The 144179-nt window shown below is 38.2% G+C and overlaps 1 protein-coding gene across 2 annotated transcripts; it reads left to right on the top strand.

The window, feature by feature from the left end:
- Positions 1 to 31744: 31744 nt before the first annotated feature.
- Positions 31745 to 135867, top strand: Kcnk2 (potassium two pore domain channel subfamily K member 2). 2 transcript variants are annotated; one of them, XM_042682045.1, is made up of 7 exons: positions 31745 to 31790; positions 34629 to 34939; positions 73894 to 74011; positions 103939 to 104099; positions 106138 to 106324; positions 114855 to 114994; positions 135223 to 135867. In XM_042682045.1, the coding sequence occupies exons 1-7, from the start codon at positions 31745 to 31747 to the stop codon at positions 135538 to 135540; spliced, it is 1281 nt and encodes a 426-aa protein (XP_042537979.1). In that variant the 3' UTR covers positions 135541 to 135867. The 2 variants fall into 2 exon arrangements, with proteins under 2 accessions (XP_042537979.1, XP_042537980.1); XM_042682046.1 differs by lacking the exons at positions 31745 to 31790; positions 73894 to 74011 and having other exon boundaries at positions 34672 to 34939.
- The last annotated feature ends 8312 nt before the right edge of the window (positions 135868 to 144179 follow it).

The following is a 144179-nucleotide window of genomic DNA, read 5'->3' as shown; positions in this document are numbered from 1 at the left end:
CCCTGTTCCCAGAATATGTTTCCAGAAAGTTTACTTCTACTTTCCTTTACCAAAGTCTAAATATTATGAGGAAGTAAAATGCCTTTTAATCACTATTGTGAATGTGAGCACACAATTCAAATTAGGTCACTGATTTGAACAATGAACATAGAATGCTCTTGTATTTGCCTCCTTTAAGCATATTATGTAGGTATCATGATATATTATTGATTTTAGAATACATGACGATTCTGGAAATTTTGACCTTGAATAATTAGTTTATTTTAAATAAGAGTTATCTATGGCACTTTATCTCTTGAAGAGCTGTGCACTTATTCCAAACTGCACAGAGAGTCAGACCTAAGGTGTGTGGGTATACAACATCCCCATATACATAGTAGAGCAACACCTCAGCTGTATGGATATATGCTATTCTCGAATACACAGAGAGAAAGCTCCAGGATGTATACAATTATATGTACACCACCTGCACATGAATGTCTCACATCTCCCAGTCATTCAGAATGGGTTTTGATTTTGGAGGTGGTGACACATATACTTCAGTTCTTCAGGTATATAAAGCAAGCTATGGAAACAAACAATGAGCACAGGAGTACTGTACTACATATTGATTTTAGAGAGGATTCCATAAGACATATTCAAAGTACTGCTTGCATAGCGTCAGATGCATTCTTAGAGGCTCATGTGGGGTCCACAGGCAAGAGACATATTCTCCTCTCCTGTGATATATGAGCTTTTCTTTCAGTAGGAGGAAGTAAGACAGGTCCCTAGAACAACCTTTGCAGTGTGAATAAAGAGAAAATGTACCCTGCTCTTGCAACATTTTCTTCCCAGTCTCCATCCATTCATTCATTGCGCTTAAACCATTCAATCCCTGATTGGAGTTATGTACCTGGCAGGAATGTTTGTTGGGCTTATAAGAGGAAGTGATGGCATTTGCTATTCATCTGATCTTGAGAAATGGCAACAACCAAACATCACAGAAACTGGAGACTTCCTGCTTGCTATCCCTGCAAATAACTAGGGATTTCTCTTGTACACACAGTTACTTGTGCATTACAAATCCTAAAGCATACATTTAAAGCTTAAGACTACCTCAAAGATAAATTATCCTGTTTACTTTCTCTCAGCTTCCTGAATGAAAACTTTCTTTTTGTAGTAACTATATGTATCACTGTTGCTATCTGAAATGAAGTTCTACCTTAATGGCTTTAAGGCAGTAATACCATAGTTATTTAAATATTAGAACATATAAGAACATTTGTAAGAAGGAAATGTCGTACTACTCTGTGTGTGTGTGTGTGTGTGCTGATCGTGGGGTTTGAACTCAGGGCCTAGGCACTGCCCCTAAGCTTTTTTGCTCAAGGCTACTGCTCTACCACTGGTGTCACAGTTCCACTCCTTTTTGGTTATTAATTGGAAATAAGAGTCTCATGGACTTTCCTGCCTGGGCTAGCTTCTAACAGCAATCCTTGGATCCTGAGTAGCTAGGATTACAGCCATGAGCTACCAGTGCCCAGCAACATATCCTATATTTTAAGGCAGGATCTTCAGGAGTGAAAGTTCATTGAGACCATGAAGATAACAGAATCATGTCTAATTCCTGATTATTTGTTGCTCTCTTGACATTTAACTGCCCAATCAATAGAGCAGAAACAATTCTAGTAATAATATATAATATTTGTTATATAGACTTCTTATAAATTCCTTAACATTGCCTAGTTCAGAGTGAGCAGCAAGCAACTAAATTCATTACCTATATGACTTTTTTTTAACTCTACAAACTGCTGCTCATTTTCTAAACCTGCCCCTAGCCATTTTCCAGCTATATTCATTACATTGTTTGATTAACCAATCCTCTGCTTAAGTCTGTGCTTGGGGCAATAGCAAACTAGAGGTAGGAGTATGAAGTGAAATCAAGGTGTGTGTGTGTGTGTGTGTGTGTGTGTGTGTGTGTGTGTGTGTGTGTGTGATGCTTAATCTTGCTTGTCACCTTGATTGGATTGAGACATGCCTAGGAGATTAGTAAAGGTTAGTAACAATTCAGGTTACCTCTGAATAGCATATCTGTGAGGTTGTTTCCAGAGAAGATTAACTAAGACCCACTCCTAATGTGAATGACCTTATGCTATAGGCTAAAATAAAAAGGAGCAAAGAAGAAAGCCAGCTAGTATAAGTGTACTCCCTCTGTGAGTGTTGGCTTCACCACGCCCTTGCTGACTTTGTAGACTGAAACTTTGAGAGCAGGCACCAAAATAACTTCTTCCTCCCTCAATAATTCGCTTAGGTTTTGTCCTAACCACAAAATCTGACTAATAGAATAGTACTGAGAAGGTGGGCGGGAGGCGGCAGCGGGAAGGGGGGGGGGGGCATTATTTCTGTGACTAAACCTGACCATACTGTTTAGAAGCTCTTGGAACTAGTTTGTGGAAGGAATTTGGAAGTGTTTGGAGAAACCAGTTAGAAAAGGCTTAGAATTCTGTAAGTGAAATTTAATGGGCATTTCTGGTAAGAGCTCAGATGACCAAAATGCTTATAGGAATGCCAACCATTGAAGACTAGTTGAAGTTTCAGGTAACAATGAGGGCTCAACTGGTAATTGGGCTAAATAGGCCATTTATGATAGATTGTGTCTACACTTCATCCATTCCCTGAGACTTTGAGGTTAAAGTTAAGGTGATGGACTAAATAATTTGGCAGAGAAAGTATTAACAGTTCAGCCTTGCGGCTATGGGTTTTGATGTGTATTTTTAGCCAGATTTACAGTTAGAAATTGAGCAAAACTCATAGCAAAAGGATTTGAAAACTTTGCAGCTGGGTCATAAAAGTCTATGCAAAGTTAGGTTTGTGGAAATCATGGTTTTTGAAGAGATGAGAGCTATTAAGAGTAAGCCAAGTACTTTGCATTGGGACAATAGGAAAGATGCCTAGAAAGAAACTCAGGAATTGGCCAGACACATTCTAGACTCATGAATATAAGTTGTTGTTGTTGTTGTTGTTTTGTCAGTTGTGGGGCTTGAACTTTGGGCCTGGGTGCTGTGGCTCAGATCTTCAGCTCAAGGAGAGAGCTCTTCCACTTGAGCCACGGCACCACTTCTGGCTTTTTCTGCTTATGTGGTGCTGAGGAATTGAACCCAGGGCCTCAAGCATACAAGGCAAGCGCTCTTCCACTGAGCCACCTTCCCAGCCCCCAATAAGTTTTTTTTTTTAGAGGTTAAATTGGGAGTCTTTATTAGAAAACCAGTGACTGAGAGCAGAAACATGTTCCCAGAAATTTGCAGCCTTGAACACTCTTATTAATGTGAGTAAACTGAACCATAAGGGTAGGAGAGTAAAGACAGAGCAGAAAAATAATCTCAACCAACCAGATCAACTTTAATGGAGAGTTGAAGAAGGGTGTCATGGTAACCTGAGGAGAGTCAGGAGACATGAGTCATGGCTCAAAATGGCGGCTGAGCTGGTGACTATAAATATTTTAGCACATTAAAATTTACTTTGAGAATCTGGTTTTGTGAATCCCTAGGTGTTTAGGACTTCCAAGGGAAGAGTTCTTCTAGGTACAGACATCTAAGGAGGCCTGACTACTCATTTTGATGACACAAACCTTAGTGTTGTCCTCATGATGCTGCTCTTGCAAGCATGCAGAATGTAAGAGTTATAAGATCCTGGAGGATTCCTGCCTGATTTCAAAGAAAATCCTGGGAGTGCAGACAATGGGTAGCAGGGCAGAATCCCTATAGGTATCCCTCAAAAGAGAGCTACCGAAAGCCATGACAGTGAGGCTGAAGATGTCATGGAGTCTCTAAGATGTGCGAGATGTCAGGAGTTTGGAGCATCTGTCAAGGAAAGCCATAGACAGTAAGGAGAACCAGCTCAAGGCAGAGACTGTGTGGGCTACACATGACAAGGCCATTGGAGTGGTGCTTCCTAAGATCTTGTGACATCTTGACAGCAATGGATGCTAGACATGGAGTTTCAGGAGTCAATGTTTGTCCTGCTGAGTTTTAGTCTTTCTTTGGTTCCACCCTTCCTTTCGGTGTCTCCTGTTATAAATATAATATATCCCCTACAAATGCATAGATTAAGTGTAGGTCCTCAGCTGGGTCCTCAGGTGGGTGCTGTTTTGGAGTGATGGAGGCCTTAGGATTTAAGTCCTTACTGGAAGAAGTAAGTCACTAAGTACAAGTCCTTTTGTTGTGGAGGTGTATTGGCCTTTGTCCCTTTCTGGGTTTCTTTCTGATTCCCTTCTGCCTGAAAGTAGACAGTCTTCTCCTCCACAAGATCTCGCCATCATTCTGCCTACCATGGGCCAGGAACTATGGAAGCCAAGTGACTATGGAAGAAAACATCTGAAACCACTAACCGAAGTAAATTCATGTTGAGCTGTTCTTGTTCTGTATTTTTGTCAGAGTGACAAAGAAAGATAACACTGCCTCATTCTTCCCTTTTGGAATAGAAATGTTTATTCTATGCCATTCTATTTTGGATTAAGTTACTTAATTTTTACAGGAGGCCAGAGATGAGAATTTGCCATGAGTCTCAGATTACTTTGAGCTGGGACTTTTTGATTTTTATATTTTTGGTGGTATTGAGGTTTGAACTCAGGCTCTTGTCATTGTTAGCAGGAAATTTGCCACTTGAGCCACATCCTAAGCTCTCTTTTTTCAGAATTTTGCCTCATGATAGTCTGGGCTGTGGCCTTCCTATGTGTACTTTCCATCTATCTGGGATGTGAGATCTTCCTAGATAAGAATCCCTTCTAGTGCTTGCCACTAAACTTGGAATTTTATTGCTTGAGATAAGGTCTTCAAAGTTTTTTTTTTGGGGGGGGGGGCTGGGCAGGCCTCCAACCATAATCCTCCCAAGTCTAACCTCCTGAGTAGCTAGGATTACAGACTAGGTGTGCACTTAGATTAGAAAGATTCTTGGAAATGGATTGAATGTATTTTGCATTGTAAGATGGCTGTGAGCCTTTTAGGGGATAGGAGAATGCTATACATAAGGAGAGCTCTGTTGAAGAGTCAAGTTGACAAGGGATGCATTACTTGTGATGGTTAAACTTGATTACAAACTTGACTGGATTGAGACTTGCCTAGGAGATTAGTAAAGCTCATTTCTGTTGAGTCTGTGATGGCTTATCCATAAATGGTTAACTAAGGGGGCAAGACCCACCTGGAAGGAATAACATCATCTCATAGATTGGGGGTCCAGAGGGAGCCCCCTAGTCCAGGCACATTATCTCTATTCTTCTTGGCTGCCATGATGTGAGCTTCTCTGCTCTACTCTGTCATGATAGACTAGAATCTCTGAAACCATGAGTCAAAGCAAATCCTTCCTCCCTTACGTTATTTTCTCAGGTAATTTTTCACATTGTTGGAATACTGACAGAAGCCCATGTAGTCTGTCTTACTAGTTTCAAGACTGTTCAAAGAAAGTATAGAAATACTAAATTTGCTGGGTGCTAGTGACTCACATCTGTAATCCTAGCTATTCAAGAGGCTGAGATCTGTGGGTCATGGTTTGAAGCCAGCCTGGACAAGAAAGTCTGTGAGACTCTTATCTCCAATAAACTACCAAAGAAATCCAGAAGTGGAGCTATGGCTCACTCAAGTGCTAACTTTGAGCAAAAAAAAGCTCAGGAGCAGCACCTAGGCCCTGAGTTTAAGTCCCAGGACTGGTGTGTGTGTGTGTGTGTGTGTGTGTGTGTGTGTGTGTGTGTGTGTGTGTGTGAGTGTGTGTGTGCATGTGCACACACATACACACTCACAAATACTAATTTCTGTACCAATTTCTAAGCATAGAAACATTTTAAGAGAATCATACTCTAAAATCTTTTCCTTTCCTCTTTGGCTCAGTGTTATTTTTATTGGAATTATAACAGGTGGGTGATGTGGAAAGATGCAAGCTAGTATTTTAAATTTATATAACCCTGGCTGTACATGTATAAAGGTCCCATAAATGCTGAGGGACTGGATCGGAGGGCAGAGCAGAAAGCGCGATCTGTATGCTGCTAAACCCTTGGAGGCACCAGTGAAAACTGTGGCTTTTGCCATGGTCTGTGTCTTTTCATTAGGAACTGTGATTTTGTGCAGTAGAAGTTACATTGATCTGCTTTTATGTCTTGGCTCTACTGAAGATCTTTTAACCACAAAAGTCTATTGTTTTTATTCTCTGTTGGCAATAATACTCAATTTCAGATTAGCCCTGTCAAAATGGAGGAAGGAGGACCAGGGAAGAAAGATCTGGCTAACACAAAGAAGGAGAAGATGAAGAGACGTAGAAAGGCAAGTGGTAAGAAGGAAAGCTAGGGGATGGTGAGGTGAAGAGAAGAAAGAGAAAACGGTCGGTGGGTATGAAGGAATGAGAGAGGGTCAGTAGGACAGAGGTAGACAGAGTGATAACATGGGCTGCAGAAATCAGACAGATTTATTTTCACATTTGGCTCCAGCAACCTTGGGGAGGTTGCTTCATCTCTCCAAACCCAAAGGTACCTCTCAAGGGGATTAATCCTAGATTTCTCACAGAGAGGGTGCAGGAAATCATTTACACTATAATTGTGTGCTACTAAAGTATCCAGTAAATATTAACAAGGGAGGAGGAGAAGGAGGACAAGGAGGAGGAGAAGGAGGAGGAGGAAGAAAAGAGGAGGAGGAGGAGGAGGAGCAGGAGCAGGAGCAGGAGGAGGGCAAAATTGAAGAACTATGGAAAAAAACAAATGGTTTAAATAGGGATACAGATTGACCCACTGCAACAATGAGATAAGATGCTATGTCGAAAAAAGAACTTTACAGTTTAGGCGGGTGGGGGGTGAGGGGTCTAGCTGAGGAGGTGGGAGGGAAGGGATGGTAAGAGAAAAACAAAGGAGGAGGCAACAATGCTGAATAAGAAATGTACTCATTACCTTGCTCATGTAACTGTAACCCCTCTGTACAGTATTTTCACAATAAAAAAACTTGATTAAAACATTGAAGAACTAAAGAAATAAGACAAAGAAATAAAAGGACAGAGGAGAAAGAGAAATGGGAAAACAGAATGTAAACAATAAAGAACGAAAAGGTAAAGAGGAAAGAAAATTTGTTTTTGAAATCCATAGACACCTGTATGTGGCAGTGCCCTCAGCCATCTTCACCGATTTATTGGTTTTCAGAGGCAATTGTTGCTCAAGTTCCTGACAGTTGCTCCCACCTGTTTCCCTTCTGAAAGAGATAGAATTGCTTCTGACATTTGTGCCTTTCGTCAGCAGGAGCTGAAACTTCAGGGAAGAGAGAATCCAGAAGTGTTAGCTATGCAGGTTAGAAATGGATATATGCTTATCCTGTTAATAATCTTCTCAAAGAATGCCAAAAGCCATTTTTCCTCATTCCTCTTTTCCTCACCCATCAATAAAATCTGTTGATCTTTACCCCAAAACGTGCTAAATTCTGGGTTCTCTTCTTATGATCTCACCTTTGCCCATGCTTCTTTTTTTTTGGGGGGGGGGTCCAGTCGTGGGGCCTGAACTCTGGACCTGGGCACTGTCCCTCAACTCTTCAGCTCAAGGCTAGCGCTCTACCACTTGAGTCACATCGCCACTTCCAGCTTTTTTCTTTTTGCTTATGTGGTGCTGAGGAATCGAACCCAGGACCTCATGCATGCAAGGCAAGCACTCTACCACTGAGCCACCTTCCCAGCCCCTGCCCATGCTTCTGTACTGATCTTGGCCTCCATTTCTTTTTTGCTACCACCAGTCTTTCTCTAAGTATAAAATTATTCCCCTCTCCATCCTCAGCTTTGCCAATGGCTTCCCTGTGTGCTGTGCATAACATCCACATACTTCTTGTTCACTCACTCCCTTTAGTCTTCTTTTTTTTAATTTTTATTTTATTGTAAAGATGCTGCACAGAGGGGTTGCAGTTACATGAGTGAAGCAGTGAGTACATTACTTGTGGAGCATTGTTACCCCTTCCCTTGTTGTTCCCACCATCCTTTCCCTCCCCCTGCTCCCACACTCCTCCCTATTACTCCCTTTAGTCTTTGCGATTACCTTCTGCTTTTATCCCCTCAACTACCCTCCAGCCACACCCAACATTGTTTACTCCATGTTTCCTGAATTTCTGTGTTATTTTTTTCTTTCCCTTCCCTTTAGGACCTTTTAAGTGGCATTTTTTCCTTCTTATTTTTATATGCCAAGTTCCTTCTTGTCTCTTATCTTGCTTTGAAGGCTTGTAGCTTGAAATTGACTCTCTGAGGATCTTCAAGACATTACTGCTCATAAAAATTACCCTGTTGGGCTGGGAAGGTGGCTCAGTGGTAGAGTGCTTGCCTTGCATGCATGAGGCCCTGGGTCCGATTCCTCAGCACCATATAAGCAAAAAGAAAAAAAGCCGGAAGTGGCGCTGTGGCTCAAGTGGTAGAGCGCTAGCTTTGAGCTGAAGAGCTGAGGGACAGCGCCCAGGCCCAGAGTTCAGGTCCCACGACCGGACGACAACACCCCCCCCCCCTTACTTTTGTCTTCCTGACATGTGTGTGGGGGAATATGAGGTATGGATTTTAGCTTCAGGAAAGCAGAAACTTTGCCTGTCTTGTTATCTAACTCCTTCCCTACTGCCAAACAATGTGCCCAGCATATTATATGAACTCAAGAACTATTTCCATAATTACTGCTAAAATGCTTCAATCTCTGAATATGGAATCCTTGCTCATATTTGAATTGGTTTATAAACAATCCAGCCAATAATTCTGAGTTTTCCCAATATTTCACTGATTTGGTAACTAATAATGAGCAAAATTTGCTAACTCAATAGCCATAAGTTTAGAGATTCCAAGAAAACTGACATACCTTAAATATTTTAAAAGACAAAAGCAGTCTTTTTTAGGTCGATTAAAGGTATTAATCTACCTCGATGTGACGTGATTACAACTGTTAGAGAAAGAAAAATGTATCACGTAAAGCATGGCTTTCAAAGTAGGAACATGCAACAAATCAATGGCTCTAAAAGGCAGAAAGACTGCTGAAAAAAATATTCTTTCAATCTGTATAGCTCCCATTAAAGAGTTCAAAATGTCAGGCCAGGCCAAACCAGATCATAGAATTTTATTTATGAGCAATCTATGACAAACAAGAAGGAGAAGGAAACGAATAGTTCACAAATTGTATTCCTAGGCAGTGTGGGGGAAAGGTAGAAAGGAAGAGAGAAGGCCAAGAGAATCAGAAATATATCTTCTTTTCCCCTTGGGCCTGAATTCTAGCACCTAGCTACCCCGGCCTGGGAGTGTGATGGCAAAATGTCTGGCACCTGTTTCCCGTCATGAGAACTCCTTTTGTAGAGTGTTTTTGAGGTATCATAGAGGATTGGGATGACGTAGACAGAGCAATCAAGCACGGCCACGTGTACAGGCTGCCCAAGTTTGCTTCAGTCTCCCTGTGGCATGGGTTCTGAGTGAGTGCCAGCAGGCCTACAGACTGGGCAGAGATCCCAAGAATTTGCCGTTCTAGCCAGCAGAGCTGAGGAGACAGCATGAAGGGGCAGGGCAGAGGCTCTAACTCAGTCAGCAAAGAGAAAAATCTCCAGGTCTCTTGGCCCAAAGGGTCAAGAGCAAGCACAAGCAGGATTCTTCAGGAGAGTCCAGGCTGGTGGTATTTTAGAACATTAATACATACCAAAAGAGTAGCATGACCTCTTCACATACCTTCTTCCTCCCAAGGCCAACAGGTGATGTGAATGTTTTTGCATATGCTAGGCACCATTTTATTTTATTTTACTTTATTTTTTTTTAAAATAGGATCAAGAGAAGGAGAAGCATGTGAAAGTCAGGGTAAATGTTTGCCAAGGACTAGGTAACACCTATGTGCCTGGTACAAATTTCTGGCTCAAATGGACTTTGAAGCTTATGTGGATCCAATTTTCTTTTTAAAAATTTTCCCATGCTCAGGTAGCAAGGAGGAAGAGTAGTTTAAGACAAAATTATGAATCTATGCTTACCTATATATTTGCATCTAGGGTAATTCACTTTTGTTACCTATTCTACAGTGTTGAATTTTTTATTCTGATGCCTTGGGTATTTATTGAATACAAATTGCCTTTTCTTGAAAGCATGCAATTAATAATAGCACAGAACCTGATTTTTTTAAAGTTCATCACAATATGTATAGATATAAAGCACAAAAGAATAAATTTAGGAACACTTTTGGCTATGTATGCTAAATATTAAATTGAAGAATATATGATTATACAATCAGAAGAATAAATGTTTATTAAAAATTATAAATGGATTTTCTAGTTATAGAGGACTTGACTACTAAGGAAAAGTTGAACCATTCACTGCATATTAATAGCAAGAAATTGTTCAAGCTGGGCACTGGTGGCTCATGCCTGTCATCCTTGCTACTTAAGAAGCTAAGATCTGAGAATTGAAGCTCAAAGCCAGCTCAGAAGACAAATCTAAGGGACTCATATTTTCAACTAAACAGTGAAAAGCTGGAAGTGGAGGGGTGGCTCTGGTGGTAGAGCACTATCTGTAAAGGGTGAGAAGCTCCAAGTTCAAGTACTAGTACCAGTACACAAAAAAATAAAAATTCAAGCCAGATGCTGGTAGCTCACGCCTGTAATCCTAGATATTCAAGAGGCTGAGATCTGAGGATGGAGGTTGAAAACCAGACCAGGCAGGAAAGTCTGTGAGACTCTTATCACCAATTAACTACTCAGAAAAAGCTAGAAGTGGTGTTGTGGCTCAAGTGGTAGAGTGCTAGCCTTGAGCACAAAGAGGCGTAGGGACAGCGCCCAGGCCCTGAGTTCAAGCCCCAGGACTGGCCAATAAATAAATAAATACATAAGTAAATAAAAATTTAAAAACATTTCAATGCATAAATAACATAGAAAACTTTATGCATTATGATCTTTTGGCCATATTTCTAATAATGGACACAAATTAAGAACAGTTTTTTTTCTGTTAGATAAACAACATAAAATGTTGTGTCTAGAAATAATAACAGGTTAACTAGATAATTTGTGAGTGACAGTTTACTATTAATACATTTATCATTACTGCATCTTATCATCTTCAAACAATATGTCTTTGCTTATTTTCTCAAAGTATCCTAAGCCTTTGCTTTCCGCCTTCATGTGAAAAGAACCAGATGTGTGTCACACTTTAACATTTGAATTTAATTATAAATGTCAGGCTTTCTAGTATTTATGTAGCTCATTTTCTTTCTCCAAATTGAGTTTCACTGTACCTTTGCAAAAAATTTTGTTTTATGGCTTTTGTTTTCTTAGTCAAAAAAAGCTCATCATATATTACTACCTATAAAAGTTACAAATTACAACCATCTCCAAACCAAGAACAAGTATTTTAATTGCCTAATTGGTATAGGATTTTTATAATTCAAAAATAAAAACCCCACAAATGTATCCTATCCAATATTCAATACTCATGGATTAAAAGTTAATCAACTTCCTAGCTCTTGGAGCTTTCACATAAAATATTTTAAGAATTAATGTGAGTAACTGAGTGGATTTAAAAAGGAAGTGGATTTCTTTAAAAATATTCGAGAGGTGTTATTTTTCTCTAATAAAATAAAAGGTTGGTTTGGAATTGTTTTTAATGACTATGAGTAAGCCAGAAATACTGTGGTACAGGCTGGTTTGTTGGGAGCATGTTATTTAGGAAATAGTCCAGGGATAGGTGAGACAAGAAGGAATAATGTGTGATTTTATTTGTTTTATTTTTAGAAGAAAATCATCTTAAAGACATTTTAACAAAACAGTGACTTTGAGCTCCAAAATTTATTGATAAATTATAACACAGTTTGAAGTAAATTTTACAATATAGTAATAGCTGCTAACAATCTTCAGCATAATAATTATGATTATAATGGTAACACGCTCCCTTTCTGCTCTAGCCAATACATGGCTTTCATTAAATACTACACAGGTCTCTGGCAAAGTTAATTGTCTCAGCCTGTTCAAAAAGCCAGAAATTACTCTTAGGGAATAAAAACATTATGCTGGAAGCCACAGACACAGATAAGAGCCTGGGCTTTAATTTAAAGAGAAGAGATGAATGCTGGAAGCAAACAAAGGCACTTGGCATGTGCAGTGGGTTGAAAAGATTTTTTTTTTAATTTTTAAGTTCACCACTTTGGCCCAATGGGATATGAACCAGGCATGTGTTAAGCTCACGAACCAAACACAACGAATGTCCGACTCGTCTCTTAGTTATCGATTACATCGGCTATTGACATGTAGGGCTACTGACACACTGAGGGAAATGAACATGTTGTAGTCTCCAAGACTACGGAGATGGAATGGCATACCATACAAGGAACACAAATTCTAAGTCCTGTCTACAATAAACAATTTTAAACCAGCATCTATGATAATTACATGTATGAGGGGCTAAACCTTATCACTATTACAAGAAAGTTGGTTAAGCCATTGTACAAATAAGATCACAGATCAAAAGCCTACTCTTTAGGTTTTCACGCTTTTAAAACAGCTTTTGATCCATAATTCATGGGGGCCTCATGCTTGCTGGGCTTGCTCACTTTGCTTGTGCTTTACCACTTGATCCATGCCTCCAATCCTGTTTCTTTGCTGATTATTTTCGAGATGAAGTATAGCAGATAGTCCTATCTAGGCTAGTCTTGAACCATCACCCTCCAGATCTCAGCCTCTTGAGCAGCTATGATTAGGGCCTGAACCACCAGTGCCTAGCTGGATCTTGCTTTTAATAAAAGATATATCATAAAAACCACTGAAGTCATACAATATAAATAGGATAAGAATGAAAAAGAATGAACCTGAGGCTGGAAGAAGAAGTCTAGAAAAATTCTTGCTAAAGAGGAAAAGAAGAAGATAGTGTGTAGAAGTTAGATGGAGGCAGTGCTCAATCCTAAGTTTTGAAGGAGAAGTTAACTAGGTTTGGGTCGCTATGAGACAAGAGGCTGATTAGGGGAACAGCGAGTAATGTAATGGCAAGGTGGAGAACAAGGGACTACTTGCAGCAAGGTAGAATACAAAGCTGAGGAAACTTGCGGTGGAAGACTCTTCTGTTACCTGTTAGTGGATTACATTTTATCCTGAAGGTTGTGGGAAACAACTTGGAGGTTGCTAGTGCCAGATCTGTGGTCCAACGACAGTGAAGCAACAAGGTCCCAGACAGATAGGACGGAGGCAGGGCTAGCAACTCAGCCACAGCTGCAGTAATCCAGGTGAAAAAGTGATCATGTAGCTGGTCATCTTGCTACATCGGTCTCCATCCACATTAATGTGTATTTACTATGAGATGCACCTGCGTCTTCTTCAGTAAAACACATTAAATTCAGCATCCAATGCACCTGTGTTGTCAGAAGGACTCACCCACCAACAAGTAACATGCCATGTAGGCTAGTCTTGTGAAGACGTGTTTCTCAGAGCAGGGAACTCTTGATTAGGAGAGTAGAGGAGCCTGATACTCCACGTCATGCGCTCCTTTTTCTGTATAGAATGTCTTTCCTGGGTCCTGGGATGCATTAGAACCTGAGAGGCTAAAGGCTAGATGGACATGGAGAAAGAATGCCAAGAAGCAGAGCCAGTAAAAAAAAAAAAATTCTCCCCCAGCATATTTTCAAGGGAAACAAAATTAACAGCTGCAAAGGTCAGCGGGGAAAGGTGTCCAGAGAGACAAGGCATGGAGTATTTCTGCCAAGATCTGATGGGTGAATTCTGAAGTATGGAAAGTACCACAATGCGTGTGGGGCAGTGTGAGTGAGTGTCTGATGGGGAAAAATTCATGGTTATCTTTCAGGTAAAATATTTTGCATTTTTAAGATATAATCAACCTCAGTTCTGTAAAGTCACGTGCAGCTGCTGTTGCAGAGAGAGAAATAGAGAAATGAGATTCAGGAGGAATCATTCAAGCGCAAATACCACGGTTACCTGAAACATCTGAAATATTTTGATGATTGAGATTGTGATAACGGTGTCAACTGAGGATTAAAAGCGTTGGTGCTATGGATAACTACCACTGTTCTTTGCGGATGTGCATGTGTGAGCACATGTATGTGTATTTAATGATGGATGTAACCAAAGAAAATAAGCAAATACATAACTGGGTCTTACAGAGTGCAGAAAATACAGAAATTGTGTGTATCACCTTGGTGATGAACCTGCAGAGTGCAGTATCTAGAGCTCTGTTCACTTCCCTGGGTGATGTTTACAGGCCTGGGCTTGCTCAGGATTTCCTAGGTAGCTTGCCACTCAAGCACAGAACTGCTCCAGAAAAGAGGCAGAAAGCACAGAAATTACAGCTAGAATGTGGTCTAGGAAGCGAAGGATAATATTACGTAAGAATACAGTCTTCAGGGGATTCTTATTAGGGCCTCTGGTTTGCTTAACTGCTCCAAACCATACTTCATTGATGACAGATAGTCAAAGCTAAAGTCTATTTGTACTTAAGTTCCTTTGTAAATTCAACCAGTCTAAATTCCCTCCCTTGCCAATTCCTTCCCTCCATATATTCTTTTTATATTTTATTTTTCGGGTGGAATACTACAGTGTGGTGTTTTAGCTGTTGTTTGTCAAACACATGAGATTATTACTTGATGTGAGAAAGTTTTGGAAATGAAAGATGATATTAGATTAAAAATGTCTAGGTATTTCATGATACCATTGGCTTAAAGTAGTTTTAAAATAAGAAATTAGATATTATATAATCAAGGTGTCATTTTCTTACCCAAACAGGTTTATATAAATACAGCAAATATTTTTGACTTCCCTGTAAAACATCTTATGAAAATGTAATCAGATTTTTTTTTTGGGGGGGGGGGTCCGGTCGTAGGGCCTGAACTTTGGGCCTGGGCACTGTCCCTAGCTCTTCAGCTCAAGGCTAGCGCTCTACCACTTGAGCCACAGCGCCACTCCGGCTTTTTTCTTTTTGCTTATGTGGTGCTGAGGAATCAAACCCAGGGCCTCATGCTTGCAAGGCAAGGGCTCTACCACTGAGCCACCTTCCCAGCCGCTGTAATCAGATTTTTAAGAGCAATCCCAATTTATAGAAGCCATGTGATAAACCCTCTTACAAAACCTGTTGCTGCCATCTGTTTGATTTGTTTTCGAAGTCTGAATTTTGGATATAGGTATTTCTAGGTATTCACACCTGCAAACCAGAAATTGAAGACAAACTCTCATATTCTGAAATTTCTCCAAATAAATATTGATCTCTAGTCTTAATCAAAATATTTTCCTAAAAGAAGAGAGATAGAGAAAAAGACAGAGAGATAGGATAAAGGAGAGGAAAGAGGTAAGTAGGAAGGAGAGAGGGAGATAGAGGTAGGAGAAAGGAAAGAGAAAAAAACAAGAGAAGGAAGGGAGGGAGGGAAGAAGGAAGATGAGGCAAGATGAGAGGAAATTCATGAATTGAGTAATACAAAATATACTTGTAGGAACATTTAGAGCCTTAGAACCAAAGCTTATTCTTTAATAGTGACCATCTAATTACTAACTAGAGGTAAATTGCAGCTTCTTAATGTTTCCGGTTCATACTTAATGAGTTAATTGCCCAAGAGTGAAGCAGTTAAAGGGAAATTGTGTAGTCAGATGACTTAAGAAACTTACTCAGATATTCAGTTAGCAGGTGGCTCTGGCTGGTTTGTTATAAATACTATATTTGCTGGCCAAATTTGAACTTCTTGCCTCAACTGTGAGTACACTGATTTTTGTCTGACTATGACTGGTTTAATTTCTTTGGAAGAAAATTGTGGGAAAGGAAGGATATCTCTTCTGAGATTTGAAAAAAAAAAATACCTACCTTACTTTTTGTCAATGTTCCAAAGCAAGTGTGAATTTGATAGCTGTTATTGGACTCTGTGTGTATGTGTGTGTGTGTGTGTGTGTGTGTGTGTGGGTGTGTGGGTGTGTGGGTGTGTGGGTGTGGGTGTGTGTTGTATTGACGATTGAACTGAGGGCCTTGTGCTTGCTTGCTAGGCAAGCATTTACTACTTGAGCCACAATGCCAGTCCTTTTCATTTTCTTTTTGTTTTATCAGATAGTCTGGTCTGGTGCTTAGGCTGGCCTAGAGCCATGACATTATTTCCTCCACTTCTTGAGTATCTGGGATTAATGGTGTGAGCCAATGTGTCTGACCCTGCTAGATGATTTCTGATGAGTCTCTGTGGGCCAGTGTACACAGCTGAAGTCTTGATTGCCATTTCTGTGCTCAGATCATAGTTTAGAGACAAAGATGGATTGATTGTCTTGATACAATGTTTTATTGGTAGAACTGATGCAGGCCATCTGATAGACGCAAAGGATGTGGAAGATTCTCTTTCTCCTTCTCTTTGCCTTGCATTTGTGGGATCTACTTTAATTTTTTTTGAATTTCAGGCCAAAGTGTAGATTTAAGAAAATAAAACCTTTTACTCAAATTTTATCAGGGAATATGTGTCAGTCTGAGTAATTTCTGCATGTTTCAAAGTGGACAAATCTTGATAACATAAAATACAATTTATATAAACTATTGTTTTCCAGTCATGGGGATTGAACTCTGGGTCTGGATGCTCTCTCTGAGCTTTTCAGCTCAAGGCAAGCACTCTACCACTTGAACCACAGGGCCACTTGTGGTTTTCTGGTGGTTAATTGGAGATAAGAATCTCATGGACTTTCCTGCCTGGGCTGGCTTTGAACCTGGATCCTCAGGTCTCAGCCTCCTGAGTAGCTAGGATTATAGGCATGAGCCACCAGTGCCAGGCTACCAATTTATATAAACTTTAAAATACTTTATACAATTTAGCTGCATATGTCAGAAAAATACATTTACACTGATGAGGAGGATGCATCCAACTTTGGGGGAGTGTTTATTTGAAGGGTGGGGGGAGAAATAGAGGTAGGTTGGGCTGAATTGGGACTGTGGTTGTACTCCTTTACAAAAGAAGAAAATCTAGCTGGAACATATTTCATACAGGGTAGTAGCTTTAATCCAGATTTACATCTATTTCATTTATTTTTCTACACTCCTAAAGAATCTTAACAATTTTAAAAATGGCAAAAGTAACCTGATGTTCTCTGGTTTCATCCATTTGGCTTCAAATGACAGCATTTCATTATTTTCCTGGTCGACTAATACTTTACTATGTCCATACACCATGTTTTCTTCATTAATTCATTACTGATTTACATGTAAGTCTCTGGGTCTGTTGAAATAGCTGAGCTCATTTCAACAAGCTTTTGCTGAGGATGTATCATAGTTAGACTTTGAGGGTAACAAGGTCCCTATCCCAAGCACTTTAACTATCAAGAAGAAAAGAGGAATGTTAACAGATGCCTTCAGTACTGTTATAATCAAAACCATGTTTTCTAAATAGAATGATCAGCTATGATCAACTATGATAATAAAATGATCAACTATGATAATTCTTTCCTAGAAACATTTGGGGAAATCTAGGGCAGATTTAATAATAAAATGTTAAATTTGTTAAAAACTAATTTATTTTGGTTGTTAATATTTCAAAAGTTGCAAAGGAGTCTCTAAGGGCTCTTATAACACAACTGGTTAATTCTCCCATACAACTAATTTAATTGTTTATATGTAGTGCTGGGGATGGAATGGAGGGCCTTGGACATACTAGACAAGTACATGCCCAGCCCTTATAAAATTGATTTGAATAAATATTCTATTTCTTCATGGATGTTTCCTATATCACATTATGTTCTTTTTAATTAAAACTGAGATGTCCTAGGTAAACAACAACAATGATTTTATTTTTATTAAGTAGCTACCAGGTGTTTCGGCATAGCATTGGGCTCCTTAACCCCACAGTCAATCTTAGTGATCAGGAACAGCACAGAAGAAATGTGGAGTTTAACGTCTACATTGTCAGAACAAAGCATATGCAGCATACACAGGCTTGAACACAGAATATGAAAATGATGCTAATGACAACCACCATTGCAGTCAAATAAATAGATGAATAACAAACAAACCACTACTGTTAATTACTGTGAACATTGGCAAAGCAGTTTGGAATCTGAACAATGCACTCTTGGCTTTCCTTCTTGAGAAAAATATTAATGGAAAACATTGAACAAATCCCCCCAACCCCACCCCTGGTCCAACTTTCATCCAAAGAAAAACCACCAGAAAATTTAGTATTCCACTGTTGGAGTAGATGAAAAACAGAAAAAGAAGAAACAAAAAGATTGTCCATTCTATTAATAGCTACCCTTGGTAGCAGATTTTCACCAATTGTTAAAAATAGAACAGTAAATACTTGACATCTTGGTTTTAATTAAAATGAGCACAATGTGGTATAGGGTGATAAGCATAAAAGATATCCCTGATAAATCTGCAAACAGAAGCAAGTATAATGTATGAGTCACAATAGAAGATACCTATAATACCTGTTGGTTTAACAGCACTAACCCTCTGTAGGGCCCTTCCGTTTAGATGTAATTTGCATACATTGGTCCTCTTAGTAACCGGTAACTTTGGCTTTTAATAGTTTTACAAAAATCCTGTTTGTGGGGAAAATAAAGGATTTAATCTGGTCCCCAAAGCAATCTTGGCAATGGTAACAGGAAGAGAAAAATCAAGCAAATCCAGAAACATTATAAACAACCATAATCATTAAGGATAGTCAATAATGTTTAAAGGAATATTTGAAGCTAGGAAGTAAAAAATCTTGGAGCCACAGCCAAAGGGAAATCTGAACAGATGCATAGTAGAGATCCATGGGATCACTATGTGGTAAGGAAAGCATTAAGGTCTGTTTCTAGGTTCCCAAGTGCAGACTCAGGAATCTCCTGTTAATTGCTTCATGAACTGAATTGGCTTTGACCATCTGGAGGTATGGGTCAAGTGCATGAACACTTGCCAACTGCTTTACCTACCCACTCATGGCTGGCTGCATTCTGGTGAGTACTTATCCTATATTAGGAAGCATGGGAAAGTCCCCTTGCCCTAGAAAGAGCTGTCTATGTTAGAACTCCTCTGCTTCCTAGAACAGAGGGAGTGGAATTTTGCTCCATCTTTGCCACCTGGAAGATCTAATTATGTGATGAATTATAATTTATTTGGTTCCTATAGTCCATCTTCCAAGTGTTTGCCGGAGCAAGATCCTGAACACAATTGGCCTTGTCTTTTTTGTTCTCATTTCTTATTTTCAGCCCCTACTCACAGATGAAGAAATCAAGGCACAGCTGGCAATTGGTTGTTCTGGATTTAAATCTAGACTGTGCACAGTTTTCACTAGCAGGCTGTGCTGACTTTGGTGTGAAACTATGCTCTTAAGACTTTTTTGGGGATAATGAAGGGGATGGAAAAAAAATGCATCTTGAGATTTGAGGTACCAGAAGTAGATACCAGATTTGGGACACGAGTTCTGGGGCCCAGAAGGTTCTTGGGCTCATCAGAAAAATAATTTAAAATTCAAGGTTAGCCACAGAGGAGACTGAGCAAGAGCAGGTTTATTAGTGCAAAGCAAAGCAGAGTTAAAGTACACTGTGCAGTTGGGAGTATGAGCAGGCTCGAGAAGAAGCAGCTGTGCTGAGTGTTCCAAGACTCAAGCATTTATTGAGGTCTGTCAACAAGGCCATGGTCAATTGTCGAAACAGTGATGTGTTATGAACTCCCGAGGCTAGCTTTATGCATTTGCTCTTCCCACATGTTGAATGGGAACATTTTTGGCATTGGGATGGTCAGACCAGGTCTGTCATTTTCCTCAGGTGATAGAGAGAGTGGGGGTGGGGGAGGTCAGCAAGACCCTGCCATATGTGACTGTTTTTGTTTTTGACTCAGCATCCATGCCATCATTCTCAGACATCAAGTTTCCTTAATTTCCTTCCTAATTCCTATGTCAGTGCCTTACATGACTGATGTGTGTGTGTGTGTGTGTGTGTGTGTGTGTGTGTGTGTGTTAAATCTCATGGAATCCTGATTTTGTGTTGAGGTAGTGGTGGTCTTTTTTCACATGTATTCAATGCATTTGACTATTGACCATGTATACTTAGAAATCATGGAATTCAGGTGAGATTATTGCCCTCAGCCACCCCTTTGGCTTTTAGTCTTATTAGAGAAAATAATTACAACTGTAATGTATACAGTTAGCATATCCTGGCAAAGCATAGTGATTGGATTTATCACAAGTAAATAATAGGGATGATTTCATAGGGAGTATACTCAGAATATGTGACTGATCAAGTATTTTGAATGAATGAATGAATTAATCTAATTTAATGATCTGTCTTATCTCTAATGTATAACAGAGATTTCACAGGGACTTGGGGGATCAAGCTAAACTTTGCTCATCAAATTTTATTCTTATCCCAATCACCGCTTCCAAGATTTTGTAGTATTGGAGTTTTTGTGCTGGCTTTTAACCATTTTCCTGATGGGCATTTTGACACTACTTAAGTATATTTACATAATTAGCCATGATAGTTGTAGTGTAATGTTGCTGTGTCTCGTGGTTCCCAAGGTCTGAGAGACACTTGTGACAACTCTGAATCGACATTTTGCCCTCGCTTATTACCAAATCATGGCCATTATCTCAGAGGCAGGTGTGCTAATGATGGAAGAAACAGTCTATATTTTGAGTGACAGCTTAGGGAAGGTCAGAGTGCCCTGCGTATTATCAAGTCTTAAAACACTTCAGATGTGATTTCCAAGCTGATTGCTGAATCAACATGAGAGCGTTCCATGCAGACTCACTCTCCTCTGATGGATCCAGGAACAGGCTCCTGCCATTCTAGCCACGGTTCCCCCCGAAGCCTCTAGTAGTATGTCAGAACTAAGCAGGGATTAAGCAGAAACTCGGAAGGAAATGTTTAATGTAAGCCACTTCATCAGAAGTGAGTAGCCACGTTTCACAGGAGAGAAAGAGCCCACACCATTCTTTCAGAGAAGGGAGATGAGCAAGAGAATCTGCAGAAAGTGTAAGTTCACTTGTGAAAATGGCAGCGAAGTGCATGGTTGGGCACAGAATTTGGGATTGGCAGGTTGTTTCTGTCATGTCTCGGGGGAAGGGGAAACTGATGTCATATAAGATGGATCCCATAGACAGTGATTGGTATCGTTTGGATCTTGAACATCCTCTAGAAATGCTTATACTAAAAACTGTGTCCCCACCTTGGTGCTATTTGAGAGGTGGTAGAACTTGTAAGGTACTACATATTAGATCACTAGAGGCATAGCTTCCAAGGAGATAGTGGTATTCAAACCCCTTACTATTTCTCTTTTGCTTCTGGGCCATGAGGTGAATCAATTTGCTCTGCCATGTGTTCTGGCCAATGGACTTTGGCCTCTTGACTAAAACCTCACAAACTGTAAGCCAAAAGGTCCCTTCTCCTCTTCTTTCTGATAAGTCGATTGATCTCAAGTCTTTCCTACAATAATGGAAAGCTCATAAACACAGTAGTCTAGCAGGGAGAGAAAGAATGAGTGAAGCTGGTGGGCAGGGCCAGATCTAGTGAAGGAGTGGGGACTCACGTAAGTTCACCCTGATCAGACCCTCTCTTGATCATGAATTTTTTCACATTGAATTTTCAAAGTATTGTGGCAATGCATTATTCTTTATTTTGGTGAATCATTTGTGGGTTGTTCTGCTGCTCTTTGGACACTCTGTTAGTTTTGTGCCAGAAGGAAGAGCCTCCTTGGCATAAACCTTGCATGCCTGTAATTGAAATGAGATATTCCAGTACATATTGTGGCTCAGTGAACAGAATCCTCACATTTTACTGTGGATGAGACCTCGCAGGGCATCTTACCAGAGAGGCTGTTATCACCGACTTCAGGACCAGATTCTGCCTGCAGAAACGTTTTTGTTTTGCTATTAACCGTGTTTATTTAAAAAAAAATTATTTACTTGTCCCTATTTTGAATATCTAGCTTCTCTTGAAAAATTGGTAGTTCTCATACCCCAGATAATGGCAATAAGCAACTAGAGCTGACTGGAATATTTTACACAATTCTCTGTACCCAGTCCGTTCATATGTTACCTGCTAAGTGCTGTAGACAGTGAGATTTGGAGCACTGATTCTTTCAATAACACTACTTCTGAGTGTTTACTCATTTAAAGAGTATTGTACTTGCTATGTATAAGATATTGACAAAGTCTCTTCTCTTTTAGAAATTATTTGGTCCTTATGGGCAATGTTGCTGGCTGAATTGTATTCCCTCACTATATGTGTGTGTGTGTGTGTGTGTGTGTGTGTGTGTGTGTGTGTGTGTGTGTGTGTGTGTGTGTGTTGAACTCTTAAACTCAGTACCCCAGAATGTAACATGTACCTTTATTGGGAAACTTCATCTTGACAGAGGTAATTAAGTTCAAATGAGTCCTAATCTAATATGATAGGTATCCTTTAAAAAGGGAGAGATTTGAACACAGACTTGGACCACTTGGAGGGAAAGTGGTGTGAAGACCTGCAGGATGAAGGCAGCCACAGTGCTGGAGTAATGTATCTCCAAGCTCAGGGATGCCAAGGATTGATTGTCAGCCAACTCCCCAAGCAGGAAGAAGCCAGGAGGGAAATTCACCCCTAACTCCGGTGAGGGAGAATGCCCTGCTAAGGCCCTGATTTCTAACCTGTGGTCTCCAGAAGGAGCCCACATATTTCTCCTGTTTCTAGACACTCAAGTAGTAGGAAATAAATGCTCTCAAGCATGTTGACAGAGTTTGCACAAGGACTTAATATTCACGTAGTGTGGAAGGGAAGGGAAAATGGGAAGTGCTATGTGAGGAGACACTGGCCTGTGAGTGCTGATCTCCCTTGAAGGTCACGGGGGCTTTACTGAAGAAGGCGTGTTTTAGCTGAGATCTGATGGTTATGCTGCATTCTAGTTGTGAAGGAAACAGGCAGAGTCCAGGATGGTTTGTGTGAAAGCTTTTGGGAATCAGGGCATATTAAAGACACCAAAATTCAGCCAGAGGGGCTAAACCACAGAGAGAAAACTGGAAAACCTCATGAGGTGAGCCCTTCAGAGCAGGATATATTGACTTTGCTCTGTTACCTTTTGGGAAGTGACTTAACTTCGATGAACATAAAAATGGTGTTTTCCTCACATAGTTCTTACAAGGATTCAACGAGATAGTATGTGAAAAAAGGAATTTAAATGAATACCTAGCTGGCAGTATGCCTTTGATAGGTGTTACCTAATACCTTAATGGATGGTCCACTTCTTATTGTTCTTAGTAGGATACTTGTGTCTTTAGGATGCCATTGGCACTGCGGTGTGAATGCTTAGGGTAGTGGAAAACAAGTGCATGGTTTTAGTTATGGTTTCAATACAACAGGATTTTATTCTGACATGATCCACATGACTTCTGTATGGAAAACATACTGTCAATCAGTGGGGAAGAGGCCTTGGGTGGGTAAAAGACCCTAGAAAGAGGTTACCACAGAGGTGATGGTGTCTGAGTTGACTTGTGGATTTGGGGAAGTTCCATGTCCATATTAATACATTTTAAAATTCAATGGAGAGCCATTTTCTTCTGTATTTTTAAAGTTTTCTTCTAGAACAAATATGGCCTGGGGTGATACATGGATTTTTAATCTTGATTTTTTTTTTAACTTAGCAAGTAGCCTTCGGCTAGCCTTGCATGTACTCATTCAATCACAAACTCAAAAAGGCCTAAGAAGACACTGAATCTTTTAGCTATCTCGGAGTCAGCATCTTTGATTTCTGAGCACATTAAAGGTGTTTTTAGGAGATTTCAAATGTTTGCATTCTCTGTTTGATTTTTTTTTATTGCCTTTTCTGCCTAGTGATCTCATTTCAGAAGGGAAATTAGATTGACTTACTCCTCTGCAAAGCCATGGTCAGTGCTATGAGAACTTAGTCCTTGGTTGAAAGAAAAATGCTGGGTTGGCAAACATTCACAATAAAAAAAAGTCTTAAATAAAGTAATGGCTGTGCCAGAAAGATATTTGGTAATGAGGATAATGAAATCTTCAAGAAACATTGAAAATGCCCTAGCCCCCTTTGGATTGATGGCTTTTTTTGTTTTTTGTTTTTTTTTGGTCAGTCATGGGTCTTGAACTCTGGGCCTGGGCTCTGTCCCTCAACTCTTCAGCTCAAGGGGAGCACTCTACCACTTGAGCCACAGCCCACTTCTGGTTTTCTGGTGGTTAACTGGAGATAAGAGTCTCACGGATGGGCTGGGAAGGTGGCTCAGTGGTAGAGTGCTTGCCTTGCATGCATGAGGCCCTGGGTTCGATTCCTCAGCACCACATAAGCAAAAAGAAAAAAGCCGGAAGTGGTGCTGTGGCTCAAGTGGTAGAGCACTAGCCTTGAGGTGAACAGCTGAGGGACAGCACCCAGGCCCAGAGTTCAGGCCCCACAACCGGACCAAAAAAAAAAAAAAAAAGAGTCTCACGGACATTCTTGCCCAGGCTGGTTTTGAACCTCAATCCGAAGATCTTAGCCTCCTAAATAGTTAGGATTACAGGCGTGAGCCACTGGAGCCCAGCCTATGTTTAATTTTTTTAAGTGTATCACATTTGATATGATCAGCTTGCTTAATATTGGCAGACTTAATTATCTAATAAATTCACTGTCACTGGGAGATTGATCCATAATACTAGATGTAGAAAATGTTGAAGTCTAGATATGTATCTGCTAGATATTTCCTTTCTTATGATGGTTTATTATGATATTCAGCTCTGAAAGGAGAAAGGAAATCTGAGTGCAATTTCCTGCATGTAAACCATTCAAATTCTAATGTTTTCTCAAACCGATTTTTAACAGAATTCACTTTATAAATGTTTTTTTTTCCTTGACAATACCCCTTCTAATCATCTTATTTCCTGTTGGGAGAAATTACATATAGAGACAGTAGGTTATTTAGTAATTAATATGTGTTGTGTGTACATTAACTAAAAACATTGTATTCTGTACAATAAGGAGATGTTTAGACTTACGTAAGTTTTCAAAAAGAGATGATACTGAACTAAGAACTACCATTATAAAGAAGAGACCTATTTGCATTGAAAACTTACTTTCATATTTTTGAGTGTATGTGTTTGTCTTAAAGTAGGCAAATATACAAAGCCATTGAAAAAGATATTTCCTGTGAAAGAGATTTCAATGTGGCACTATATAGAACAACTTTATTTCTATAGTGTATAATGGCTAGTTTTAACAAATGCTTTATGGCAAAAGGTCATTTTTTGTTTTGTTTGGGAGTTGAGGCACTTTAATTTTAAGTGCTCTTAGTAACTGAATGATGATGCTTTACCAAATACAGATATAGCTTCACTAGTGCCATTCCTTCTTTAGTATGTTAGTTTTATGATGACTAACATTATTTGATGATTTTTCTTCCCAAGTATATATTCCCAAATTCTGGAAAAAATGTCTTTCTGGTTCCTACTATGTACTTAATTAGTGTCAGGTAGATAAATGTATGTGTTGTACCATGATGGTATTAAACCTGGTAGGTGGTGTTGCAAGTGGGAAACACATTTGAATTCCATACATTGGAGGTTGAGAGTCAACTTTTATCTATACCCATATGTAGTGTGATTTGCCAACTGTGCTGTTTTCTAGCCTTTTAAGTAATAATAATAATAATTATTATTATTTACTACTGCTGAAACTGACTCTTATAGCTGTGAGCTCTCAGAGCAGACAGCCTGAATCCCAGCTCTTGGTCCAATAGTTCTCTGGACTACCAGAATTAGCATCACCTGGGTGCTTGTCACTCATGCTAACCAGCAAATCCCACCCATGACACAAGGCATCAGAAACTCAGACTATGGTCTCAGCGGTTAGAAGTATAAAAACCCTTCTAGGTGACCCTGTAGTTCCTTCAAGTATAAAGGCAATGCGTGTGATACTTGTGTCAGCCCTGCCCACATACCTCGTGGTTCCTCTGTCCATTTTCCCAGTGATTTCCAATTTTCCTGCGGATTCTAGTTTTGGAGATCTGAAATCTTCATTTTGGACTTTGAGGAATTGTCTTCTTAAAGTAACTGGCATAGCTCAGGTCTAGATGGGGATTTTGTGCACTTGGAATCTGATGCTTAGTAGCTGTGTTTGTTATGTTTCACTGAGCAGCAAAATTACCCCCAACAGTCTTCATTCTCTGAGCTTCCAGAAGCCTCCAGCTGCTTCCTACCACAAGCTCTTTCTGATGGAGAGGCTCTTTCCTTGCATCATGCTTAGTGCTATGCTTGGGATTAATGCTCCTTCTTTACCAAATATTGTTAGTGCCCATTTTGAATGACATCAGTATTTTAACACTTCTCCAGTCTAGGCCATAAGGCTTGTGAAGGCAATGTTCTTGTACAAACATAGAATGCCTGTTTAGTGCGTAATAGACACTCAGTAAAATCAGAATTCCTGTTTGGTAGGTAATAGGCACTCCATAAATATTGGGTGAATGTGATTTACTCTTCCTTCCCTTGTTGTGATGATGTTACCTAAAAGATTAGGTAAAAATGACAAAGTTCATGAGCTGGAATTTGCTGCTCGTCTTGCTGTCTCCTAGTTCTTAGGGTTATTCTAAACAGAGAGGGAATACAATTCTTCGGGGACTCTGTAATATTAAACACATATATGCTGCTATTGTTTGGATGTTGAATGTCTCCCAAGTTGTATGTAAAAGGCTCAGCCTCCAGAGTGTCTGTATTTGGAGGTGGTGGGGACCTTTAAGAGGTGGAGCCTCCGTGGGAAGACTTGAGAATATGAATGCAGAAGGCCTGGCCCTCTCTTTCCATCTACTTATTCTCTTTGCCTCTTTGCTTATGACATAAATGGTTTTGCTTTGCTATATTTTCACGATGTGCTACCCTAGCCAGAGTCCAAAGAATGGGACCATGTGATTTTGGACTTGGGACTTCCAGAACTGTGATCCAGAGTGAAGCTTTCTTTTTTTTTAATAGGTTCGTTGTTCCAAGTATTTCATTATAGTAATGCAAAGCAGACTATTATTATATATGATGTCTCACTTTGATTCTTAACCATAATCTCTTGTGAACTCAATGAATTATTCCGGCATTATAGATCAGGAAACAGATGGGCAGAAAGATAATGTGACTCCCTCACACTAACAAAATTCAGAAGTAGTAGATCGCTGCAGGATGCCCACAGGGTCTTCAGACATGATTGGAGCAATGAAAAAAAAGACAAGCATGTTCATTTAAAATATAAATACATATTATCTATAGTATATATAATATATATAACATAATATATATACTATAGATACATATATACCATATATATACTATACAGTATATATATATAGAGAGAGAGCATATGTATGTATTTGTATATACTCCCCTAAGGGCATCCTCCTTTACTCTATTTGTGTGTGAATGCCTGAAGTCTTGTATAGGTTATCATGTCCAGTTATATTTTAGATCTAGCTTCCACATATGATAGAAAACATGCACCATTTGTCTCTTTGAGCTTGGCTTACCTCACTTAACACGATTTGTTTTAGGTCCGACTGTTTCCCTGCAAAATGACATAATATTATTCTTTCTAATGGATGAGTAAAATTCCATTGTGTACATGTACCACATTTTTTGATCCACTTATCTATTGTGGGACATGAGGTGTTTGAACTGATAAACCTGATCATTTTTTAAGTTTAATGTTTTTTTGACAGTGGCATTTTGTGTAGGTCAAAAAGCAAGATAAACATGAAAGTGAAGTTCTGTTGAGTTCATACTAAGAGGTAGAGCAGAGAAATAGATGTGAAAGCACTAGAATGAGGGTAGGATAGATTTAGGGGTGCTAATTCTTATTATCATATACTTCAGACATTTGTGCCCATTTAATGCAAAGTTAAGAGACCCTGGTAGTCCCAATAGTCCTGCAAAATGGGAGAAAAAGGATTCATCTAGCCTCTCTACTATACTTTTGATAAGGTTTGTGTGTATCTAGTAATTTGGACATAAATTAAACAGGATAAACCAGCCCATTTCCTTGTTTCGCCACTTTCAATGATATACAAACTAACCTACTTCCTTTTCCCTTCTTATTTCAAACATTTACTATGTGTTTGGCTAAGTAAGGCTTTCTTTTGGGAGGAGGTGCAAAGGATGGGAGTATGGGAGGGTGGGGCTGCGGGGGGGGGGGGGGGGGGGGAGGGGAGGCCTGCATGGACCGTGGAACTCTAGTCAGTATAGGGGTTGGTTTCTTGGTTCTTTCAGAGTATTTGTGAGGGTTAGCCTGTAGCTCGTTGGAGTGATCCATTCTATTACAGTTTCGAATTTCTTTACTGATTTTACTCTCTCTGCAAACCATATCCACTCCCCACCCCTACCCCAAGCTCAGCTAGCAAAGAAGGATGACTTTATTGCATTGATAGGGAAAAAGGCAACTCAACATTTGAGACTAGTAAGCGAAGGTCATTGAAAACACACAGAGGCATGTGTTACAGTGATCCAGGGCAAGGCCAGGCAAGGTGTGGCTATATATTTACAGGAAGCCCAGATGGAAGAAAAAATACCAACAAATGGTTGGACAACATGGTAAAAGTAAAAATAGGATTAAAAAACCTGTGTTGGGTAGAAAGTGATTTTAAAGATGGCAAATGTATGTAATTTCCCATATATCTATGCTACCCTGGTTCCAAATACTTGGAAGGATACCACATGAACCATAATGCCCGTTATTTGTGGACAAGCAGGCTTTCTTTTAGATGTTTGCCTTACACTTATTTAGCACTGGTCATTACTGTGGCTATTAAGGTGCACAGAGAGATATAGTTTTACTTTCACTGAGCTTACCTTCCAGACTTAAGCACAATATGATGTGACACACAAGTACAAAGACAAGTCACACTGACCAGGAAAACAAATTGTAAGACACTTGACAAGCCAGGAGTCCACGGCATATCTACTAGCCTGAAAGTTTCTGTGTCACCTAGCCCGAGTTCTAGTTCCCAGTTCTTTAAAGCATCACTGATCTATAACCTAAGGGCTGCCCTTAAGATATTCTAGCAATGCAATTAGCAACTATAACCTATTGATGTTAAGGAAGGGAAATGACTCTAGAGTACAGCCAGTATGTAATCTAGAGTATGCGCAAATCCTGAACAAAATGCAAGACTTTCTGAAAACAAAGTCATTGGCCTCAACTATGAGGCATCCAGTCTTGTCTGAGTTTCCAGCTTGCCAGAACTGCTCTCCAAATTTCAGGCAGATCTGCCAGTCCTCATAATGGTATAAACCCAGCTCCTTAAAATAGTTTCTCATTTTCATGTGTATGTACATGTACATGAACCTGTGTGTTTTATTTGTCTAAAGAACTAATGGAAGACCTTAGCAATTCAAGGTGTAAGGAGTGTGTGTGTGTGCGTGTGTGTGTGTGTGTGCGTGTGTGTGTGCGTGTGTGTGCGTGTGTGCGTGTGTGTGCGTGTGTGTGTGCGTGTGTGTGTGTGTGCGTGTGCGCGTGTGTGTGTGTGCGTGTGTGTGTGTGTGTGTGTGTGTATGCGTGTGTGTGTGTTGGGGGAAATTCTGAGGCAAGACTGGCCTGGAATGAAAAAGAAATTGGACTATGAAGGAAGCACATTGTATGCCACCGAGAAATTCTGGAAGGATTAGAGTCATCTTTTAGAATGGACTTGGGTAACTGCTGACAGCAGAAGTAAAGGAAAACTTTCAAGTCAAGCAGGATGAATTTTAGAATGCATCAGTGCTGAATCTCCTCTGGAATCTGAAAAATGAAAATCTTAAACAAATCATTATTGGAACTGGGAAAATTGAGGGGAGGTGCTGAGCTGGGAGGGATGGAGGATGATCAATCGATCAACATGCATTGGACTCATAAAATGATTTGTTGTTATATATGTATATACATATATATATACATATATATACATATACACACACATACATATATATATACATATATATATATATAATGGGCAGTGGGGACATTTAGCCAAAAGTTTCCCAGGTTCTTTTAACAACCTCATCTACAGCTTTCCTAGGACGTCTCAGTAGTGGGGAAGATACTGGAGGAGCTCACACGGTCGTGAGGCGGAAGGTGGAGGTCAGGAGAGGGGATCCCAGCTGCGAAAGTGGGAAGGAAGAGAAAGTTTACAAATCCATTGAAAATCTGCCTCACCGCATGCATCCAGAGGGCTCGCCTCTCGCAAGGGTAGCCTCTAAAGTCTCTTTCTTTCCATCCTGACTGACAGGATGACACATCCCTCAAGCCAAGAGTTGAGCTGCCCTCTTTAACTTGGGGTGGGGTGGGGGAGTCTCTAGCCTGTCAAAATGACATCTTGAAAACGGAGGGCTAAGGGGCAGGAAGCACCAAGTTTAAGTTGAGAACCCCCTCCCCCTTCTTCTCCCCTAATCTCGACTCCACAGCTCACAGCCAAGCGCCAGAGTTGAGCAACCTTGGGCTCCACAAAGGCAGTCAGGCAGTCTGGCCTGGAAAACAACCTCCTGGGGTTTCTTCATTCCCGCAGCAGCATCTCTTACGATGTTCTTATCCCCACCCCGGGGACAGTCCTACTGATCCAGGGCTACTGGCCCAAGTCATGCACCCCTGGGAGGTTTTGGTGTGGGCTGCTGGCCGGCTGGTGACTCTCTCATCCTTCCCCAGGTGCAGACACTGTCCTCAGGTCCTCACTCCAGGGGTGTCGTGGTGCTGGGTGCGGGGGTGGAATGGGGCGGGGGTGGTGGGCTTCCTTTGGTGTGGGGCCGGGGCGCAGGCGGACCTGCTGGGGTCTGAGGGACTTTAGACATCAGGGCTGGGGCAGACAAACATCCGGCCACCCCCTGCTTGGAAGGAGGTGAGGTGGATGGAGTCCGCACACTGGGAGGTTTGCTGGGAGGGGCTGACCGGAGGAGGTGGCGGCAGGTGACCTAAGGAGCTCACAGAGACTTGGCCAGCGGGCGAGGGCTGGGCTTGGAGAGGGTGCGGGGAGGCGAGCGGGTGCAGGCGGGGAGACGTTTGGGGGTGGGGGGAGAGGCGAGGGGAGGGGAGGAGGCGAGGAGGAGGAGGAGGAGGAGGAGGAGAGAGTTCCGAAAGGAGGGAAGGGAGCCGGCGGGGAGGCTGCGGCGGTGAGCCGGGCTGGGCTGGGCAGGCAGCAGACGCAGTCGGAGCTGCGGAGAGCCCGCGTCGTGCCACACCCCCGCCGCGGGGCACCCAGGCTTGTGCCAGGGGGCGGGGGCAGGGGGGGTGAGAAACACAAAGACATGCGAAGAGGGGTTGCGCGAGGCTCCCGCACAAAGACGCCGGGGCGCACGGCCGCCCGGGCTGCACCGATCGCCCCCCACGCCGCCGCCGCCGCCCTGCACCGCAACCCGGCCAGCGCGGAGCCCCGGGCGGAGCGCACAGCCGCGGCAGCACCGTCGGCGGCCGGTGCGGGACCCGGGTCGCACCGGGTCCGCGGCTCTCCGGGTGACCCGGGCCCCGCTGGCAGGGCCGTGCGCGCGCGCGCGCGCCCGCGCTGGGCTCGTGCGGGGGTGGGGGTGGGTGGGTGGGGGTGGGGGGGCGGTGGCTCCCGGAGCCCCAACTTGGCCTCGGCCTCGCCCTCTGCCCAGCCCGCCGGGTGTCCCCTCCTTCCCAGGATTTCGTTTCTTCTCACGCTCCCCCCCCACCACCCCGACACCCCCCTCCTGCGTCCAGCCCTGCTCTCCCCACCTTGTAAAACAAAGCCGGGGGAAAATGCCTGCCCGAGCAGCTGGGAGCGCGCAGCCCGTCTCTGAATAAGTGAGTACAATGGCGTGTTTGTAAAAAATTAAAGAAAAGAAAAGAAAAAAAAAAACAACCCCTTCAAGTCCGTCTTTATTCCAAAAACACTGTGAATGCTGCATGCCTCATGCTTCCCAGCGCCTCGCAGGAGAGACCCGGCTATAGAGCAGGAGGTGAGACCCCCCCCCCCCGCCCGTACCCCCTCTCCGCCAGCCGCGCGCGCTCGGCTGCAGAGCTTCTCTAGCAACCAGCCCAGAGCTTTCCAATCGTCCCTTTCCTTCCGTCCAAAGCACTGGGTCATAATCTGGATTCGAAGAGAAATCTATCCCCAATCCTCTCCGGGTTGTTCCCTTCCCTCCCACCCCTCTGGCGCCTTCCCCCCCCCCCTTCTTCTTCTGCCTGGGTGATAGGTTTGGGACACCCCGGGGTGGGGTGGGGGGGAAGGGGGTCAGCCCTGGAGAGGAGTCCACGGGCAGGTTGCATGGTGACCCTGGTCACACTTGTTGCCTTACTGCATGGTGGTGTTGAAGAAAGCTTGGTGCTGCTGTTGTTCCGTGGTCAGTGGTGGGCAGAGTGCAGACAGGTGAGGACAGGAGACCTGGATTAAGAGGAGAGGGCTGTGTGTGGGGGTCGGGGAGGGGTCAGCAATGGATCACCTGGATCACAGGTCCCACTGGGCATGGAGAGCCAGAGGTTTCTTTATTAGATCAAGAGAAACGGTTTATTTTGTGGTGGTGGTGTTGTGTGTGTATGCATGTGTGTGTGTGTGTTGTGTGAACGAACAGTTTCTGCCTATTCTGTCTGCCAAATGTGCATTCTGTGTATTTGTGCTAATTAAAAAATAAGGCAACAGCTTTTAAGAATCCAACTCCTTCTGGATCTATACAAGCTTAATACACACATACTTCTGATCTGAAAAAAAATTATATCTGTCGTTTTCTCCCTAAAGCGTAGAATGACAATATCTTAATGGGATTTCAGTTGAGGTTTGGTACCCTCAAGGTAAACAGTTGAAGTGTTTTTCAGTTCCACAGACTACAAACCACTGATGTGAAAAATCAGAAACAGCAGAGCACAGCGATATGGACAGGAGAGGCTTGCAGAGACAATGTGGAGGTTTTCTGTGTTTCCCTCTTATTCTTATGCCAAAATGGCTAAATTTTATTTTATTTTTCCACCAAGCATGTGGAGGAGGGACTGTTGGCAAGCTGGAAAGATGACAGCTAGAACTTCTATTAGGAAAGTGTTTTTTTTTTTTTTTTAATTACGACTTTAAACACATGCTCAGTGCTAATTTTGAATGAAGTTACAGTTCTAAAATATTTTAAAGGTGTCTCCTCATTTGTGGTTTTGTGGAGGGAACAGTTGTATGCACCAGGAGGGAAACATGTACATACCTGTACATGTAGGTAGGGGGAAACTTAGGAGCCGGCTGGGATGCGCTACAGGTATGTGGAGTCTCCATGGAGGAGCTACTGTCCTTGTGTGATTTCATCTCTTCTAAGTCAGAGCTATTCTGAGATTGCTGGTGGAAGAGGCTCTGTCATCTGTCATCATTTTACAGCACTACTTTTGTCTAATGCTCCAAATAGCTTTGTTTGGAAAGCATTTGTTGATAGGCAACCGAAGTTGTGCCTTATGAACTCAAATTAGGGTAGCCTGCAATTAACTTGCTGTTAGGCAAGAGGGTAGCGTGGGTAGCTGTAGGAAAATTGATGCATTTTTATCAGCATCTTATCCTCCCATAATTAGGGTATCTAAGTACAATTTCATGAAGATTTCTTATCTATCTAAAGTGCTCCATTTTCTGAAACCTATGTTATAAACATGACAATAAAGTTATTTAAAATTAGAAACTTTAAATTGATTTGTTCTGCACAAATTAGTACTTTTTGGAGTCTTATTTAAAAAAATTTTCCTAGCCATTCTATGAACCCATTTTTTTGTTGTTGTTGTTCAATTTTGCCTTTCCAATCAAATGTTCTGTGGTAGATGACTTCTTTTCCCCTTAGCAAGTAGAAGTCTAGTAGACTTGTTTTCTATAAAGAAATCCATTAAAGATATTTTTGAAGAACTGAGATAAATAATAAATGGATTTCACCTCAGAGAATCTGGAAATTTGTAAGAGAACACATAAATATACTGTAATGGAGCGATTAGCTTTGTACAGAGCAAGCCAGGGTCTAAGGTGTGAACCAAGATGTTGATTTTCATTTTTCTTGAGGTTCCTTTTTGAAATGAAAGAAGTTTGCCCTTTGTTAGCTGCAGCTATGATTGCACCATCAGAATTAGTGATTACTTTTATTTTTTAAACATGATGCTTTATGATGAGCTTTCTTTAGAAGATAGGCAAAAAAAGGCAAAAAATTATGATTGGACCCAAGTTGATTTACACAATTTGTTTTTGGAAAACTATGAATGATTTCTTTCAAGCAGTACTGGTTTGATCACAAAATCTCTTGTGGTTCAATTAGACTAAATCCTTTAACATCTATTAAAATTAAAATAAAGAATATCTATGTATATGCATATGATGCTTGTGATGTAAAAGTAGGACAAACCATGAGCAATCTTCATGATCATTCATGTATCTTGCTCAATACCCTCAAGTCTTAGAAGTTCATGACATCTTTCTTGACTTAAGAAGTAGATAAATATAACTTTAAAAATTAATGAGGGGCCCCCTCCAGTGTTTTTTGCTTTCTGGGTTTTTTTTTCAAGTTTTTCCAAATTTCTTGATTGGACTCCTGTTGTTTTTCTTTTTTCGTCTTCTACCTGGATCTCCAATAGCAGCAGAGAATAAAGGCTCTGCCCCTTTTTCTTGAATCTATATATATGGTCTTGTGTGTGTGTGATCCAGACAGAGCACTCCTGGTGTTAGGTTCCAGACCTTTTACCAGAAGGGCAAAAGGTATTCAGCCAATCCCTGACACCACAACTCCTGAAGAAGCAGCCCAACCCATTCGTCCCCCATCTTCCCCTACCTAACCCTCATTCTCTGTTGTTGTCAGTGGCGGCACCTGACTTGCTGGATCCTAAATCTGCCGCTCAGAACTCCAAACCGAGGCTCTCATTTTCTACGAAACCCACAGTGCTTGCTTCCCGGGTGGAGAGTGACACAGCCATTAATGTTATGAAATGGAAGACGGTCTCCACGATTTTCCTGGTGGTTGTCCTCTACCTGATCATCGGAGCCACCGTGTTCAAAGCACTGGAGCAGCCTCAGGAGATTACACAGAGGACCACCATTGTGATCCAGAAGCAAACATTCATATCCCAGCACTCCTGTGTCAATTCCACGGAGCTGGACGAACTCATCCAGGTAATGGCTCCAGAGCAGTGGTTACGCCTTTTCCCCTTAAGGGGAAAGATGGGGAAGGGAAAGAGGAGAGAGCCTGTGTAGTGCATTCCTGATAGGCTCTAGGGAGACCTGTGCTGCCCTCTTATGCTGTGTAACACACATCTCTGTCTCCCTTCTGCGTGGTCTCTTTTATCCCTTCTGCTATCTTATGGCTTCCTTCTTCAGTCCTCCCAATGTTCCTTCTCATCCTGTCTACTCCCGCTCTCCTGCATGTCTGCCCTCTGATTTTTCCTGTCGTAGAGCTGCCATTGGACACTGGTGGACAGGAGGTTATCCTACTGGGTGCTCTCATGGTTAGGATGACCATTGTCCATTGAGAAGTTATGTGTGATATGGAGATGGAAAGGAAAAGTGACCATCAAGCATAATGTAGAAAAGATGGACTTGTGGCATGCATATTTAACCTCACCAAGGTATAACTGTGTTTTGGAGAAGTGTTTGTTATTTTTCTAAACTTCAACTCAAAGCAGATTAGGACCATCCAGGAAAATAAGGTTGTTGAATAAAAGGGAATTTAGTTTTAATTTATATTAGCCAAACAATGTCCTTATGTTTTGTTTTGAAGGGTTAACCCCAAATTATATATAAGGCAGTCTTCTCAGAGAGATAGTGGTGGTTTTGTTGTAGAGTTCATCTACATAAAACAATTAATTGATTCAACTAAGAATCAAAGTTGAGGTAAAAGTCTTAGATTTACCTCACAAGGAGAGACCTAACTGGTTGCTGAATACATTAATTGGACACACATTCATTTTCCTATACAGTCTACTTCTCTTGTCTAGCTTAATTCAAATTAGACTGAAAACTACCTATGGTGAAAATGATCAGCTGAGCTATTTTTCTTCCATATGTTCTGTTTGGTTTTATAACATCTGAATGAATTGGAATAGTAGATTTAGGAAAAATTCTTATGGACTTTAATCCTAGAGTTTGCTCTTGGAAGTTTAATTTCATTTTGCCATTAAGAATCCCCCAAGCCTTCTTTTAGTTTTTTAAATTTTCTGGTCAGATTCCTCTAATTTTCTCCCCCTTCTACTTGGACCTTGAATAGGAGTAGAGCAAAAACCCAGCCTCTCTTTCTTTAGATGCTCATATCTCTTGTTTGTAGCCCTCTCACTTTCTACTATACTTTATCTAAGTTTTTGTACAAGTTTTACTGAAAACCACTAGAACTGGCATTATCTGAGTTGTTTACCTTCTACCACATTCAGACGTTTCTGCATCCTACCTATTTGACTTATTAAACGTTTGCTAGTTTTTATGATACGTTGACAAAACATTGGGAAATGCAGTTCATATGCTTATATACTAAATTCTCCACTATTTTTAGATAATGGTGGCATTCTCAGTATTGACAGTGAAATGAATTATTGTCACAGCTACCTCTTCCCATGATCTTATGAAAGATTATTTTCACTTCACTTTTCTTTCATGCCATTTAATTCTGAGATACTAGAAATCTTGTTAAGAATTCTTATGGCCTTTGGTTTTCTTTCTGGAGGAAGCAAGGAGCAGTTATGAAAAATCTAAACTCTAGGATTTGATAAGTTATACTGGAGGATATATGTAATTGAACAGGTCATGTTAAACCCTAAATGATCTCTCTGGAACAAGGAAAGAATACCTATCAAGTAATGTTGTTGAAACATAAAGAGATAATCCATATAAAGCAGGGAATTGTCCAAAAGCTTAGGCTTGTTTTCACTACCCATATCCCTTTATTGGGCATTTGATTCAAGTAGTTGCATCACAAGCACCTGGAGTGAAATGATTAGTCTTGGACAGAGGGAAAATAGAACTTCAGGACCATGGTGGAGAAACTCTTTGAGTTTGACAGTGATTTCACTGGCCAGTTATACCCTAATTTATTCAGAACTCTGAAAACAACTTAAAGGTCATTATAGGTTAAGAACCTATCTTCTGGGGAGACCCCTGATCTTCTTTTAATTTTCTTTAATTTTTATCTTTTATGCTACGTTATGTTTGAAATGGGCACAGATAAAGTTCAAAGTCTGTCCAATGTATCCATTTTAGCTTTGTGGATATTTGCTGCTTTTTGACTATATTTTATCATCCTATCATTTTCCTCTGTAATCAGATAGTTTTAGTAAAACATATATTTTTTTTCTCCTTGAATATAATTTCTTTTGATCAAAGCAACTAATGACATCGCTTCATGGATCAAGAGCAGCATATAAATAGGGAGGAAGGCAAATGATCCAATAATTATTTGTTAGAATTATTCATATAACTCTCATGAATTTCCTCATGTTTTCCAGTAATTATTTGTTAAAATTATTAATATGATTCTCATGGATTTTCTAGCGTTTTCCCACACACTTATTTCCTCATTTTATCATTGAGTAAAACCTTATGAATAGGTATATTAGGCAGTAGTGTCACAGCAATAAAAGATCAGGAAGTAGCGGGGCACCAGAGGCTCACACCTGTAATCCTAGCTACTCAAGAGGCTGAGATCTAAGGATCACGGTTTGAAGCCAGCCTGGGCAGAAAAGTCCAGTGAGACTCTTATCTCTAATTAATCACTCAAAAACTGGAAATGGTGCTTCGGCTCAAAGTGGTAGAGCACTAGTCTTGAGCAAAAGAGCTTCGGGACAGAGCCCAGGCTCGGGTTCAAGCCCCCACACCAGAAAAAAAAATCAGGAAGCTGGGGTTGCAGGTGAGGCTCAGTTGTTAGAGAGCCAGATCTCTGTGTTAGTAGAGAAGGAATCGTGTCTTCCTGTTGTATAGAGTAGGGAAGAGGAGGAGTGATAATAAAGATCATAGGCCAATGTCTCCTACAGAGACTCTTATCTGGTCTCAGATCCCACATTATTAATATTCACCGTCTGAGTGGATTATCGTCACCTGATTTCATGCTGTGGTGGGGTTGCTTGGGAGGGAGGAGGAAGAGATTAACGCAGATGAAGGCCACAGCTGTGTATATGACAGAAGCCTATGTGGTGTCTTTGACCTCAGTTAAGACTGAGGAGGGGGTGGTAAAAATCAACATAGAACTTTGCTGGGCTTAAGTACTTAGAGTAGTGTGGCTTTCAATTTCCATTTACATTTAAGTTAATGTGGTATCTCTACAGAAACACAGAGGAAGACATTTTTAAGTTTTAAGGCTCTAATACTTATATGCCACTGTTATAGATAAATTTAACGAGCACTCAGTACATACAAGGCATTGTTCTAACCCTCTTTGTGTGTTACCTTATTTAATTCTTGCAAAAAAAAAAAAACCCTTTATGAGACAGGTGCCTTATAACCTGCATTCAACTTAGGTGGAAACTGAGTCAGAGGAGTCTTCATTTTATAAGAGTGTACAGTGGTAGAAATGTTACTCAAACCTTAGTGGACAGACTCTAGAGCTTATTCCCCCAGCCCCTGCATTCATTGCTTCTAACATAATTAATAAACATTTTGCTGGGAGCTGGGAGCTCACGCCTATAATCCTAGGCTGAGATGTTAGGATCATGGTTCAAAGGTAGCCTGGACAGGAAAGTCTGCGAGACTCTTTATATCTAAATAACCAGCCAAAACTGGAAGTGAATCTGTGGCTCAAGTGGTAGAGTGCTAGCCTTGAGTGAAAAATCCATGTGAGAACACAGGTCCTGAATTGACACTACACAAACACATGCACACACACACGCACACACACACACACACACACACACACACACACAATTAATAACCATTTTTATAAAGTTCTCTATTACGCACGTTAGGGTCTAATGAATATTATAGTTTTCTTTCCACAGGGATGTACATTGTTTATCTCTGTTTCTAACACAGAGAATATATCGCTTGTGTTTTAAGATTCTTCTTGGCCAGCAGGCTTATGCTAGTGTTTTGTCTGAATGTAGTAGACCAGTAGAGCTATATTAGACATAACTGGTCTTCCGTCCAATTTATTCTGCTTACTGAATCAATTTTGGGACTTAAAACTCTATGATACATACATTGAAAATGAAACTACTTTGTGAGCTGTTTGTCTTTCTATTTTTAATTAGAACCCCATTCCTAGAAGCTAGGAAGAGAAAATATTCTCTACTTGTTTTGGGGTAAAAAAATTGTCATGTTTATACAAGAGCCACTGGGTAGCTTTAGGTCTTAGGTCTATGGCATTTTCCTGCGGAGAGGATTATGTTCTCTTTGCTCTATCCCTTTTCATTTGGATCCACTCAGTAGAATTTATTGAGGATCTCCAATGTGTTGACTAACTTTTCTGGGTACGGAGTCTAATAAAATGATGGGAAAAAAAGCATAGCTCCTCCTAAGGTGCCCTTCCTACATGGTTAAGCAGAGACCACTAGAGATAGGTATAACTCAATATGCTTGCAGAATAGACATGGAGGGACTATTGGAATACTGAGGAAGAGATTGCTGCTGAAGGACAGTTGGGATGATACAGAAGAAGCAGTGAAAGGGAAATTAGAGAAGAAAAGGAGATCAGAGGACATTCTAGGCAGAGCAGGCCTGGCTTTTTGCCCCAGTAGTTGAATTTATGTGGGCATGATGGCAGGGACATGGACAGCCCTCACCGAGTAGACTGTACTTTATTGTTCCATGCCAAAGAAGAAGGAATGAGTATCCCAGGCCTGCCTTACTCCACATGGAGTGGATGTATACCAGTGACACTTGGTGATGTGTCAGAGGATATCTGGAGCTACAGGATGGATATGTATACATGCCATCCTAGAGGACAATGACATTAGACTTTTTAAAGCTGACATTCTGCTAGGAAACAAAATGTTAGTCTGTTAGATGGTGCCAAGATTCAGGAGAGCAAATGAAGCAGTGAAGGGGATAGGAAATGTTGAATGGGGATCAATTTCAGATTAGCCGCCTGGAGAAGCTTCACTGATAAACAGAGAGCCAGGGAACACAACATGGGGCCGTCTGGGGAATAATACCTCTGCAGAGGCTGAGCACAAAGGGCTCCTGGTGTGTAGAGGAACCGAGGGGATCTTGGAAGGAAGTAACAGATGATGTAGAGCAGGTCATGTTGATATGACTTGCACATCCGTGTAAGTTAAAATAAGGAGTTTGGCTTTTGGGTGCAGATCAACATCATGGTCTGACATGTTTCAACAGGATCATTTGCTTGCTGGGTTCTGAGTAGAATGCTTGAGCCACAGAGGTAGCTTAGTGGTAGAGTGCTTGCCTTGCATTCATAAGGCCCTGGGTTCAATTTCTCAGCACCATTTAAGCAGAAAAATCCAGAAGTGGTGCTATGGCTCAAGTGGTAGAGCGCTAGCCTTGAGCTGAAGAGCTGAGGGACAGTGCCCAGGCCTAGAGTTCAGGCCCCATGATCACCACCACCACCACCACCAACAACAACAACAACAACAAAGGAGGCTATTGTAATTTTCCTAGTGAGAGATTGAGTCCTTGGGCTAAAGTGGATGCTTTGGGAGTTTGAGACACAATCAAATTCTAGATGTGTTTTGGAAGGAGAGCCAATGGAGCCTATTGATGGATGGGATGCAAGGGAGAAGAGTCAACTATCACCCTGCAACTCTTTTTCTTTGCAGATCATGTTATATCTTTTAGTTATCCTCCTAAAACCTACAATTCTCCTATTTTCTTGTATTATCTTTAAGTAGTTGCATAGAGGGGTTCTAATCAACATGTCAGTTCATGAGCACAATGCATCTTGATCAATATCATCCCTTCCATCATTTTTCCTCATCTTTCCCAACCCTACCCATCCCCTCAAGATGCAACGCTTCTCAAATTTGCATGCCATTCTTGTCCGTGCTATTCTCTGTACTATTCCAATTTTTAGTAAATGTGCTGCCGGAGCAAGCACCGATCTTCCAATTTTTACCGCAAGGAACTAAACTTGAGAGCTTCTGAGGTGGAGAAGAGTGAAGGAATTTTCTTGGCTGAGGGATAATGTCAGGAGCATAGTTTTCCATATTGCACTGATAGGAGCTTTCAGTGATTGAAGATTTATGGCATACCAAATAACAGTGCATACAGAGCTGCAGATTGTTGCAAGAAAATGATGCATCCAAATAAAGAGATTGCATTTGGACAAAAAGCAGGAGGGCAATAAGGGATTTGGAGGTGGCAGGTATTAGCCCCATTTGTCCTCCCTCTGCAAGACTGTATCAAGACAAACTTCTTCATATGGGTCAAGAGCCACCAGTGTGTGCACGAACACTTTTGTCAGCCAGGGTTCTTATGTGCTGTTGTTCACTTAGGTCTGTCCTCTTGTGTCACCAGCCTCAGTGGCAGAGCAATCTGAAGCCTTACTGAGACCACGTGCACAATTATAAAGCCAGGATTATAATAAAGCAACACTCCCAGGGAATGCAATCTTTATGCTTTCACTGGAGGACAGTGCGGTGATAGTACTTCCCCCAGCAGCCATCTACCTTACACTTGAGATCCTTATTAGGCCATCCAACTAAAGGTATTGAATATGCGAGTTTGGAGTGGGGAGGAAGGATTAATCTGAAGGTACATATTTGAGTCATTGTTGCCCGAAGAGGATTTAAAGTTCAAATCCAACATAACAATCTCCTGGAAAATGAGTGTCGGTTGAGATGAACAGAGAGTTCTTCAATATGTAGAGGTCACTAAAAAATACAATCCAATATTCAAGTGAGTGATAGTTTTACACCCTGAGTTCAAGGCCTTTTTTTTTTTTAACTCTTTAGGGAATTTCATTGCCTTATGTCTCTAGATCGTGGAAAATTTCCTTTGAAAAGCAAAGGAAACTTTGCTTTTCAAAGAAACATTTAAGGAGTCCATCCCTAAGCACCATTGAAGGTGTGTGAGTAGGGGTACCCATTTATGAGTTGGCATTCCTACTTGTGAAACAGAGGGCCTGGTTTATGATGGTGAGTGAAATCACATGATTACATGCACATGGTTTTGTGATGGTCATTCTAGTTAAATAAGCACCCATGTACATGAAACATTCAAAGAACATAATCATCTTTGACCATTTTATCTGTGGACATGGTATCTAGAAAGCATCTAAACATGCTTTTTTTTTTTTTCTTTTTTGGTTGGTCCTAGATCTTGAACTCAGGGCCTAGGCACACTATTCTTCTACCACTGGAGCCACAGCTCCACTTTGGCTTTTTTCTGAGTAGTTGATTTAAAAGAGATAAGAATCTCTTGGATTTTTCTGCCTTGATTGGCTTCAAACTGTGATCCTCAGTTCTCAGTCTCCCAGCCACTGATGCCCGGTTCACTTTTCTTCTTCTATTTAGCTTTTTGGAACAAAGTATAGATTTTCAGGGCAGCATGCATGCCTATAAACATCCTATAAATAATTTATGTGCTTTGGGTTAATTCATAAAAAAAGACCAGCACTTGTAAGTAGTATTGTATATAACTTTCTTAGATATATACTAATCTAATAATTTGTATTAGTAGATTAGTTACTATATGTGCTTCAAAGGGAGGGAATCTTGGGTCTTGAACTCTGGGCCCGGGCACTGTCCCTGAGCTCTTCAGCTCAAGGCTAGCACTCTACCACTTGGGCTTTAGCACCACTTTTGGTTTTTCTGGTGGTTAATTGGAAATAAGGATTTCATAGATGCTCCTGCCTGGGCTGGCTTTGAACTGTGTTCCCCCTCATATCTCAGCCTTCTGAGTAGCTAGGATTATAGGTGTGAGCCGCTGGCACCCAGCTACATTATATTTTGAAATATTTTCCTATTTATTGAGTGGAAGCTAAAATTAAAACTTAAATAACATAAATCTCCATTTAACAGGAGACATTAGAATGAGGTTTGTGGAAAACTGCTAATCTTTTAGATCTAATATCATTAATGACTCTAAAATTCCAGAGTTGTATATTCTATGTCAGTTTGAAATATATGTAAGTTTAATATTAACTTAGCAAGCATTAAAATCATAGGCCTGCCAATCATGTGACACGAATGCTTATTTCTACTGTGGAAATAACCCCTAAGTTATTGTACATCATTTTATTATATGTTTTCACCCTGGGCTTCTCCTTTACCTAACTATTCAAAGCAAGTCAAATTTATGGGCTGTGCATGTAGGACTGCTTAATTTGAAGTGACTGGAGGTTACAATGCAGCCCTGAAACAGGTATCTGTGTGCTCCCTGCTATTCCTGAGAACATCAGCAGCAGAAGACACAGCAAGTCTGTATCTCTCCTACTCTACAATATATAGAATATATACTCATGGAATACTGGAGCAGCCATACATGGTGACAACGTATTATGCTAAAGCTTGGGTAGCTGGGCACTAGGCATGCTGGGGCATGACCAAATGAGGTAAATCAAGAGTTGGCAGGCTAATTTCCTCTTAACTCAGGAACAAGACAAGGATGTCCACTCTCTCCACTTTTCTTCAATCTAGTATTAGAATGCCTAGCTACAGCCATAAGACAAGATGCAAACATAAAGGGGATCCAAATAGGGAAAGAAGAAGTAAAACTCTCCCTCTTTACAGATGACATGATCTTGTATTTAAAGAATCCCACAGACTCCACTCCTAAATTACTCAAGCTGATTCAAAACTTTGGCAAAGTAGCAAGGTATAAAATTAACCCTCAAAAATCAATGGCTTGGGCTGGGAAGATGGCTCAGTGGTAGAGCACTTGCCTTGCATGCCTGAGGCCCTGGGTTCGATTCCCCAGCACCACATAAGCAAAAAGAAAAAAAGTGGGAAGTGACGCTGTGGCTCAAATGGTAGAGCACTAGCCTTGAGTTGAAGAGCTGAGGGACAGCGCCCAGGCCCAGAGTTCAGGCCCCACAACTGGACCCCCCCGCAAAAAAAAAAAATCAGTGGCTTTTCTGTATGCTAACAATGAAAAAAGTGTGGCTGAAATTAGGAAAGCAACTCCATTCGTAATAGCCCCACAAAAAAAATAAAATACCTAGGAATTATCTTAACCAAAGAAGTGAAGGACCTCTATGATGAAAACTTTAAAAGCCTGTAAAGGAAATCAAAACAGAACTTAGAAAGGGGCAAAACCTCCCATGCTCCTGGATTGGAAGGATCAACATTGTGAAAATGGCAATACTTCCCAAGGCTATCTACAAATTCAATGCGACACCTATCAATATTCCAACCTCATTCTTCAAGGAAATAGAAGAGGCAATCCAAAAATTCATATGGAAAAATAAAAGACCCGAAATAGCAAAAATGATCCTCAACAGAAAGAACAGTGCTGGAGGAATATTAATGCCAAATTTCAAACTGTACTACAAAGCCATAGTAATCAAAACAGCTTGGTACTGGCACAAGAACAGACCTCAGGACCAATGGAATAGAATTAAAAACCCAGAAATGGACCTAAAGACGTATAGCCATCTAGTCTTCGATAAGGGAGCTAAAAAAATAGAATGGAAGAAAGACAACCTCTTCAGTAAATGGTGCTGACAAAATTGGTTAACTACTTGTAGAAAACTAAAGCTAGATCCTTATATATCACCCTGCACCAGGATCAACTCCAAATGGATCAAAGACCTCGGAGTCAAAGGAGACACTTGAAAACATTACAGGATGGAATAGGAGAAACCCTAGGTCTCCTTGGCACAGGCCGAAATTTTCTTAATAGAGACCCAGAAACACAACAAATCAAAGAAAAGTTGGACAAATGGGATTGCATGAAATTTCAGAGCTTCTGCATGGCAAAGGACATAGTTAGCAAGATCAATAGAAAGCCCACAGATTGGGAGAAAATCTTCACTAGCCATACAATGGACAAGGGTCTCATATCTAAAATATACCTGGAACTCAAAAAATTAAATCCCCCAACAACAAATCCTCAAAGAAACAATTGCCCAATAAATCAGTGGGCTAAAGACTTAAAGAGAAACTTCTCTGAAGAGGAAAGAAGGATGGCCAATAGGCACATGAAGAAATGCTCAGCCTCCCTAGCCAGAAAAGAAATACAAATCAAAACAACATTGAGATACCACCTCACCTCAGTTCTAGAGTGGCTATAATCAAGAACTCTAATAACAGATGCTGGAGGGGATGTGGACAGAAGGGAACCTTACTGCATTGTTGGTGGGAGTGTAAACTTGTTCAGCCACTTTGGAAAGCAGTATGAAGGTTCCTCAAAAGACTCCACATAGAGCTCCCCTATGACCCAGCAATCCCACTTTTGGGCATTTACCCAAATGTTCACAAACAAGACCACACTAAAGCTACCAGCACAACTATGTTTATTGCAGCATTATTTACCATAGCTAAGATATGGAACCAACCCAGATGCCCCTCAGTAGATGAATGGATCAAGAAAATGTGGTATATATACACAATGGAATTCTATGCCTCCATCAGAAAGAATGGCATTGCCCCATTTGTTAGGAAATGGAAAGACTTGGGGGAAAATTATATTAAGTGAAGTAAGCCAGGCCCAAAGAAACATAGGTCCCATGGTTTCCCTTATTTGCAATAACTAGTATATGTCTGAGACAAGCAGAAAAGGTCAGATAAGTTGATGTTAGGGAAAAGAACCCTAAGATATGTATTCAAATGTTTTTTTCTTTTCATGCGATTGTTTCTAACACATTTATGAGATGATTTCTTTGTTGCTTTGTATGTCCCTCCCCCATGGTATGAACCCTGCTTTCACTGTATTTGATGGCGGTATAATTTGTGGAGAGAAGGGAAAAAACAAATTGTTTAAATAGGGATACAGGTGGACCCATTGCAACAATGAGATACAAGTCGTTATGTCGAAAAGGAACTTTATTTACAACTTTGGTGTGGGGGGGAGGGTTGGATGGGGGGCGGGGAGAGGATGGGAAGGGATGGGAAGGGGAAACAAAGGAGGAGGCTACAATGCTTGATAAGAAATGTACTCAGTATCTTGCCCATGTAATTGTAACCCCTCTGTACAGTATTTTCATAATTAAAAAAAAAAGAGTTGGCAGGCTAAAGCTGGGAAGTTATCAGCTCCAAGGAACAGAAGATGGAGGGAGGAGAGAAGGAGGGAATTAGTTGCAAGGACACATTGGGTTAACACTTCGCCTGTAGCATAATTGAATTTTTACCCCTCTTTTGCTATCAGCCATTCACACAGTAAGAAGAGCTCCTTGTGCAAAACTCAAATAACACAAGAAAGTGTAAAGAAGAAAGTAAACACTGGAAATGTCTCCAGAGTTAGTCGTGATCTCTCTTTAGGCATATAGACTCATATAGATACAAAGAGAGGTATGCATCCACATTTCATAGTTCCACACATGATTTTGCATGTATAGGATCATATAAACATGCAATGTCTATATTTATTCACATGCCTTCATATAGGGAACAACTCAGGAGCGTTTGTCTTGGTTTTATCTATCATCTGTGCAGCTATGTATCTGTCTATCATCTATCTATCTATGTGTTGGGGAATTGAACCTTCATTCATGATAAGCTCACACTCTCTAACAGCTCATCCCCATCTTGGTCTTGGACTTTGACATAGCAGAGTGGGCTGCCTACTTCTAAGTCCCCTCATGCTGGGGTGAGGTAAGGTGTGGGGGAAATCTCATACAGCTCTGCTTTTGCTAGAGTGACCTTAAGAACCCATACAACAGCGGCTGTGTAGGCTATTGGATTTGATAGGCAACACAGTCATAAACTGGTGTACACATATAATATGTTTTGTAATAAAGTGGAATTAAAGGATGGAGCCTAGAGTGCTTTATATAGAAATCTTCCCCATAAGAGTTATAAGCTACCTTTGATTTTTGCATTGTTCAATATTACACAAGGTTGTACTCTTTCCTTGTCTCACCCCTTTTAATTTTTGTGTTTACCTGAAGGTAGAGGCTGGATTCTGGGATTCATTAATGCTAGGATAGAAAGCTTGTCTGAAAGAAATGTCTTTGAGTTCTACCTCTATATGAACAGTTGGCAGAATAATGAATGAAATCAACCAGGAAGTAAAAGACTTTCACCTAAAACTTCACTTGTAAAAGTCTATATCTATAGTTAATCAAAACAGATATATTACCCTGTGGATAAAGATAAAATTTGACTAATTACATGTTCATGTACAGAATGAAAATTTGATGGTTCTAAGAGAATTGAGTTGGAAAGCATGATTTGGTTAGAATTTACTGACGTGTTCTTTTACATCCCTTCTTTCCCTTTCCTTTCCTTTGATTTTTCCATTCAGTTCTCTTCTCTCTTCTCTCCTCTTCTTTAATTTTTTTAACAGCTATCCTTTTATTGCTGTCTCTTTTGGGGTGGATATTAACCAAGAAGAACAAAACATGCTTATATTTCTTGAAGCATCCCGAAACACATAATTTCCTTGTTTACTGCTGCTTTGTTAAATTCGTTCCTACAGTTGCATTCCTGTGTGGATTTTATACCAAGTCTTTCCTTGTTACAATTTTTGCCAATGCTATCTGTAGATGGTGGAACCTGAATCTCAGTAAATGTTCTAGAGAAGGTACCAGTTCCTATGGGTATTTGATTGAAATTGTGCAGGTTATTGTGTGCTTCTTTTAAACTGATGTTTGGAATTGAGGATAGGTAATAGAAGTTTAAATTTCCTTATGATCCTTTGGGTTCAAATGGCTCATTCTCATATTTAGCAATATAGAAAGGAATAGAACTATGGAGTGGGAAAGAGAACTTCTAAAGAATGGATGGTGCCTTTGACTTGTAAAACACAGGTCTTCTGCTCCAAACTCATAGACATGGCCTATGGTGTAGCTATAGTTTGGTTAGTAAATGCCCTTAGATAGCATATATGTTAATGGCTTGGTACTAGGCCAGTGCTATTGGGAGGTGATGGAACCTTTCAGAGGGGGACCTACTGGGAGCTCTTCCAATAACTGGAGGTATGCTTGAAGGGAATTATGGGAGTCTTTTCTCTCTTTCCTTCTGTCTCTCTGTGTCTCTGTCTCTGTTTCTCTCTTGATCCTCTCCTGTTGTGTCTGTCTCTCAGACATAGGAGTTTGAACTCATGGTTCTACACTTGCTAGGAAGGTGCTCTACTGCTTGAGCCACATTGTAAGCCCTCCCTTTTCTTTTTTTGCTTCCTAACTATGTGGTGAGCAGTTCCATTCTTCTATTTCCTCAAATAATGATGTTCTACCTCACAATAGGCCCAAAGTAACAGGATCCATCAGTTATGGGGTAGAACCTCCAAAACTGTGACCCAAACAAATCTTTTCTCTTTATAAGTTGATTATCTCTTGTATTTGTTATAGTGACAGAGAGCTAATAGAGGTTCATATATTATCATTATCATTGATTAAATATCCATGTAGGTTAGATAATGACTTAATCAGTAAGGAAATGAAGTGATGGTTTCCATCTCTTTTGTTTCTCTCCTTTTCTTTTTTGTGAACTCTTTTTTATTTTTGTTGGTACTGGGACTTGAACTCAGGGTGCAAGCACTGTCCCTAAGCTTTTTCGTTCAAGGCTTAGTGCTCTGCCACTTCTGGTGAGTTTCTGTAGTTAACTGGAGAGTCCATGGACATTGCTGGCAGGGAGGCCCTGGCTTTGAACTAATATTCTCAGATCTCAGACTCCTGAGTAGCTAGGATTACAGGTGTGAGCCACTGGTGCCCAGCTGAACATTTGGATAATATTCTTTATACTCAGCTGAATCAAGAACTGTAGCTTATCTAACTTTGTATCTCTATTCTTTGCAATGACCCTAGAGACATTTACAAACAGTATTATAACTTTCAAATGAAGAAGAGCATTCTACATTTTATGATATGAAAATTCCAAAATGGGTCTAATGTTCATAGATCTAATTAATCTCAACCTTTCGAATTTAAGTGCAATTTAGCCCATACTGTCTCTTGAGATAATTGCTTCGTGTTCCATTCATTAAAGTTTTTTATTTTATTTTACTTGATCTTTTATAAAATTAGATCCTGTAAGTTTTAAGCTGTTTGTCTAGTGAGTTTTGGAAGCAAAGTCATATAATTCCCTTCTAAAGATAGGCATATTGTCTTTTAAAATCTTTGTCTCCTACTATGTGTAGAATTTATTCTCATTCAACTCTTGTGTTTTTAAAATCTTAGATCATGTGTGCCTTGGGCCTTTGCCTTTCTAGTAGTTTTGCTTTTTAATCACTTCCTTGGCAGTTATAGTGTCCCTTGGTTATTTTAGTTGTCCTTTTCAGGACTACATTCTGTTCAGTTAAAACATTGGTAAGTGCCAATTAGAATTGTGGGCAGAATTCCAAAAGAGGGGAAATCAGAAGTTAGCACGAGTGGCTTTCTGTTTTCCCTCCCTCTTTCTCCTTTGTCCTTCCCTCTCTCTTTCCTTTCTCCCTGCTTGCTTTCCTCCTCTCTCCTCTTCCCGTTTCCCTTCCTCCTTTGTTACCACCCTCCCTTCTTTTTCTAAGTCACAGCCTCTCCCTCCCTTCTTTTCTCCTCCTCCCTCCATTCTTTTCTCTATCCCATCTTCCTTCTTCCCTTCCATCTCCAATCTTCATTGCCTCCTTACTTCTGTCCTCCCTCCCCTCTACTTCCTTCATTTTTCCTCCCTTCCTTTCCTCTCCCCTCTGCTCCCCTCTTCTCTCTTCTTTTCGGCTCACTTCCTTTCCTCCCTCCCTTCCTCCCTTCTCGCCTTCCTTCCTGCCCTCCTTCCTGCCTGCCTTCCCATTTGTCTTCCTGCCTGTCTTTCTGTCTTTCTTCTTTCTGTCTCTATTTCTTACAACCTCGGTTACCTCTCTAGTGTTGCCTAGTGTTTTATATGTTGACATTGTTAAATGGTGTCATTAGGCAGACTCATGATGAGTCTAGAGGCTTCTTTTGGGTTACTGAAACCATTATTTAAAAAGGGTAGCTTGGCTCATTTTCTCCCCAAATCACATTTTCTCTTGACCAGAGTAAAACCACAAGGCATATATGTTGTAGGGGAGTTTAAAATCAAATTGAATATTTCACAATATCAAGGATCCAAGTGTAGCTGGTTGTGGTGACACAGGCTTGTAATTCCCGCTACTGAGGAGGCAGAGGCTAGAGGATAATGAGTTTAAGGTCAGCCTAATCAAGGTTGATCAGACCCTCTCTCCATTAAAAAAAATCAGCCAACAACTGGTATTTCCAGACTTTGAAGTTCCTCTTTTAAATTTTCAGTGGAAAAAAAAATACTAGCTATCTTGATGCATATTTATCCCTTCAACTATATAATTAGTACATTTATCATTTTAACTATTATAACCCTTTATTAAATATTTGTGACCAAACATAAATATTTGTGCAAGGAATCAATTTTATGAGCCTTACCAGGTAATTTTCCTTTTATGACCACTTACACTTTTTGAGAATTGATTTTTCTCACAGTAGCTATTTGCTTAGTGGAGTGTGATTTTTTTTTTTTGTGTGCAGAACTGTTTTATTTCTTTGACTAATTAGACTTGAGTGTGTGTTCGAAAATATTATTCTTGATGTGACTTTATTGTGTTTTCCTCAGGAAACTCAGATTCCTTGAGAATTTATTGTCCTGTGTACAAAAAGTTCTAGTAAGGGACCATGCCATTATTTATGAACTGCTATGTGAAAAAGTGTCTTTTTCCAAGGATTCCTTAAGGAACCAGAATGTACTAGAAGTTTGTAAAGTATAATATGAACTTGACTATACTGCACAGTGAAGGGAAGTTTGAGGAAGTAAGGAAACACAGGTTAGTTTGGAGGAGAATGAGATCTTCGTACGTAACATCACCAGATGAATTTCATAAAAGCACATGTTAGGGGAAATTGTGTTGAATTTTTTTTTGGTGGGGGGCAGTTGTGGGGCTTGAATCCTGGGCCTGGGCAGTCTCTCAGCTCTTCAGCTCAAGGCTAGCATTCTACCCCTTGAGCCACAGTGCCACTTCCGGCTTTTTCTTTTTATGTGGTGCTGAGGAATGGAACCCAGGGCCTCAGGCATGCAAGGCAAGCGCTCTACCACTGAGCCACCTTCCCAGCCCCGTGTTGAAATTTTAAACTCCTCATTTTTAAGGTCCAAGATAGTTTCTTGGCAGTTGTGAAGTTTCTGTTCTATAGTTTGGTAGCTGATCGTATGATTTTGCTAGTTAGATGAAGAAAAGGGATCCACCAAGGACTGTTTTAATGGTTAAATCAGCCTATGTTCCTTTGGGGCAAATTCAAAATTCTTCTTTCCTATACCTCTTGTTTGAACACTGTAAGTAAGGATGATATGGAAACATTTGAATTCACTGGGAGATAGACAAGTGACCTTGTCTTTCCTTGAATGTCCTGTGGTTTCCGGATCCTAGTTGTATCTGGGGAGTAAATTCTGAGGTTTACAAGGAAAGAAGCACTGGCTTTGTGCTATTCACATATTTTGATGATGTCCCAGACTATCGTTATTAGGAAGATCTAGAATTTCTGTCTTTTATTTTTCATTGGCCATAAAGGGAAGGTCTTGTTTCCTTGAAATATCCATAGAGAAGCCAATTTTGTTGGTTTGTTACTCGAGTAACATTTCTTTAAAAAAACAGTAGCATCTCAGATGTCCAGGATAGAGATGCTTCTTGGTTAAAGAAATCCAGGAACTTGTCAGAAATCTTGTTACCCTGGGCTTTAAAGCTAGTTATGGTGATTTGCTTCTTTCCAATAGCATAACATTTATACTGTTAATATAAGAGTTCATAAAGAATTGTTAAAGATTGTTGATATGATGCCAATGTCCTGTGGTACTGAAGGTTGGTGATGGTTTTGTAGAACACCAGTTGATTCTTCATCTTGAAAGGTGAGAGAGGCAGGTGCTCTTTCTATTTGACTCTATCCAGCCCCTCCCCCCCCCCCATAGAACAGAAGCAGACACCCTCACACCTGTTTTCGATGAGTGAAATTTCAAACGAGAAAGTTACAGCAAATCATTGCTCAAAGTAACGCATCCTTCCCATGAGAAAGAAAGAAACAAAGGACATAGATTCCCAGCATAGTTCTGTGAATCTGAAATGTATGGGCACTTGGAGACACATTGAACATCCTGAATTCTCTCAGAACCCTTACTCCAAAGTGTTTTGCATTTATCTATCACGTTTGAATGGCAGTTGGGACTATTGGAAAGACCTGAGATAAGATATTCCATGTGAAGATCCACTCATTGAAAGCAGGAAGTAAATTCAATATTCATTCAGCTTTTCTCTCTCTCTGTCTCTGTCTGTCTGTCTGTCTGTCTGTCTCTCTCTCTCTCTGTATGTGTATGTTTTGAGGCTGAAAGTTTCTTGAGAAGGTGACATTTAAAAAAATTGGCTTTAGAGAAGTCAGTCATATAAAGATCATTGTGGGGGGAATGTTTTAGGAAGAACATTCTTGCTGTGTTCTGTGCGATGATGTGATTGGCCCACAACCAGTGGCCAGGACGGCTTACTTGCTGAGTTGAGGGAGGCCGGCCACGGCTGTGGAACTCCTTGGTTTTAGGTGCAATGGAAAATAAATGTATAGAATTTTTCAGAAACAAACGAAAAGCAAAACCAGATAACGATGATGTGATTGTCCTAGGCAAATAATGTGGTGGCTTCTAAGTGGACCAGATGGAATAAAAGTAGAAAGATTAGTTGGGGAAAATTTTAATGAAAGTTGATTTTTGTAAAGGATTTTAAAGCAGAGTCCTGGGAGACATTGGACAGGGATTGGGTTTCTAGGAGAGAAAAGAACTTTCTAGAAGAGAAGTGAGGTAATGTGTGTATCAATGGGGAAGATGTAGGGAGAGAGGAGATGACTGGTTAAGGATTTAGCTTGGTGCTGAATTCAATGCATCTAAGATTCCATAAATAAGATACATGTGACAAACATAGAAAATTACTAGATAATACTTTTGTAAAAAATTACTAGATAATACTTTTGTAAGAGCTCAGTATGGCCCAGTCTTCTTTTTTTCAAAATAAATTCTAATGAGTTTTAGGCCAAAAGATGAGTACTCCACTTAAAAATTACTTTTCATTTAAAACCTTCTACAAGATTGATCCTTGTGGACATGTTACAGCTTCTATGTCACAATAAAAACCACTATATAATTATTTTAGCGTTAATAGGCAAAGTGTCTTCTCTTTCTGCGTAGCATGTTCCAAGGCTTCATACCAGTTTTCATTTCATTTTATCAGATGATGACATTTGCCTCTTGATTTGACCGGTCTTAAAAAAATGAATTTCATGAGGATAACTTAAAATCATTTGGTTTAATTAAAATAGCAAATGATATTATTTTATAATAATTTTATTCTCAAGGCACATTTCTCTTGGACAGCTGTACAGTGCTATTATGCAAATCAGTAGTTTTGACAAGGTCTTCTGCTTCTTTCTCCATTACTCAGGAACCGACTATTGAATTAGTTCTTGATCTACCCATATACTGGTGTGTGTTTATGTGTGCGTGGGTCTGGCTGTCTTATTCACTGGAGTTCTTTCATGATGTAGGATTAATTTGCTTCAGAGAAGCTTATATGAGATTCATTTCCTCTTGAAGAAGGAAAAAGGAAGTAAGTTAATCTTATAGATAAACTGAACTGAATGTGTGTGCCATTGAGTCTGGAAGACAGTATAAAAGCAAGCAACAACAGCAACTATATCTGAACATAGAAGGTGTTAAGAAACTTTTATCATACTATATTTTGGATTAATTGGATATGATATTCTAAGGAATAAGTTCGGGAATTAGGATTGGATTTGGAACTTGGTATCTATGGTAGATTTTGCTTAGTCAAACCCTATCATTTTAGAACAAAAAAAATCCCAGAGTTGGATCATATTTCTAAAACCATACTATTGGATCATATTTCTAAAACCATACTACTAGTTAGTGACAAAAACCTGACGAAAATTGCTATGACTTCTTGCTTTCATAACTGTCTTTTCCCCAGTTTCTCCTTTTCTGTTCCCACTTTTTCTTTTTCCTTCTTTATTTTATGAATAGCATCATCTTTCTAGGATCAGAGACTAGCGATTCTAGCATTTTTTTTCTTTGAAGCTGAGTCATCCATATATTTATCCTTTGGTCTCTAGAGGTAAAATCTGCCCTAGACTCCATGCTGCTGACTTATTGTTTGCATTTATTCTTAGTTTCCTGGTTGCTTGCTATCTTCTATGTATTGATGAATAAGTGAGTGAAAAAAAAAAATCTCAGACTTATAAGATTTGGGGGTAAAATAAAAGTGCGTGACATGTTTCACATTGCCCCCGTAACGAAATGAAGCAGATGTAAAAAAAAATTTTGGACTTTTTTATTAATTTTTGTTAATTTATTGTATTTGCTGTATAGATTAAAATTGATAGGTATTTAGACATCAGGGTAGGGTTTGGTATTTATTGAGGTTTCATGGATTAACAGGAGTATTGGACTGTATCCCCATGGATAAAGGGGGGCTGCTTTATTGTTTTAGATCTAAAAGATAAACAATATAAACATATTTGAGGACACATACAAAGCCATATATATATACAAGCTCATATATATATACAAGCTCATATATATATATATATATATATATATATATGTATGATCACATTGACTAAAGTAGATATATTCAGGGGTGGATTTCCATGGTGTAACCCCTTTGAGCAATAACAGACTGTTTAACAAAACAAATGTCAAAGGGAGGGAATTGGGCAAATGAACAGAGGAAGAAGGACCATATGGGCATACTAGCTCAAATCCATACATGAAAATGGAACTAAGAAACTTGGAGTTTGGCTAGATAGGAGAGGGGAGTGACACTGATTAAGATGCAGTGCACATAAATTGACATGCTGCATAGAAAACTTTCGTACAACAGTTTAAAGATAGTTAAAAAGATGATTTACAAGAAGATTTCACAAATTAAAGGATGATAAGTCAGCTTGTCCTAGTGCAGAGAATGACACAGCATAGGATTTTTAAAAGAGTGAATGAAAAAAATCCAAGGAATTAAATTTATTTATTAAATACCACCCTATGCCTTTTACTATATGGGACTATGAGAGTCCCCCAACCCCAGTTGGATTTGATTATGCATAGTATTTCCTGGCATAGTTGACTCAATTTGCAAGATATTAAGAATATACATCCTTATTTTCAACTACAGATTGATAGAATCATTTTGGATGGCTTTGTGGCATTCCATTTTATGAAGTATTGTAATTTTTGGAAACTCTTTTCCTGTGTTAGGCACAACGTTTTTAAAGAATTGGTGTATAAAAATAATAAGCCATCTATCCTGTTAATGACTTTTTAATTATACAGTATGTATTGTTGATTATAGATGCACATTGTCTAGCCAGTTTCTTGACATTTTTCATCTTCTGTAACTGAAAGTATGTACTGAGAAGCAATCTCTGCATGTTTTCCCTCTCTTCAGCCCTTGAAAACAACCATTCTACATTCTAGATATATCTACATATGAAGTATCTAGTAGATATATCATGTACATGGAAGCATGCAGTTTTGTGGATATGTAACTTGGATTACAGTGTATGCCATGCCCAGCTGATATGGAATATCGTTTTATATTCCTGTTGTCCATTTGAATGTTTTTCTTGATAAATACATCTGCTTAACTCTTATGTCTATTTAAAAAATTAAGTTTTTTAAATTTTTGGTGAGCATCTTATACATGTTGGATATTAGCCATCTTCAAGTATATATTTTGCAAATATTTTTGACCTATTTCATAGGTTGCCTGTATATTCTGCTAATGTTTCCTTTGCCAGGGAGAAGATCTTTAGTTTGATTTAGTTTCACTTACCTGTTTTTTTTTCTCTTCTGTTTTCTGGGCCTTTGCAGTCATATCCAAAAAACTTTGTCAGGACCAATGTTTGAAGGTTTTCACCCTATTTTTCTTCTAAGAGTTTATAGTCAGGCCTCAATGTTTTCATCTCTAGTCTAGGTGGAGTTGACTTTGGGGTCTAGTTGAGGGTTTTGCTTGAGAATATTACTTTTCCCAACACACTGTTTTGATGTGATCTTTTCCACACTGTGTATTCTTGTCACATCAAGGAGCAATTGGTTATATGTGTGTGGCATTTGACTTGGTTCCATTGGCTCATATGTCTGTCTTTATGGCAATACAGTATGGCATGTTTTATTTTGTTTTAGAAAAATATTTTTCCTTTTTTTAAATTCCCTAAATTCTTTCCTTTTTGAACTTGTTGGTAGTTGTGGGGCTTGAAATCAGGGCCTGAGCCTCTTTGTGCTCAAGGCTAGCACTCTACCACTTGAGCTACACTTGAGCTACCACTTCTAGTTTTCTGGTTGTTAATTGAAGATAAGAGTCTCATGGATTTTCCTGCCCCAGGCTGGCTTTGGTTTGCAATTCTTAGATCTCAGCCTCTTGGTAGCTAGGATTACAGGTGTAATCCAAGCACTGGCACCAGCCTTTTTAAACTTTTTAATGGACGTTATCTGTAGAGCAAATAATCGGAGAAAAATTGAAGAGAAGATACAAAGGTTTTCTTTGTATTCTTTATCCCTTGCCAATACAACTTCCTCCTTACATCCTGTACTAGAGTGGCACATTTGTTATCATTGATGAACCTACATGGATGGATCATTTTCACGAGCAGTTCATTGTTTACATTAGGTTTCACTTCTGATGTTGTACATTCTGTGTATTTGAACAAACATGCACCCATCATTACATTTTTTGTTGTTGTTGTTGGTCATGGGGCTTGAACTCAGGGACTTAACTCTGTCCCTCAGCTCTTCAGCTCAAGGCTAGTGCTCTACCACTTGAGCCATTGTGCCACTTCTGGTTTTCTGAGTGGTTTATTGGAGATAAGAGTCTCAAGGACTTTCCTGCCTTGGCTGGCTTTAAACTATGATCCTCAGATCTCAGCCTGCTGAGTACTGGATTACAGGTGTGAGCCACTGGCACCCGACCATTATATACTTTTTAAGGCATTGTATTATTGTCTTAAAAGTCCTCTGTAATCTACCTGTACCTTGCTCAATCTTGGCAGGTCTTTTTATATTCTCTAGAATTTTCCCTTTTCTAGAAAGTTACATAGTTTTAGAGTCAGACAGTATGCAGCCTTTAGGTTTTCTTTTCTTATCAAACTGCATTAAAGTTTTCTCCGTGCTTTTATGTGGCTTTGTAGCTCATTTATTTGTAGAACTAACTAATAATATTCTCTGGTCTGTATATCTACTGAGCTATTGAAGGATATTTGATTATTTTCAAGTCTTGGACATTTTAATTAATGTTCTTATAAACAGGAGACATAAATTTACACTTTGAGTCAGTCAAGGAGAATGATCACTGGTAAAAGTGTGTATAATCTGTGGTACCATTTTGCATTTTCATTAGCACTGAGTTAGAGTTTCTCTTCCTTCACATCCTCAGAGCACTTGGTGCTGTCATTATTTTAGATTCTGGTCTTTATAATAGGTGAGCAGTGAAATCTCAATATTTTAATTTTAATTTCTCTGATGACATATGCTATGGAACTTTTTATGCTTACATGCACTGCTTTGATTATTGTAGCTTTGTAATTTTTAAATTGGTTTCTGTACTTCTCACAAAGGGTATTGTTCTGTATATTGTGGAATTCCTATCTCTGTGAGAAGTAAGGTCTTATACAATTAGAGAAAAATAATAAGTTTATAAATAATAAATACATAAGATGATTTCAAATAATTTTGTGACTTAAAAAGTAGCTTGGGTTGTGTAACTATTAGTTCCTTAGTTAATTTAATTGGCTGATTGGGGAGTTTAAATACTTTGGCATAGCAGTGAAAGATAATAAAGAGTTGGCTATTTATTATTCTCAGGCATGTAAATAATTTGAGGAAGCAGTCCAGGTAAAGATGAATGGGTACAAAGGCCCCGAGACAGGCATGTTCTTGGCAGAAGCTGTGTGGTTAGAGGGATAATTGGAGGAACATTTGTATGAATAAAGGCCAGGAAGGAAAATGGAACCCACTTGCTGTAGGGCCTTGGAGAACACTTTAAGAGATCTTGGATTGAGTTTGGAGTGAGTTGAGGGTATGAAAGGACCTTGATCAGAGTCAAGGAGATGATCTGGCTTATTAATTAAAGGAATCACTATGGCTATCCTGTGAAGAATAGAATGGACTGGAATAGAATAGGGGTCTGTTGGAAGAGCCTGGGATTACAAGGTAGTGGATGATGGTAACCTCAACAAATATGAAAACAAAAGGCATGGTTGACTGTGGTCAAAATTGGATATTTTGAAGATAAAGACCATAGGATTTGTCATGAGCTATAGGAGAAAGAAATCTAAGGTCTTTCATAGACTTCTGATTTAAAAATTGGAAAAAAAATAAGGTTTCAGTTAATGAGATGAGGGAAAACCTCAGAAGGAGATTCAAGGAGGAGCTTGAGGGTTTGATTGGCACATGATCAGTCTGCAGTGCCTTTGGGAATGGTGTGGAATGAATACATTTGTGCGTTAACGAACTGTGGCTGACATTGAGAGTTGATTTTGAATGGGGTCACCTATGAGTAAGTATGGAGGGAGAAAAGTAGAAGTATAGGCTCACATGTAGGTGGGAAGAGGGTGGGAGAATGACAAATGACATGTTCTGTGAGCAGAGGGAAGATATGAAGAGGTGGGAGACATTAGCTCTGTCCAAACCACCACACCAAGACTTGTTTTGCTAAGTTATGTTGTTGTCATTTTTATCTATTGAAAATCTAATGATTCATCTAGCTTCTGTGAAAGAAAAAGAGGGTAAAACCCCTGCTGGTAAACCAGTTAACATGAGGAGAGGAGCTCACTAAGGACATTCAACAGATGCCCGGCACAAAATTAAAACACATAACCAAAATAAACAAAACCAAGTAAGGCTCAAGTATGGCTGGTCATATCTTAATGGTAGACCTCTTCGCCTTCCGTGTCTGTTACCAGAATCAGTTCCACGCTGCTTGCTATTTTGTAAGGTCATTATTTGAGAGATGAGAGTTGGTAGAAAGAATCACACTTATTCAAGGGCCTGCTGTGAAGATGATGAGGGATTTGGGGTCACAAAGTCTGTCTTGGGTGGACTCGGCATGCTCAAAGTGATTTTCTAAGAGAAAGAGGAATGAGAATTCTTTATACTATCTCACTGAAACCTCAGCTTTTGGGGCTAGCTTCTGTAGTCATAAGCATTTGGTTAATGTATACAATTAAAGACTACCAAGGGGTATTGTTAAGGTTATTGATTTTGCGGGGGGGGGGGGGTGAGGAGGGCTGGGAGGGGAAGAGGTTTCTGTAAATCTAAAGAAAGATTTGGCAGTTAGCATCTTAACCATTCATGTGGAACTGCTCATTATAATTTCGAATGCAGGGTGAAAGGGGAGGTTATAAAGGGATTATGATAGGGCAGAAACACAAAAAGGAGGAGGAGGTGAAATATAATCATTCTGTCCAGGACTATTCTAAAACATCTACACTGATATCCTTTTCTCCTTTTCTGTATCCTCAAGAACTACACATCCTGGGGGGGGAGGGGGGAGGCTGGGAAGGGAGGTGAAGGGTAAACAAAGGAGGAGGCTGCAATGCTTGGTAAGAAATGTATGCATTATCCTGCCCATGTAATTGTAACCCCTCTGTACAGTATGTTCTCAAATAAAATAAAATTAAATTAAAAAAAAAAGAAAAATAAAAAAAAGAACTACACATCCTCCTTCCCTACATTCCTCCTTCCTTGGCCCTTTTCCCTCCCCCTCCTCTCTCCTATCCTCCTCCTCTCCCTCCTTTCTCCTTCCCTCCTCTCCTCCTCTTCCCTTCCTTCTTCTCACTTCCTCTTCTCCCTCCTCCCCTCCTCTCCTATTCCCCCTTCCTCTTCCTTCTCTCTCCTCTTCCTTCCCTTCATGCTTTGCATGAGAAACTGGCATCTTTTCTTTCATTGGTTGCTGTGTTCTTGAGATCTGTGTGACTGAAGATGGATAGTTCTGCATGCATCAGGTGCCAGGCTTACTTTCAGTACTCATGGCTATGGTGTGACAATCTTTTGTCAGTCTGAGAGGTGCCTGAGGGAAAGGTTTAATTGCAGTTTTGGGTCATAACTCCTGGACAGGTGTCAAGGGAGTAATTCTACTGTTCAATTGGTTTGAAAAGCATAAAAAATTCTCTCAGCTTCCTCATGCTCAACAAAATCGATTGCACCCAATTCATATTTGCTATTTTTAGTTTATGAGTGGAGATGATAGAAAAAGGTGTGTGTGTGGGGGGGGGGGGTGGATTTAGAGAAAAGCTAAGAAGCTAAGACCGAATGAGTATGTATTACGGTGTTTGGGGAAGTTACTCATATTATTTTTACTGCCTTGATTTTGTGACATTGAGCTAAGAAATATAAACATATTAAAGAGTCTTGTAAGACTTCATTTTTCTCTGCATAATATTAGTAAGTCATTAGTAAACGTCCTCTTTAGTGAATGAAGAAATTTTACCTGGAATTTTTAAAAAGCTCAGAAATTTCTTGTAGGCTTGTTAATGCCATGAGTCAACTCAATTAAAGTGGAAAAATAAAACATAAATATATGGCTAAAGCAGGATTCATCTATCAGAGTATAATTGGAATGTTTTAGGATGCTGAAGTTTGGCATCTATTAATGACTAATTTGGAATTACGGAGTTTGTCCATTCAAAGAAGAAGTTGGTTAACTGTCACTGTGTTGTTGCGTATGTACATATGTTAGTGGGACCTGGGAGTTTTCATCTTTGCTGTGATTTTTTTTTAGATAAGGTGTTCAAGAAAGATATGACCAAAAAGTACAGTTTAAAAAATGCTTATAGTTAGTTAGAAAGGATTTTCTTCCTTCTTTTTCAAGAACTTTGTGATGTGTCTTCTGCCTGCTTTTTCTTTGTATTGCAAGATGATGTACAGAGGGGTTACAGTTACATAAGTAAGGTAATAAGTACATTTCTTGTCAAACTTATTACCCCTTCTCTCATTGTTCTCTTACTTTCCCTGCCCCCCTTCCCCCACCAGTTGTACAGATCATGTCCAACACATTGTCGTGTGTATGTCACTGTTGCATTGGTTCCCGCTTGTCCTTTGTCTCACCATTCTGTTGTTCCCTTTCCCTTCCCTGATTCAAAAAATCATCTATGCAATACCAGAGTGCCAAAATCAAATACAGTGACAACAGGGGATATACCACAGGAGGAAGGACATACAAAAGAAACAAAAAAAATCACAGTGCATAAGAAAACCACCAGCAAAGAAAACAAACAAAATACTTCATGCCTTGGAGTTCGTGTCATTTAATGTCCTCTTATCTGGTCCTATGTACATAGCTGTTGAGCTATTCTGCTCATCTGCTAAGATTATCCTAGACATATACTAATTATTGCAAATAAAGGAAGCTATGGGACCTATGTTTCTTTGGGTCTAAGCCTTTTCTAAGCCTTTCCATCTTTTAAAATTTGAAGAATTTCCTTAATTATTTCCCCCTGTAATTACCTTCATATAGATGGAAAGCATTTTTTTGTCATTTAAACTTATATGTATTATGGAAATAAAGGCTTAAGTATAGTATAAAATTAAGTAAGTAGGTGTAAATGACTTTCTCTTGGAAAAGCCAACAACATTTTCCAAAATTATGAACTCTATGGATGTAGGTACTTGGCAGAGTAAAACTCCTTTTGTTACATTTGAGCTTATTTCGTTTTATGAGTTTAAACATTCAGGCTTTCAAAACAGAATGTGTGAATACATCTTGGTTATTTTAGCATGCTTTAAGCAAAATAGTATAAAAATACTGTTTTAGGTACTATCTCCCTGATTTCAGTTTCATGCTTACTCAGATCCTATTTTGAAGATATCCCCTTTTAAAGAAAATTCTTGGATAAAGTATGTGACTATAACTTGTTCCTGTTTTATTCTTCTAGGACTTTATTTGCTTTCCTTCTATCTACCATTTGTTTTTCCTGACCTATTCTTTTACCTCCTTCTCTCTCCATATTTTCCTTGCATCAGTCCCCATCGCATACTAACATTGGGTAAAAGATAGCCTCAAAGGAAGATATTTATTGATATTATTCACTGCAATAATATAGAATCTGAGCAGACTCAGGGGAAAATGTGCAGCTGGGGCAATATAGGTTTCAGTTTAGTTGTCTTACATGTATTTTTCTTGCTTCTTTAGATTTATGAAGATTTGAGTCTTGTCCATTTTTTATCCTTTCTATCTTTGTTGTACACATTTTATTCAGACTCCAACACTAAGACTTTCAGTGCTTTAAGTTCAGTCGGGGTCTGATGTACAAAATCTTAACCTATTACCAACTCTACAAAGTTTTGCTTTCACGTTCTATAGCATTAGATGAATTTATCCTGTGGCAGAAGAAATATAAGATATACTGCATTACTTCTAGCTACAGTGAAGTATTACAGTGATTAAAAATGACAGCTCTGAAGACTTCAAAACACCTCATGCCTGTGACCTTAACTTTTCAAAAGGCTGAGATTTGAGGATTGGGGTTCAAAGCTAGATCAGGCAAGAAAATCCATGAGACATCACCAATTTGACAGCAGAAAAAGTTGGAAGTGGAGCAGTTCCTGAAGTATAGAATGCTAGCCTTGAAAGAAAAAACTCAGGGACAGTGCCTAGGCCCTGAGTTCAAGTAACAGGACCAACACACACAAATAAACAAAACACAAAACCCTCAAAGCATGCTTATGTTCTATGAAAATAGTTACCACCAGATCATCATTATTAAAAAAACTTGTTTTGGAGACATTTATATGTTCCTTATTTTTATGATTATTAATATCTTCCTAAGTGATATAACCTAGAGAGATACCCAGCAATGTACCTTTTGACTTCTGGACCTTCAATTGCATTTACCCCTAACTCTGTTGATCCCTGCTTTGGATTTTAAGGGTTTGTTTCTACTAATAGGAAATAAATTTGCACTTTCAAAAGAGCAAGAAGAGAAAAACTGCACTTCATTCGCCTGTATAAAAATAGCTTTTGACATGCAACTGCATCATCCCTAAATAGAAGGGAAGATGTGAAAAGGTAAGAAAGCAGACTTTAGAAGACTGGTGTGTACACACTTGTTCTGTCATTTTTCTAGTCATAAGGATTAGATTCCATTTTTACAAAAGGATGCTTCTGTATAAGAAATTTATAATTAATGTCGTTAGGTCACATCACATTTGGAAACACCTAATAACTTTGAAAGCCCTTTTAAGAAAACATAAAATACATTTGGATTCAAGTTGTTTCCAGCAAAAACAAGAGATTGAAAACATTATTCCATATTACCTTTCCTCGTTAGAAACAGACTCAGGGAACCCTTGAAAATGGACTGCTTTACCAACTTTTCAGTATGGCCTGACTTAGTCACCTGTGCTTTGTATAAAAACAAAGCAGGAATGCTATTCCATCTATTTTCTCATCTGGAAATCTGAACTCTCAGATGAACGGTATCAATCAGAACTGAATAAGTAATAGCTATATTTTTTATAAAAGAAAAAGATTATTGATGTTAGATCTTAAAAGAATAATATTTTGACAATACTCAGATTTATAGAATGTAGTTTTGGCCTTTCTTTTTTGGATTTATGTACATGCCTTTATTTTTCCTAGGCATTGAAACCAAAACCAAAAAAAAAAACAAAAACCAAACACGTAAAGAGAAAAACAAGTGTTATGTCCACATGGCTATAGAATTTCTGAAAAATGGGCTGGGAAGGTGGCACAGTGGTAGAGCGCTTGCCTTGCGTGCCTGAGGCCCAGGGTTCGATTCCTCAGCACCACATAAGAAAAAAGAAGCCGGAAGTGGTGCTGTGGCTCCAGTGGTAGAGCGCTAGCCTTGAGCTGAAGAGCTGAGGGACAGCGCCCAGGCCCAGAGTTCAGGCCCCACAACCGGACCCCCCCCCAAAAAAAAAGAATTTCTGTAAAATGAATTTTCATGCAATGAGTCACAAGTTCATTTATACAGTTAGAGGCTAGAATGCACACTAATTAGAATAGAATATTTTATTAGCACATATTAATTATACAAAACAATGGGTTTCAATTATGACATTTGCATTGATATATGTAATATATTTTGATCATATGTATCCCCATTTTCCTCTCTGGAATGTCTGCTCTGAAGTCATAAAAATATGTAATTTAACATATATAAAATGTAATCATTGTAGGGGCTGGGAAGGTGGCTCAGTGATAGAGCGCTTGCCTTGGCCCTGGGTTCGATTCCTTAGCACCATATAAGCAAAAAGAAAAAAAGCCAGAAGTGGCGCTGTGGCTCAAGTGGTAGAGCGCTAGCCTTGAGCTGAAGAGCTGAGGGACAGCGCCCAGGCCCAGAGTTCAAGCCCCACGACTGGACCCAAAAAAAAAAAATGTAATCATTGTAAATATCTCATGTATTCGGATTCTCAGATACATACAAAAACTGAGCAAAATTTGACATTCCAATAAGAATGCAAGTCAGTCCATGTTTTCAGAAAATAGCATACTTACAAGACCTAACTTAGACTAATAAGTACATAGTCTTCATTGTAGAATTGTATGCGTGATCATAACACATTCATTTGTTAATAATAATTCCCTAATTATGGGAATTACCTTTAATTCTGTAATAAGGCATGTATCACTGCAATGGAATTTAATGTTTTGACCCACTGTTCATTGAAGCACAAGTACCATTCTTCTGCTTGCTGCTATTATGTTAAGCCCCAAACGCTCAGATATTAGCAATTTTATATCCATATAAAAATAACTATTAGCTGAGAGCTGTTTTTGAAATACTCTTCAAGAGATTTGGTATTGATGTAATATGGTTTTAAAGAGCTTGTTTGCTTCTTTGATGAATCACCAAAGAAGTACCACTTATGGCACTCTGCCCCTCAGACTATATGTGTGTGTGTGTGTGTGTGTGTGTGTGTGTGTGTGTGTGTAGATATATATATATATATATATATATATATATACATCTACATATATATACATGTGTGTATGCATATATATACATATATACTGTATATGTATGTGTAATAGTTCTGGATCTTGGACTCAGAGCTTAGGCACTGTCCCTGAGTTTTCTTGTAGAAGGTTAGCACTCTACCACTTGAGGCATAGCTCTATTTCTGGCTTTTTGGTGTTTACTTCGACATAAGAGTCTCACAGACTTTCCTATTTGGACTTGCTTGAAACTGTGAGTCTTAGATGTCAGTCTCTTGAATAGCTAGTTCATAGATGTGAGCCATTGGAACCCAGCAAAAATATTTATAATATTAAAAAAAGAATGCATATCACTTTCTGGGCTCTGGAAGCCCAATACATTGCTTCTGTTTGCAGAATACCATGAGAGGATTAAAGAGATGGTGAGCCTGATTTCTGGGGCTCATTCTTAGTGGTAGGAAGAAGGTACCATGGATGGGTTTGTAGGTAATCTCACAATAAAACCATATGCTGTGATACATTATTATGTATCATATCTCCAAAATATTCCCAGTGAATAAGACTTATATAACAATGATGGAAGAGAGATGGTTCTCTTGTATAAGTGATGTCCACGAGCAACATTTCAGACAGAGATGTCCTCCAAATTCTAAAACTGGTTTGGAACTGGCTAATACATTGTAGCTCCTCTTTAATTGAAATATACCCATGGAGGCTCTGAGGCTCTCTGAAGGCTGTATGTGAATTCTGAGCATGCAAGAGTAAGGCCTGCTTTGAGATTCTCTTCTTTTATCAGCGAGAGCTTTCAAAGTGGCTTCCATCATCTGGAATTAGGTAATCAGAGTGTTGACACCTACCCACAGGTTAAAACAGAGAGACACAAGGATCCAGGAGCCTGTGGCAGTAATACTCAGATATGATTGTGTATTATTGATGAGCGATGATTATTTTTGTGCTATAACTGTAAGAATCCTAATGATTCTTACCATGATCTTTTCACTAAGTCCCTTGGTAATGAGATTGTCACTTATTATTATGCTTTCCTCATTATGCATTATTCTTGTTTTTTGAAATATCAGGTTTACATGGCTGAAATATTCTGGCCCAGTGTGGTAAATGTGTGATTTGATTTCTTTTCTGAAGATTAGCCTCCTTCAAAGAGAAACTGATTATCCACAAGGAAATATTTGTGAGTTATATCTCACGGAAAATTGACAAGAAAGAGAATACGAGAATATATTATTCCTTGGGGAAATTATAATTATCCAAATATCAGTATGGTTGTAACTGTAATTTGGCCATTATATCAGTTACTTGAAAATAATGCTCTTTTATAAAAGGAAAAAAAAAACCAGGAATATACCAAAACATCCAGTTAAAGTTACCATAAAACCAGTTGTAGACACATCATTGGTGTCAACTAAGCAGTCAGTGCCTTATACTTGGGATTCAGAAGTTTCAAATCACTTAGAAATACAGGTTATTAATGTGACCTGCTTTCAAGATTTTAGGTATTGCGGTATCTTTTAATGGAATATTGATCATGATATTAACACAAGAGGATTGTAGAAAGCACGCAGAACATTCTGTACTTCTTTGAGGAGTATCAGCATCTGAATATAGGGAAAATAGTGAAATCAGAACTTTCTGGTGTCAGTTGTATTTTTAGATACATATGAAATTTTTCTGAAGACAGTAGATCCTTTAGGCTTTCTGGAAGTAGCTCAATTTTCGATATTTTTATTTTTAGTTAAAAGAAAAAGTCTAGTGCTTTATAACACATGAAAAGTTGTCCCTTGACTTAGACTCATCAAAACATTCTCATGACTTTCAGTTTTCTCCCATTGAATTCTAAGTCTGTGATGGTCTTAATTCCAAGGAAGCATAGCTCTTCAGTGTTTGGTGTTAAAGTTCAATATAGTTCCATTATGCCAGGCAGCATTACATATCAATGGATTGTAATTCCAAAAGGCACACATTCAAGTAGAACTCTGTCCACTTTGATTTTAAAAGCCCAGTGTCATGGAAATAAAAACTTCTGTCATGATCTTTGTGAGGAATTATCTTTATTATCAGTGTGCACATAAGCCTAGCAGAGTTCTGGTTCTTATGTTTAAGTGTTTATTCTTTTTTTTTTGGTCATGGGGCTTGAACTTTGGGCCTGGGCGCTGTCCCTCAGCTCTTCAGCTCAAGGCTAGCACTCTACCACTTGAGCTACAGCACCACTTCCAATTTTCTGATGGTTTATTGGAGATAAGAGTTTCACGGAGTTTCCTGCCCGGGCTGGCTTTGAACCATGATTTTCAGCTCTCAGCCTCTGAAGTAGCTAGGATTACAGGTGTGAGCCATCAGTACCCGGCTGTTTAAGTATTTATTCTTAACATTGGTATGCATCTTACATCTTTATCCTTAGTGCATATTCTTATAAACTGCAGAGCAAAATGAAACATGAGTTGAATGATGATTATCTTTTACTATTTGTGGGTTTTTGGAAGCCCTTTCTTAAGTTAGCATCCCAAGTAATCATGTGCTAGGATTAAATCTCAGGTTTCAGTGTTCTCCTCCCCCCTCCATTATCTTTTTGTTTTTTGTCAGTCATGGGACTTGAACTCTGGGCCTGGGTGCTGTCCTTGACCTTTAAGGCAAGCATTCTACCACTTGAGCCACAGCACCGCTTCCAGTTTTCTGGTGGTTTTTTGGTGATAAGAGCATCACAGACTTTCCTCCCCAAGCTGGCTTTGAACTGTAATCCTCAGATCTCAGCTTCCTGATTACCTAAATTTATAGGTATGAGCCACCAGTGCCCAGCAAATATACTTTTTTTTTTTGTTAGTCATGGGGCTTGAACTCTGGGTGTAGGCGCTGACCCTGAGCTCTTCAGCTCAAGGCAAGCACCCTACCACTTGAGCCACAACGCTATTTTTTGTGTTCTTTTTATATTAATCTAAACAACGTAACCTGCTGATAAATTTTCAAAGATGACTTGATTGTCTGCAAAAAATAATTTTGGTTTCAATGTAAAAGTGAATTTTCTTATTGCCTATTATGTGATCATGTTACTTCAGCCACTTACTATGTTACATCCAGAAAGAGTTCTCATGACATCATTTGTTAAAAGCTCTAGAGACCTGAACTGATGAATGACAGGGCAGAGATCATAGATCTACGTAAAGTGTATAGGAAAGGACATCCAGGTCCTGTGGATGATGACCAGGATGTTTTCTACTAGCGAAATGACTTCATGTCGACTCATTCTCAGTGTGATTTGGGATCTTTTTAGTTGGATCTGAAGCTTGTTTCAATAATCACAGCTCCCTGATCGCTACGTACAACCCACGAGTTGCCAGAGACTACCCTCTCTGATTATCACATTGAATTTGCTTCTTTTGAACAGAATAATTTGTAGACTTTATCCAAGTGTCCGGCCGAGGGACAATGCACCTTGTTATTGGTGAGGAAAACAATAAAGTAAATGACCACAACTGTCCAAGAAGGATGTGTTAAGTTGTTGGAAGGATTAGCTTGCTCTGATCAATAAAACAATGAATTCTTCTTAATTGAATCAAGTCAAGACTTTCTCTACCTAATTTTAGATATATCATCAATATTTTCACTTGGTGGTGGGTTTCCCATTGCCTAGTTTTGAGTAAATGAATATGTAGAGGAAGTGTTTATAAAATATGACAGTATACTTTGGATGCAAATTTATAATCTTTCTAAGCTTTCCTCTTTCCTGATTTTTATTGGGGGTTTGTTTTTGCTGAGAGTTACTAGGTTAGGGAACTTAGGATTCAGTATGTCACCCACGTTAATGAACTGTGTAACTATTTCCTTTAGCATAGATAATAGTAAGATAATCACACGTATCTCTTTCAGATTTATGATACTTCGATTGTTTTTTCTACTAGCTGCAGAGCCTGTTTATCACTACACAGTTAAGATGTATGAACCAATTGCTTTTTATTTTATTTCATGCTAAAATAAGAATTGTATTTCTCTAATTATTATCTACCTTATATAACTGTTGCTTTCCTAAAGACATGCTTAGTTTTTAAAAAGATTATCTATATTTTTCTTTACTTACTCTTACAATGTATTTAATTCAATGCTACTTTCTTGTTATGACAAAGGATGCAACTATTGACGATTTTATATGATTAAAACAAAGAGTTGGCCTGGGAAGGTGGCTTGATGGTAGAGTACTTGCCTTGCATGCATGAGGCCCTAGGTTTGATTCCTCAGCACCACATATGCAGAAAAACCTGGAAGTGGCGCTGTAGCTCAAGTGGAAGAGTGCTAGCTGAAGAGCTGAGGGACAGTGCCCAGGCCGAGAGTTCAGGTCCCATGAGCGACAAAAAACAAAGAGTCTGCCATCATTATTCTTAAATAGCACTCCTGTGGGAATACTCTCCAAAGTAATAAGAGATGAAAAGAAAGAAAATGTAGCTATTGAAAGATGTGGAGCCTGGATACTGGAAGCTCTCAACTGTAATCCTAACTACTAAGCAGACTAAGATCTGAGGATCCACTTTATAAACCAGCCCTGTCAGAAAGTCCTTGGGAATTGTATCTCAACCACTTAAAAGCCAGAAGTGGTGCTATGGCTCAAATGTTAGAGCAATAGATTGGAGGGGGGAAAATAAACCAAATGACAATGTGAGACCCTAAGTTCAAGCACCAGCACTGGCAGAAAAACAAAACAAAACAACAAACCTGACAACAAAAAGAAGGATGTAAGGATAAAATGTCATTATTTGTAAATGACAAGGTTGCTTATTTTGGTTTTCCAGGTAGAAAACAAAGTCAAACAACAAACAAACAAAATAATACATTCAGTATTATTGCATGGTGATTCTCATACTGTGTATACTAAAATCTTCTCAGAGGTTTGATAAGGTCAATGCAATTTCCATCATAATGCTAAGGTGTTTTTAATCCACTGAACTCTAACAAGTTTATAATGGGGTTTTCCCACAGGTCATGAGTTAATAGGACTCATTGAATGCAGAAGGGCATATTAAATAAGCGTTGAATCCAAACATTAAAAATATTTATAAAATTTCAAAACTTGCCACTCTCTCTGCTACATAGTATTTTTTTGTGTGGGAAAATGTAATTACTCTTTCATGAAATTAGGTTATTTATGCTAACATATATGTGCTTCTTGTTATTTTTATATGAATTAGCAAAAACAGAAAATTAAAAGTTAAACATGCAGTAAATATTAATATTTAAACTCTAAATAAAAAACCATGGATATAATGAATAAATTTTGAGAATATAAAGTTGTTTTATTGTAAAAATTAAAGACTTGATAAAACACTTGACAGTTATAATAATATTCATCTAAAATTTTATTGTAAAGGTTATGTACAGAGAGGTACAGTTACATAAGTCAGGTAATAACTGTATTTCTCTTTGAACATTGTCACCCCTTCCCTGGCTCTCTCCTAGTTTTTCCTTGCTGCTCCTACCCACAAGTCCTATAGTTCATTTTCAACATAGTATATTATAATTTATCATGTCTTAGTATATAGTTTGTTTGTTTTTTTGTCTTTTACCAAGTGTGTTTACTTGTAGATTTATAGTCACAGTCTAGTTACCACAAATGAGGAAAATCATGCAACCTGTGTTTCTTTGAGTCTGGCTTACTTCACTTAATATAATTTTTTCCAAGTTTTTCCATTTCCTTATGAATGGTATAATATCATTCTTTCTTTCTTTCTTTCTTTTTTTTTGGTCAGTTGCGGGGCTTGAACTCTGGGCTTGGGTGCTGTCCCTCAGCTCTTCAGCTCAAGGCGAGTGCTCTACCACTTGAGCTACAGCGCCACTTCCGGTTTTCTGGTGGTTTATTGGAGATAGGAGTCTCACAGTCTTTCCTGCCCAGGCTGGCTTTGAACCGAGATGCTCAGATCTCAGCTTCCTGAGTAGCTAGGATTACAGGCGTGAGCCACCGGCGCCCGGCTAATATCATTCTTTCTGATGGATGCATAGAATTCCTTTGTGTACATATACCATGTTTTCCTAATCCATTCATTCACTGAAGGACAGCTGGGTTGATTCTGTATCTTAGCTATGGTAAATTATTCTGTAATGAATATGGCTGTGCTAGTAGCTTTAGTGTGGCCTTGTTTGTGTTCTCTGGGATAAATGCCTAGGAGCGAAATTGCTGGGTCATAGGGAAGCTCTGTATTTAGTCTTTTTTTTTTTTTTCCCCCCATGGGTCGTAGGTTTTGAACTCTGGGCCTGGGCGCTGTCACTCAGCTCTTCAGCTCAAGGCTAGCACTCTACCTCTTGAGCCACATGCCACTTCTGGTTTTCTGGTGGTTAATTGGAGATAAGAGTCTCATGGGCTTTCCTGCCTGGGCTGACTTTGAGCTGAAGTCCTCAGATCTCAGCCTTCTGAGGAGCTAGGATTACAAGCATGAGCCACCAGTGCCTGGCTCTATATTTAGTCTTTTGAGGAACTTCCATACTGTTTTCCATACTGGTAGAATAAGTTTACATTCCCACCAACAGAATAGTAGAGTTCCCTTTTGGCTACATCCCCACCATGATCCTTCTGCTCTGCCTTCCAACTGCTATGATTATAGACATGTTACCACCACACAAGATGGGTACTTGAAATATTTAACATTTTACTAGAAATATGTTTGCAAATTTATGGAGATGAACATTTCTATTAAATTTAATTAAATGTTTATAAATTTATGCAAGAATAACAGAAAAGAAATAAAACATGCTTGAAAAGAAGAGTAATGAATAAGACATGCACTATTTGGCATCAAAGTTACTCTAGAGTCAGATCAATAGAAATAACTATGTCAAAACTCAGTTTCATTGTGTGCTGTGGGCATGTATTTATGTGTGTCTGTTTTTGCAGTTAATCTATGATATAGAAGCATACTGTACAATATTGCTCATAATAAAGAATATACAAATATAAGCATCTTAGTTCTATACACATAAAAAGACATTATTAGAGATATTATTAAGCATTTGTGGATTGCTAGAGGCCATTGTGAACAGAGGAATTTTCTGGATAGCCATTTGCTATTTATCAAATGCTTTAAAATATTCATGATGTTTAATGTGCTAATTTTATTCTTAGCAATTGCTCCTAAGAAAATATTCAAAGATGCAAAGCATTTATGTGCAAATCTGTTTGCAAAATCATGTTGTATGAGACAAATTTTAGAACAACACATGCGCCTACATATTAGACCATGATTAAGTAAATATGGTAATGACAAAAACTGCATCATGACTAGTAATAATTATTAATAAATAAATTAAGTAAATTACTAATAATTAAGTCTAGATGCAGTATTAATTATTAAAACATAAATTACTAAATAATTTATTGATAACTAAGATTAGTCCAACTATATTTCTTTTTTGTCATGATCATGTTAGTTATAATTACTTACAATTAACTAAGAAGATTGAATATAAGATTTCAGATAACTCAAATTTGGTATGTCAAAACTATATTTTGATAAACTTTATATACAGTATGTATGCATATATAGGTGTATACACAATAATACATAATGTATACGTATAGGATATATGTGATATATCACATATACATATATACACATGCGCATATACATGTACTCTTATGTGTCTATATAATCTCCAGGTCCTGTGGTTCCTGTGAGAACATTGCAGATGACAACCTCTGGTGTTTCTATAGAATTTATTAGAATCTGTAGAAATTCAAGGAATCTGAATCTAAATCTATCTAGACTGAGTTAAGAGTATGACCATGAATTGTTATCACCTTCTTTTCATCTTTGCCTGGTTTGGGGGTCTTTTTTGACATATGCTCTCCATAATTATAGACAACCCAGCCTTGCTTTTTGTCCTTTGTTGTCCTAGAGCTTGAACTCTGGGCCTGAGTACTGTCCCTGTTCTCTTCAGCTCAACGTGAGTGCTCTACCACTTGAGCCACAGCACTACTTCTGTTAGTCTCACGGACTTTCCTGCCCAGGCTGGCTTTGAACCTCGATCCTCAGATCTCAGCCTCCTGAGTAGCTAGGATTATAGGTGTGAGCCGCTGGCGCCTGGCTGCCTTGGTTATTTTTAAAGAGTTGTACAAAAGAGTTACAATTTCATAAGTCAGGTTACTAGTACAGTGTTTCTTGGGCAATTCAACCCTTAATTCACTGGTTCCCTCATTTCCCCTCCCATCCCTACTGGTGAATGTTTTACATCATATTGAATACAATGACTGCAAATAGTGTGTATTAAATGCAATGCCTGCATTTACTCATCCTTCTTCCCTCCATTTCTTGGAATTCATTTTGATAAACCGTACTTTAGATGTTCAAAGATGTTCTCTCCTATGCATACTCTGCTTCAGTTGGTTAGTTTATGTGTTAACGTGTACAGCCTCGTGTAAGTTATCATATCCAGTTGTGTTTTAGATCTAGCTTCAACATATGGAAGAGAGCATGCACCATTTGTCTCTCCGAGCTTGGCTTACCTCCCTTAAGATGTTTTGTTCTAGCTTCCTCCATTTCCCTGCAAATGACATACTTATTATTCTTTCTAATGGATGAGTAAAATTCCACTGTGTATATGTATCACATTTTCTTGATCTACTTCTCTATTGTAGAGCACCTAGGTTATTTCTATAATTTAGCTATTATAATAGAAATGAACATGGATACATATATTTAACTTTTAAAATGATTACCACTTTGGAAATACTTTAAAAAATAAGGCCATTATATTTTGCTTATTTAAACCTTGGTTTTGTACTCTAATATGTGAATTTATAGCTAATTTGTGCTATTTACATTAGTGCATTGTTATATTTTGTTTTTGATTCAAATGTCACTAAATATGTCATCTCATTTGACATGAGATGATATGACTGTATTAGCATACTATTAGAAGCTTCATGCAGATCCATTCAATTCATATCTAATGTAAACAATTAATATCTAATGTAAACATACTTAACTACTGTTAATTTTGGGTAGAAGGTTTTAATCTCTGATGTATCGTAAATAGAGAAGCAAAATTTTGGATTACCTTTGTTTACTTAGTCATTTTGGGGTGGGGTTTATGGTGCTGGAGGCATGAAGGTTATTTGATATGTACTGATCAATTTCTTTTTAAACTTGCAGCAAATAGTGGCAGCAATAAATGCAGGGATTATTCCCTTAGGAAACACCTCCAATCAAATCAGTCACTGGGATTTAGGAAGTTCCTTCTTCTTCGCTGGCACTGTTATTACAACCATAGGTAAGAGACAATCTAGTTTATGTTTTATTCTGATGTAGTTTGTTACCTTAAATGCATTTGTTTGAATTTTCTTTATATAGTTGGTCAAAATGGTCTACTTACAGTAGGAAACTGAATTATACTAAGCTGATTTTGGAAGGAGGAATAAAGGAATGAAGTTATTATTCCAGAATGCTGACTTAAGTTTAAACGGTGAATATTGACCTAAGTTTAAATTATGTATGTGACTCTGCAGCAACCCTGTGGGGTCCTTTGAACAATATATGATGTAATGTCAAAACTGGCTTGCAACAATGAAATCTTTGGGCAAATAATCTTTAATTTTCTTGTGTCTTTAGTATGTCAAGGAGGGAGTTGAATACAATTTGTACATTTTTTTCCTAGTATTCTTGTTGCATATCACCTTGACCCATTTGTTTCCATAGACTGTATGTGTTGTTATATGCTCATGTGTTTTCCTAACTTGGGTTTTATAGCTTATGTTTTGATAATAGCATGAACATATTAAAAATTAACACTAAAATGTGAAGATTACAGAAAGGAGCCAATTTAAAGCCTTGATGTGTTTCCTAGTCCCATTGTTTGTTAAAATGTTGAGTCACATGCTGGAGCAGTCTCATTTTTAATTGATTATGCAAACATTCACCAAGCCTAAAAGGCAGTAGGTTGGGTGCACAGAGATGTCTGCTCTTCATCAGTTATTCAGGCTGAGGACCCACATAGACTATTTCAGAGCAGACCCCATAACAAAACCATGCGTGTCATTCTATGAAGATGGTAAAGGGTTTCAACTTTCCTCTTCATGGAAGGTGGTGAGTTTAAGAAAGGGCAGGAAACTGACTCATTTGTCACAGTCCTGAATGAATTTCAAGTGGGAAAAAATGCAAAGGGAAGTCTTTTTCATTGTAGGCACGTCCGCTTGCAGTGAGATTTTGGGACTCACGTGGGACTTATCCCTGGTTATGGGGTGAATTAAGATTCTAAAAGTTTTTATTGTATACATTAATATCATTAATAAATTGGTCAGGAAGTTTTCATCTCAGCACTTTATATCAAAGTCTTTATTAAGAGAGCATGGAAAATTTATGGATGAATTTGCACTTAAAATTCTTCCTTAGGCAGGATTTTTTTTTTAGTGTCCTGTCTATCTAGAGTCCACTCTAGTGCCAGCAAAATAAATGCCTCTGCATATTACTGTTTGCTTTTGTTTTGAGGTCAAGAAACAATGTTTATGCTTACATTTTCCATCAGCCAGGTCAAGAGTTCTGTGGCTGTGAAAATCTGGAAGAAGCGCAAACTTCACTTCTAACCATAATAATAGGTTAAGTTTGAGGCATAGACATGTTGGCCATTTCTACCATGGAAATAACCATTTATTGTGTAAACTACTTAGAGACTGCAAGGGGAAAAAATCCTCCCAGACTGAGTGAGGGAGGTCCTTTCTGTGCAATGAAAACTCCCAAGTCCAAGTTATAACTCATCATGATCTCCACTGAACAATTTTGCTAGAGACATAGTCATTACACAGACTTACTGTTGCATCATACGTTTATAAACTCTCAAATTTTAATTCTCCAAATTCAGTAAGTTTTACAGGCATATACTTCATTGCATGAAAAAAAATAAACCATTGTTACTACTTTTACTCCAAATTATAGCCATTAAAGACAGTAGCTTATTATTTAGCTTATTTAAGTAGTTGCCTAAAGGCCCAAATCTCATATTGTTCATGCAAGTATTTAGTCTTAGATGGCTTAAGTCATTCTGAGTCATCCACATGGGGACATTGTTATTCTGTGATCCTCTGACTTTGCACTAGATTAAAATTTAGAACAGTTAGAAAAATGTAGCCTCTTTCTTGGGTCTGGTCATGGGGCCTGAACTCTGGGCCTGGGCGCTGTCCCTCAGCTCTTCAGCTCAAGGCTAGCACTCTACCACTTGAGACACAGCGCCACTTCCGGCTTTGTTTTTTCTTATGTGGTGCTGAGGAATCGAACCCCGGGCCTCATGCATGCAAGGCAAGCGCTCTACCACTGAGCCACCTTCCCAGCCCGAAAAATGTAGCCTCTTTCTAAGGGTCCATTTGACACCTGAATTACGAATCATGATTATTCAAGATATAGTTAATGACATTGACGATGATTATAATTGTGTGACCTCCATTTATAAACAGTCATAGGAGGGGCTGGGAAGGTGGCTCAGTGGTAGAGCACTTGCCTTGCATGCATGAGGCCCTGGGTTCGATTCCTCAGCACCACATAAACAAAAAGAAAAAAAGCCAGACGTGGCGCTGTGGCTCAAGTGGTAGAGCACTAGCCTTGAGCTGAAGAGCTGAGGGACAGCGCCCAGGCCCAAGTTTAGGCCCCATGACCAGACCCCCTCCAAAAAAAAAAAATAGTCATAGGAACCATTACTTATAGTTCTAAATGTGTTAACACTGATTATTTTGACAATAGAACTTGGGAAAATTTTAGGAAATAAATTTCAGTGGCTTTTACTGTGTGCCTAAGTCAGGCAATGCTTCATGAATATAGGCTGATTATAGTTGTTCAAAGATTTTCCATTTTATTTTATGAAATTTCATTTTATGTTTTAAGAAAATGGGATCTGAACATTATTTATTGGACATATGCCCAAGGGAAGTTTAATTGTGCAAAATAATATGTTGAAACTTAAGGTGTAGTTTTAAACCATCATTTCCTATGTGCACACATTTTCCCCCAGCATATTACCCTTCTAAACTATTCACAAATTTTATATTCCACAGTTGCAGAGAGTAAAGTCCATCTTCAGCCCTTCCTTTTCTTTCATATTCCATTTCCAGGATACTGGCCAATCTTGCTGACCCAACTTTTAAAATAGCTTCATAGTTTAACTCATTTTGGTTCTTACAAGAAGCATTTCATGTCCCCTTTATTGCAGAAAGCTTCAGCCAAGAAATCTTTACTGGTATCCAAATTAATCAGAGCAGGGGTACCACACTCCCTTGCCTGTTTCTGATGGCAATATGCAGTTTCTATGAGGGTATAGATTTTTATGTGTTTGGATTGTCTCTGTATTCCAAATATGCAACTCATGTGGTGCTTAAGTACTATTTTGAGGAGTAAAAACTAAATAATGATTCTAAGTGGTGTGAACTATGGCATGTTGCACATGAATACCCACTGGTTACCTGTGAGGCCAAAGTCTTAGTTCTTTCAATGGATTTCACTATCACCTTGTTTTGTTTCTTTATTCATTTATTCAACATAAACTAAAAACATTGTTACTCTGCTGTCACAAAGATAAAGAATGCATTTGTGACTTCACACTATCCACAGGTCAATTAGGGAAACCAATGGGAAAATAAATATTGCTATTATAGTTGTTCTGGATGCTAAAGTCTGAGCACTTAATGAGACTATGTTGATCAACAATGTGCTTCAATATCAGGGTGATTTGACGGGTGAGTAAAGGGTAAGGATGTTTTTCATAGTGTTGTCCTAATTGGGACAAGAAAGAGAATTAGGGATTTGGCAAATACATATGAGCAGGGACATTTCAGGCATGGAGAACTCGTGGAAAAGATCAAAGGCAAGAGACAGGAGGGTTTGTTCAGGTATGGCAGGTCATCTAGGACGGCTGGTTGTTGCTGAAGGGATTCATCCTCAGGATCCTGTAAGTCAGTGCCAGGGTAAGTGTCTCTCCTGTTGGATAAGTACTACTTTGGCCACCACTGGGAATATAAGGAAGTAAGGACATACACCCTACTTCAATTTCCTTTGAGAGTTCAAAATTACATAGATGAAGGACAATAGTAAGTCTTGGGTAATCAAATACCACATGGAACAATGTTTTCAGTGCAGTATGTGGGGAAGAAGGCCAGCATGTGGACTGGAGCTGAGTGGAGAGATGAAAATGGAGGAGCTGGATGTGAACTGGGCTTGGAGGAAACTGTTTTGTTTAAGTTGAAAGAGAAAAAGGACTGTGGCATGATTAAGCCCAAACCCAATGATTGTAATACTCTGACTTATTTTTGGGAGTAGAAAGATGAGCCTTTGGGTAGACCAGCAGAATTCGTAACAGGAGAGTGGAAGACATTATTAACTGTTTTAGCTGGGCAAATGTAGTTTAATGTAATTTTATCTTGAGGATTCTGTACCTAATAGAGTAAGATAAAGCATGGATTTCATTTAAAAAGTGAATTGAAAGGTTACAGTGACTTTAGGGGATGGATGCGTCAGGAAGAAAATAAGTGGAAGCTGATGGTCCAGCTGAGACCCCAGTTAGTTGACCCTGGCTGAGGTCCATGGGGTGAGACTTTTACCCATGATGCTTGGAGTTGGTGTTGAATGCAGAGAGGAAGATAGAATGTTGAAAGAATTAGATGCAGGAAGCAACTGATCTTGGTGACTAAGAGAATGAAGAGGAGTCAAAGTGTTGAAATGAAATTAATATTTAGGCAACAGACTTGTAATTCAGAGAGAATCATATTAGTTGATTCTAAGGAGTTAAGGATTTTTATATGTTGTGTTATTTTAGAAAGCTTTATTATAGCATTCTTTCCCTCCCTCAACGTTTTTATTTGTTTCTTCTTTAAGTCAGGCAGGCAAAGAATACAAGTTAGTTACTCGGCCTCTTGGAGCTTGCATTGAGGTGCAAAGGTCTACGGGCCAACCAGAAGATTCATAAACAAGAGCATGAATGATGGCAATAAGAGCGACAGAAGATGCTCATGTAAAAGAATAGAGAAAGTCAGAGCAGGGAGTGGGAGGTATTCTAAAGAAGCTGATGCTCACAAGAATGCTCTGACAAGGTGACATTTAATCTGAAACCTGAAGATTGCAAAGACATCAGCAATGTAAGCAGATGTGAAAGACAAGTTCAGTCAGAGGGCACAGAAGTGGCAGAGATCTGAAGTGGGATGGATTTTGGCATGTTTGAGGAATGTAGCTGATGCCAGTCTGATGGCAGACTCTGGAAATCTGGAGAAAGGGAGGCAGGGGGAAGAAGTGAGTTGCAGGATAAAGCAAGAGCTAGATCATGCCCAGCTCAGTAGATTACGGTGACATTCTGAAGTTAGTAAGAGGCCTTTGCAAGATTTTATCAGAGGAGAGCTGTAGTTTGACCTGGCTCTAGCTGCTCTTTTATGAACAAAAGCTGAAGCAAGAAGACCCAGGAGCAGTGTGGTATAATGGCTAAAATGTGCATGGTTTGCCCAGACTTGATGTATTACATCCCCAATGCAACAGTATCAAAGATGGAATCTTGAAGAACTAGCTAAGTTCAGGAAGATCCTGTTCCTTCTGTGTGCTCTCTTACCCTTCTGTCCTTCTGCCATTGGATATTTGACAAAAGAGAACCCTATCAGATGCCCACGCTGTGTTATTGAACTTCCCGATCTGCAGAACTGTCAACCAAATAAACTTACTTTCTAACTACAGCTTGTGGAAGTCTGATACAGCAACACAAAATGCATAAAGATACAAAGATACAAAATATATACACCATATATGTTAGGAAAATGGAGGAGAGCAGAAAAGGAATAGGCCAGACTCGATCGTCAACAGGTGAGGACTGTTTATTGAGGAACAGTGAGGGGCCCAGACCTTCCTGCAGGTTTGGAAGTTGTGGTTGGGACAGGAGCTGGGTTTGTATAGGAGGTCCAAGCAAGGAGGCAGAGGTTAATACAAAAGCCACTAGGTCAAGGATGGTGGGGGCCTTTTAGTTGGGCCCACAATGGAATGTTTACAGCTGGGCTTAGGTGGATTGCTCTGCCCGCAATTCAAACGAGTTCATACATACCTGGGATTTTTGCCTGGTGTCTGTATGGGCCTGGGATAATAGGGTGGGGGTCAGTCCTTCAATGTATACTCTAATAAAAAATGTATTTGACCATTCTTCCAGGTTCCTAGAACAGAATCTTACAGTCTTTGGTATCTTGTGAGTAATGGGAATGCCTTTGGGTATCCACCGTTTGTTTCAATGGTGCCTGTGTTTCTGATAATGAAGTGACTCATATCTGGCCTTAGATCATTTTAGAAGTTGGTAGCCAGAACTGTCTTCATCTACAGCAGTAGGAGAATCCCGTAGAAGGCATAATGTATAGATGACAGAATGTTGCTTGGTTTATAGTCCTGAAGGTTGGGAAGTTCATGGTTGGAAGTCCATACCCTTCCTCCCATGGTAGAAGGTAGAAGGAAAAAAGCACATTTGACAGAGATGGAGGGAGTTGCTGAATTTATTCTTTTATTGAGAATCACTAATATAATCCTGACATTTATCCTACCTAATCACCTCTTAAAGGTCTACTTCTAAGCACTGTTGCATTGGAGATTAAGTTACAAACACAAGGGTTTTGAGAGATGAACTGAAAACACAACAGAAACCAATTGTAATTAGATATCAGCCTTCTCTCGGGCCTACTGGGAAGGAAGAGTGGCCTGAAGTTGAGTGTTGAGTTCAATCACCAAAGATCAATGTAAAAGTTTAATCAAGCACGTGCCCGTAATGAATCCTCTTTAAAATACTTTAAGTAAGGTTAAGAGAATGTTGGGTTGGTGAATACATGGTGACATGTCAGAGATAGTTTATAAAACAATGGAATTCCTACCCTTGATCTGTGCTTCTGTGCATGCTTAATACATTCCTTTCACGTGGCTGTTCCTGAGTTTTATTCTTTATAATAAACTAGTATTGGCAAATACCGAGATCTCCTGAGTTCTTCGAATCCATCTCTCAGGGATGTGTGAACTTGAGGAGTGATTCTGAGAACCTGTGGATTTGTAGTTCACTAAGAACAAGTGTAGGCAGACTGAGGATACTGTTAGTGTGTGGGGTAGGGCCAGTCAGGTGAGATTGAGGCCTCACTTGGTAGGTTTGGATCCCGTGAATTAATTTGAGTTGTTGGAAACAGAGTTGGTATTAGGGTCTGAGAAATGATGGGGAAAAAAATCTTGACAACGATGTAATTAATGAATAAGAAATCATGTTTACTTCAACTAAGGGGGTGGCAGTGAGGAAGATAAATCAAGGATAGATAAGTGAATTTTAAAAAGTTTATGGTGCAGATATACTTAGCTCTTAGAAGTGTGGCTTGGGCTAGGATTTAAATTTTAAGCCATTTCTGGAGTTAACATTTTGAAGTTAACATATTTTAAAGCTCAAAAGAAGTCAGTTAAAGTCTTGGAAATGCAGTTTAGAAGAATGATATGATGAATCAGACATGGTGGTGGATACCTATAGTCCCAGCCCTTGGGAGGCTGAGACAGGAGGACAAAAAGTTTGAAGAGTCCATAGATAGACCCTGTCTTGAAAAAAAGAAAAAAAAAGCAATAGACAATTACATTTGATTTTGAAGTTAAAGATTAGAATAAAATTAAGATGATTTTATTACCTGAGGCTATTAAGCTGTAATTGATCATTATATTAATATAGAACTATAATTCTATATTAATAGATACCCATAATTAATACAATTTGATATAATTAAAACAATGAACTTTTCCACAATGAAAATTGAACTAAAAAAGGGCTCAGAGTTATCTCAGTGTATCTCTCAGTTGTCATGATTTCTGCATGTTGGAATGCAAGTAATAAAGTCACCATTTTGATCTGCAGTGAATTTAAGGTCTGAATAGAAAACATTACCTTGGAATGGCATGTGTCATGTTTACAAGGACTCTTCTACCGCTTAAGAGTTGACATTGAATTTAGATAGGCAGGTTCTATGATTCTTTTTGTTTCCTTGGGTTGTGGTTTTTTTTCTTTTTTGGTCTTATAGATTGAACCAGCCACTGGAGTTTTCAATTTGCTTTTATTTAAATTGAATTGCTTCAGTTATTATGATCTGATCATAGAGCTACTGCAAATTTACATCCTGCCAGTTTGACACAATGTTTAATTGATTAGAAAGAAAAGGAGAGAAAGAAAGCAATTTTAACAAGCAATTTAATACCAGTGCATGTTGGAAGTCCAGAGAGTTATGTTGCCAACTATGAAATATGCTGAGCTTGTTTTCAGCAAGAAGTATATGCTTTTGCTGTTGTATGTAATAGGAAATTATAACTTAAAAATATGAGTGGGGGTGGGGGGAGAGTCTCACTGTTTGCTGTTCAACTTTGTGACCGCAGAAATCACTATCTGAACTTGGAATTGAAGGGGCTTGAAGTGGTGGTGTAGAATTTGACAGCCAGCAGTGGCTTACGGCATGATGTCATCGCAGCTTTGGGTGTTGAGTGCTAACTTATAAATTTAGTGCACTCATAACTCTGTGGCATTTCACCAGTCTCTTAGAGAACTATGGATTTGGGAAGCACATTCTAAATCAAAGTTAAAGTTTTTACAGACAAATTAAAAAGAGAAATAGATTTTCACGATTACTTTCAACTCCAACTCTAATTACTTTGCGTTTCCTTTGGACCAAATTGTTAAGGAGGATGCTTATTTCTGGGCATCTAGGGAAGGAAATGGAAGGGGAGTGGAGGGGAGGGAAATGGAATAGAAGAGAAGTAAAGGAATAGAAAGGAAGATGTTAATAAGTTAAATAATGAGTTGTTTTGCATCTTTGCTTCTCTGTTCCTCTTCTGGGTCCCTTAATGCAAATGAAACTCATCTCCGGAATGTTAACGTAAGTCTCTGCCATTTAAATTCTGCATATGGGCTTACTTATTTTCTAAGTAGAAATGCATTTGTCACCAAAAAATGGCACAGGAATAGAGGTTAAGTTTGCAGAGTCCAAAAATCACATCAGCTGAATTACTGCATATGGAGTAGGGTAGACTGCTACACAATAATGAAATAGATTAGTCATCTTCTGTCTGCATATGCTTGTTACATCAGGCAAGAAGGTTCAGATCAGAACACCCAGTACTGCTGGTACTCACAATCCTGTGCTGATGGAAAAGGGATTTGGAAAATGTTAAGGATGTAGACTTCCTTGCCCCTTCTTTAATTTAATAGGATAATACAGAATAGTATAATATTGCTCTAATAGAAATTCCATTGAGAGGAGATAGTCATTGGGTATTAGCAGAATCTTCCTCCTTGTCTCTGGCCTATTTCAATCAGGAGTCGCTTGTATTCTAAAACAAACCACACTTATCTTTAATTCTGCCATTTGGGGAAGGGTTTCAGTAACATATCTTTAATGTTCTGGAAAATGACCACTGCCAATTCTTGTAATCTTGATATTATCTCTCAAAAATGGAAGCAAGGAATCTCTATCCCTTCCTTTTTTTTCTTTGTAGGTTCTGGGTTTTGAACTCAAGGTCTGGGCACTGTCCTTGAGCGTTTTTTGCTCCAGGCTAGCTCTCTACCACTTGAGCCACAGTTCCACTTCTAGCTTTTTGGTGGTTAAGTGGAGATAAGTCTCATGGACTTTCTTGCCTGTCTTGTCAGTGAGAAACAGAGAAGCTACATTTTGAGAGGTTGAACTGGGAGTCTTTATTGGAGAACTAGCCTCTGCTGGTGGGCTCCTGTCTCAAAGACCTGCAGCCAAGCACAGAGCTTGAATAAAACTTTTAAAGACAAAAAACCACCTGTTTGGGTGGGACACTCAAATGCAACCAAAGCAGACCATATAAGAAGTAGCTTGGGTACTATCAGACCTTTCCATCTAGGGAAGTAGCTCAGGGATCAGCTTCAACTTTCCATACAGGGAGATACTTTGCTATTCACTGGCGAGTGAATCAAACTATTTAGGGAGGTAAGAACAAAGCTCTCCTGGGGCTAAATAGCATGATGTCTGCAATTCAACAAATGGCTTCTCTTACCTCCAGGTTTTTCAGTGCTGGGTGGAAAGCCCTCTCCACCCAGCAAGGCACCAGGATGTCTGTGAGAAGTTACTTAGATGCAGCCTCCTTGCTTCACCTGGGCTGGAGATCCTCACATCTCAACCTCCTGAGTAGCTAGGTTTACAGAGGAGAGCAACTGTACCTGACTTCTTCCCCTTTCTAACCTCTGAAATACAATGCTGTTTGTCATAGATTGTAAACTGTATACAGCATCTGGCAGACCAACAGAGATGTGGATATGGTGGGCTGATTATGAGAGCAATCTGGTTTGTAATTATATCAAGTGTTTCATTTGGTAAGGAAGGAATGTCCTCACATTTGTGCAGGTAATGCTGCTACATATTTGCTTTCTTCTCAATGATTTTTTTTTCTTTTCATTACTTTTGGTTGTTTTTTTTCCTTTTTTTATTGTGAAAATACTGTACAGAGGGGTTGGACTTGTGAAAGCATACGGCTAGAAAATTGGCATTGTTATGTGGTATTGTAAGGACAGCCTAATGTTTATAAAAGAAGTACCTGTGCCAAATGAGGTTCATGTTTAAGTACTGTGGTTTATGTGCACAAAAGTACATTATAGCTATGACTCATTTTAAGTGGAAAGGAATCCCATGAAGCCAGGTCTTAGTTCTACCTAAGTACTGAGAGAAATGGCAACAATATTAACAATAGAAAGTCATGAGTCATCAAAAAATACACATTAATTTTTGTTCTTGTTGTTGGTCATGGGGCTTGGTGTTATCCTGGGTGCTTCTGGTTGGTGGTTAATTGGAGATACTCATCTCACAGACTGTTCTGCTTGGTCTGGCTGTGAACCACGGCCCTCAGATCTCAGTCTCCCTGAGAAGCTAGGATTAGAAGTGTGAGCTACTGGCACCAAACTCTATTTGTGTGTGTGTGCCAGTCCTGGGGCTTGAATTCAGGATCTTGGCAGTGCCCCTGAGTTTTTTTCCTTTCACTTGAACCACAGCTCCACTTCTGGATTTTTGATAGTTAGTGGAGATAAGAGTCTCATAGACTTTACTGTCCAGGCTGGCTTTGAATCCTGATCTGTAGATTTCAGCCTCCTGAATAGTTAGGATTACAGACATAAGCCACCAGTATCCAGAAATTTGCATATAATTTTTAAATGAATATCCTCTGCTTCTTTCTTTTTCTTCATAGTTCAGTAAAGATTCAACTAAGAATTGTGACATATTTGTGAACCTCTGAAAAGTATAAATAAGCTTCATGGATCTAGAACCATGTGTTTTGGATAGAATGTCCCTGGTGTATATCAGATTCCCAAAAGGCTTCTTCTGTATTAGTCTATAACCAAATACTTAACAAAAGCACTTAAGGGAAAAAGAATTTGCTTAACTCACAGTTTCAGAGGTTCTAGTCCATTAAGGCATGGGGATGTGGCAGAGCAGAGCAGCTCACTCATGGTGGCCAGGAAACAGAGAGAATGCCTACACTTGGTGACCCCTTCCTTTTCCTTTTTAACACATCAACATCTCCATCCTAGGGGATGGTACCTCCCCTATTCACAGCAGGTTTCCCCTCCCTTATCTGCTCTAGAAACAACCTTACCGACTGCATCCATAGGTGTACGTTAGTAATCTCCTCAAGCACTTCTCATTCTAATTAAGACTCACCATCACAGATCCATAACCTACAAAAGAGTTTAGAACCATTGGGTTGAATAATTTCTATCTTAATTTTCCCATTAAGAATGTAATTTTGTGCCACTGCAAAATTGGAGAGAAATGAAATCTTGTGTTTGAAACACTGTTATTTACTAAGTAGATTGTAGCAAACTTAATAACTGAGAGTTGACTGTAGTGTCCAGAAGGAAGCCACATGGAAATCACTTCTACAACGAAGGAAGGCTTATGCTGCTGCTTAGTTCTGAGTGGTATTATAGTCTCAAATATTTTCAGTTCTTCCCAACTTTGGCAGATTCTGAGTTGTTTTCTATAAACATGATGAGATATTGTATTTTAGAGAACTGGAGTATTACCAATCTCATTTTAGAAACTGGAAGAGAACAAGGGAAGGGGTGGTATAGTTAAAAAAAATGAAACACTTTATTTGACTTATGTAACTGTAACCCCTCTGTGAGCTGATTTTACCATAACAATAAAAACTGCAAATTAAAAAAAAAAATTCTAAGTGCCAAAAAAAGAAGTTAGTCTATTCTTTTGGAGCTTGATGGGGGTCAGGGAGCAAGAAATAGTTGAATTCTGACAACTCAAAGCAGATTGTCCTGATACAGTCACTGTTAATGCTGGAAAGAAAATAAATTGTAGTCCTGATTGTGAATCAGGTGTCATAAACTCTGTGTTTTCATGATGTCTGCGGGTTGACTTTTCTTAATGCTCACTGGAAGTTTGAAGGTATGCAGTGCTAATAACCTTTGAAAACCAGGGAAATGCTAGGAAGTGTATGGAGATCACGACACTTCAAAAAAGGTGTTTTGCTTCTGTCAATAAAGAAAAGTCTTTTTACTGGACAACATTTAGTATGAAAATGGTGACGAATTAATGGCATTCACTTTTTAAATGAAAAGCAGTGAGCTTTCATTTGGAGGCTCAGTAGCAAGTACAAACATATTAGTTAACAAAGGAGAGTCAAATAAACAATATAATGAATATAGAGGGAGATGTAAGTCCTTCTCTGTGGCTGATCTCTTACTTCCATGTCTGTCCATTTGTCTGTCTGTTTTTCTGTCTGTCTATCATCTGTCATCTGTCTTAAGATTTTATTATCTCTAAGTCATTATACAAAGGAATTGCCATTTAACAAAGCAGTATGTGAATACAATACATCCAGCATTGTCACTATTCCTCCCAACCAGCCCCTTCCTTCACTTTTCTTAATTTTGTAGGCTATACATTGCATTCTTGCTTGCATATTCTTCCCCTCCTCTTCAGTCATCTGCCCCCTCTCTGAGTCCACTCATTTCTTGGCATCGTTCTACAAATCATTGTGTACACACATACGCATGCATGCCAGTGTGTACACATTTATTATGCATTTGAAATTTGTACCTGTTTTGCTACCTCCACATAGAAAAATTTTTTATCATCTCTTGAAGATTTGCTATATTGTTGTTGTTGTTGTTGTTGTTACTGTTATCTTACTTTTGCTGGTAGCAAAACTTGAACTCAGGGTCTTATGTTCTCACTTGGCTTGCTTTCTTACCATTGGTCATATACCAGTTGAACTTTGCCTTAATCACCACATTTTTACTGGTTAATTGGAGTTGGAAGACTTTTCTGTCCATGCATGTGCACATGTGTGTGTGTGTACTCATATTTTCCTTTTTGGTTGTTGGTCATGGGGCTTGAACATAGGGCCTGGGTACTCTCCCTGAGCTCTTTTGCTTAAGGCTAGTGCTCTACCACTTGAACCACAGTTCCATTTCTGGTTTTCTGGTGGTTAATTGGAGATTAGAGTCTCATGGAGTTTCCTGCCCATGCTGGGTTCAATCTCAGCCTCCTGAGTAACTAGCATTATAGAAGTGAGCCACCAGTGCTGAGCTACCTCTACATATTTAAAGAAAAAATTAATTTTCTGTTTAGGCAAACTTAACTGTCATCTCAATTGTTATCCCCAAATGTCATTTGAATTCTGATTGTTGTGCTCAAACCCAGGCCCTTTACATACTAGGCAAGCTGTTTGTCAATCACTGAACCACACCTCCAGGCCTATTAATTTTGTCTTCAAATTCTAGTAAATCCATTTCTTGCTGGATTTGGGTTCCAGATTTATAGACATGATATTTTATTCTCCCACATTGTGACTCCAGACATATTCTGGATTCTGCAGTGTTCTCTTTTTTCAGAGGCATGCTTTTCTGAATCATTCTTTTATTCATTCACTCCAAATATAGTTACCTGGTGTTCACAGGCCAGTTTCTAGATGATTGGAATATCTAAAAATAATAGGCAAAAATTTAATAAGAATCTTTATAAGGAAATAAAATAATAAAGCATGTAATATGTTTAGTTACAAAACTTTCAGGATAGTATAAACCAAGAACACAGGCTTGGCATGAAACAAACAGTTTAATAGAGTCTAAATGGTATTTCTTTCCTTGGTGGTCTGTATGAGTCATTTTCACTTTAGCTTTGGGTTTCCAGCTTGTGGACAGTGAGTGGAGCTGGCTCAGTTCAGTGAGAGCAGCCTCCCTGGAGGGGACAGCATAGGAGCACTTAGTACTCAGCCTACCTCCTTGTGCTCAGTGGAAGCCATTCCACACCATTCCACATTTTTCTCCTTGTAGTCTGTGGCTATGGAAACAGTAAAAAGCCATTTGCTAGCTGTTATTCTAAACTGTCTTTGGTAATTGTCTTGTTGATTTCTTGGTAGATTCCTCAACTCTAAGCTGGTTTTGAATAGAATAAATTTGGGGTCAAGTGTGCAATCCTGAGTAGTGTTCCTCACTGAACAGATCGTCCAAGGTGTGTTGGTGGAGAGAGGGTGATGCATTTCGAGTCCACTTTTAAGGCAAGGGCAAACCTTTTCAAAATTATCTTTTTGTACTTCAGGTTAAGGAAGTGCAAGTAATTATGATATAAGAATGTAGCGTGACACAGAACATATTTTCTACACTCTTTTCAGCCTCCTATCTCCTGAAAATCCTTTCTTTAAATTAAGATAGAGAGACAGACAGATAGAGGGAGTGGGGGGGACAGAGAGAAAGAAAAGACAGAGAGACAGAGAGAGAATGAGAGAGAATGGACTGCCTGTTCCTATAGGCAGGAGTTTGAGGTTGGGCCAAGCTGCCTTAAACACTGGCTGTGCTTGTGTTTGCCCTTAGCATCCTGAGCCTTGGTTGAAAAAAAAATGTTTCAATACATTTCATGCCCTGGGTATTCATTTAGGGAATTAACTGAGAAATATGCCCAAGGTGCAAGCAGTTCACAGTGTTTTGCTCATAGTAGAGTCTCAATCCATGTGGAGAACCTTCTGCGCATCTTCCCAAATCAAATATCCCCAGTTAGAATAGAGGATGTATCATCCACCTTTCTCGCCAATCCACGGGGCTAATAGCACATGTTGTACCCTCTGTGGGGATCCTGGCAAGTGAAATCGAGACAGCAAGAAGTTCCTTACATAAAGCAAAGCTCTCGGGCTGGGAAGGTGGCTCAGTGGTAGAGCGCTTGCCTTGCATGCCTGAGGCCCTGGGTTTGATTCCTCAGCAACACATAAGCAAAAAGAAAAAAGCCGGAAGTGGTGCTGTGGCTCAAGTGATAGAGTGCTAGCCTTGAGCTGAAGAGCTGAGGGACAGCACCCAGGCCCAGCGTTCAGGCCCCACGACCGGACCCAAAAAAATTAATAAATAAATAAAGCACAGCTCTCTCTTACGTAGTTTAGAACCAATAAAAAGATTAATAGCATAGGATCACCAACAGACACCAATAGTTATTGGATGAATTATTTGTGCTTTTGGAGGATTCTCTCCTCCACAGAAATAAATAAGATGTGTAGAGTATTAAAAACCCATAAAATCAGAGAGACATTGCAAGGTCAGGAAAATTATGTCATCATCACAGTGAAGAATTTGTCTTTTTTTTTTTTTCCTCGTTCCTGGGGCTTGAACTCTGGGCTTGGGCGCTGTCCCTCAGCTCCTCAGCTCAAGGCAAGCACTCTACCGCTTGAGCCACAGCACCACTTCCAGTTTTCTAAGAGTTTATTGGAGATAAGAGTCTCATGGACTTTCTTGCCCGGGCTGGCTTTGAACCGGGATCCTCAGAACTCAGCCTCCTGAGTAGCTAGGATTATAGGCGTGAGCCACCAGCACCCGGCGAATTTGTCTTTTTTATGATCTCTTATGTAATAACATATAGTATCACTGTGCACTCAATACATAGAGTTTTGAGTTTGGGGGCTTTTTGGTTTTGGGGATTTTTTTTTTGTCAGACCTGGGGCTTGAAATCAGGGTCTGAACACTGTCCCTGAACTTTTTTGCTCAAGGTTCGTGCACTCTACCACTTGAGCCACAGCTCCACTTTCAGTCTTTTTGGTGGTTAATTGGAGATAAGAGTCTCACAGATTTTCCTGCCCTGGCTGGCTTTGAACTGAGATCCTCAGATCTCAGCCTCCTGAGTAACTAGGATTACAGATGTGAGACACTAGTGCCTGGCCAATATTTGAAGTTTTGCTTTTTCCTGTATCTATTACCTTTGGTCCACCATGGTTTGAAATTATTAAATGGAAAATTCTCAAACAATTCATAAGTTTTATATAACTTTTATTATAATGCATTGTTAATGTCTTCTATTATATAACTAATTTTTTTAACCTCTTACTATGCCTAACCAATACACTTTACCATAGGCATACATGTATAGGAAAAACAGTACAAGATTTGAAACTATATGAGGATTTAGGCATCCACTGGGGGTCTTGGCACTTATTCCCTCAGATAAGAGGGAGCATTTCTTTCAAAGAATCCTTACAGCAACTCTATGAGGAACTTGCTGCCATTGTTTTAATTTTTGGATAAGTAAATAGAGACAGTGAAAGATTAAACAACACACCTAAGTCAGGCAATGAGTATGTAACTCTATGTCTATAGTATATGTATGGCTGTAGTGCTTGTAACCTGACTTCTAATCTCTGCTTTTGGTGGTCCTGTGAGATAGACCACTATTGCATCATATGTTGAAGAAATAAAATGATTTATACTTAGCATAAATTTTGAAAAAACTAGAGATGTTTGTTGATCGCTTTCTCTGAGTAGTTTAGAGATTTGCTTGTAAGAGTCATCTTCCTAAGTAGGATGATGGCCTTGTTACCTTTGGAAAATAGTTTAAATTGCTGCCTTTTGAAAATTATGTTCTGCAAGTTATTTTCAGAGAAGTCTGCATGAATACTATGCATGACTCTGAAAAAAAAGGATGTCCTCCATCAGTCTTTTTTTACTTGCAAATATTTAATGAGGTAAGGTATACTTTCTTTCACTATGTGTGAGAAACTCTGGTATTTAAGTTAAATGGCATTATTATATATCAACTGAGTTAGTATTTTAAGTATATAAAATGCAAATGCATGTAAACTATACTTTTTGCACTGTATCTTGACTAATTCAAAGATATTTAATTTGCTTAAATCAAAGAATAGTGGGGGTAATGGGGGAGGTAGGGGAGGGAAGGGAAAAAAATTAAAGAATACTGATAGTCAAACCCCTATACCAGTGATGGATAATAGATCTTAACGATACTATAGATGGATGTTGAATTTAAACTGAGTTTAATCTCTCTCTCTCTATCTCTCTCTTTCTTTCTCTCTCCTTCTCTCTCTCTGTCTTTCCCTGTCTCAGACAGACAGTAGTTGATGAGTTTTGAATTGCTGCCCCAAGATAATAGCCAAAGCAAAAACAGGCTCTTAGACCCTTATTTCAAGTCAAATTCTATTAAATACCAACAATCAGTACTTGAAAACTTGGCATTTTATCTCTTCAACCTATGCTGTGTAATTATTGTTGATACTTCAGTTTTCTTGGCCTTGATTTCTGCATTTGTGCAGTGATGATGTTAGAATTTTATTGGCCATTTCAACTGTCCCATTTTATGATTTTGTTTTTAACAAGTCAACTCTATTCTCTCTCTCTGTCTCTCTTTCTCTCTCTGGGTTTCTGGTAGTTTTTTAAATGTTATTATTGTGGCTCTAGTTTTTATAATAAACCATCTCAAACAAGAAATTACCAGGCAATCCTATGAGAAATGTCAAAATAACTGACAAGTAACAGATAATGTTCATCATTTGTGAATGATGATGAAATATTCTGTTAACTCTTAACATTTACTTGACTCTGAGAATGAAAGGTGGACTGAAGTCATTTAGAACATTTTACTGCATCTATTGTTGGTTGGATATCAAATAGCTGTTTTCATACCTTCATATGATCTGCAAAGCATATGAAAAGAGAATGTTGCCTTAAACATTATTTCAGGAGGAAATGTAACATGACCAGTCCTACCATTCTTATAAGCAATGGACACTTACTCTGAGAATTTATGGTAGTATCTGAGTCAAGCTTTGTGGCCAGCAAAGTGATTTCATCTAGCTAGTCATCAAGTTTATATAGCACTGAGTGCTATGTCTTTCATGCATGCTATGTAGATCTCAATGCTATATCAAAGATGGAGAAAATGAGTATGATAGTGCTTCGATTCAAATAGAGAATTTTTGGCTCTACCACCTGAAGTTTTAACTAATGTACTATGCTGCTTCAATTATAGTTGGAAATAAATTTGAATAGAGGTGTTGGGAATTGAGAAGGATTATTATAATCAAAGATAACAGACTTCTTTATAATTCAATCATGTATGTCCACCAAGTTCCAGGTTCCTTATCTGAAAAAAATGAAAAGTTTTGCACTTATTTTATCTAATAACTTTCAGGACAAGATTGATCAGGACAAGAGGAGTTGTAGAATTCTATGGTTTTGCTGCTTACATTACTGGAGGGCCGGCACAGCTAATCAAACTTGATCCTGAAAGAGGAGAATTTTAGGCATGGTAGGGAAAATGATAGGAAAGTTTATTAGGAAAAAATTATGGGAGGTAAAGAAAATTATAAAGTGGCATGACGCTATGAAATGATGGCACTTTTATCATCTTTAGCCATCTCAGAGTACAGACATAAATGCTTATTTTTAATGGAGGAGAATTAGGGCCATGAGACCAAGGTAAGCATAGTTTAAGAGTCCTGGCTATGGATATAGCCTGGCTGGTCTTTGTTTCACTTCATGTTCTCCTGGGTATCAGGCTTCTAAAGAAGTTGCCTTCACTCGTCTGGTTCCCATGAGATGGTTCCTTCCTTTAAGTAAGTATCTTCATTGGAGGGTCATCTATCACACAAGACTTTGCTGCTCCTTAAGGATAATCCAAGCATTTCTTTTTCATAGAGATGTTTTCAATCTTGCCTGCCTTTTTTTGAAACCAAGGTGCAAAGTATCTATGGAGAGGCAGAATGGGGGCAAAGATACCCTCATTCTTCTTGCTTTTAGTTAAAGTAAAAACAGTTCAATATACTTTCAATATATTGAAAATGGACTGTCTCTAGGCTGAGAACAATATTAGGCCTTGGAGTTTGAGTTCTTATTGAGATTGCCTTTAAGGAATTCCTGTCCCTAGGTCCAGTCTACATAGATAAGGTTACGTGTGAATTAGGAAGCTTAATTTATATATATATATGCATATATATATATATATATATAAACATCATACATAGCATATAAATATTATATTTATATTATATATTTGTTTATATTTTAATTTATATATTGCATATATATACATGGGGATATATTGTATATAATATCAATCTTGTCCTGAAAGTTATTTTATACATATATATTATTATTTTTCTTTCACAGAGACCTCATGATCTCATCCTTTATAAATTCCCTTTGCATTTTTTCATCATTTATGGCTAGTTGCTTCCTGTCATTTATGGATAGTATAGCTTTGTTTATTGGCTTTCATGACTTATCATTTGATAGTAAGGACAGGAACATAACATCAAATTTTTCTGAAGTTCTTATAGGAAAAGTCTTTGTATATTAATCTTTTCGATTTTCAGGGCATTCAGATTCTTTGTGTTTACTTTTTCTCAATACCTGGAAAAAAATATATGTTTCCCAGTTTGTTTTTGCTAAGAAATAGCTTCCCATTTCCTTGATGATGCTGGATCACTTTGGCTCCCTTCTTGGAATAAAAGTGGGCTGATCAAACATTGAAATAGCACAAGAAAATTAGAATCTTTACACCTGGAGCAAGCTATCTGCTTGACATTGAGAAATAGTTGGGCAACATTTAGAGCTCATATTTCATTAAAGTGCCTATCTCTAAACACTAATAGTCAAGCTTAGTGCAGTTCAGTTCTGGCATTGTGAAGGAACAAAGAAGGACTTGGAGATCCACATGTACTTCCATATTAAGGAAGTAGCTTGGGAAGTTAGGAAATGACATGCAGACTTGTTATTGTTCTTTGGCAAAGTCTCTTTGCAACGAGAAAATTTGCTCTCAGTGTTTGAACTACTCTTGTAGATTATATAAATGCACTTTGTTAGCAAAAGTATTTGAAAGAAGCTCATTCAAAAAGCAACCTAAGAAAACTCAACTATTTGTGCCACCAAATAGCAAGGGAGCCATCTTGTGAAATACTGTTTGAATTGCAAGTATCTGGCTTTTGGCCCAAGAAGTTTGGTGATAATAGGGTTAACACAACAATGTCAAATTAACCCTTTGACTTAGTTACTTTGATACATTTTCACTTACCTGTACATTCTTTTCCTTTAAGACCAGATCGAACTCAAAATGTTTGCATAGTGGCATGTCTATGCGTAGATCTACATTCTGTGTTTAGATAAAGAAAAACAGTGTTAATAGCCTTGATCCCTAAGGCATACTCTTAAGTATTTGAGGTAATAGTTTAAATCTCGCCCTTTCTGTTTAATTTGCTTAACCTTCAGCATATGATTTCACTTCAATGAACCTCAACTTCCACAATCAGAGAGCCTACCTTAGTTGTACTTAAATTTTATAAGATTGTCTTGAAAGTTAAATATATGTATGTATAAATGTATATGTGTATATGTATAGATAAAGGAATTAGCATCATATCTATTGTATATATGATATGCAATGAGAGAGTGAGCTTTGCCTAACTTACTAATAACAAACATTATTTAATTACTATTTTATTGGTAATGAAAATGTGGTTAGTATAGTGATACTATACCACTCTACTTTTCACTTTTTCAGTGATACTTTTTATAGTATCACAATAGTGATACTGTAGCCAGTCTAGAAAAGATGCTTAGTCAAGGTCATTCTAAGGACAAAAGGAGATTTACTAGGTGTTAAATGTTAGGCTTTGGGCTCTTTTTTACTTGGGTTTGCTTCCTGATTTTTACCTTTCTTACCTCTACTCAAGGAGACTCTCTCTTCACCTTTTGTAGCTTTAGATGCACATACTATATATGTCACAGGAGTATAAGTTGGAACCACTTAAAAATACATACCACTTAAAAACACATACGAATAGCCTTCTCTCAATAGAAAACGATAAATCATTGTTGTGGAGTGGGTGTTTTAAAGTTTCATATGTGATTCTGCTGTGCATCCCTGGTTCAAAATCAGTGATAAGAAAACAGTGCTCAGATGTAAATGCTGAAAGCATGCTTTCTTTTTATTTAACCATCTAGTTGTGTGTTATTGAGAATCATGTTTCCTGGAGCTGTGTTTGCTAGGTTTTTTCCTCGTGCAGCATAACTAAAGTTTCTCTAGCTCTCTTACCAAGTAGGTTAGAAGGAATGGTGTGTGAGATAGGCAGTCAGAGGGACAGGATTATAGCGTGGCTCTGGAAGCGCAGAATTGTGCCAGACAGGAAGAGCAAGTAACATAAAAGATATATATTTCTTAGTGACTGGGTTGTTAATCCCATACTTAAGGATTCCGTGTGTGTGTGTGTGTGTGTGTGTGTGTGTGTGTGTGTGTGTGTGTGTTGTGTGTGTGTGTGCGTGCCACTTTGAGGCAGAGCTCCGCTTCTGGTTTTCTGATGGTTAATTGAAGATAAGGGTCTCACACCCTTTCCTGCCTGGGCTGGAAACAATTCAGATTGCTGCTCCTCAGATGGCAGCTTTCTGAGTAGCCAGGATTATAGGTGTGAGCCTCCAGTGCCTGGTGCCATTTATTAATTGGATTATTGATTCTTTGGGAGTTGAGGATGTTTTGAAATCCCTGTATATTCTGCTTCTTAATTCTTGTCAGATGTATAGCTGACAAAGATGTTTTCCCCCCTCATTTGTAGGTTCTCTCTTCCATCTAGTGACTATTTCCTTAGCTTGCTGCAATCCTTAGTTTGATGTCAGTCTTTGCTCTTACTTGGTAAGCTGTTCGAATTCTGTTCAGGAAGTTACTATCAGTGTAGTACTCAAAGTTTCAAGTCTTAACATTAAAACCCTTGACCTAATTAGGATTGATACTAGTTTAAGGCTAGTGATAAAGATCTACTTTTAGTCTTCTGCAAAAATAAATAAAATCTTTTAGCTAAGAAAATGAATGTGTTCCTCCTGATCTGATTTGGGTCATCCTTTTCTACACTAATCTAAGTGTCTTCTGAAGTTCAAGCATATGCAATGATCACATTTCTTCTAGATATTTCCATCGCCCTTAGTATTATAAATCATTATTCTTTCATTTCATGTCTAAGATAATGTTAAAATATTGTAACAACTGTTGGTTTCTGCATATTTATCATGTACTTAGCTCTTTAACAAATGTTTCCAGTTCAATAAATCTCTGTATTCCTTTGCATTTATAAGACACTTAATTCCACCCACAATGAAGATATTTGTCTTTTTTATAATAAATATTCCTTTTATTTCTTACCAACATCACACCTGTTACAACGTTTAGAATAATAATAAGTGTAAAATGGATACCTTTTTTTTTTTTTAATTCTGGGCCTCATGCTTGGCAAACAAGAGTCTTACCCCCTTGAGCCCCTCGGGGATCCCTTCAGTGTGCTTTAACATTAAGTATGACATGATGTGTTTTCAGACAACTATTCTTTGTCATGATAAAATAATAATTTTCTAATTTTAGTTTTTTAAAATACTCTTAGGAATGTCGCAGATAGTATCCAGTGTCTTCTAGGTCTGCCATTCCTTTTTTTTTGGGGGGGGGGGTGTCTGGTCATGGGGCCTGAACTCTGGGCCTGGGCGCTGTCCCTCAGCTCTTCAGCTCAAGGCTAGCGCTCTACCACTTAAGCCACAGCGCCACTTCCGGCTTTTTTCTTTTTGCTTATGCGGTGCTGGGGAATCGAACCCAGGGTCTCAGGCATGCAAGGCAAGCGCTCTACCACTGAGCCACCTTCCCAGCCCTGCCATTTCTTTTGCTACTGGGAAAACATTCTGTATGCAGAAGTGTCTAAGGAGAACAGTGGTGCCCATCTGTCTGTATCACTCTATCACCTGAGCCAGCCTGTCGGTCCCATAACATAATATTTCTAAGTAGGTTGCTGCTTGCCTCACCACTATTGTGTGATTAGAAAACTCCTTTGAAACTCGTTCAAAGTACATTTAGCAAATCATACATCTTTCTATGCTAGTATCCTTTTCATTCTTTAATTTACTATGTAGTTTTAATTATTAAAGCTGTAGATATCATCCTTTTAATTTAGAAGGAAGCTTTAGCTCTCCTTACTATTTCAAGTATTTATTGACAATTATTAATTGCTTTAAGCAAATGAATTTTAGAATCAATTGCTATATTATAAAATGTTCAAAAGGTATGTAATTTAGATCAAAAGGATAGTAAATTCATTAATTATTTAGAGAGGAATTTTTATCAGTTTTCATAAACACTGATTATATATTTTCTTCTCCTTTATTTTCTCCCGAAGTCATGTCAGTGAGTCAGTAAAAAGATACTTTTTGATGGTCAATTATGTACTGATTAAGCCAGCATTTGTGCAAGTTTATGAAGTTAAAATTATTCTATTATCTGTCTATCTCTATCTCTATCTATCTGTCTGTCTGTCTGTCGTCTGTCTACCTACCTACCTACCTACCATCTACCTTCCATCTATCTAGTAGATGCATAGATAAACTTGAGGAACTGGTACTTAAGTGGGAAAGACAAATAGAAAATGAATTGTTGCAAACAATTCTAAGTGTTTACAATGCTTAAAGATTTTACGTCATATAGCTATACATTCTAATCAGAAAAATGTCCCGCCAACTGTTCAGATAAAGATGGCATATATAAGCCCCTTGGTAATGATCTCCTTGCAGTATATTTACAACAGCTATCCAGGGAAAGTCCTTCCTGAGGGTAATGTGAAGGACAGTGGTAGCTATCTTGTGTGATGCACTGATTTAGGGGTCAGAGGTGTCCTAAATGTACTCACTTGGCCTCTTTCCAGCTCTCTGGCTCAGACTACCTCCATTCCCTTAAATTTGATTCTGTTTTATTTAATGGTGTGTTGGTAAATATTAGCAAGCTAAAGGGAGTAGGGATGACCTCAATCAAAGTGCTTGACAACTTCAGTAGTGAAACCATTCCCACTATAGCTTGTTTCAATGTTCAAACAACTTGCAAAATTCTTGAAAATGTAACAGTTCATCTCACATGCCAACTCCAGTATAACGTGGCATCCCTTTCCCCAGCTCTTCCCCTCCTCACTTTTCCCCTCTCCTCCCCTTGTACATCCTCTGGTTCCTAGCTTGCTTTACTTCCTTCAAGGTCATACCTCATCACTTTGCAATCTTGTCCATTCCCTCATGTTTTTCAGAACCTGGGTGTACTACCATTCCCTTCGGGCTCTTATTATTAATATGTGTGTGTAGATAGATAGATAGATAGATAGATAGATAGATAGATAGATAGATAGATAGATAGATAGATAGTAAACAGAAAACCTGGCATTCCTCAAGGGGCACATTTTGAGTGTAAACACTACTTGAGGCGTGTAAACAGAACCAAACTTCATACTGTTTTTTTTTTTCTTTAAGTAGTTCCTTGTTTTTTTGCCTCTTTTTAACAGTACTATGTCATTGTGAAGCTGTTGATTGACAAGGGTAAAAAGAATCAGATGTTGAGGCATCTACAAATATAGGAAGTTTAGAACTATGCTTCTTGTAGTCAATGGGTAATCTAAAGCTCCCCATCTATTAATAGTATCAGATCACTTAAGGAGATCTACATTCATTGGTAAGAACTTATGGAAAATCTGTGAAACTTAGTGTATTTTTAGACCCAAGGCAGCTACTTTTCTAAATAGCCACTGTATTCTGAATTGAAATGGGGGAAATTTCTGGGGATTCTAGGCATGTTCTTAATGTCAGAAAACTGCAAGGTCTTTTTTCTTTTCTTTGTACACAGGGAGCGGTGATTATGTGAAGGATAATTCCTCAAGGTGCAAATTAAGTCTTGGAGTTCAGCATAGCAAAGTAGCAGAAATATCCTACAGAAATATTTGGATAGTGAAGCAGAACATGTACAGAGGGGTTTTTACCAGGAGTCCTCACTCCTATTTTTGGGGGGAGGGGGTGTCTGCCTTCTGTCAACTTTGTCCTGGACACAATAAAAATGGAGTTCAGATATGCCACAAGAGACTTGACTCCATTTTTGTGATCAGTGAAAGACAGATTGCCTTTTCTTACCTAGATTTCTCTTTGGATGTAAGTTCATCTCATGGGTGATGTAAACAGACTTCCTGAGTAAATCCTCTGTCACCTTTTCTAAAGATGTTCCCTAGGAGCCTCTAGGCTAAATCTGAGTTGCTGATGGATGAAAATTTGGAGTTGGTATTTTCTTGTGCACTTCTAACTTGTGTGGTGGGAGATCAGATCAAGCTTCTGTGGATAAGTTGGCTTTTTATGATTTAACAATAAAACCTATCTATGTTGATGCCCTTGTCAGAATAAAACATTTTTACAAAAATAGAAGTTGTGTCTTTCCTGGAGGATAACCAGCCTTCATACGTCTTATCAATATGAATCTAGAAATAATTGTCTTTCAATAAGTAGGATAGAATAGGGTACCAAATGCCTCGTCTACCCCAGCTCATGATTATTCATCTGGAGAAAGCAATAATAGGAGTACTGAATCTGCTCAGCACTTCCTAGAATAGTCTACAGTGCCCTGTGGATGTGACAATGCCATTATGTTCTCCATACTCAGCTTATTGATGCAAGCAGTGTTCTTAGATAGCACACTGTCCCAAATAAGTCGGTTTAAACATTCCATGATTTTGTAGTCTTTGAGATGATCTGATTCTTCTTCAGAGTACCTTGATAGAAGATGCCTGGGTTATAATGCGTACTCTGGATGGATCCTTTGCATAGGTGACTCTGCTGTAGAATATTCTGTGGCTTCAGTAAAAACAGATGGGACACAAATGAGTTAAATGCAGAGATTCATTATATCAGAGCCCATGGTCCTTCCAGATTTTCCTAGGTGCTGGGGTACCAGACATGGTTGGGTTTCATCCTGACTCCATGCTTTTTCCTGTACCCTAGGATTCTCAACCCCTCCTCATCCACTGGGCAAATCAGACAACCACTTTTGATCCCTGTACAGCTAGAGCAGATTCCTGAAGCTGCATCCCATTCAGAAGACATTTGGTGGACAAGGAAGGAGCAGATTTGTCTTTCTCTGATTTCCCGTAGTGGTATCTACTGGAGGCATAAGGGTAGTGGTGGCTTAGAGGCTTTTTTGTTGTTGTTGTTTTGCTTTTTCTTCTGTATAAAATATAAACAAACATGAATATATATTTTTTGAAATAATGCCCCTGTTTTGCATATAATGGACGTTGGAGGTATTTTAAGTGATTATTGTGTGAATTACTGGGCTATTGTTTTACCTGTTTTCATGTTTCCTTTCCCAAGCATTATTTTGCATTTTTGTTTCTCTTGAATGCTATAGCTAGTGGTTGAACTTTTGAGAAGCAGAACATTTAGTATTCTCCCAGTGTTTACCCCATGAATGACTTCTTAGTTACAAAGGAAATGAATAGTTACCTTTCAGTGGAAGAATCTAGTGGACCTGCTTTAAGTACTTAAAATAAATACTATCATTAATAGGACAAGCCAACTCCATAAGCTGTAGACAGCTTGTACTGAGAAGAGTTATATTCGTGCCAGAAATTCATGACTTGAATCTACTTGTGAGAAGAGATTCAAACTGAAGAATGTTTTACAAAATAACTGGGCTCTCTTTCTCAAAAAATATTAGCCTTGAAATATGAAAGGTTTAAGAAGTAGGAGATTAAAGGAAAGAGTTATTCTAATTAAGTGCAGGGTATGATCTTGAATTGGATCCAAGGATATAGGAAAATGTGTAGAGTACATTATTGGGGATGGTTGGCAGAATTTGAATATAGATTGTTAATGAAGGAAGAACCTGTATCAATGTTAACTTGAGTGTCAGTGTTCTTGGGGTTTTGTTCTAGGCTCTCTCCTAACTACTGCATTCCATCTGTGCCACAATCTATAACATCTAGATCAGGTTGCTTTATCTCCCATTTTTGGTATCAGACTCTTCAATGTTTATATAGGTTTCTCCTTTGGTTATTCTACTGACAAGTCAGAATCAGCCCATTCTTTATCTTCATGCTGCTGTAACAAAGCACCTGAGGTAATTGTCTTAGCAAGAGAAAAGGTTATTATGCCTTATGCCTTGCCAGGTTGCTGTCCAAGATCAAGCAGACCCATTGCTTTGGGACTTTGATGGAGCGTCCGTTAATAATGGTGGGGAATATGGAATAGAGCAAAAACTATTCTATTAGGAGCCAGGAAACAAAAGACAGAAATGAGTCAAGGTCTAAAGACCTCATGTCACCTGAAGATTCCCCCATCTCCCAGTAGTACCATTCAGTAGTACCCATCTCCCAGTAGACCAGATCTGTATCTTTGGGGGACCTGTATCTGAACCATAACTCTTACCTTCCTTGATCAGACTTTTGGTCTCCCCAAACCTGGCTACTCTTCAGTGTGTCTCTCAAGGAAATGTCACCAAGATCACCCATCATCCATGCCAGAATCTGAGCAGGACTTTTTCCTCCTCTTGCCTCCCAATTAACATTCTCCTCTGGGAAGCCAAAATAAACTTTGAAGATGTCAGGTTATACCCTGTTCTACCTTGCTGAATGTCTCCCTGTCATCCCACTCACATGAGAGAGAAGTCAAACTCCTCGGCAAGGATATGATGCTCCATAACACAGGCTCAGTTTAGCTTTCTTTATCTGCTGCCACTGTCTTCTCCATCGAACTGAATTTATTTTTTAGTTTCTCAAAGATGCTAAGTTCTCTTTTTTCTCTCTCAACCGCATCATGAACCCACCTCTTTCTTCCACCTAGATTAGCTTCTGAAGTTTCTGATCACAGGTTTAGGGTCATTTCTGTGTGTGGCTAGTCTCCTTCTAAATCCATCTACACTAAAAACATTGCTGTACTTTCTCTGGTGCACACTCACCATACATGGGTACCTGTCTTTTATGTTTGCATCTCACTGGATTATTAGAAATGAAAGATCAACTCCATCTGTGTTCACAGTTTGAACTTCTAGTCCTAGAATAGTTCCTGGCAAATTAATGTTGCTCAATCAAAACATTTTTGTTGTTGTTGTTGGTCATGGGGCTTGAACTTGGGGAAGTCCAGTGAAGTGTACACTTGCTTGAGAGTTACAGAAAGCCTTCTCTCCTCTCCCGGCCCAACACCATTGCCTCAGCTCTCACATCCAACCAGATCAACCATGGTCATCACTTAGCAAGGAAAATTTATTTCAGCTGCAAATACTAACTATTCTAGCATTATGGCATGCTTCCAAGTATGAAAATATCACCAGGGATTCTGAAGCACTTAAGCGATTTATTGCCAGGCTACCATGGCTCCTATCTGTAATTCTAGCTGCTTAGGAGGCTGAGATCTAGGGATCACAATTCAAGAAAGTCCATTAGGCTCTTATGTCCAATTAACCACCAAAAAGACCAGAATGGAGTTGTGGTTTAAATGCCAGAGCACTAGCTTTGAGCGTTAAAGCTCAGGGACAGTGCCTAACCTGAGGGTTCAAGCCCTAGGACCAACATACACACACACACACACACACACACACACACACACACACACACACACACACACACACTCAAACACAAAGGGAAAGAAAAAGAATCTCACCTAAAAAAATCATTCAGGAATTTCTTCAAATAATTAAATTAATACATGACACAATACTGATAAAGAAGTGAAGGTTTATTATTCCCATGACATATGAACAAAAAAGTTGTAATAAGAAATCAAAGTATTTGGAAATTAGGAATATTAAAAACAAACCCTCAGTAAATGATTAATAATGAATACCAAATTGACTATAGAAGAAGGAGGAGAAGGCTGGAAATGTTATAAGGAGAAAAATGTCTAAACTAACCAAATATTAGTCCACTGCTCTCTCACATTATATATCTTTTGTGCAACCAAAACTTAGGACATTTATATCTCACCAAATAATAATAAAAACAAATTGAAACTATTCTTAGGCCATAAGAAAACCTCAATCGATCTCAAGGTAGACATCCTACAGACTATAACATTTGACTATAATAATAAAAAGCTGGAAAGTAACAACAAACAAAGTGCCAACTTCAAAATATCTTCATATTTTGGGGGCAGGAGAAATTAAAACTCAGGTTTCATGTAAATTTAATATGGAGTTGCATAAAAGTCATCTTAAGGGCCTGGGTGCTGCCCCTGAACCTCAGTGCCACTTCTGGTTTTTGAGTGGTCAGTTGGAGAGATAAGTCTCACAGGGACTTTTCTGTTTGAGCTGACTTTGAACCAGGATCCTCAGATCTCATTCTCCTGAGTAGCTAGGATTATAGGTGTGAGCCTCTGGTGCCCAGCTTCTATGTACTTCAGTGAGACATAAATTCATTACCTCAAACATGGGTTCAGATAGTGCTTTATACAACAAATAGAGTTTAATTGCTGTGATTCAGCCAGAAACAGCTAGGAAACCTTCCACATTTTCAGAATATTAAAAAAAATGTTTTCTTGCCAGGCACTAGTGACTCATGCCTATAATCATAGCTACTCAAGAAAGCAGAGGGCCAAAGGATTTCATTTTAATCCACAGAAAAGTCCACAGGACTCCATCTCAAACCAACCAGCAAAAATCTGGGCTGGGGATACGGCTCAAGTGGTAGAGTATCAACTGAGCAAGTGAGCTTTATTTTCTGGAGTGTACTTGAATAAAAAATTAAATTGAAGTCCATCTTTAATAAGTAATCTGGACATATTTGCAAACTCTTAAATTAAGGCCCCACACTTTTTTCCATGGGATCTGAATGGCAGTGGTCTTTGGGGCTGTCGGTACCTGGGTGGTATTCTACAGGTGTTAACACCTCAATTTTCACCATTTTGTCAATGTTCAAGTGCCACATTAGCTATTAGTTGTAATTACTGAAGTATTTCTTATGAGGTTTTATAGTAGAACATAATGGAATATATAAAAATTATGTAATAGAAAGGGATTCTTAACTAATTGAAATTGATATCTGAGATTTGGAAATTTCTAGATCAATTTTTTAGGTCAGATGTTTTAAATTACTATTCATTTATAAACAATTGAGTTTGTTTTTTTTTTCCTGTTTTAGGGTTTGGAAATATCTCACCACGCACAGAAGGTGGGAAGATATTCTGTATCATCTATGCCTTACTGGGAATTCCTCTCTTTGGCTTTCTCTTGGCTGGAGTGGGAGATCAACTTGGAACCATATTTGGAAAGGGAATTGCCAAAGTGGAAGATACATTTATTGTGAGTATCCCATACTTCTGGGTACATATATTTATTGTTTGATGTTTTTTCTAATACAAATAATACGTTTACTATGACTTTAGGGAGAGTTAAAAATCCAGTTATTAAGGTTCCCATAACCATTTATATGAAAATCTCCTAGCATGTAAGTCGCATTATTTTAATTATGATATAATTACCTGAATGAATAAATCCCTGTATGAGAAAAATGCAAAAATATGTAGAGGCAAGTTGGGTATGTTGGCTCATACTACTCAGCTACTCAGGAGATGGAGATGAGGGAGGTTGTGGCTCAATGCCAGTCTGGGCAAAAGAGTTATATAGAGCCTATTTCAACCAGGAAACTGTGAATGGCGCAGACTGACTTTCATCCTGGACATGTAGGAAGCAAATAGGAGGCTCTGGCCCCAGGGGGAGAAAACATGCAACCCTCTCATTTAAAAAAACAAAAAACAAAAATCCAACCTCATTAAAGCATTAAAAAAAAAAAAAGGCTGAGGGCATGGGCCAAGTCTGTCCAACAAGTGAAAGACATAAGTTTAAACCTTAGTCTCATCAATGAATAAAATAAATAAATAATGTTCTTATGGAGTTCCAAAATAATAATACACGTCTTGATTTAAGCTTGTCTTTTGATAAAAATGATAGAAGAATTGAATGGTTGGATTTGAGGGTGAGATTATAATTTGTTATTACTACCAGCAGTGTTCCAACTGAGTTTTATTTATTCAAAACTTTTATCTTTTCTCATAAGCAACCAAATGTTTATATTTAACTGCACAGATGAAATAAAATTACTGAATATTGTTTCTTAATATAGATTGCTGTCCCAAAATTTTAGCATTAGTCACTTTACATATTTAAGGTCCAAGTTAGCACTCAAACATTTCTACTATTAGAATGGAAAAAGACATCGTTACCCAAAATAAGAGTTTTGTTTTTCCTTGGTATTATACTTTCCTTAAATAAATGTAAATATGTCTTGTATTCATCTTAATCAAGAGGTCAGTTAGTGGCATGGACTTGAAATGCTGACTTGTCCTCCTTACATCCATACTACCTACTAGACGGTGAAAGAGACTCTTATAATCTCTTTCTTTTCTATGATTTATTAGCTCTTTATCATCAAAAATTCTATTCTGCATCATTCAGTGATTTTTCCAAATGGTACGAGATATTGCTCTTCAATATTTACAGTGCACAGATCCAGTCCGAGATTAAAAATACATGGTATCTAAGCCAAATATGGCAGGGCGTACCTGTAATCCCAGCAGTTGGGATACTGAGACAGGAGGATAGTTTTGTCAGCATGAGCTGGAATACATAATGATACCATGTGGCCAACAAAATCAAACATAAAAACAAAGAAACAAAAGGTAACTAACCTCAAACAGACAGGAAGCAATAAACTGAATAATGACGTGTAATACATTACACGATAGTGATTTCTTACTGGAAAAGGAGCATAACATGGCAGGTGCTGGCTCTGATGATAGCTGTGACTGGGGTTCTGAAGGCATCCTTCCATCCGGGTCTGCAGCTTTGGGGTTGTGCAGTTGGAGGGAGGTCACGGAGCAGAGCAGCCATTCGCATGGCTCACGTGAGAATCAGAACTAGGCATTGTTCCTGTCCTAGTCCATCGAATTATTTCATAGTTCATGTTTAGCAATTCCCAAGGGTGAATATGTACTTCTTATTTCTAGTTGTGTTCCACTTGCAATCCGTTGCACACTTGCCCTGTAGGAATACCCCACAAAAGTGTTCAGATCAATGAAGAATACATACCTGAAATCATGTTCTCAGGGCAAAATGGAGTATATTTTTGAAAAATGTTCTACCTGTTACAGAACTCTGTTAGTGTACAGTAGTACGCTGATTAGCATTGGTTGTGCTGGGTTGTTTATGATATACTCAGATTTCATAAGTCAAGGTAGTTGAAAACCATGTATGGAAAGGGATAAAATGCCATGCTCAGGAATAGGTAGAGGCTGGTTGTGTGGGCATGTCCATAAGCTCTCTCCTCCTTCTCTTCCTTTAGAAGTGGAATGTCAGTCAGACCAAGATTCGCATCATCTCCACTATCATATTTATACTATTTGGCTGTGTCCTCTTTGTGGCTCTGCCTGCTATCATATTCAAGCACATAGAAGGATGGAGTGCCCTGGACGCCATTTATTTTGTGGTTATCACCCTAACAACCATTGGATTTGGTGACTATGTAGCAGGTAAGGCTTTTGCTGGCACCGCCATTGGTCTCCTGATGCCATCCTTTAATTAGATTTTTCACTTGGGTTTACAAGGAAACCTGCTGGCTGTATGGATTTGCTAGGGTTGCAGTAGTGAAATATCACAAATGGGGTGGTTCAAGTGAAAGGAAATCCCTTCATATAGAGGCTAGACCTTGAGACATCAGTGGACCATGAGCCTTTCCACTACTGAGGGTGGAATGCTTCATCTCTCCCCAGTTCCTGGCTGAGGCTGCTCATCAAACCATAGCCTTCCTTGGCTTTCAAATATCTCATTCCAATCCCTGCCTTACCATCACACCATGTTCTCCTTGTATTTGTGTCACCCTTTCCACACTCCACTCTTCTTAACTACTCCAGCATACCTCATTTTACCTGCATGGACTTATTATTTCAAGGAAGGTACCATTGGTCATAAGAACCTGCACATAGCTGTTTGGTGGACACAATCCAGCCCACAACAGTGGTCAAGTTAAGTATTGATTCCTTGGCATTCTCAAGGTACATGGAAACGTGGGAGTTAAACATTTGTTTCTTCATTCTGCACATTGCTGGCTTTTTAGAAATGTCCATTTCTTTTTTTTTTTTTTAATTTTATTTGTGAACATACTGTACAGAGGGGTTACAATTACATGGGCAGGATAATGCGTACAAGAAATGTCCATTTCTACTGTAATTTTATAAACTGAGTATCTGCCTCTTAAAATTGTTTCCATTGGTACAAGATTTTCAAGTCCAATTTACCTTTGCCTTTTCTTCATAGCCTTTTTATAACATTAGTTTTAAAAAGGATTTTCACACCATGATTGTGGACACTTGAAACCCTTTCTTTATAATACTCATTCAGGTTTGAATTCTTAGTGTTTTGGACTTTACCTAAGGCAGGTTGTGTAATGTCTAAATTTTCTGATTCCCAGTTCTTTGATTTTTCTCTTAGGTAGTTGTGTGGTTGTGGTTGTTGTTGTTTTAAATCACCGTGTTGCTTAGCTCTTACTTCTTTATCAGTTCAACTCTCACTTTCCTAGCTATGTGATTCAATGGTACTAGAGCAGCTGTAAGCATGAAGTATAATGCTGGTAGTTAAAGTAAGTGCATACATGCCAGTCCTAGATAATTTTGACTAGTTCTCCCAAATTAAAACCCATTTTTTAAATCCAGTTAGAAGTATTTAAAAATCTTGGTAAACATTTGGTAGGAATATGTAACATCCCAGAATAATCTCATTGGCCTCATTTACTTTTAAGAGTAAATTATCTAATTTTATATAAAATTATACATATTATAACATATAATATATAGAATATAGTATGTAAAATATATAATATATAGACATACAAGTAAAATACTATTTATCAAAATAGAATTTCCAGGAAATGGAAAAAGAGGCTTTGTCTTTTTTTGTTTTTATTTTTATTTTTGTCTTGTTCATTTATCTGTCTTTGGGAGGGGAAAGGGGAGCACAGAAATGGAGGGACAAAGGGTGATCACATACAGCAGTGTTCCTCATTGGACACTGTGTTGAAAATGAACTATACAACTTGTGCATGGAGATGGGAGGGGAACACTGGGAGAGAGTGAGGGAAGGGGTGACATGGCCAATATATATACATTATATATACACACATTATATATACACTATATATATACATTATATATATGTATATATAATATATACATATATATGTATATACATATATACATATGTATGTCTGTATACCTATATTCATATACAGGTGTACACATAGTCTATAAATATGTTTGTACATATATTTTTATATAAGGTGGTGCCTGAGTTTATTCAGGGCCTTGTATTCACTTGCTTTGGGCTCTACCACACCAGCCATATCTTCAATCTGGCTGTTTGCTGGTTATTTTGGAGATGGAGTTGAGTGGGTTTTCTGTGCACTAGAACCTGCCTTTTCTGTTCACTGGAACTGGAACTGAAATCTGCTAGACCTCAGAAGCCTGAGAAGTCAGAATTATAGATGTGAGCAACTGGCACCCAGCTTGGAATATGTGTGTTATCTTGAACAATCAACAAACAGACCAACTATGTCAATACACTATAGCTCCCTCATGATCTACAATGTTTTAAAAATACAGAAATTATAAAGATTAAAAAATGTCCATGGAATCTCAATATTGTGTTTGTGACCACTGTATACATGAACTCATAGACTCACTTTAAGAGATCAGTATTCTGAAACCAGCTAGTGAGTTCACCAGTGGCTGCTCTTCATTTATTTGTCTTACAAAGGGTAATGGTGTTCCATTTTGTAGAGATTATAAAAACGAGAGCAACTGACCTTGTTCATTATGGGTAAAGGAATTTGATCAGGTTAAAATGACAAGTGCTAAGTAACGTAAGTCAGATAAGAGGCAGATTGATGCTTTGTTTGCTGACTCTCCTAAATTATGTATTTCCTGGCTAAAGCTGGTCTTTGCAAAACTGTAGAACCTGTGCTTCAGCCTTTCTGTGCCAGGTCCTGGGGTCCACCGTTTTTTGGAATGAGAATGTGGGCCATGGGCAGATGTGGAGAAGGCTGGGTAGGAAATGTGAGCCTTTTAAAAGAATCTTTGGAAAAATAGAAATTGTGAGGTTTTTTTTTTTAATACGATCTTGGCAAGGAATTGCCTTATATATTTCAAAATTATCCTTTGTTTCTGGGTGCCTTATGACTCTAAAATTAAGTTCTCCACCTTGGAAATACTGATGATAGAAAGAAAGAAAGAAAGAAAGAGAAAGAGAAAGAGAAAGGAAGGCAGGAAGGAAGGAAGGAAGGAAGGAAAGAAAGAAAGGAAGGAAGGAAGGAAGGAAGGAAGGAAGGAAGGAAGGAAGGAAGAAGAAAGAAAGGTAAATAGATAGATCATTTTGAAGCTTCCTTCTTGTTATTCTCACTTAATTTTGGTATTCTTCCAGGGAACAGCAAGAGGCATTACTCTTAATCCTTCCAACTTTATATTAGGCTAAAATCTCAAAAGAAAATATAGCTCCCCCTCTTAGCTGACAAACTTCTCAATGTTTTAAGACCAGCTCTGTTGAAGGATTAAGCATCCATTAGATTGTTATATTCAGTGTCTCTGAAGGTAGTGTAAATAATATATTTGTCATACTGTAGTGTTATTAAAAGAAAAGAAGTCTAGAAAACAACTTAAAAACATTAAGAAGGCAGGTGGTAATGTATCTGTATTTCTTTTATTAATTTTTTATTGTTATTATAAAGGTGATGTAAAGAGGGGTTACACTTATATAAGTTAGGTAGAGTATATTTCTTTTTGGACAATGTGATCCATCCCTTTGTATCTGTATTTCATAAATGTTGGCATAATAATTAAGAGTATCTCAAGAACAGCTAGCTTGTCCCTAGGAACAAACAAGAAAGCCCAAGCAGGTAGACTTTGAAAATAGTCTTCCTGTGAAGAAAATATGACAACCTTCTTGCCATATACTATCAAACCTCAGTCCTTTCTTTTTAATTATTACTGTTTATCATGTTGATAATATATATCTTTTGGTTTACATGTGTAATACTTTTTAAGTGATGACGATGTTGAGTCAAAAGCATTTAGAGACCACTAGTACAGACAGACAACATTTGGGTGTCTTTGTGTCTGTGAACAGCTTTTTGTCCTTTTTTTTTTGCGCGAAGGTATCTCCTGGCACATTGCAGTGTTATATTTCTGTTTGTGTTTGCGCAGGGGACATGTTGTAATGGCTGGTTACCTTGGTGACTGCTATCTGATCTTTCTTCTGGCCTTTTTTGTCCTCTCTAGTGCTCCATGTCCTGGGGCTGAAAAGCACAGGGAAGCCACACAGTGTTATGTGGTAGATGAATTAGCTGAGCCTCTCTTCTGAGAAGAGAATGCAGACTAGCTCCTCCTGAGTGTGGAAAGAAAAAAGGAGACTTAACAAGGTGTGACTCACTTGGCTTTAAAAGTGCCTATGACTTATGGTCAAATTGTGGAGCTATGTTATAATTAATTCCAAAATTGAGTTTAAGAGTTAATGTTGATTTCCTTTGTTTTGCATCTTAATTTTTGTCTATTTTTCATTTCAGCGCTAATTGGGGATGGTTTCTTCTTATGTTTTGCTTGTCTTGTAAAATTCAAAGTAAAGTAAAATCTAAATAGATGGGTGCCGGTGGCTCATACCTGTAATTTTAGCTACTTAGTAGGCTGAGATCTGAGAATTGTGGTTGGAAGCCAGCCCGGGTGAGAAAGTCTGAGATTCTTATCTTTAGTAATCAACCAAAAAGGTGGAAATGGATCTGTGTCTAAAGGGGTAGAGCTCTAGTGTAGTGCAAAAAATGCTCATGGACAATGACAAGACTTTGAATTCGTCTTAGAACCAGCGCGCGCGCGCACACACACACACACACACACACACACACACACACACGAGGCTATTTTTGAAAAAATGAGGAAAAGTCAAATTTAATTACTTATTTAAATACAATTTAAAATTGCCTTTCAAATCTTAGACAATGCCACTTAAATATGGCAAAACAGAGCTTGTCTATAGACTCACATGGCCTCTAGAGGAAAGGGCTGTAGAATGCCAACATATTGTTTCCTCTGAAACATCGCAATTCCAATGTCACTGTCTTGGTATTAAGAGCTGGAGTTTGTAAGAATTTGCAGGGTCACAAGCGTTCTACCCGGGTAGGGTTAGTGTTGTTATGAAAGGGGCATGTACAGACTCTCCTTGCCCTTCCCCTTACTTTTCCTTCTACCAAACTACATGAAGGCTTTCACCAGTCAGTTTCCTGCACTTTGATATGGCACTTCTCAGCCTCCAGAACTGTGAGATGAGTTTTCTACTCTAGAATTCTGTTAATGCAACAGAAATGGACCATGACAGTGGATCAAGGATGTTCTGAGATCACAGTTGGCCTGGCCAATGTGGTTTGTATATATATAGGCCTGAGTTGAGTGCTAACTCTGTGCCCACTCTCTCCTTTTTATGTCTTTCTCCCATTCAGAGTTTGCATAGTCTGTGAATCTTCTGCCATGAGCATGGTGACTGGGTTGTAGGTTTTTTCTTCTGGCTACCAGGGCCAGAAGAAAAAAGTTGACAGCTAGTTCCTGTCATGGCGTCTTGAAATGTCTGTTCTCACTTCCCTAATCAGTGGCTGTGGGAACAGGTAGAAAAGAACTTAATACAGAGTAGAGAGGTGGAAACCTACTGAATGGAGAGAGTTGGAACCTTTCTGAGCTATATTTTTGTGATTTAATCTGTTTGATTAGATTAGTCTCTGGCTGAGCTCCAGAGAGAGATGGCCCCCTTAAAGAGGGGGCTACCACATATTCTGTAAGCAATTCAAAGATCAGACTAACTACTTGGAAAATTTGTAAGACTCCTAAAACCTTTCTAACTTCCACCCATCTTTGCTATTTTTATTGCTAGTTGTATGTGCATTGCCATGTATAAGCCAGAAAACTCTTAAAATGGAAAGAGCTTGCATGCCTATTTTCAATGGGCACAAGGAGAAAGAAGTTATTCCTGCCAGATTGGTAGGAAACCCAGACGAGGAGAGTAAACCTTAGCATTTACAACCTGCGTTTCAGATAAAAGAGAAGAACAAATCATGGATCAATGGAGATGGTGGAAGGGAGAGTTCAGAAATTCAACCCAGGGCAGAGAAATTAATTACTCTTACAGTACTATTAGTTCTTTTGTTTTTATTTGAGGCAGACACTTGATAAATAGCCAGGCAGGCCTCAAACTCTTTATTCTCTTGCTTTATCCTCCCCGGTGCTGAAATTATAGGCATGTGCCACCATCTCTGGCTGATGCTATCTGTTAACAATGAAAAGACATGTATATAAGTGTCCTGAACGTAACTAGGAAATGAACACTTGTGATCATTACAAATCATTTTTACTAGTTTAAAAATAAAGCTAACAACTCTTTTTAGCAAGTTACCCTAACATTACAGATAGGTCAACTTGTGTAAGATTCTTGAATCAAGTGGATTGATCAATGTGCAAATTAATTGATAATTTTAGGTATCAGAAAGTCAATAGGATGTATAAATTACGTCACAATACACCTTACATAGTAGTTTTTCCTAGATCATCAGACTGCCAATATTTTATGTTTGAGTGTAACAAGGAAGGAAAATATTGTTGTTTTTCCAAGATTTAAAATCCACTAAAATGTGTGTATGTTGAATATTGTGCCCAAATAAAGACCTTTTAATTAGTTAATTTATCTATTTCCCACTGTCACATTCTGTTTATAAGAAAGAACGTTTATGAAAAGTCATCTTGAACATAAATTTGCTTTTCTGCATTCAACATCGTGGTGAATTTTTGTGTTGAGTGAATCACAACAATTTGGATGAACATTTTTCTGGTTTTGAAAGAGAAAGTACTTGGGGAAAAATGTCGTGTAGGTTTCATTGAAATGGAAATATTTGGAAAATGGGATTTTCTGGTGAGCCTATCAAATGACCGGTTTCCATACTCATTTCTGTGAATCTGTAACCAGGATAGGCAAAATCTTAAGTGGCATAGGATGCTTTCAACTCTCCAACTCTTCCCAGAAATACATGTTTAAATAAAGTCCCTTTAGGAGGCAAATATTTTAACAATACTTTGAAGATAGCATTATTCCCTTTGTAAACTTGACTCCTAAGATTGTCTCAAAAGAAAGTAGGGTCTCTTATCTGTGTATATTTTTTATTTACTCATAGAAAAACATGCCCTCCTTCCTTTTTTAAAAAAAATTCTTGTCTTCTCATTATGGCCAATCCAAAGTAAGTTCTCTAGAGTCATGTTATGTTCAAAATTTTATATTTGAGTTTAATTGTATACTAGTATCTATTAGCTTTTCTTCTGAACATGTGAGTCAATTTTTGAGACCTGAGTTATCTCATGACTCCTGTTGAAGCATCTCCAGTCTCTTGTGTTTGAGGTTAAAATGCGAATTTCCTGCTCTGCTGTCAGAAGTGTAGGACCTGTATGCTAGGGTCCTACTGGGTAGCTTAGCTTGTTTGCATCTTGAGCATGTCAGATCTATCAAATTTTCCACCTTGAATCCTTTTGCTTCAGTTTAGTTTTTCTCCCATGCCCTCTTCAGTGACCGTCAGGAGGGTTTGGGGCCACCAGAGAGTTCTTTCAACATGTCACACCAACTAATTGGTGACTGTATGTGCAGTTTCTTCCCAGTCAGCTCTAAGTCCCCCACAGTCCCCCACCAGCTTCTTCTAAACCACAGTTCCTCTTTGGGATTCTCTATTCATCCTTCCTTCTCTGCCACTGAGATCTTTCTGCTCATAGAGTCAAACATGAGTATAGGGCCTAGTTTTCTGTAAATGTTTGGCTAAACTCCACTGGGTTAGAAACTTTTTTGTTTTAATCGTTGAACACAACCTGTTTTCTAGATTCCTCTTTCCTACTTGTCTGATGCCTAGTTTCCATTCATATGGAGTTTGATCTACTACCACGAAATCCTTCAACTCTTCGTGGATGTTCACACTGAACTATTCTACATCTCGATGCTCATCATGTGTGACTCCTCTCCTGCCTTCTTCACCTTCCCCCTGGCAGATGTAAAAGCCATCTCTCCTATGTTCTCTCAGCACACTTTAATTCTTCTTTATTCAGTGGCCTCCATTGTAGTTAATGGTCACATGAGAGTTTCTCAGGTTAAATTAAGAATTGTTTTAAGACAGGGACTTGAATTTTTATTTGTAAAAATGTGTTTCGGTGTTTGGAACTTCATAAATCCCTCCACAAACCTGCACAGAGTATAAGGATGTGTTAAAATGTAGACAGATACTCTTAGGAATAACTTGATGGAGAGTGAAGGCAAGGATAGCAAAGGAAAATAGCTCCTTTGTCAAATTTTTCTTGAGAACTCAGGATTAAACTTGGGGATTTCTTTGGAAAGTGAGCAACAATGATGACAATATTATCTGCAAGTGATTGTGTGTTCCAGTTACACAGTGCTCTAGCATATGTTATCGACCTATTGTATTGATGACTTGAGCATAAAAAAATAAGAAACGATCAATACAGATGCCCACTTTCTTTCTGATTGGGATTAAACCAGCTGTTTAGCATGTGTTTATTGAAAATAAAGTAAGTATATAAAGTTAAATGCATACCAAAAATGTCTAATCTCTACCTTCTACTTATTATAATAGAAATAGAAAGAGACAGACATTCAATGCATTTTGAATTAGGACAAAACCTGTTGAGACAGATTAAATAAGTGAAAAAGAAAAAAATCACTATGGAGCAAAGGAAAATCATTACGACCAGGACAATCAATTAAAGGTCACACTAAGCAGTGCTAATTTGAATTGCTCCTGAAGAAGTAAGCTAAGGATTACATAACTGGAAGTAAGCAATTCAATGTGAAGGAAAAAAAAATCACAGGTCCATGGCTGAAGAATATGAGATTTCTACCTCATGCAAACAAAAATTCACTTGAGAATTTTAGTGTATTTCCTTTAAAGAATATGAAGTTATTGTGTTCTACTTTATTTTTCCCTCCCAGGTGGGTCAGATATTGAATATCTAGACTTCTATAAGCCTGTTGTATGGTTTTGGATCCTTGTTGGGCTCGCTTACTTCGCTGCTGTCCTGAGCATGATTGGAGATTGGCTCCGTGTGATATCAAAAAAGACAAAGGAAGAGGTAAGAATTAGAAGTGTGCAAAACTGCACACTTCTATTTAGCTCATCAGAAAGTGTTGCTTTTTTGTTTATTTGTGATATTGGAATTTGAACTCAGGGATTGCAATTGCTTGGGTGATGCTCTGCTATTTGAGCATGCCTCCTGCCTAGTTTTTTGGTGATTATTTTGAAGATGTCATCTAGCAAACTTTTCTGCCATGTTGGTCTGAAACTATGAATGTTTGGATCTCTGCCTCCTAACTTTAGCTAGTATTACAGCCATGAGCCACTGGTGCTAGGTCAGTAAGTGTTTAAAAAATAATAATAAATACTTGGATATTATTTAAATATTTAAATATTTACATTTGGTATGACTTTATTCTGTAAGATAATGGAGAGATATATCAAATGGGTTGTAATTTATTCAACTAATTATGTGCTACATATGTCTGGAAACTAAGATTCATTTGTAATGAAAAGATGAATTTAAAATATTTTTCCCATTTTTCTCTATTTCTTACTCTTTCCCTTTTTGTGTTCCTTTATTCACTCAAGAACACAAAGTGAATTTTATTCCATACAGAAAAATGTAAGAGAAAACATTTGTGTCAAGGTGTCATACTATTAAGTAGTGAGTTTTATAAAATATTGACTTTTTCTCTATTTGTTTCTTTTTCTTCTAAATATGTGTCCACATGGGTATATATATCTGCCCTCACATATTCTAAAGTCTTACACTTTATAGCCACTTTCCCTAGGCATATGTTTCTGCTAGTCAGAAAGATGTCTTTTTACTGACTTCTACAGCTATCTATGTAGAAGTGAATACAGAATTTTAACACATGAGATTTTGAAAATGCCGTTCTTTGGAAATCAAATTTTGATTCACTTACATGCCCAGACATGTTATTTGATTATTGTGGAGTAGTGTTTTCTGATAAATTCCACCCCCATATATGTGTGTGTGTGTGTGTGTGTGTGTGTGTGTGTGTGTCTATATATAGCTTCTGGGTCTTATTTCACTTTGCTGATTGATTAAGAGAACAAAAAAATCTGTTAAAATCTACCCTATGGTACTCATTGATTTCCTTTATTACCTTCTCAATTTCATTATCTGCTGTTCATAGATGGGTCAAAAGAGATCAGTACTAGATCTTTGATTATTGTGGCATAGATATACCAAAATGGATAGAATAAGATAGGATAGAGTAAGATAAGAAGTTATAAAATTTATCTTTATAAATATTGTCCTCATTTTCTTTGAAACTTAAAGACTACTTTTATTGCTGCTTAAGTTCTTTATTATAACCAGCAAGAATGTAAGTTATCTAGCATTTCATCTAGCATTTCACCATGAGTAATTCACCTACTTTGTATGCATGTATTAATCTGCAACATAATTGTAGTATAGCATCAATATTTTTATTATAAACAAATCAGCAATGTGCTTAATATGCTAATATAAATTGTGTGAAAACTCTTTTGAATAGGATTTGAATAGATTTACCACAATCTCTGACTCGTTTTGTGGTGTGTGGGGGGGTGTGTGCTCATGAGTTTTGGGGGTGTGTGTGTGTGTGTGTGTGTGTGTGTGTGTGAAGGATATAATTAAAACCAGCTAAATATTTTCTAGTCATCATCTTTAAGTATATGAGCCAATGTGAGATATGTATTTCATGCTTTCTATAACAATGAGGAGAGAACAGGAGACTGAGAGAGGAAGAAGATAGTAGAGAGAGAGTACAGTTCTTCTGATTTCATGTGTACTTTTACAAATATTGTAATGCTAAGGGGAAAAGGAAATTGTAACAAAGAAATACTTTGGATAATATAGGTAAAAGATGGTACGGCTTTACCATCCAGCCGTAAACTAGTTTATAAATGGATTTAAATACATATTTAATTTTTTAATAACAGAGTTGAACAAAACAAATTTGCACTGTGAAAACTAGTGAAAAAGTCAACTTATTATACACATATATAATATAAATATATTACATATATATACACATATGTACTCATCCTTCCATATACACTAAGATAGATCCCTGTCATAAAGATTAAAAGCCACAAGATGTATATACTCCTATCTTAGTAAAGTCTCTGGTAGTAGTATATTCGGATAAAGTTTATTATCTATTATCCTTTTTTCTTTAAAGTAAATTTATATTATTACAAACCAAGACACCATGTTTTTTAAATGAATGCTTCTTTCTACATAACTGGCTCATTAGATATAGAAAAGAAGTTCATGTGAGTAGTTCTGAGGGAACTCCATGACTCTGGACTCTAGACATGAATGATTCCATGCCTGCTCAACACAAGAAGTAGGAAACTTGTAATTTTGTTAACAAAGGGACATTGTGTTCAATTGTTAACGTGTACTTTCTAGCTTTGCCTCGGTAAGAAAGCAGCACATGTGAGCAGAAGCCATGACCTTGACTTCACGTGAGCCGTATGGAGCTCCAGCTGCTTTGGATAGCTGAACCAGTTGAAACATCACTTTTCATTTGAACAGATGTGAATTTTCTGATTTATAATGCAATTTAGAGAAATGCAGAATAGGATCACAAATTCAAAAGAGAATGTGAGAAAAGAGAGAAAGGGAAGACAATTTATTAGCTCTCTGAAGATCACCAGAAGCAAATAATTTTTTTTCTCTAAATGACAAAACTGCTTGAGTATTGATGGCAGTGGGAAAAGAGATTATCTTCTCTGAAATAATTCATTGAAGTATTATAATTAAAACCAGCTACACATATTCTAATTGTCATCCTCAAGTAGATGAGCCAACATTAGATATGTATTTCATTCTTTCTGTAACTCAGTTATTCTAGGTACATCAGTTTTTAACAGCTTCCAGAATTTTCAGGAGCAACAAAGTTATTATTATGGTTGTTATGAGTCTGTTGCTGGTGATCAATCCTAGGGCTTTGTGCTTGCAAAATACATGCTCATACCAAGCTATACTTTCAGATCAGAAAGATTCTTTCCAGCTGTCAGGATTTTTTTTTTTGTTTGTTTGTTTATAATCTGGTCCTAGGGCTTGAACTCACTGTCCTCGAGCTTATTTGGCTCAAGGCCAACACTCCACTACTTGAGCCATAGTACCACTTCTGGCCTTTTTGTGAGTAGTTTATTGGAGATAAGAGTCTCATGGACTGCCCAGGCTGGCTTCAAATCACGATCCTCAGATCTCAGCCCCCTGAGTAGCTAGGATTACAGATGTGAACTATCAGTGCCTGCCTCTATTTTTATTCAAAAGTCAATCAGTTTAAACCTTATCAGTAAAATAGGAACATGAAAAGCTTATCATGTGGCATTATGCCATATTTAATGTTAAAATGTGCTGTTTAAAATAAAGCATAATTTTTAATGAAATGATGATGTTTAGAAGTAAGGAATTATATTGTTTTCTAGCTGTCTGAAATATTTCGAAAGTAAATAATGACTTTGGACAACACCAGATTGTTTCCAAAGTGAGAAAAATAATTATAGCTAATTCACATTTCTCAGGGGAAAGCAATAATGAGCTGAACAATTTTTCCCTGGAGATGTACGCCATGTCTAAAATGTCTGAAAAATGTTGGTTGACCTGTGATGTTTCAAAGTACATATTTAAAAATATAACTAGTTGTCTTTTCTATCCCACCTTTTTCTGAGGAAATGGTGTTTTCACTGAGCAAATACAGCTTATTTGGGTATTTAGCCTCGTACAGTATGACTGATAGCCAAGGCAAATGTACAATGTAGACCCAATTACAGCACACAACAGAAGATAAAACCTGCGTTTACTTAGGAGGCAAGCTGGGAACAGCACATGCACAGTGTTCGTAATGTCCCTGTGTACCTGTGACATTGGGGTTGGAACTGAGGTGTCCTGCTTGCTAGGCAGGTGCTCTACCACCTGAGCTAGGCCTGTAGATGAAGGCTACATATCTGACTTTGTGGATGTTGCTTTGATTTCTAACGTATTACAGGGGAAGGAAAGTACTGGCCAGTACAAAATTCTTTTTTGGTGTTATTTCTTGTTATAATTGTATTCTTATTGCAATAAAAAGTAGATGAATTGACTATTCTAAGTAGGACTATAGATTTAGTATGTAGCAGTCATAGGCTGCATAGACAGAGAGAGACAGAGAATTGCCTTAATTAACAAATAGGCAACTGGAAAGGAAAATAAAAATAAAATGCAGCAATATTAGATTTAAATTTATTATTATTATTATTGCAGTACAAGGTTTCTGAACTGAGGGCTGTGCTTGCTGAGGATTCACTTGTGAACCATGCCTCCAGCCCATTTTTTGCTTTGACTAATTTCATTAAGAGTCTCATGCTTTTCTCAAAACCATCCTTAACCCCAGATCCTTCTATCTGTATCTCTTGTGTAGCTGTACTACCATGTACAGTTTGTGATAGGGTCTCACTGTCTTTTTTTAACTTTGACTGGACTCTAACTACTATCCTCCTATGTGCATCCCAAGTAGTTGGTTTACAGCTATGAGCCACTGTGCCCAGCCAAAATACCATTTCTTTCAAAGGAAATGGTGACTTTCAGGATCTAGTACATGTCTACACTCTAGCTTAATTTTCTGGGCAGTCATTTCTACATTACCCCAAATCCTGAATTATACCTGATTATATTGCATGTTGTGAGTCCTAGTGGGTCTAATATTATAAAGTTCTTTACAAGTCAAAATATATATTTAAAATACAGTAGGATTTTGAAAGACATTTCTTATAGAACATACTTTCATATTTTAGTAGTAAATGAAATAGTGATTACAAAGCACACATCTGCCAAATAATAATGGCAAGAAAACTAAAGCACAAAGCTGTACAGTGACTTCGTAGGGCTACATAGCAGAAAGCAATAGAACCACCCATATGATTTAACTCATAGCCATCTTTTCACCTCTTTGCCCAAGTGCTCAGAGTCTCCTCCTCCCTTTTCTTGCTCCTCATAGTCATTACAAACAAGTGTTCATATCCAACCTAGTTAAGGCACTGTATAACCACAGAGAATGGCATACCAGGAGAAAAATATGTCAGTCCCAAAGAATGTTCAAAGAATGGAAGGTTGATCAATGCTCAGCCTTGTAACTAAGTTGGTTTTAAAAGTTAAATTTTAATTAGGTTGCTAATTGTGTGATGGTATGGCTCAACGACATCTGGAAACCTAAAATTTTAACACACTTAAAGTGAAGGGAAATAATTTGTATAATCTCTTTTTTTTGAAAAAAGATTGCATAAGTTACTTATTATACACGGGATTTTTTTAGGTTCATGCCTACTAGCTACTCAGGAGGCTGAGTTCTGAGTATTGTGGTTCTAAGCCAGCCTGAGCAGGAAAGTCTCCAATTAATCACAGAAAAAAAAGCCAGAAATGGCACCGTGGCTCAAGTGGTAGAGTGCTAACCTTGAGCAAAAGGAGCTCTGGGACAATGCCCAGGCCCAGAGTTTAAGCCCAGGACTGGCAAAAAGAAAAAAAAGGCATTCTGGAAGATCTCTTTTTTCAGATGTTAGGTTGAACCTTTTTTATTTATGAATTGTACCATTTTATGCTTCAAGTATTTTACCAGTGGTAACAGAAATGCAGAGTAATTTTTATGTTCATTTGTATGTAATTGGAAAATAAGTTAATAGCTCCTGCATCAAAGTACTTTATAATTAGTTTTATTTTCTTTAATTGCAAATCATTATATGAGCTTAGTATAACAAAATCTATCTCTTTTGACTATCTTGAAAGTATTGTCTGTTCTAAGACTTGGTGTTATGAAAAGTGACAGTGATAAACTTTACATTGGAAATTGTTTTGGGGATTTCTTCATCAAGCCCCAATACATTATGTTTGCCTGATTCATAACTAAAATTAATCACATTTAACAAAAAAATCAAAACACATTTACTAAGACCACATGCATTTTTTTTTTAAAGGGAAATCAACAAATGGATTAGGTTTTCATTCTTCAGCATAGATGATGGTAAATGAATATATGTGATTGGTTGGGTGACGATGCCATTGTAGCAATTGGAATTATTTGATCACCTTTTACACCATATGTCAATGATTTATTTAGTGTCCATGGATGACAGCTTTTGCTTCAAACTTGATTTGAACTAAGAGAACAGTTTCCAATGAATGGTGTATGTGGTGTCCGTGTCTTTGAATGCATACATACACACACTCATGCATACATACACACATGTACACCACACACATTCACATGTGCAGGATCATATCTGCACAGAACCTTCTAATTCAGAACAGGGAAAAATGTTTATCGTTTCTTCATGAAAAGTGCCAAGTATCAGTACCATTCATAGAACATGTTCAATTTTCTCCCCATCCAGATACATGCTAAGAACACATCTTTCTTCCTCTTGAGTCACATGAGCAAATCTGACCAATGATTTGTGGGCAGAATTGAGTGAGCAAAGGGGAAGGAGATTTCATTGTTCGTGTGCCCCACAGTCTCCATTGGGGGAGTGGATGCTGTCAGCCTGGGCCTCAGAAGCTACAATGAACAGAGATTCCCCTCTGGTTTAGGGATTTGTTGCAAGAGTGAGAAATAGACCTTTGTTGCCTTAGGCCAATAAGATTACTGGGTGGTTAGTTTTGGTAGTTAATGGATTGGTTGGCTATAATAATCATTTGGGTAATTTAAAAAGTTTGTGTGCTGTACTGATAATATAGTCCAAGGGAAGAACTAAAATGATAATATTAGTTGGGATAATGAAGTTTTATGTGCTACCTTTATATGTAAGTCTTGAATTAGTTTCCAAATCTCTAGTGAACTTTGTTATATTATCTGCCTCTATCTAATTCAAGATTCACTAGTAGCTTTATTAAAATAGATGCATCAAAATACAAATTGATGTAAAATAGAGCAGCCTGCTTCTTAAGGAAGCTATACATAGTAGGATTTAAATTAAACAGAGACCAGATATTCCTGTATGTGAAAGTCTGCTTCTGTGCTCAGCCTTTCTACCTCTGTGTCTAATTTCTTTCTGTCATTCAGATATGGCTCCAGGATACTAAATCTGTTTTATATGCAAAGTTTATGTTAAAAGAAATCTCAAACTGAAGTTCAGTTTTATAACACCAATGCAAATCACCAAAGTAATCATATACAAAAGAGCAGAATATTTCTTATATAATACTACTTTTGAAAATTAATGAGTTGAACTATATCATGTTGCTGACATTGGACTTTTTTTTGACCCCAGGAAGAATCTTTTCAAGCCAAGCAATTGTGGCTCATGCCTATAATCCTATTTACTCAGATGACTGAGATTTGAGGATTGAGGTTCAAGGCTAGCCTGGGAAAGAAAGTCCATCAGACAGTTATCTCTGATTAACTATCAAAATGCTGAAAGCAGAGTGGTGGCTAATGTGGTAGAGTGTTAGTCTTGAGCAGAAAAGCTCAGGGACAGCTCACAAGCCTTGAGTTCAAGCCCTAAGACTGGCGGAAAATAACAAAGAACAACAAAAATGAATGATAGTTTCCTGTGATCCAACCTACTCTTCAAAGAACTGTATTTAGAAATGTTTACAAATGTTATCATTTTTATAGTATAATATACCAGCTAGATTCTGGGTTATACATTAGACAAAATCATATTCAGTCAAACATGTATGGCTTAATTTTTATTCACTATTTGACTAAAACTGTACAATATGCTATTGGGATTATAGGCACACTCGAAAGTGATGTGTCTTATCTCAACTTGAAGACAGAACAATATGCTTCACTCTCAAACTCCACAGTTCTCTCCCCATTAGACTTGTCTTCTGTTTCTTCAGAGACACTCCATTCTTCCCTCTGCTCACCTGGCCATTTCATAGCTCTTTCTTCTGTGCTGATACTCTCTCTGGAGCCATTGCATCCATCATAGACACAATTCTTCTCTATTCCTCCTCTAGCAGCTAATAGAAGACTGAACCAGCTTCCGACATTGTAGAGAGCTATGGGTAAGAATGACAGCACAGGAAAGGGATAAATCAGGCAGTGCAGGTCCTGAACCATCTTCTCAGCAGCTCCATCCTTGACTTCCCCTGCCCTCAGCCTTCTTCTTGCTGACCTATTGCAGTGCTCTGGTTATCACTACAAACAAGTTTGCCAGCTGGTTATTTCCTCTCCTGAGTGCAGAGGTCAAACCAGCTAATGACCAGACAGTGCAATGGTAATGTGCATATAAATACATTGTTCCCTGACACAGAGAACTCTTTAAATAATGAAAGGAGCTCACATAGCGGAGCATGTCCTGGTTAGATGCTTGTAACTACACTGCTTCCTTTGGTAAGGTTGTTTTCAAGAGTTAGAGGTAGGTACTTGACTACATATCATGATCAAGCAACAAACAAAGAACACAAAAAGATCACTGCTGTAGTCACTCTTACAAGCATGAGGTTCTATTTAGGAGCATAGATTCTAGCTCCCACCCTGAGCAACAGGCTGCCTACCATCTTTTAAATGTCTTCTCATCTTGAATTTGAAAAGAAAAAAAAGCTTCTCATGTCTTATAGCAGCTTTATATCTGTTATACATAGTTACTCAAACCACTCCAAGTTTGCTGGTTTGGGGCCTTAAGGTACTAAGAATCTTCTGAAGATTCTCTGTTATATGAAATATTGGGAAATCTTACATTACAAAGAAATCCATTTGCAATATGGGACACTCTGGGTCTAAATATGAAGACATTTTTCATGGAATTTCTCACAAATGCTAAGGTTTGTGTATCAGCGGCCCTCTCCATTTCCTAGTGGTTACTTTTGAGAAGGTAAGATATTTCTTTTAGAGAAGGTATTTTGATACATCAAATTGTGTTTTCGATCTTCACTTCTGTCCTTACTCTCATACTTTGAAAACCAGCTTGGGCAGAATTAGCCTAACTATAGATTCAGTTTAATAAGTGTTTTTTGTCTGATACATGCTTTACAAATACTAGCCAATGCAGCAAAAGCATAAAGAAGCTGGACAGAAGAAGAATTGCTTTCCTATTTTGAAACCACATGAGCTACAACATGAGAGATTTGAACTAATGGCAGATTCTTCTAAAGGCAAGATATCTGAGTACAGGAGAAATAAGAATTTCACTGACTCATGTTTCCATCCTCAGAGATGCAGAGCACCAGTGACTTCATACACAAGCCCCCATGGATGGGTTTCTTTGTTCATCCTAGTGTATTGTGTAGGTGGCGTACATTGTGTGAGTCAATTAACTTGGTGATGTAACATGTTTGAGAGGTCCTTAGATTTGCCCATAAGAAGCATATAGGCCAGTGGGCATATGCATTGATCTACTAAAAATTTCTATAGCATAGATACTTTAATGGAGATAAAAGAAGGTGCTTTGTGTTTTGTAGTATACAGAAATAGAAACCAAGTCCAATAAAGTGAAATGGAAAAAAAATCACATAAAGATGGCAGCACCTGACTTTGCTCTTTCTTTTCTGTTTTATACTCAATGTATCAACCAGTCTAGTAGATGTGTCTAGAATCCAGTCCTTTTTCATCTATTCTTTCCAGTACCATTAGGTCACACTGAATTACACCAGGAACTTCCTCATGGGTCCCTGGCTTTTACCTTTGGTCTAAACTCCATACTCAACAAAGATGCCTGAATAGTCCCTTGAAATTGAGTCTGATTGTGTCACTTTGTTGCTTTTTTTTTTTTGATGACTCTCTCTTAACTCAGAGTACAATTCATGCCTATAAAAATAGCATGTAAGGTTCTTCAGAACCCTTCCTTCATTCTTCTGGAATCTTCTCATACTCTTCTCTTTCTCCTCCTCACTAGAATTTATATTTAATAAATATGGTACTTTGACCATTTTTTCTCATTGTCTATCATGAGTCTTTTCATTCATTCCTAACTGCCAATCAAAGCAGAAATAATTTAGATTTATAGTTCTGTATTCCTGGTTCATTGACCCATTAATAGATTGATATTCTCTTTTTTTTTTTTTTGTCAGGGGGCTTGAACTCAGGGCCTGGGAGCTGTCCCTGAGCTCTTTTTGCTTAAGGCCAGTACTTTGGGTAATTGGAGATAAGAGTCTCATGGACTTTCCTGTCTGGACTGGCTTCAAACTTCTATCTTCAGATCTCAGCCTCCTGAGTAACTAAGATTATAGGCATGAGCCACCAGCTGATATTCTTGTATTTACTAAAATTCTAAGGTATTTTGTCTTGCAAAGCAACCAGATATGTGTGAACTATTAGAGATACCAGTACTTTGAAGAGATTTGGGGACTAGAGGAAAAACTTACCTAGAAGTTTGTACCCTCTACTATACAAACAGCACAAGTGACCAACTTGTACATCTAAAGGAAAAGAAGACAAGGAGGCCAGTAAAAGGGAAATGTGGATGATTAATGGAATAGTCAAATGCCCTGAAAGTTGTATTATAAGCCTGGAGATACTAAAATGAAAAACAGGCAAGGAGTTCACCAATTTTACCCACTCTGGTTTAATAGAAGAGATAATGTGGGTATATTTATATTCATCAGTATAAAAATAACAAAAGATTATACTGGCAAGGTCTCAGAGAAGTATATGCCATTGATTCTCCCTGAACCTTTTTACTGTCCCAGATATTCCTTGCTTCTTCTATACTGTATAGAATAAGATCCATACAATAACCAGAGCAAGCTATATAGAAATGTATCACAGTTCAGTGGTCTGTTACATGAGTAGGGACAAAAATAGGTCAAATTACGTTTTCTAAGGCATGAAGTGATAGACTAAGTGCCAGATGTGAAAGACAACTTGCCCAAGGAGATTGACAGTGGTAGTGAAGGGTGCCATGCCATTGTCTATCTTGGAAGAGTTCTTTCTTCTTATGTAGTTGGAGAGTAAGTGTTTTGGACAGCTCCCATGGCCACAGGCAGGGAGTAGCCATTATGTATCCATTGTGCTTCCAGCCAGATACTATTGAGAAGCATTAGTTGAAAGCATACAGAGGGTTATAGCTTGTTGACTTTCCATTCACAGTGGAAACTTTCCATATTCTGTGTTTATATTCAGAGGCTTTCCTTTTCCTTATACCCTAAGCCATCAGGAGATGTAGCTGGATAGGCTTGGATACACCAGCCTCTGAGTGTAAGCAGTCTCATTCTTGCAAGATGGGGAGTTAGCCCTGCCTTCCTGCCCCATCCACAGTATTTTCATCACGTCCTATTTTATTTCCTGTCTTTTCTTTTGGTTTCTTAGGCAGCCTCATTACAGTTTAGCCAAGCTAATGAAAATATAGCAACATGCTTGTTAGACAGAGCATGTTCCGCTTAGGGAACAGCATTTCTGTAGAACTAATTTGGAGGTGCTATATTTGGTTTGAGAAGGCAGCTGTGAGCATTTGCTCTAAGTGCCTGAACATTTTACATTATTAGCCCCTCTCTGCTACTTTTCCGTGTCAAAATAGGATGGAGAACATTTCTGGTTTTGCATTATTTTCCGAAAACACATGACTACTTTTATTTTTAATTCACATTTCTGACTATTCCTGAAAGGTTTTTTTTTTTTGGTGCAGTTATAAAAAGTCAAAAACATGGTTCATTGTATTCTGATTCAAAGTTGACAATGAAAGGCATTTTATGACCTAGTACTTTAAAAAGTAATCACAAATACACAATACTTATTTATCTGTTAATGATGTACAATAATAGAGACTAATGTAAAAATGTAATATAGAGAGCAATGTTATAATATTAACATATATACAATGTTACTGCCTATAACATTTACGTAAAATACACTATACATATTTAAATATAGGCTGTATAATTTGTGTAATTCCAATGGAAAGATATTACAAGGTACGAAATGCAGACCACCACGTAAGATTTTCCAATAACTTCAATAAAAGGTAAAATAAAAGCCCAGGTAGAGTTATTTTTATATTTTCTTAAATACATGTGTCCAAATTATTATCATTGTGATATAATCTTCTTGTGTAAATTTTTAGTACTCGAAAAATGATCAGTAAGACATTTTATTTTTATACAAAATATAGTGGACTGTACACTTCAAGTACATCTCTTAGCAGAATGACCACATTGGAAGGGCCACGGTAGTAGTGGCCACTTAAGTGGACTACCCAGCTACAGACTGAGATTAGAATCTCTGGCAATAATTTGTCTTACACAACACTCCTCCTTCTGGGCTAAAGACATGACATAGATTGCATTTTCCTCCTAGAAATTTCATTGTCTTTAATCAACATCACTTGAAGGAGTAAGCAAGAAAATGAAAAATGAGCCATGAAGACAGTGAAAGGAATGTATAGATTCATGTCACTCACTGTCTCCCCCATCTGAAGTTAAGCCTTAGATAATACCTTTGTGCTTCCTATTTCTAAACCTGCAATTTGTCCAGTGTGTATAAATGAGCTCTCACATCGAGAATTGTAGAGGATTTCTGTGACGGTTGACCACCCATACCACTGCCGTTGTATATGTGGGAGTCTATTTTCAAGAAGAATTCCTGGAAGCAATTTCTCCTTTAAAAAGAAGTTGGAAGAAATTTTTTTCCTGAATCTGCTTAGATCACATGCATATTTTCTTCAGCATTACACTTTGCAAAATTTAAACATGAAAAATATATTTTTAAACCAATAGAGCATATATTCAGAGTTAAATGCATTAACTTCTGAAAACAACAACAAAGAGCCATGAAATTAAGACTTGTTCTTTTCTCACTTATTATTCACTTCTTGTCTTCCTTTTTACACTCCTAAATTCTCCAGCTGCTCATCTATAATTTATACCAACACTATTCTGGTAATACATTTGATCAGAGACTGATTTAGCCAGGAAAGAAATAATTTTTCCCATGACTTTCACAGAAAAAAATAATATATGGTAATGCTTGGAACAGAACTTCCAATCTGCTTATTTTTAATGCTTACAAAAAGTACTTCTTGGCCTTAAAATTTTAAATAATCTCCTTTGTCTTTCAAAGTATATTTTGAACATTGATATGTTTGATTTACATATTCTTACAGTCTTAGAGTAAATACTTTAAACACAAAATAGTTGATTTCAAGTATCAGTTTGAAAAACATTGGATTGAGGATTCAATTTTTCACTGCTCTATTTGATAACCTGCAATGACTACTCTAACAGGAAATATGATAGGGAAAAACCAGTAGCTGTAATACACTGATCTAGTAGTATGATGTCCAAGTCAAGAGGAAATTCATAGGGTGCTGGGAGACCACAGAAGCAATGTTGTACAGGGGACTGTTTGAATAATGAAGGAAGAAGTCAAAAGGGGACCACTTTACTAATTCACGGATAGACCAAGTGTCTATAAGCTTCAGTACAGTTATAGTAGAAGATGGTAGAGGTAAAACATCTAGAAACAGTAGAGTTGTTATCAGAGAGTACATCCAAGATACCAGAATGTGAATATTTACCTACTGTAAGGGTACTGTGCCAAGAATGCTTGTGGGTAGAGCTTGAGAAGGCAGTGAGCCATTCATATGGAGATGGAAATGACCATGGCTGTGTGACTAAGAAAGGAAATATTTTATAAACCACCCACTTAGTTATCATTTCAAATTTAGCACCACATACATGGGACCTGATACCCCACTCCAGTAGTGTCCTATTTAGACATTCCAGTTCTAGTCCATCATGTAGACCATACTAAAACCATTTTAAGTCTTTGATACCTTCTTCAACTTCACCTGCATGGCTCATACATCATGAGTTCTGCTAACTCTATGACTAAGACATGTACAAATGTTTACTTCTACACTCTAGCCCCACACCACTATATCAGCTCTACCATTTTAGTCTGCCTAATCCACCACTACAGTATCTTAACTACATGTACTGCTTCTAAATGTCCCATCCATCCATCCACCTAGCCATCCATGCACCCATCCATCCATGCATTCATTCATTTCTTTTCTCCAGTGATTTACAGATTTTTACTATGAATTATTATTCATAAAAAAATGTAGCTTTTGTCCAGGTGCTGGTGGCTCATGCCTGTAATCCTAACTACTCAGGAGGCTGAGAACTGAGGATGATGGTTCAAAGCCAGGCCAGGCAGGAAATATATGTAGCTTTTGAACCTGGGCCACCATTACATATTTATTAATGTGTTACAGTGATATGCTGATGTGTTCCTGTGCTAAAATGTTTACTGTATACTTAAAATGGGTGCAAGAAAAAAATAATGTGAAAAGATGAACAAAGATGAAATAGTTTGTAAATAAATTAATTGTATTTATCAATACTGCAAAACCTGTTGTTTAGCTCTCACTAAAATTAATAATAGCAATATGATTTGTAAGCTTTTTTGTTCTGTTTTGTTTTGTTTTTCATAATAGGTGGATTTAACACCATGTTACTGCAAATCTTCATTATGAGAAGTAACATTTCTCACAACCCATTCCAATGGGCTTCTGAATCATGATATTCTTTGACAGTCATGGCATTCTTGCAATGTTCAATGTTTTTTTCCTCTCTAGTATCAATCCTATGACGATCCTAAATTGATTTGATTCCTTGTAGATTGATTTGAGATTGGTTTTAAGGACTTATGATAGATCCATGATATGCTTGGTGAGTGGTCTCCAAAAAAGCATACAGAACAATCATTTCAAAATCAATTTCTTTGACTGTTCTACCACTTTTAAAATTGAAGCCTCCATTTATAAGCAGCAATGTTGAATTTGTGTCATGTGCCAGGCCAGCAGTTCTTAACATTTATTGAGCCACATGCTCTTTGAGAATTAATTAAGAATTGTGGTTGCAACTGGGTTCCTCTCAGTTTCATCTTCCCAATGGAGACCTCAGTGTTCTGTTCACTCCCCCCGATGCTCTGATACATTCAAGCAATACCCTGGCTTGGATGCTTGGTGAGCTTAAAGGAATAGCCAGACAGAGCTTACAAAGTAACTGTGTAGGAATCTACCTTGTCCATAGGTTGCAAAACTCCTTGAAGGTAGTAACACCCTATTACACAAGAGAAACTTTAAAGTGAACAACTGACACTTGACCAGAGCTCCCATCCCCCTGACCTATATATAGCAACAACCTATATACTAGAAAATGCAAGATATTTCAGATTGGTTTTTCTTTGAGTGATGCCAAGGTTTGGGCTGATTTCCTTAATATACATATGTATATGTATAAGTATACATATATGTATATATGGCTTTTGATTACTTAGGTATAATTCCAGTCCAGTAGTGAGAAATTACACTTCAACCATGTCACTACACAATCCTACTTGAGAATTGAGAATATTCAGCTGAAAGACTACCAGTGATTAAAGCTTCCAACCAATGACTTGGCATCAGTTGCCCAAATCCTCATGTAGGAATACAAAAAAATGTGAAATAACAAGACTTTAGGACTCCATCACAGTAGCACACATCCATGATGGTGAAATGGATGAAATACAAGACAAGAAATTCAAAAGAATGACTGTAAGGACAATGAACAACATTTAAAAGGTTATAAATAGACATCTAAGTGAATCCCAAGAGAATATAAGTAACAGCTGAGCAAAATAAGGAAGACCAAACAGGAGATGCAGGAGGAAATCAATAAAAATATGAAGCTCCCATAAAAAAAAAAATCAAGTGAAAATGAAAAACTCAATAAATCAAATATAAAACACAGCTGAAAGTCTCACCAATAGACTAAACCAAGTGAAAAACAGAATATCAGGCTTAAGAACAAAGTAGAGGAATTAGAGCATTCAGATAAAGAGAAAAATGATATGAAAGTATGACTGGCACATACAAGATGGGACACCATTGTAAGACAAAAACTATGAATGATGGGCATAGAAGAATGAGAAGTACAACCTAAACACATAGAAAACATTCAACAAAATAATAGCAAAACATTCCCAAATCTTGTAAGAGAAGTGGTCATTCAAATACAAGAGGCTTTTAGAACTCCATGTGGACAGGATCAGAAAACCTCTCCAAGTCATATTTTAGTTAAACCAATAACTATACAGAACAAGCAAATCATATTGAAAACAGAGAAGTCCCATATCATGTATAAAGACTGCCTCATCATAAGAACTTACTTCACGAGAGAAATTATAAAAGCACGGAAGGGCAAAGAATGATGTATTTCAAGCCCTAAATGATATTGCCAAAGTAAACTCTACTGTATCTAGGAAAGCTATCACCTTATAACTGGAAAAGAAACACACTATTCAATGATAAAACTAAATGAATTTATCACTACTAAGACATTTCTGCATCAGATATTTAAAGGAATCTCACAAACAGAAGAGGAAGATAAACGCTGTCAATATACAGGGAAGAAAAAAATCTCTATTGACAAGTAAATAAACAAATGAGGATTAGGAAAGAAACACTAAAACAAAATGACAAATCTTGCTACAAATCTTTCAATAACTCTGAATGTTACTAGCTTCATGTCTCTAATCAAAAGACACAGACTGGGGCTCAATGCCAGTGGCTTAAACCTTTAATTGTACTTACTCAGGAAACAGATTAGTGTGAAGCCCTAAAGTTCAAACCCAAGTACTGCCAAAACAAACAAACAAAACACTGACTGCTCATTTGGATGATAAACAAGACCCAATCATTGGTTGCCTACAAGAAATGCACCTCACTATCAAAATTTAACATAGCCTTCAAATGAAAGGACAGAATAAGATATTCTAAACAACAGAGCCCAAAAGCAAGCAAAAGTAGCTGTACGCATATATGACAACTCAGGATTCAAACCAAAATTAATCATATAAGACAAAGAAGGTCACTTTATATTAATAAAGCAAACAATCCTTTAAGATGATATGACAGCTGTAACTTACATATATCAAATGCCAGTACACCCAATTTTGGACAGAAAGCAATCACAGTGGTGATGTTGATTAGGCATGTGCCCTACTCACTTTTTGCCTGGACTCTCCTGGACCATAAGTGTCCTAATTATGCTGCCCATCACAGCCAGAATGACGCGCCCATGCCTCAATGTCTAGATTTTGTTGTAGTAGTTGTTGCCATGGGTCTTAATGAACATTTTTGTCTGGGTCTACTGGGAGCCACAATCCTGCTAACTTTATATGCATAGCTGAGATGATAGGCATGAACCACTGTGTCAATCTATTGGTTGAGAGAGTATCTTGGAAACACTTTTTCCAGGCTGTGCTTAACTCATACGGATCATCCAGACTCCCCCCCTGAAATATGTAGATTTCTGCATTGTCTTGACAGTTAAATGAGTTACTATGACTCAATCTTGTTTCTGTGTGGAATTTTATTTAAAAATCCCACAAATTAGCCGGGCGCTGGTGGCTCACGCCTGTAATCCTAACTACTCAGGAGGCTGAGATCTGAGGATCGTGGTTCAAAGCCAGCCCGGGCAGGAGAGACTGTGAGACTCCTATCTCCAATAAACCACCAGAAAACCGGAAGTGGCACTGTAGCTCAAGTGGTAGAGCGCTCACCTTGAGCTGAAGAGCTGAGGGACAGTACCCAGGCCCAGAGTTCAAGCCCCACGACTGACCAAAAAAAAAAAAAAAAAAATCCCACAAATTACTTTTATTGCTTCATGAATTTTAATATCCCAATCATTACAATGCAATGAGATTTTTTAAAGGTGGGTGGGCTCCATCAGGTCACAGTTAAAGAAACCCCAATTCCAGAGTGATGGGGAGAATTTCAAGGATATTCACTATTAGAAAAGATTTAGTGCCATTGTACTTAATCTTACACATTATGTTAGCACGTGTGGCATTAAGAAGACCAAGCATTAGTGCCTAAAAATAGTTCAGGTTAAAGAGACTTTATAAATATTGCATTTATTTCTTGAAAACCAGAGGGAGGAAAAATCACATACAGTTTTATCAAGATAATGTGACACTTAAGAAATCATTACAGATTTTTTAAAACCCAATTGGAAAAGAGAACAATTTATATTGTTCCTTTTAACAATGCATTTCAAAGATACAATGAAATGTCAATTCTTTAGCAAATGAATGTGTTAATTGTAAGGAATTATAGTCCAACAACCACTGAAAATGGAATGTAAAGTAGGCTTCCAATTATTTTTACAAATTTAACCATGGGTGTTTTTCAACTCAGGTAGCTCCTTTTAATATTCAACTTTCCTCAAAGCATTAAGGTACATAAGGGCTAAGGTATGAAGACGGGGTTTAGTTCCAGCTATCCTGCCTCTCCAACAAAATTAGATAGAATGAAAACATCCCTACCATTTGATCCATTGTTTCCAACTATAGTAATAATTAGTATACATTAGCAAAGATATAGATACAGGAATATTCACTGAAGTATTGTTTCTAATAACCCACACATAAGACAGATAGACAGACAGACAGAAAGAAAGAAAGAAAGAAGAAAGAAAGAAAGAAAGAAAGAAAGAAAGAAAGAAAGAAAGAAAGAAAGAAAGAAAGAAAGAAAAAAAGAAAGAAAAGAAAGAAAGGAAGAAAGGAAGGAAGGAAGAAAAAAGGAAGGGGGAAAGGAAGAAGTAATAGAGAAAGAGAAAGAAGAAAAGGAAGGAAGGAAGGAAGGAAGAACAGAAAGGAAGAAAGGATGGACAAAAGAAAGAGAAAGGGGGAAAAGAAATGGAAGGAAGGAAAGAGGGAAGGAGGGAAGGAAGGCACAAAGGAATCAAGGAAGGAAGGCCTCACTCAAATATTCACCAATAGGGGAGTGCTTAAATGATGCCTGTCCATCATCCCCGGGAATGCTAAGCAGATGATTAAAACTATGAGAGAATAATGAATACTAACATGTGAAGAATAATAACTAAGAAATTAGACAAATAACTAAGAAAAAAGACAAAACTTCCATTTTCAAAACCAGGTGCTTAATATATGACCTTTTTTTAAAAAAATGTTTATGATATCAAAGATGGAAGAGGAAGAAAGACAGAAAAAAGCAATATGTGTGCATACAACTATTGATTATGGGGCCAATTTCTTTTCTGTAACCTTCCAAAGAGAATTATGAAACACGGACTGCAAAGGATATTGAGTTTTTGAAATACATTCACTGGACATTGTGGTTGGATGTATGCTGTGGAGATATCTCCTGCTTCACAGTGGAGGAAATGACAAATCAGATAAGATGAATCACTTACCTGACTCTGGGCATTCATTGAAAAACTGGCCTTGGATTTTATAGGGCCCCATATGAAACAGACTTGACAGTTCAAATTACTCTGATTTCCCTGAAGGCAGAGACAAAATATTTTGTAACTTATTTAAGAAATAGTGAATTCTTAACTGGGTGATGGTGGCTTATGCCTGTGGCTCACACCCACATCTGAGGATTGCAGTTCAAGACCTGTAGAAAAGTCTTATCTTCAGTTTACCACCAGAAAACTCGAAGTGGCACTGTGGCTCAAAGTGGTAGAGTACTAGCTTTGAGCAAAAAAGCTCAGGGACAGTGCCCAGGTCCTGAAGTCAAGCCCCATGAGAATGACAAGAAGGAAAAAGAAAGAAAGAAAGAAAGAAAGAAAGAAAGAAAGAAAGAAAGAAAGAAAGAAAGAAAGAAAGAAAGAAAGAAAGAAAGCAAGAAAGGAAGGAAGGAAGGAAGGAAGGAAGGAAGGAAGGAAGGAAGAAAGGAAGGAAGGAAGGAAGAAAGGAAGGAAGGAAGGAAGGGAAGAAAGGAAGGAAGGGAAGAAAGGAAAGAAAGGAAAGAGAGAAGGAGAGAAGGAAGGAAGAAAGGAAAGGAAAGAGAAAGAAAGAAAGAAAGAAAGAAAGAAAGAAAGAAAGAAAGAAAGAAAGAAAGAAAGAAAGAAAGAAAGAAAGTGAATTCCAAAAACAGTCATAGGAGATTAAAAACAAATTTCTGGTAGACACTATTTCTAGATTCCAAAACCTAGATTTTTGGATAGCACCATCTCATTGGAATTCACCAGACCCCCTGGATTCCCATTCCAGATTATTTTTCCTCTTTTTTACTGCTTCTACTATGTCTTACTACTTCCCACCCAAAGTCTTCATTAAGTTCCACATATGGAATAAGTACAAATAATCCAATTAAAAATATCTAATGACAGCAAGTGCTGGGGACATTAATTGTTAGGGCCATGTCTGTATAGAAGACGATCATGCCTTGTCATACTTGTCTAATTACATCAGAACATCAGTCTTACAAATGGCTACTCCTGTCTTCTTTCCAAAGCCCCCGATCAAAGGAAGAGGAAATAAGCCACACGTGGTATTGATCTCCATGCTAATGTGTCCTCCTCTCTTCTTGTCTTCTGTTGTCCAGGTGGGAGAATTCAGAGCACACGCTGCTGAATGGACGGCCAATGTCACAGCGGAATTCAAAGAAACCAGGAGGCGGCTGAGTGTGGAGATTTATGACAAGTTCCAGCGGGCCACTTCCATTAAACGGAAACTCTCTGCAGAACTGGCTGGAAACCACAACCAGGAGCTGACTCCCTGTAGGAGGACCCTGTCAGTGAACCACCTGACCAGTGACAGAGATGTCTTGCCTCCTTTACTGAAGACAGAGAGCATCTATCTCAATGGTTTGACGCCTCACTGCCCTGGGGAAGAGATAGCTGTGATTGAGAACATTAAATAGCACTCTATGGGATGAGCCGTAGGCATAGCCGTAGGTGAGGACTTCTCTATGCTCTTTGTGACTGTTGCCGTAGCATTCTAAACGTTGTGCATGAGCTCAAAAGGGGAAGCAAAGTAGAGACACCCATTATGGTCATCTGCCACTGAGAGAAGTTGGATTCCGGAGCCAGTGCTCTCTTTCTGAGGAGGCTTTGTGAGACACTCCACTCGATTGACCAGTGGAAATGGACAAGCCACGTCTGATGCCTTTCTGTGCCCAGACTGTTTTCCTCTCCTCCCCCGTCCCCCGCCACCCAACCATGTGCCATCAAGGCCTCAGAATGAATTCTTGTTTATGGTGATAATGTAGCTTTGAGGGATCAGTCCTTAACTTTTCAGGGTCTACCTAACTGAGCCTAGATACACGGACCATTTATGGGTGACAATGTTTCTTTTTGTAAATGGCAAGATATTCTTATGCAGCCTTTTACCTAAGAAATTTTCTGTCAGTGCCTTATCTTATGAAGACACAGAACCTCTCTCTAGCTAATCTGTGGTTTCTCCTTCCCACTCCCCGCCCTTAGGCTCACTTCTGCAGTCTTTTGCCCCATCTCTTCCCTTTGAGTACTATACCTTGCTGGAAAGAGTGTGTAAAATGACTGAAGTTGTGATGTCCGAAGAAGGAATAGATGCCAAATTAGAAGGACATTGAAGCAGCACTCAGAAACTCTAGTGTGAAAGGCACTGCGGAGAAAGGAGGTGCAAAGATGGTCCTTCTGAGTATTTATTTGACTCAGGTACCAATGGTACATATATGTAGTGAAATATTACCAGGCCAATAATGTTGGCTGCTTAAACAGTGCATTTTTTTCTCCCCCTTGGCAGTATTTGGAATTTACCATTTATGAATATACATTTTTAAAGGTGGAAGAAAAACATTTTCATATATAATGATCAGACAGAAGAAACCTGTTAAAAACAGGTCCTCCTACTACAGGTGATTTCAAGCAGTTGGTGTGAATTCATTCTGATGGAAAGAACACAGCAAAATAATATGTGATGAGTATTGGCTAATAACTATTAAACTGCCGGCTTCTATTTGCTTTCTAATGTATGAAAGGCTTCTGTCATTTTCTTTTCCTGAAAAAAAGATGCTCAGTGAGAGGGGGCAGATTTCCAGAATTTCCTGGGTCCCTCTGATTGGATATGAGAGAACATGCTGGAACTGGGGTCACTGTGATTTTGCACATGGAAAAAAATGCAGAGTGCAGGCATGGTTCATCTCTGGCATAAGAGAAAACGCTGTTATAGCACAATTTAAATCTTGAGGTTTTTTTTTTTTTTGAGGTAGAAAAGGCTGATAGTCCTTTTTAGTTTATATCCTATGATTCTTTGGATGTTTCCAAGATGGAGAAAGTTTTCAGTAATTGCAACCAAGTAAATTGCTACCATTCCCTTTATTTTCCTATGTAGATGTGCTGTACATTGTGTATATATAATATATATAATTTTAAACACAGAAGGAACATGATTTCCATAACTATAATTGAAAAACTGGTTTCTTTTCCTTTTTGGGGGGTTGGGAGATGCATACATAAATGAGTGGAATTCATATTAAGGTCTTAACAAAATAAACCCAGGATGTTAAAAAAAGAAAAAAAATCTCATAGATGCTTATTTTCCAAAATTGAAATTTAAGCTAGAAATGTAAATATTTAGTTAATTTGTTGAAGGTACTTTTGTAAACAAAAAAAATTCTAACCCCAAATTATGGAAAATCAGGCTCTTTTTGAGCAAAATCTACGCCCATTTTCCTCAATAACTGTTCCAGAAGTTCATATGGTGAGATGCACCATGTATAAACTGTGAATTGTATTGAAAAATAAAGTTTTTAATTAAAGACAGAATTTTCTGGGTGTCCTACTTGCTGACGAGAATGTAACTCTATGAGTCTACAACAGTAGAATTGAACTAAAAGATATTGTATTTCTTGCTAATTTTTGGTGGGGTTTGCATTTATAAATTTCAAGAGGTTTTATGGTTCTTTGTTTTTCAAGACAGTCTCATTATATACCACAGGCAAGTCTCAAAGTCTTTCCTCTCGTCTCAGCCTGTGAGTGCTGGAATTGCAGACTGTACATCATGTCTAGCATCAAGAAATGTTTTTGATACAGCAAACCATCTTTGATAAATATATGCAGAATATTCTTCTTTGGAAAGTATTACTCAATATATATATACACACTAATATGTATATGTATATATTTCCAGGTAACTTCTGTTACACTATGGTATATTTATGTCACTCAATCATTGTTAGATCTTGCCTTGAAATGGCAGTAGTCTGAATACTGTGCACAAACCAGTGATTGCTTTTTCTGTGAGAAAAAGTCAGTCAAGCATCCTGGCACTAATGAAGCTTAATATAGGCAGTTGCCTACTTAAAGATAATACTTTTAATAAATAGTGTATTTCTATGGATCAAAAAAGACAGTTGCCAACCACTCTTCTAGACCTTATACTTCAAATATTTTGACAACTTATCTTGTCAGAATCCTACATAAATTTATTCATTTACTTTTAACTACATATTCAATAAACATTGAAGAACTGTTCCTAACATCCTTAGAATTAGAAAAAATTTTACAAAGCCTTTATGTTATACCAGTTTATCAACTGGTATATTTTACTTACTCATATAGGAGAGAACATTGATAAAGATTTGACGTTGCCTTGGATTTAATAATGAGTTTAGTTTTCTTTTGGACCAGTATTATTGTAAGTACTTTTGCTTTAAAGCATATTTGAAAAAACAATTAAGTACTAGAATCAGAAAGGATAAGAAATTTCTTGACCTGTATTCTTAGACATGGAGCACAGATAGTGTTCTTTATCTACTTTTCCATGGTGTGTTGATTTCTTCCCATTATTTGCAGAAATCTACATGCTTTACTCCATAGTTAATGTCATGCACCCTTTTTTCCCCTGATAATAGTATAGTCGTTCAATGCAGAAAATGTGAAATTTCTAAAGCTAAAGGGAATTGAATCTTGGCCTTAAAAAATCCAAAAACCCCAAAATATAAAAAAAATCCCAAGGAAGCATTGTATAAAGCTTTGTTTCCTTCTCAGATTCCAAAAAATACATGTTACATAAGAGAGATCAAATCCCACTGAACTTTGCCTCAAATATCAATAGAATTCTTTGAACCCTGAGGCTAGGAGTTCAAAAAACTGAGGGAAATTTCAAATGAAATTCAAAAAGCTCAATTTGCACATTTTGAAGATTCTCAATAGTCTCAATTTTTTCTTTTCTTTCGTTTCTTTCTATCTTTCTTTCTTTTTTTGAATTACACTATTTCATAAAATCATACTTTGTCATTTGCATTTCTTATTAAAGTGTAAGTATAAATTTGTTTTTGTATAAAGAGGTCTCTATTTGAATCTTATAACCCTATTAAAATTAATATTTGATTTTTGCTTTAGAATGACTTTGCTAAAATTTTCTTTTAATAGTTAAACTCAGCTTGCTTTGAACATGCTCATGAGTTGGTCCCAGTTACTTTTTTTATTTATTTTTTATTTTTTTATTTTTGGGTCCAGTCGTGGGGCCTGAACTCTGGGCCTGGGCGCTGTCCCTCAGCTCTTCAGTTCAAGGCTAGCGCTCTACTGCTTGAGCCACAGTGCCACTACTGGCTTTTTTCTTTTTGCTCATGTGGTGCTGAGGAATAAACCCAGGGCCTTATGCATGCAAGGCAAGCGCTCTACCACTGAGCCACCTTCCCAGCCCCAGCCTAGTTATTTTTTGTGGGAACTTTTGAAGGTAACTTCTTGTTATCTTGTTGTTCTATTTTTTATTTTATTGTAAAGGTGATGTACAGAGGGGTTTCAGTTACATAAGTCAGGTAATGAGTACATTTCTTTTTGAACAGTGTCAACTCCTCCCTCATTTTCTCCCATTTATTCCCCTATGGACCCCTCTCACCCTGCCCCAAGTTGTAAAGTTCATTTCCAACATAGTGTCTAGTGAGTATCACTGTTGAATTGGTTCACCCTTTGTCCCACTGTTTCTTTGATTTCCCCTTCCCTTCCCCAAATAAACTTACATATAAGACAGAGTACAGAAATAACAAAACAGTAACAACAGGAAATAGATCAAAGGAAATAAAAGACAAAAGAAATGACTACAAACAGTAAAATTAAAAAAAACCCTCTTGTTTCCATTACTTGGAGTTCATTTCCATAAGCATAATTTTTTTTGGGGGGGTCTGGTCATGGGGTCTGAACTCTGGGCCTGGGCACTGTCCCTCAGCTCTTCAGCTTAAGGCTAGCGCTCTACCACTTGAGCCACAGCGCCACTTCTGGCTTTTTTCTTTTTGCTTATGTGGTACTGAGGAATCAAACCCAGGGCCTCATGCATGCAAGGCAAGTGCTCTACCACTGAGCCACCTTTCCAGCCCCACCATAAACATAATTTTATATGGTCATATGCACATAGCTATTGAGCCCTTGTGATCCTCTCCTAAAAGTATCCTCCTTTGTTCTCAGTGTGCTAATGATTGGAGTACTCTTTAATTAATCATGTCCACGTGTAATTATTTGTCTTTACTATCCATTGGATTAACTTGTAGGTTATAGACATATTCTAGTTATTACAAATGAGGCAAAATATGCAGCCTGCGTTTCTTTGGGTCAGGCTTACTTTGCTTTCCAAGCCTTTCCATTTCCTTACAAATGGGGCACTGCCACTCTTTCTGATGGAAGCATAGAATTCCATTGTGTATATATACATTTTCTTGATCCATTCGTCCACTGAAGGGCATCTGTGATGATTCCATATCTTAGAGTCACCAACAATTGATGTTTGTTTTTAGGTTAAGTAGTATTTGTTTGATGAAGTTGGATGCTCCAACATTTGGTATATAGATATTTAGAATTGTTATATCCTCTTGTAGGAGAGATGCCTTTATTAGTATGTAATGTCTTTCTTTGTCTCTTGTCACTAATTTTAATTTGAAGCCTATTTTATCTGATACTAGGATTGCAACTCTGACCTGTTTATGGGGCCTATTGCTTGGTAGATTTTATTCCAGCCTTTCACTTTCAGATTATGTTTGTTATTGTGAGAAAGAGGTGTCTCTTGAAGACAACAGATGGATGGACCTTACTTTTTGATCCTCTAGTCATCTATGTCATTTACTTGGAGAGTTAAGTCCATTAATACTGAAAGTTGGGACTGAGAAGTGTTTGGTAGTTCCTGCTGCTATCCATCTTCTTAGGGGCTGTATCTCATCAATTCTTACTATCTTTATCTGGTTCTCTGACAATATCATATTCTTGTTGGTTTTCTATGTGTAATATGTCTTTAAGTATCTTCTGTAATGCTGGTTTGATGGAGATAAATTGTTTCAATTTTTCCTTGTGGAAGGTTTTATTTGTTGTGAAGAAGAGCTTAGCTGGGCACACTATTCTTGGTTGGTAGTTGTTTTCCTGTAAAGCATGGCATACCTCATTCCAGGCTCTCCTTGCTTTCATGATCTCTGCTGAGAAATCTGTAGTTATTCTGATTGTTTTTTGTTTATAGGCACTTAATCTTCCCTCCCTGACAGCTTTAAGGATCCTTTCCTTGGTCTCTATTTACCTTTGCAGATTACAATGTGGTGGTGACATGTTCTGTTCTAGTCTGGTCTGTTTGGGGTTCTAAAGACTTCTTGTATCTGAATGGGCCTATCATTTTGGATGTTCAGGAAGTTTCCTACTAGAATTCTGTTAAATATATATCGTATCCCTTTACCTTCCTTCTCTTGACCTTCCTTAATAGCTTAAATTAGGTCTTCTGATTGAGTCTTAAAGCTCCTGTAAGGAATTTTCTTGTTTCCCTGATTTGTTCTGAAAAATTGTTCTGTCTCTATAATATCTAGACTATTTTCAATTCCAGAGACTTTCTTCTGAGTTGTCTAATCTGCTATCAAGACTTTCTGCTTTGTTTTTTATTTCCCTGCATTCTAATTCAATTCAATCTCTTCATTGAGCTTTGTTTTAGTTCTTGTATGGAGTCCTTTACTTCCTTGATTTGAATTTTTCAGTATCTTTTCTCATATCACTTATCAGGGACTATTTATTCACTGAACTCCCTTTACTTCTTGTGGAATTCATTTACCTTTCTGTTTGTGGATTCCATGAATTCCTCTATAAATTAGGTTAGTCTCATCATGCTCACATATGGTCTTCTACAAGATTTCTACTTTTTCATTCCATGTATTTATCAGCAGTATTTTAATTGTATTTTTAAATTAAATTTTAATTTTATTGTCAAGGTGATGTCCATAAGGGTTACAATTACATAAGTAATGTAGTGAGTGCATTCTTGTCAAAGTTGTTACCTCTTCCCTCATTTTCCTCCCACTTTCTCTACCCCTCCATCCCTCCCCACCCCAAGCAGTACAGATAATTTCCAACATACTGTCTTGTGAGTATCACTGCTGCATTGGTTCCCCCTTTTGTCCTTTGTCTCACCATTTTTCCCTCTTCTCTTCCCTAATTCAGATAAACTATATATAATACCCAGGGTACCAAAATCAAATACAGTGACAACAAGGTATAAACCATAGGGGGAAAACACAAAAGAAAAAAAGAAATCACATAGTACAGTAAGAACAACAACAAAGAAAAACCTCTGTATCCATGTCTTGGAGTTCATTTCACTTAGCATCATCTTATACGGTTATATGTACATAGCTATTGACCTAGTCTTCTCATCTGCTAATAGTATACATCTAGGATAGTCTCAGCAGTATTTTTAGAGCATTTTGAGAACCATCTTGAATGTCTTTCATTGACTGCTCTATTACCTGGTTATTTTGACTTGCCATTTTCCTTCTGTGTCTATGGTTTGTTCTGCCCATTTGGAAACAAAAGTAAAGCCAATACCACAACAGAACACAGTTTTAAGTTAAAAAAAAAAAAAAAACACAATCCAGAGCCCTGTAACTGCACAGACTTTAGAGGTTCAAACTCATGGATAGGTATTCCCCTAACAGTCTTCTTTTCTTTGTTTGGGGAAGGGTATTATGGTTCAGGAAAGGAGATTATTATATATATTTTTAGCCAGTGAGCAAATCTGTTGTAATTGATAATACAATCTGAACCAATAGGATACAGGATGGGCCAATTAGACATAGTCAAAATGGAAACAAATACAGACAATTTTGGATGAATGAACTAAATACCAAGGAGAGCAGGACCAGAAATAAAGAAAAACAAGTCAAAGTGAAATTAAAAAAAAAAAGATATAATAAAAAATAGAAGGAGGAACAAATAAGAATAGAGGAATAAAGAAAGAGAAAGGAAAAGAACTAAGATGCTTCTCCTTGGTGTTTGGACTGTCTGTGATGTGATGAGTTGTTTCCATATCCTCCTGTGGCCAGCTGGGATGAGGACTCTTTCCTGGTCTTTAAATTCTCTCTGAAGGTAAGTGGAAAGCCTGTGGACATGCTGTCTCTTTGCTGCCACCACTGCCTTTGCCACAGCTACCCAGGCCACTGCCTCTGCTACCACAAGCAAGTGCTTAAATCTGTCTTCTTGTGCAGGCAACTTGTAATTTCCTTCATTGGTATAAATCTCTGTATAATTATAGCTTACATCGTGGCACCCTAAAATTCTGCCCCTTCAGAGAGAGCTTTGTTGGTACCCTGTTAACTTTCTGCCATCTCTCGTTTCCCTTCTCTCCTGCTTTTAAAAATGCAAACATCATCATGTTAGTTTCCAGTTTAAGGGTGTAGCTTGTCTTTTATCATTTGAGGAGTAAACCAGAGTTTTTAAAGTGGTACACAAAGTTTCCTTGTGCTTGCTCTATGCTAATCTCTTTAGTCTCATTTGTATCGTCCACTCCTTTCTGTAGATTCATCCTCTATACTTTTGTCACATTGGTGGTCCTGCAGTCCTCTTCGCACTAGAATGCTTAGTCTTACTCATTGGATTTTTTTTTTAACAAGCTCTCTTCATTATTAGGTGCCATCTCCACTGTAACTCTGTCTGATAAATCTTTCCAGATGCCAATTCAAGTACCTTGCAATATTATTCGTAAAATTCTTCTCCTTTCATTCAGTTCATGATTAAACATTATCACTATTTTTTTATTTGTCATTTGTATTGCTACAGTGAAACTCATTTTTTATGGCTTACTGTTTCATTCCTAGACGCTAGCATAGTGCATTAGGTAGTAGCTTCCAAAGAATCCATGACAAATGAATACAGACAAAAATAGGAAAGCAAAAGTTGGAAAATGGCAATGTGCTTATCTAACATGAATGGGGCCCTGGGTTTTAACCACCCCAGGGATTTAACCACTGTGACAGTTTAAAACATCCTTGTATATAATATCCTCAGATTTCTCTATCCCACAAGCATTAATTTTCCCTTTCCTAGTGGTTTACTAGCAAATTTGATACAAGTATCAGTCACTTCTATTAACAGACAAGTTGATGCTGCTTAGTAACTGTGCATCTAAGTAAAAAAGTCAGTTCTTCAATGAGGGCGACTAGCTGTTTACCCTTACTACTTATCAATAGGGACTTTGTTTGCATTTCCAAATTTTGACTCCTTGTAGATGCTTATTAAAGATGTTCAATTATAATTTAATTTTAACATTCACTTGGGATTA

The sequence above is a fragment of the Dipodomys spectabilis genome, unplaced genomic scaffold (genome assembly GCF_019054845.1).
Source record: "Dipodomys spectabilis isolate Male_0828 unplaced genomic scaffold, ASM1905484v1 ptg000069l, whole genome shotgun sequence".
In the NCBI taxonomy this organism is placed as follows: Eukaryota; Metazoa; Chordata; class Mammalia; order Rodentia; family Heteromyidae; genus Dipodomys; species Dipodomys spectabilis.
This window is presented reverse-complemented; position numbering and strand designations above follow the sequence as displayed.

What these genes read in the sequence shown, in the direction of transcription:
- Kcnk2 (XM_042682045.1), top strand. Translation starts at nt 31,745, where the DNA reads ATGCTTCCCAGCGCCTCGCAGGAGAGACCCGGCTATAGAGCAGGAG. An exon ending in CACTGTTATTACAACCATAG is followed by an intron (nt 74,012 to 103,938) that starts GTAAGAGACAAT and finishes TTCCTGTTTTAG; the next exon opens with GGTTTGGAAATATCTCACCA. An exon ending in AAGTGGAAGATACATTTATT is followed by an intron (nt 104,100 to 106,137) that starts GTGAGTATCCCA and finishes CTCTTCCTTTAG; the next exon opens with AAGTGGAATGTCAGTCAGAC.